This window comes from Elgaria multicarinata, chromosome 8, assembly GCF_023053635.1.
Source record: "Elgaria multicarinata webbii isolate HBS135686 ecotype San Diego chromosome 8, rElgMul1.1.pri, whole genome shotgun sequence".
NCBI classification, from domain to species: Eukaryota; Metazoa; Chordata; class Lepidosauria; order Squamata; family Anguidae; genus Elgaria; species Elgaria multicarinata.
The window spans coordinates 8,100,445-8,244,623 of record NC_086178.1 but is presented as its reverse complement, the minus strand read 5'-3'; the positions used below and the strand labels follow the sequence as shown (position 1 = coordinate 8,244,623).

Below are 144,179 nucleotides of genomic sequence, written 5' to 3'. Positions count from 1 at the left end.
GAGAGAGTGAGGGCACGTCCACATGGGATGCCTTAGGGGAGCTCATCCCCTTGCACCACATCTTTTCAGTTGTTCCCCAAAGTTAGGGTGGGGAGCAGTGCTGTGTTTCTATCTCTTATTATTGGCTTAGTATATGATTTCACAGGTTGTATTTGTGCATTTGGTGGGGCTACTGTTTTAAAAAACACTGGGAAAAGTCCGTTCAGAGTAGAAAGAGAAGTTTCCCAGAATCCCAAGTTACCCGTTTTGCCTATCCACTCCTCCAACTTTGGGATCATGTGATCATGACCTGGAGTTCACTCTGCCCCTCAGCCCTTCGGAAAAGGTATTTTCCCGCCGGTTTTTTAAAAAATTCTAGCACACGAACCGCACCACGCAGAGAGCTGAGAGTAGTCTCAAAATGACCCCCATCTACGACTCTCCAAGCACAAGAATTTTCAGAAAGATAACTTCAAAAACAACACAGTTATCCCCCTTTCTTTTCCGCAATGCAATCCTACAGGCGAAATGTTTCAAGATGGCGATTGGATCGGACCGCAGAAACCGGAGCGCTCCGAAAATGGGCGCTTCTCTTCACCTTGCTTCTAGGGGTCCGTGGTCCTCTTCTACTCCGCCTCTGGGGAAGGTGGAGCAGGCTAATTCGCTCCTGCTTCTGCGCTTCTAATCGGAGCGGAGCACATGCCTACTTTTTTCTTCCTTAATACTTGCTGCTTACCACTACCACTGCCCAATAAATGTCACTTCCCTAATAAGATACCTCATAAGAATGTTGTTGCTGCTGTTCTTGCTGCTGTTAATTGCTGCTGTTGCTACTACGCCTCAAAAATATGTAGGCAGATGGGTCATTTCCCTAAGGTCTTTACAATCTAAATTCAACACAGAGAAAGGGAATAGAAGTGAAGGTGTGTTGAGGGAAAGAGTAAGAGCTTCTTCACATGAAGCGAAAATCCTGCACTCCTACCAGGGCTTCGTCTTTCAGAATCTTCACAGGATAAGACTGACAAAATACATGCAGTTCCCCCCCTCCCCTTTTGGGGAGGCATTTCCTGTATGCACGAGCTCCATGTAGTTAATTTATACAGTCAGTAGAAGGGGCTGCAATATTGCACTATTCTGGGAAATACACCACCTCTTTGGTGGTGGTTATACACAGATCAGTGCATTTTCAGTGAGTTAAAAGAGGTGGAATAAAGCTGAAAAAATTATGGGAGAGGCACCAGAGGTTAACTGCATTGTGAAAAGTGACCCACCACACGTGCACAATAACAGGCTCATGTGAAGGAACCCTTAGTGTTACACCCACAATAAGTAACACTTAAGCATTACAATGCAGGATTGAGGGGGGGAAAGTATTATAGTATGGATACCAGATGATAGTAAATTCTCACATTCACTATAGAGGAAAGTGGGGGGAAATTAATTATCTTTTTGTCTTATTCTGCTTTTTTCATGGGCAAATAGGAGTTCAGTTCCTCTCCTCATTATCTGAGTCAAATGAATAATAACCCTGTTCTACATCTGGGATTTTTACCTTTAAATCAGTAATGAGTTTTAGTTAGGACCAGATTAATTTACTTATTAGCATAACTATAGATTACCAAGATAGATCTATACATATTAATAGAAAACCAAGGAAAATTACCTGGGAATTTTGTCTCTTCCTGGACACAAGGGATAGGACCTCTCTGGGCTACTGTAGCAACATTTCTGATTAGTTCTGCTTTGTAAGAGGAATTAGTAGCAACAGCACTTGTTAGGATAGGAGAAGTACAAGATTATCCGGGTAAATTTAAATGAAAAGGTACAAAGGTGGAGGAGTGGCTGGGTGTGTGTTAGTTTTGATTAGTTATTTGGAGCTCCATGTGGATACTGCAGAGGCTGGAATCTTCCCAGGTCTGTGGCTTCACTAGCCCAAGGTAACACCTCCACCTACACTGTGTATAGACCTATGATTATGGGAGCTATACAATGTAAATTTTCAAAATGTATGGAACACATTTTGTGTTCCACCCAAACAAGGACAGAACACATGGCTACACCCACTAACAGGATGTGTGTGTCCTTTCCCCACTACTGCCACCACCTATGGGGAAACTGCTCAATTCACTGCAAAGCCCCACCTATGGGATTTCTTATTTCGAAAAATGCTTATATTTCTGGCCCTTAGGGCCTCTCTCTCCTGATATAACTCAGTTCCATAAACTGACCCTTTCCCACTGCCACCAATTCTGTTAGAATACTTTAAAATACTGTCAAGAAATACTTTTGTAAGCCGCCGTGAGAGCCTTTTTTGGCTGAATGGCGGCATAAAAATCCTTAAATAAAAAAAAATAAAAAAAATAGGGGTGTGCTCTGCTCCATTATGGATCCCCAGATCCGAAGCTGAGCAGGCCGATCCAGACCACCGAAGCCCGGTTCTGGAGCGGATTGGGGGAGATCCAGATCGGCCTGAAGTGGTTCAGAATGGTCCCAAGCAATTCGGACCGGTCCGAAGCTTCGGACCCAGGTGGGTGGAGAGGGGAGCTTATCTGGCTCCCTTGTCCACTGAGGTCTGTGCGGTGATGGTGGCAGAGCCAAGTAAGTGGGGAGGGGGGAGGGAGGCTTACCTGGGTCCGTCGTCCCCTGTGGTCTGTGCAGAGGCTTCAATTGCGGCCCAGGCCTAAGGCCGGAAACAGGCCATGGTTTATTTCTGGCCTTAGGCCTGGGCCACAATTGAAGCCACCGCAAGGACCATGGCGGCAATGTAGCCAGGTAAGTGGGAGAGGGGGGCTTACCTGGCTCTGCTGTCACTGCAGTTTGTGCGGCAATGGCAGCGGAGCCAGGTAAGTGGGAGGGGGAGGGGGACTTACCTGGGTCTGTCATCCACCACGGTCCGTGGGGCGGCTTTAACAACATTTAAAGGTGCAGGAGCTATACTAGAGTGACCAGATTTAAAAGAGAGCAGGGCACCTGCAGTTTTAACTGTTGTGATGAAGAGGGAATTTCACCAAGTTCCCCATATATACAAATGACACCTGCTGAAATTTCGTTTTCAATACAACTGTTAAAGATACAGGAGCCCTGTCCTCCTTTTCATAGGGTCACCCTAGGAAACATCTGCATTAGCCTTGTGATTCCAAAGAATAAGGATAGCCATTGTGTCTTCTGTAAGAAAGCAGCTTTCTGTATTCAATGTCCGCAAACTTGTAGTACTCCTTCAGACGCTTGGTTCTCACAGTGTAAATATTGAAGTACTGGTATATATTAAAAATAATATTCCCCACATCCACATCAAGTGTGGCCTTAGCTAGACCTAAGGTTTATCCTGGGATCGTCCCGGGGTCATCCCTGCCTGGTCACGGGATGTCCTGTGTGTCATTTACATGAACAGGGATGACTCCAGGACAATCCCGGGATAAACCTTAGGTCTAGCTAAGGTCCAAGTCTGCCCCGTGATGCACACAATTGTTCAAAAAGTGTGCTGGGCAACCCACACCAAGTAACTTAAGGACATTATGGTTAGAAAGGGATACACCAGTGCTAGACTAAGAACATAAGAACATAAGAAGAGCCCTGATGCTTAGGGTGACCATATGACCCGGATTTGTCCGGATATGGCCGGATTTTTGCTGCAAACCGGCAGATCCGGGAGGGGGAGGGGAAATCAGGATTTTTTACAAAGAGCAGCTCTAATGGGAATTAACAAAAATGCTTATAACTCCGTCATTTTTTAAGATAAAGACATGAAACTTGGTACAATGGTAGCTCTTAGGAAGGGCTTTAGTCATACCAAATTTGAAACAGATCTGTTCATCCACTGATTTTTTAGGAATTTTTTAAAAATTAAGGTTTTAAAATTATTATTTTTTAAATCGTCATTTCTAAAGATAAAGAGATGAAACTTTGCACCATGAAAGGACTTAGGTAGAGCTTTAGCCACACCAAATTTGAAACAGATCTGTTCATCCACTGATTTTTTAGGAATTTTTTAAAAATTAAGGTTTTAAAATTATTATTTTTAAATCGTCATTTTTAAAGATAAAGAGATGAAACTTTGCACCATGAAAGGACTTAGGTAGAGCTTTAGCCACACCAAATTTGAAAGATCTGTTCATCCATTGATTTTTTAGGATTTTTTTTAAAATGAGGTTTTAAAATTATTATTTTTTAAACTGTCGTTTTTAAAGATAAAGAGCTGAAACTTTGCACCATGATAGCTTTTAGGTAGAGCTTTAGCCATACCAAATTTGAAACAGATCTGGGGCCAGTAGCAAACCCTGTTAACAACAACAGCAGCTTGCAATGAGTGAAGATACAGTCAGAAAAAATATTTGAGGGAAGGGGAGAATGTAACACTTTTTATACTGTTGTTTTTATACTGTTTTTATGTTTTTTTTAATTTTTGTATACTTTTAATGTTTACTATTTTTAATTGTTGTAAACTGCCCAGAGAGCTTCGGCTGTGGGGCGGTATATAAATGTAATAAAATAAATAAATAAATAAATAAATAAATAAATAAATAAATAAATAAAATAACACAAAGAGAATATCAAAAGCTTCAAAGTACAGCAAAACCTACAAAAGTAGGAGTGAGTGAAGTTAATTTCAGATACATTGAATCTCTCACTTGTTCTTTATTTCAGTGATTTTAACATTAAGATGTTATGAAGAAGAGATTTGTCTTAAATGTGTGCTGTAAAATCAGACATGTAAAATCAGACTATGTTCGGGTGGGCACGCCCCCTTGGTGCTGGACACGCCCCCTTGGGGGCGACCATGTTGTCCTCCTTTTTGTTTTCCAAAATATGGTCACCCTACTGATGCTGGATCAGACCAAGGGTCCCTCTAGTCCAGCACTCTGTTCACACGGTGGCCAACCAGCCACTGGCAAGGGACCAAGAAGCAGGGCATGATGCAACAGCACCCTCCCATCCATGTTCCCCAGCAACTGGTGCACACTAATCAGAAAATGGGAAATATGCTGTTAGAAAGATTAGTTAAAGAAAGATTTGAAAGAGAGGCTAAAGGTGCAATCCTATGCATGTTTAGACTAAAAAATGTCCTACAACCCCCAGCATTCCATAACCAGCCCTAAACCAATTTCTATCCAAATCATAAGCACAAGGACTAGAAAAACATCTAAATATTATCAGTGAAATCTGCTTACAATTTCAACTTTTAGCATTCAGATTCATTTTTTCCTTATCCAATGCAGCCTCATGAAGTGAAATTCCATGCACGGCTAACCAGAAGCAAGCCTCACTGAGTTTAATAGGATTTATCTCCAGGTAAGGGTGGAGAAAGAATGATTAGGTCATCGTAGCAATCTTTTCTCAAGCCTATGCAGTGTGATTTAATATTAAGCAAGAAAGAGTGTCTGGACTGAAGTGTTATGGAACAAATACCAGGCAAGTAACATGCTAAAGACTTAGAACAAAGCAGCTATTCCTCGTTAATAAACTAAGACACTCCTTGTTAATAAACTAAAACAAGGTCTCCCCTCCCAGGTCACTGACAACCAAGCCTTCATGAACCACCCAGAGAGCTTCAGCTATGGGGTGGTATATAAATGCAATAAATAAATAAATAAATAAATAAATAAATAAATAAATAAATAAATAAATAATGAAGAGGTTCCACAATTTCCTGTAATGTAACGGACATTAATTCATTGTCGTGGGCTTCTTTGGACCTCATTTTTCTCTCATGACAACCCAAAAGGATGATACTACAAGGGTTAAAACAAAGTGAAAAAGCAGGAGAGCTTTCCCAGTTACCTCAACATCTGAAACAGTTCCCTGCTCCTTTCCTAATACAAATATCAACCCCTACCCTTACTTCTTACAGGCAGACATCCACCCACCCTACTCTACAAGGGCAATTACATGACCAAAGAACTCAGGTGAGAGAAGCTAGATTGAGGGGAAAGACCCCCTTTCTCCCTCTCTGAGAGCAACAACAGCCCCCCAACCCAGTAATGACATGAAGCAAAGTCAGCCAAGAAGAAAATTAAGGTTATATCAGGCTCAGCTCCAGGATTTACAACTCTCCCCAAATTGGACGGCAATGACAGTGATGATGACAGCCAATCCAGGAAAAATTCGTGAGGGGAAAACTCACCCCTTCACTGGTCAAAGAAGAAGGGGTGAGCTCTCCTTCAGCACTCTTGCCCACTCTTCACAGGTGATGAGGGGAGGAAAGAATTAATGGATGTGCAGGCAAAACATCCCCTCACTCCTGTGGGCTCATCCCCTCAGCCTTCCCTCCCCCCATGGCAGTTGGTCCATGCCCATTTGGCAGTAGATGGGGAGGGAGAACCCCCAGAAGATTCTGTCGCAGGTCTCTCTTCAGTTGTCTCTCTCCTTCCCTCTTCCCCACCCCCAGATGTTACTCTAAAGGCTGCTCTGGGCAGGAGACATGCCAGCAGGAAAGCATGGCCCTGCAATGGTCTCAAGTTCCTTGCCAAGTCTCTCTGTCTCCTAATCACTCTCATCTTCTGCCATGCTGCTTTGGCTGCCCTCCACATACTGATCTTTTCTCTCTCTCCACCACCCTGATCAGCTGGACTACCTGCCCCAATGGGCTGTGCTCCTGACTCTTACACCTGGACCTTTTACTAAATCTGCCCAGACTCTTATCCAAAAACCTGGATGAAACCAGGCAAATCTGGACATTTGGTCACCCTAACTCCTAACTCATTCCTTAACTGACATTTCCCAACCACACTTTTCCACCTAGCTAGAATCTCCAGCCAATCAGAATAACAATATTCAAAGCAATTCTCTCTCTCCCCCCCCCCATTCACTTGGCATCACTTGGCATCTATAGGGTGACCATATTTTGGAAACCAAAAAGGAGGACAACATGGCTGCCCCCAAGGGGGCGTGCCCACCCAAACATGGCCTTGGTCACATGTCTGATTTCACAGCATACAATTAAGACAAACTTGTTCTACATGACATCTTAATGTTAACATCACTGGAATAAACAACAAGTGAGATATTCAATGTATCTGAAATTAACTTCACTCATCCTTACTTTTATAGCTTTTGCTGTACTTTGAAGCTTTTGCTATACTCTGTGAGATACAGTCTCCCCTTCCCTCAAATATCTTTTCTGATTGCAAATCCTTCACTGGGGTCATTCTGGCCTGTTCTATTCCAGCTTTTACACCATCTCAGGAACAATTATCTTCATTTGCACGACTCTCAGTTGAGAATGAGCTTTGACATTTGCAGATATCATTGTGAAATTGCTGACAAATACAGCCACAAAGTTATTATTTAATTACATTTACTTAAGAGATATTATACATGTATATTATTTGTTGAGTAAAGATTGAGTAAACTGTTAAAACAAATAAGAATTTGCTTAACTGAATTTGTTTTTTTGTAGACCCCAAATTTTTTCATAGGCCCTAAGCACTGTGCCCATTGAGCTTAATGGGTAATCCAGCCCTGGTTGCATTCCCTTTTTAATTGTTATGGGTGTGTGTGTGTGTGTGTGTGTTGGGTGTATGTGTGTAGGAAAACTTCCTGACTGTTAGAGCAGTGCGACGGTGGAATCAGCTACCTAGGGAGGTTGTGGGCTCTCCCACACTAGAGGCATTCAAGAGGCAGCTGGACAACCATCTGTCAGGGATGCTTTCGGGTGGATTCCTGCATTGAGCAGGGGGTTGGACTCGATGGCCTTGTAGGCCCCTTCCAACTCTGCTATTCTATGATTCTATGATTCTATGCTGTTTAACATTTACATAAAACCACTGGGAGACGTTTTCCGGAGTTGTGGGTTAAGGTGTCATCAATATGCGGATTACACCCAGCTCTACCTCTCCTTTTCATCTAACCCAGGTGAGTCAGTGGCAGTACTGAATCAGTGCCTCAGCATGGTAATGGACTGGTTGAGGGCCAATAAACTGAGACTCAATCCAGACTAGGGATGTGCTCCGCTCCACTTAGAATCGGAGAATCAGAAGCAAATTGGCCTGCTCCGCCTTGCCCAGAGGCGGAGTAGAAGCGGACCGCGGACCCTTAGAAGCATGGCAAAGAGAAGCGGCCATAGGAGAAGTGCTTCTCTTTTCGCGGAGCGCTCCACCCGCCATTTTGGATCATTTCGCCCATAGGATTGCATTGCGGAAAAGATTAAGGCATAACTGTGTTGTTTTTAAAGCTATCTTTCTGAAATTTCTTGTGCTTAGAGAGTTGTGGCTGGGGGACATTTTGAGCCTACTCTCAGCACTCTGCGTGGTGCAGTTCGCTTGCTATAATTTTTTTAAAAATCAGGTAAAAACAGCAGGAGAGGTACCTTTTTGAAGTGCTGAGAGGCAGATTCATGATCACATGATCCCAAAGTTGGAGGAGGGGATAGGCAAAACGGGATACTGTTTAAGTGATTGCATGTAAACTGGTCTGGAGAGGAATGAACAAATATGAATGCTCAAAGCGAGAACCCAACATAGGGAGCAAGGTGTACATCCTGAAAGATCGTGTGCTATTTTCCTCTGCCGTCCCTGTCCTTTTTTCCTTGTATGTCGTGTCTTTTTAAGATTTTTAAGCCTGCAAGTAGGGACCGTTTTATTTAAGTGATTGCATGTAAACTGGTCTGGAGAGGAATGAACAAATATAAATGCTCAAAGCGAGAACCCAACATAGGGAGCAAGGTGTACATCCTGAAAGACCGTGTGCTATTTTCCTCTGCCGTCCCCATCCTTTTTTCCTTGTGTGTCGTGTCTTTTTAAGATTTTTAAGCTTGCGGGTAGGGACCGTCTTATTTAAGTGATTGCATGTAAAGTGGTCTGGAGAGGAATGAACAAATATGAATGCTCAAAGCGAGAACCCAACATAGGGAGCAAGGTGTACATCCTGAAAGACCGTGTGCTATTTTCCTCTGCCGTCCTGGTCATTTTTTCCTTGTGTGTCGTGTCTTTTTAAGATTTTAAGCCTGCGGGTAGGGACCGTCTTAGTAACTTGGGATACTGGGAAACTTCTCTTTCTTAGTCTGAACGGACTTTTCCCAGTGTTTTTTAAAACTGTATCCCCACCAAATGCACAAACACAACCTGAAATCATATACTAAGCAAATAAATAACAGATAGAAAACACAGCACTGCTACCCACCCTAACCTTGGTGAACAACTGAATAGATGTGGTGCAAGGGGATGAGGTCCCCTAGGGCATGTGGACGTGCCCAGTGCGCTCCTTGGAGGGTCATCAGTGGAGAGACTGGAGAAGCTAATGCCTGTTATGAGTTGAAGTAACAGATAGGTTCTTAATAACCCCCTCCCCCTGGTCATGTCCACTTCCCTGTTACTGGTAAAAGACAGACATAGCCTTTTTTAAAAAAAATTCTTGTTGTTTATTCAGCAACACTGCTGCTTTTAATTCCACCCCTCCTTTGTTTATTTATTTATTTATTCCATTTTACACCCCATAGCCCAAGCTCTCCTGGCTTTTCCTCTTCAGTGAAGTCAGGCAGGCTTTCATTGTGGTTCAACTCCTTCTTGTTGTTGTTATTATTATTGCTATTAATATTAATTAGTACTGCTATTATTAACATTATTATTTTGTTGTTGTTTAATAATGGCTGTGATCACAGTGCAGTCAATCAACTCTGAAGCAAGGATCACAAAGCTTTACTCTTATCCTCCTAGCCTCCTTGTTATGGGATGCAAAAGAAAAGGCATCTCTCTGTGCTGCTCCCACCTCACAGGGATGGTTTGCATTACTGGCTTTGAAACTATCCTTGCCGCACTTCCTTGTGCCCCCAGAAATGTCTGCTGCCTGCCTACCTGCCTTCCCTCCCTCTTCCCCTACCCGCCTCGCAGGAATGGTTTGTGTGTGTGTTGCTTTGACTCAGGGGATAAGTCCTTCCTGTGCTCACTTAGACTTTTTGAAGTTCCAAATCAATTTTACAAGTGTGAAAGAAGATTCATATAGGTTTATCTACTCCCCAATTCATGGCATGTTGGGATTTCCTTTGAAATGGCCTCATTGAGCTCTCTGCAGCTTAAATCCCTGAGATACTGAGGTGTCCGATTTTCAAAAATTCCCCAAAAATCATGGGAGGCTCTAATTGGCTCGAGTCTTGGCATGCGTGTGTATACGTCCAAGAGGTGTCATGGTGCCAAACTTGAGGTTTCTAACATGAAAATTGACATAGTTCTAGCATGGGACTTGATTTGGGGTGAGTTAAAAGGTTAAAGCCCCGCCAAAAATCAGGGGATGATGGGATTTGCTTGAAACTTGCCATGAATGTGGATCTAGATGGCATCTGTGAGGGTGCTCACTTCAAAAAAATTTATCTGTCAAAATATCAGAGCAAATCCCATGTTTGAAAATGGGGTGTCCGATTTTCAAAAATTTCCCCAAAATCAGGGAAGGCTTGGATTGGCTTCAGTCTTGGCATGCATGTGTATACCTGGATAAGCTATCATGGTGCTGAGCTTGTGGTTTCTAACATGAAAATTGACGAAGATATTGAAAGGGGTGTGAATTGGGGTTATGGGTCATGCGTTAGAGGTTAAAGCCCTGCCAAAAATCAGGGGATGATGGGATGTTCTTGAAACTTACCATAAATGTGAATCTAGATGGCATCTGTGAGGGTGCCTGCTTCCAAGTTTTTATCTGTCAAAATGTCGGAGAACAGTCCATGTCTGAAAATGGGGTGTCCGATTTTCAAAAATTCCCCAAAAATCAGGGGAGGCTTGTATTTGCTTGAGTCTTGGCATGCGTTAGTATACATGCATGAGGTGTCATGGTGCCGAATTTTAGGTTTCTAACAGAAAAAAAGTTGTAGACTTTTTTGGATTTCAATGCAAGCCTATGGGGGTAAAAAGCGGAGCTCCGATCCGGATCCGGAGCTCCGCAGCGGAGCGGACTATAGGCAGAGCAGGACGGAGCAAAGCGGCCTGATTCGCATTTTGCGGATCTGGAAGAGAAGCAGATCGGGGGGTCCGTGCACACCCCTAATCCAGACAATACAGAGGTACTGTTAGCGGGTGGTTCATCTATCCAGCTAGGTGATGTTGGCCCTGTCCTGGACAGGGTTGCACTCTCCCTAAAGGATTGGGTCTGTAGTTTGGGGGTGCTCTTGGATCCAGAACTGTCACTTGAGGAACATGTGAACTCAGTGGCAAAGAGCACGTTTTATCAGCTTAGGCTGATATACCAACTGCTCCCTTATCTGGATAGGGCCTAGCTGCAGTTATCCATGCTCTCATAACCTCTTGTTTGGATTACTGCAATGCGTTATACATAGGGCTGCCTTTGAAAATGTCCAGAAACTTCAACTGGTGCAAAACAGGGCAGCACGTTTACTAACAGAGACTAGCCAACAAGACCACATCACATCATAGAATCATAGAATCATAGAATAGCAGAGTTGGAAGGAGCCTACAAGACCATCGAGTCCAACCCCCTGCTCAATGCAGGAATCCACCCTAAAGCATCCCTGACAGATGGTTGTCCAGCTTCCTCTTGAAGGCCTCTAGTGTGGGAGAGGCCACCACCAGCCTAGGTAACTGATTCCATTGTCGTACTGCTCTAACAGTCAGGAAGTTTTTCCTGACGTTCAGCTGGAATCTGGCTTCCTTTAACTTGAGCCCGTTATTCCATGTCCTGCACTCTGGGAGGATCGAGAAGAGATCCTGGCCCTCCTCTGTGTGACAACCTTTTAAGTATTTGAAAAGTGCTATTACGTCTCCCCTCAATCTTCTCTTCTCCAGGCTAAACATGTCCAGTTCTTTCAGTCTCTCTTCATAGACATCAGTCCTCTTCCAGCTTCATTGGCTGCCAGTCCAGGTCCAGACCCAAAAGCCCTAAACGGCTTGAGGTCAGGCAATCTGAAGGAACGCCTCCTCCCATATGTACCTGCCCAGACCCTAAGGTCATCCTCAGGGGTCCTCCTCCGTGAGCCCCTGCCAAAGGAAGTGATGCAAGTGGCTACCAGGAGAAGGGCCTTCTCTGCTGTGGCACCCCAACTGTGGAATGAGCTCCCTGAGGAGGTTCGCCTTGCATAGGGTGACCCTATGAAAAGGAGGACAGGGCTCTTGTATCTTTGACAGTTATATTGAAAAGGGAATTTCAGCAGGTGTCATTTGTATATATGGGGAACCTGGTGAAATTTCCTCTTCATCACAGAAGTTAAAGCTGCAGGTGCCCTGCCCTCTTTTAAATCTGGTCACTCTAGTATAGCTCCTGCACTTTAACTGTTGTGATGAAGAGGTAATTTCACCAGCTTCTCCATATATACAAATTACACCTGCTGAATTTCCCTTTTCTATGCAACTGTTATAGATACAGGCGCCCTGTCCTCCTTTTCATATGGTCACCCTAGCCTGGCACCTACACTGCATTTTTTCAGACAACAGGTGAAGACCTTTTTATTCTCTCAGTATTTTAACAGTCTATGAATTTAATTTTAACTTGGTTGTTTTAAATTTGTATTTCTGCACTGCACTGCTGCTGATTTTATCCTGGTTGTGCTTTTATATTGTATTTTATATCATGATTTCATACTGTTTGTTTTATACTTTGAATGGTTTTAATTTCTGCAAACTGCCCAGAGAACTTCAGCTATTGGACAGTATAAAAATGCAATAAATAAATAAATAATAACCAATACAACAATAGGGTAAATCATAATGCATAGGATTTCAGATCCAGAGTTACTCTTGTATATGATTATATCCCATAATAATAATAATTAAAAAAAATATTTCTTACCCGCCTCTTCGTTTGGATCGAGTTGAGTATCAACAACAAGTGTAAAACTGAATTTAAGACATAGTATACATTATTAAAACATCCTAAAACATCCTAAAATACCACTGGGTAGGCCTGCAGGAATAGATCCGTCTATATAGCTTTCTTAAATGCTAAAAGACTGTTGAGGAGTCTCATCCTGCAGGCATTCTACAGTTTGGGAGCAGCAGAAGAGAAGGTCCTCTGGGTAATACTTGTCAGCCTAATTTTGGCAGACTGAAGTAGATTCTTCCCAGAGGACCTGAGTGGGCAGGGCAGATTGTACGGGAGAAGGCAATCCCTCAGGTAGCCCGGACCCAAACCATGTAGGGCTTTAAAGGTAATAACCAAAACTTTATACTTCGCCCAGAAACTTTCAGTAAACATTTTCACTTGTTTCTTTTGAAGTAACCTTTGCTAATGGATATAGAGGGTTAGCCTGAGCTAAAATACATATCCATACACCATTAGTCAATACATAATGACATAGGCCGTCACAGCTCACACCTACTCCTCATTGCAGGTCACATTGCAAAACATTTGATCTTTGCACAAGAGAACTGCTGTAGCTTCAGAATGATACATAAGTCAATGCACCCAGCTGACAGGTGTGTGATGACTGGGAGGAATAGCCTCCCCTTCAATCCCAGCAATGTCTGACTCTTGCCTTTACCAAAAAACGCTAAGTCTCAGGGTGGTGTGTTATATAGGGTGACCAGATGGAAAGGAGGACAGGGCTCCTGTATCTTTAACAGTTGCATAGAAAAGGGAATTTCAGCAGGTGTCATTTGTATATATGGAGAACCTGATGAAATTCCATCTTCATCACAACCGTTAAAGGTGCAGGAGCTATGCTAGAGTGAACAGATTTAAAAGAGGGCCGGGCACCTGCAGCTTTAACGGTTGTGATGAAGAGGAAATTTCACGAGGTTCCCCATATATACAAATGACACCTGCTGAAATTTCCTTTTTAATACAAATGTTAAAGATACAGGAACCCTGTCCTCCTTTTCATATGGTCACCCTAGTGTTATATCCAAGTATTATAAAATATGATCAAGAATTGAAATTAAGGAAGAGAATAAGGAGGTATCTCTAAATAATGTTATGTGGCGGGACAAAGTAGTTGTAAATTGCCATTTTGTAAATTGTCAGGTATATAGAGGGAAATGTCATAGAATTATGGACGTTTAACTATCACGGCAGTTATGCATGGAAGAGACAAGTTGAAAATACTTCTAAGTCCAATGAGTTCTCTTTTAATTTCTTTTATTTATATTGATAGCTTTTCTATCGCTGGTGAAAGTTCTTTGTTGGGAAGGTATGATATTATAACATATTGGGACATGCTAAAACGTGTCTAAATGAATAATCTGGGCTGATCTAAAAAGAATAGTAGAAACTGCAGGTGCTGGAATGAACCACAGTGCAGGTAAAAGAGCCAGTGTGGTGTAGTGGCTAGAGTGTCAGACTGGGAGTTGGGAGATCCGGGTTCTAGTCCCCACTCTGCCCTGGAACCCCCCTGGGTGATTTTGGGCCAGTCACAGACTCTCAGCCCAGCCTACCTCACAGGGTTGTTGTTGTGAGTATAAAGTGGAGAGGAGGAGGATTATGTATGCTGGCTTGTGTTCCTTTGAGGAAAAAAGGTGGGATATCAATGCAATAATAAATAAAGAAATCTACTGGATTAAGTAGTGTCTCTTTGAAAACTCAGTTGGTGGATGTTAAGAAAAAAATCTCTTGGAAGTGAAGTATCTTAAGGTAGGGTGTCCATATGAAAAGGAGGACAAGGCTCCTGTATCTTTAACAGGTGTATGGAAAAGGGAATTTCAGCAGGTGTCATTTGTATGCATGCAGTACCTGGTGAAATTCCCTCTTCATCACAACAGTTCAAGCTGCAGGAGCTATGCTAGAGTGACCAGATACAAAAGAGGTCAGGGCTCCTGCAGCTTTAACAGTTTCGATGAAGAGAGAATTTCACCAGGTGCTGCACGCCTACAAATGACACCTACTAAAATTCCCTTTCCTATGCAGCTGTTAAAGATACAGGAGCCCTGTCCTCCTTTTCATAGGGTCACCCTACTTAAGGGTCAACGATCAAGCCTTAAAAGGTATATCATTGGATTTAGATCTAACAAAAAGAGATTACTTTAAAATATGTTGGAAGACAATTATAGGATCAGAAATTAGTGAAGGTGATCATTGCCCTGCCTCTCACCCTCCTCTGCTTCCTCCCCAGCCCCCTTGCAGCCACTACAAATTGAACAGCGGAAACAGATCCTAAGGGTCCAATAGTGAGTTTGGGGAGGTGAAACTTTGGGCAGGGAAGGGAGATTGAAGGCTGGGATACCTTATAATGTGTGGCTTCCCTTGCCCTGCTTCTGGCCTCAGCAGCAATGATTCTTCTAGCAGGAAAAAAAAACAATGAAGGGAACAAAATTCAACTCCATTGCTCTTTCTGCTAGTATTTGACACCAATAAAATTGAACACAATATATAGACGAATTCAGTTTGTGTGCTGGAAATGCAGATTGCATTCAGATTTTTTGTGTGTTTTGGAGGTTATGCCATACTTATTTTATCTTTAATCCAAATGTAATCTTATTAGAATTTTTCCATTCTGGTGCACTTAAACAACATTTTTTTAAAAAAAAAACCACACAAAAACCAACAACCTAAGGCAAGATCCAATGAAAACCGAGTCTCCACACATTAAAAAAAGATATTGTAGAGCTGGAAAAAGTACAGAAAAGGGCAAGTAAAATGATTAAGGGGCTGGAGCATCTCCCCTATGAGGGAAGGTTACATCAAATGGGAGTGTTTAGGTTGGAAAAAGGGAGACTAAGGGGAGACACAATAGAGGTCTACAGAAATATGCATGCAGATTATAAAACTCCTTTTTTATTTATATGCCCCAAATACATAAATTTCCAATAGGACCTGGAAAGCAGAAACAAAAACAGAACTACTAATTGCCAAATACCTGTTGGTACTTTCCCCACCTTGAGCCCAAGAATTTGATCTAATAGTACTTATTTTACAAGAAATTGGCTCCTATAAATCTTCAAAGATATACAAAAAAAGATGGGGGACAGTGTTTTAAAATCTGTATAATAATTAGTAGGGCTGTGCACGGACCCCCCGATCCGCTCTCGATCCTGATCCGCAACTTCCGGATTGGGTCCGCTCCCCCCCATGTCGATCTGCCTATGGTCTGCTCCGCTCCGCTGTGGGGCTCAGGATCCGGATCGGAGCTCCATGTTTTCCTCCCATAGACTTGCATTGAAAATGTCAAACACCTATAACTTTTTTAGTTTTAAAGTTAGAAACATCACAATGGGCACCATGAGAGCTTATAAATGTATCCAGATTCATGCCCATTTTGAAGGAAATCCGAGCATACCCTGATTTTTGGGAATGTTTTTAAAATCCCACCCATTTTCAGAAATGCAGTTATCTCTGTCATTTTTCCAGATACACACCTGCAACTGCCCACCATGAGAGCTTCCACCTAGATCCTTATTCATGCCCATTTTGGAGGAAATCCGAGCATGCCCTGATTTGGAGAGAATTTTTAGTTTTAACCCTCAACCCTAACCCCAATTAACAAAAGTGCTGTGCACAGCCCTAAGGCTGTGCTCCACTTCGTTTCAGGTCGTAGAAGCAGCATCAGAGCGGCCTGATTCTCCTCTGTTAAAGGAGGATGCAAAGTGAGTTGGTGGCTTAGCAAAGCATCTTGAAGCGGACTGCCCATTTTCGGAGCGATCTGCTTACCCATGAGGCTCCACCCACCATTTTGGAACTTTTTCTCCATAGGATTCCATAGGGCGAAAAAAACATATATAACTTTTTTGTTTTTAAAGCTACATCCCTGAAACTTACTGTGCTTAGGGAATGATGGTTGGTGGTCATTTGTGTTGATTTTCAAACTTTTCCATCATGCGGTTTGCTTGCTATTAATTTTTATAGAATGGGTAAAATGGGAAGGGGGAAGCACTTTTTTTTAGGGCTGTGCACGAACCCCCCGTTTCATTTCGGAGCCCATTTCGGACCTTCCGAGACAGGCCTGTTTCATTTTGGGTCGTTTCTGGACCCCACCCCACCCCCATTTTGTTTCAGAACCGAATCCGAAGAAAAATCCGGACCTCTGAAATGCTATTCGGATGCCATTTTTTCCCATTAACATGCATTGTCTGAAAGAGACGGCTGTAGCTACTTCATTTTTAACGATAGAACAATGACATGTGGTGAGCTTACAGATAGCTTGGAAATGCTTATGTGTGTCCAATTTTAGACAGATCTTTCCATTGGTTTTCTTTCAATTATTTTTTTAAAAATGTGAGTTCCAGTCATTTCAAAGTGCTATAACATTTTTCCAGAAACACACATGTAACTTTGCATCATTATAGAACGTAAGCAGGGCTTGATGCATGGCAATTTTGAAGCACATCTGCACATCCACTGATTTTTAGGATTATTTTAAAGATTTTACCCTCAAACCATCCCCCCATTTACAAAAATGCATTTATCTCTGTCACTTTTAAAGGTAAAGACACATAACTTGACAATCTGATGGATCCTAAATATATCCTTAGGCCTGGCAATTTTAAAGCACATGGCTTCATCCCTGATTTTTAGTGAATTTCTACAATCCAAACCTCATTGAGGACTAGTATCTTGAGAGGTAGTTCCCCCACAAAAGAAATGAAATTTCAGATAGAGACCTGAATATTAGCACCATAGTAGGTCTTCAGAAGGGCTTGATGCATGGCAATTATGAAGCTTTTTTCAGTGTTTTGAAGCAGTAGCCCCAGTAAACTCACACACACAACCTTAAATCGTTTACTAAGTAAAATAACAGATAGGCAACACATCACTGCAAGGTACCCACCATAACCTTGGTGGACAACTGGATAGAAGTGATGCAAGGGGATGATGTCCATACGGCATGTGGACGTGCTCAGTGCACACTGCCCTGCCTTGAGGATCATCAGAACCGTCCAAAGAAAAGCCAGTGGAGAAGCCAATGAGTTGCACTGATAAAGACCTTGAGGTCAAAACACGTTTGGGATATTGTTTGATGTTATGATTAAATATTAGGGATGTGCTCCACTTCTCCTCGAACCGGAGAAGCAGGAGCGGAGCGGGAGGCTTCGCCTGCCCTTAAGGCGGAGGCGAAGAGGATTGGGGGGCCAGCGGAGCGTGGCGAAGAGGATCGAGGTGAAGGCGGATCCTTCGCCTCGATCCGGAGCTCCGCCAGAAAGGTAAGTGGGGTTTACTTGCGGCCCAGACTTCCCGGTTGAGCCACGGGCTCAATTGAAGAAGCCAAGGGACCGTGGACGGACACAGGTAAGACCCCCCTCCCCCTTGGTCTCTGCAGGTAAGGGAGAGGAGGGAGGGGGGCCTTAACTGGCGCCACTCCCCTCCACTGCAGAGCTCTGATTCGGAGCCAGAGCTCCGCAGCGAAGAGGAGTGGAGTATGGGCGGAGCGGTTTGCATTACTGGCTTTGCATTACTGGCTTTGAATGGCCTGGAAACACTCTTTTATCATATTGATGCAACTTCAGAAGCTACAGACTCCTCAAGTTCCAAGGTCCAGTTTCTCAGAGCAGTGGGAAGTGTGTTGGATTTTGATTTATTATTTATTTATTTATTACATTTCTATATCGCCCAATAGCCGGAGCTCTCTGGGCAGTTCACAAAAAGCTCTCTGGGAGGTTCATTTTGATAGCAATCAAATGTTTTGTACAGGTACTAAACTAGATCTTACATGTCCCACATGTTTGCAAAGACAACCACAGGGCTTGTGCCTGCCAGGAAATGACATGAAAGACTTAATTATAACATCTTGGGTGCCTGAGATGAGCTAATGAAGTGTTGAGGACAAGATCATTATTCTCTCAAGATGCTGGAGTGGTGAGCTTTATCACTCCAGTGTTGTACTGTGCAATCATGCAAATTGTGTGCAAAGGACTCTGAAGTTTTCCATCTTATAATCTGTTTTTATTGTGAAGTACTCCCATGCATCCTGCTTTAATTGTGCTTCAAAGGCAAAAGAACCACCCTTTTTTGGTACTACTTTTGGAGTGAATCATTTGTTGTTTTCCAAACAGCCACTTGGGGGCGAAGGAGAAGGATTTCATAGAATCATAGAATAGCAGAGTTGGAAGCGGCCTACAACGCCATCGAGTCCAACCCCCTGCTCAATGCAGGAATCCACCCTAAAGCATCCCCGACAGATGGTTGCCCAGCTGCCTCTTGAAGGCCTCTAGTGTGGGAGAGCCCACAACCTCCCTAGGTAACTGATTCCATTGTCGTACTGCTCTAACAGTCAGGAAGTTTTTCCTGATGTCCAGCTGGAATCTGGCTTCCTTTAACTTGAGCCCATTATTCCATGTCCTGCACTCTGAGAGGATCGAGAAGAGATCCTGGCCCTCCTCTATGTGACAAGCTTTTAAGTATTTGAAGAGTGCTCTCATGTCTCCCCTCAATCTTCTCTTCTCCAGGCTAAACACGCTCAGTTCTTTCAGTCTCTCTTCATAGGGCTTTGTTTCCAGACCCCTGATCATCCTGGTTGCCCTCCTCTGAACACGCTCCAGCTTGTCTGCGTCCTTCTTGAATTGTGGAGCCCAGAACTGGATGCAATACTCTAGATGAGGCCTAACCAGGGCCGAATAGAGAGGAACCAGTACCTCACGTGATTTGGAAGCTATACTTCTATTAATGCAGCCCAAAATAGCATTTGCCTTTCTTGCAGCCATATCGCACTGTTGGCTCATATTCAGCTTGCAATCTACAACAATTCCAAGATCCTTCTCGTTTGTAGTATTGCTGAGCCAAGTATCCCCCATCTTGTAACTGTGCCTTTGGTTTCTATTTCCTAAATGTAGAACTTGGCATTTATCCCTATTAAATTTCATCCTGTTGTTTTTCTTTAAACATCTGCGTAAGTTTTAAAGATAGAGACATCAAAATTGGCACAGTAATAGATATTAAGGAGAGCTTTAAGCATACCAAATTTGAATCAGATTGGGTCATCCGTTGATTTTTTATGATTTTTTACATTTCCCCCTTAAACCCATTTCCTGGTATGCACAGGATCTTAGGAGCGCTGCCGCCTGGGGTGTGATTTAGCTAGCAAAGACATCAACAATGACAGCTAAATGCTGTAAGGGATCATTTGAGGGAAACAAGTACGTGGGATGAAGCTTGAAGTGTTTATGTCACTCTTGGGCTACCACCTCACCTTGGCTATAGGCAGAATCAATATTAATAGGGCATGAAGGGGCGGGCCCTTTCAGCTTCCAGACCGGCTGTACCAGGTTGGCAGGTAGCAGAGTTTTATTGGGAAGCATAGCTGAGCTCACTAGCAAGAGAAGAAGCTGCTGTGTCCAGGGCTTCCTTCAAAGCAAATCCAGGGCCTACAGAATGTGCAAACTAAAGCAGTAGGATTATGCTACGCTGTCTAGTCATTGATACAAAGTTAACCAGAATTAACCTGAACTTCACATAGACTGTTTAATATTGCTAGTATATTAAATGTCTGAATTGTGGATTGTGGTGTAGTGGCTGGAGTGATGAACTGAGAGTTGAGAGATCTGGGTTCTAGTCCCCACTTGGCCATGGAAGCTCACTGGGTGACTTTGGGCCTAGGGTGACCATATTTTGGAAAACAAAAAGGAGGACAACATGGTCGCCCCCAAGGGGGCGTGTCCAGCACCAAGGGGGCGTGCCCACCCGAACATAGTCTGATTTTACATGTCTGATTTTACAGCACACATTTAAGACAAATCTCTTCTTCATAACATCTTAATGTTAAAATCACTGAAATAAAGAACAAGTGAGAGATTCAATGTATCTGAAATTAACTTCACTCACTCCTACTTTTGTAGGTTTTGCTGTACTTTGAAGCTTTTGATATTCTCTTTGTGTTATTTTATTTATTTATTTATTTATTTATTTTATTACATTTATATTAGGGGTGTGATCCGCTCCGATTAGGAGCGTAGAAGCAGTAGCGGATTGGCCTGCTCCGCCTTACCCAGAGGCGGAGTAGGAGCGGACCGTGGACCCCCTAGAAGCAAGGCGAAGAGAAGCGACCATTTTTCGGAGCTCCGAGTTCAGGCGGAGCGCTCCGGTCGCCATCTTGAAAACATTTCGCCATAGGATTGCATTGCGGCAAATAATCGCGCATAACTACGATGTTTTTGAAGCTATCGCTCTGGAAATTCTTGTGCTCAGAGAGTCGTGGATGGGGGTCATTTTGAGACCACTCTCACCTCTCTGCGTTGTCCGTGTCGCGTGCTATATTTTTTTGAAAATTGGGTCAACCGCGCGGCTCAAACTGCGTTTCGGCTTTTCGCCCATAGGATTGCATTGAGGGAAAGAATCGGGGATAACTGGGGGGGGTTTAAGCTATCGTTCTGAAAATTCTTGTGCACAGAGAGTCGTGGATGGGGGTCATTTTGAGACCACTCTCAACTTTCTGCGTGCTGTGGTTCACGTGCAATATTTTGTTAAAAATCGGGGTTTGGGGTTTTTTTTATTTATTTTTTTATTTTTTTGGAAGCGATGACAGGCACATTCAACTCCCAATCCTGATGAGAATTGATCTCCTCAGAAAGCATCCTCCTCCAATCCCAGCGTTGGAGGGGGGACTAAGGCAGACCCACCCTCAGAACTTTCTGTTTTGTGTCTCTTTGTGGGTTGGCGTTCGTGGAGGGAACACTTACTTAGCTAGTGCTCCTGCTTTGGAGATAGATTAATATAGGTTTAGTTTGGCGCGTGTGTGTGTTTGTTTGCTTCTTTCTGACTTGTAGCTTAGTTTGCCCTGTGTTTTCCCCTTACTTTGATTTAATATAAACTTTATTTTTGAATTTTGGAGTATGTGGTTGGGTTGGTTGCCCCCCCCTTCCCTGTATTAAAGCCTGACTGTTCTGCTTTTGTGAAAGCTTTCTTTTGAAAGCATACACACATTTTTTGTCCCATTTCCCTACATTTATATTCTTAAACATATTTTATTATATTCTTTCACATAGTCTATTAGTATATATTCTCATAGATATTATATTAGTAGTATTCATATTTTGTTCTTCTTATAGTAGTGGTTGGTTCTTTTCCCCCCTCCCCTCTCTTAAATCCTGATTGTGTTTCCTTCTATCTTCTATATACCAAATATACCAAAAAAAATTGATTCTCTTTTTCTTCTCTGTGTAACTTGGACGGAGTGGGCTGCTTTTGTCAAGTTCAACAGGCAGCCACAGATTGAGCATTTTGGGGAAAGCATACGCACACCATTTCCCTATTCTTAAACATATTATTATTATATTCTTTTACATAGTCTTAGTAGTCTATTAGTATACATTCTCATACATATTAGTAGTAGTATTCATATTTTGTTCTTGTTATAGTAGTGGTTGTCCCATTTCTTGTCCCATTTCCCTACATTTATTAGTAATATTCTAAAACATATTATTATATTCATGTAGATATTCTTAGTAGTATATATATATATATATATATATATTAGTATATTCTCATACATATTAGTAGTAGTATATTTTATTGTTCTTGTCCCATTTCCCTACATTTAAACATATTATATTCTTCTTATACATATTCTTAGTAGTACCTTATACATAGTATTAGTAGTATTAATATTTTGTTAGTCATCATGAAAAGAGGAAGCAGGCGTGCTGAAAGCAGCAAGGCTCAGGCTGCCAGCAGTAAGCAGGCTTCCTCTCCTCCTGTGAAACTCAAACGGGCAACTCCTTGGCTGACTGCTCCAAAACAGAAGCAGGACAAGCAGCAGGCAGAGCCACTCTCTTCTGCAACTTGTGCCCGGCGTTCTCTTTTTGAGGGTGGGAATGGAAAAGTGCCCGTTTGCAAGAGGCACGTGGCAGCAGTGCCATTAGAGGAGGAGGAGTATCCCCAACTCCTTCATTCTCCTTTCAGCCCACGAGCCCGATGATGGACCTAGACGAGGTCCTCAGCACAGTGGAGGGGGGGAGGAGGAGGAGGCGGTGGGCCTCCAGGATGTGGGGGCTGAGGAGGAGCAGCAGCAGGCCGAGGCTCTCTCCCCAGTCTCATCCCACACCCCTGTTTCTGTGGCAACACCAGAGAGCTCAGGCGGGCAATTGGTGGTGTCACCACGGAAACGAAAGACAAGCATCGTGTGGGACCACTTTGAGTTGGGAGCGGATCCCCGCTTTGCTGTCTGTCGCCACTGCAAACTCAGCCTAAGCAGGGGTTCATCGACAGGGCATTATGGAACCAGCAGCATGAAGATGCATCTTAAGAGGCAGCACCAGTCGGTCTTGCTGGGGAAAAAGGCGGGCAAGGCGACTGGTTCCAGGGGAAAGCCGAAGGCGGCTGCTGCTGCTGCTGCTGCTGCTGCTGCTGCTGGCACTTCCAGTCTCAGCTCTCCATCTCCCATCCCCACAAGGGTTAGGCAGGCAACCCTGCCGGAAATGGGGTGGGGAAAGTATGGAACCACAGGATGGCGTTTTCCAACGCCCTCCCAGATCACCATGTCAATCGGTGAGATGGTGGCGTTGGACGACCAGCCATTCAGCCTCGTCGACAACGCAGGCTTCAAGAGGCTGATGGCGCTTGTGGTGCCATACTATAAGCTGCCGTGTCGCACCACCCTGAGCAGGCGGGTGGTGCCTTCCCTGTACCGTTCCTGCAGAGAGTTAGTGCTGGGTCGTCTGTGCCAGGCAGAGGCACGGATGGTGCACTTCACCTCGGACATTTGGTCCAGCGAGGGCGGAGTGCACGCTTACCTGTCCCTGACGGCACACTGGTGGGCAGCCGTGGGGCAGGAAGGATCCAGCACTACAGGGACTGGCAAGGAGGGCTACTGCTGGGCCCTCCTCCACACGCAAGTGATGGACCAGTCCCACACGGCAGCGGAGATTACGGAGGCCATGAACCGCATGGTGGATGGGTGGCTAGCTGGGCAGAAGGTCACCCGCGGTTACATGGTCACGGACGGGGGAGCCAACATGGTGAAGGCGGTGCGCGACGGCGGATTCGAGGGCGTCCGCTGCATCGCGCACGTCTTGAACCTGGTGGTGAGGGATGGCCTTGGGATGGGCAGCAGCAAGCCCAACCTCGGTCCCCTGTCCGGGATCCGTAACCTCCTGGAGAGCTGCAGAAAGGTGGCAGGCCATTTCCACCACAGCGTCAAGGGCAGTCGCTTGCTGCGGGAGAAGCAGGAGGAGTTGAATCTCCCGCAGCACAGGCTAGTGCAGGATATGGTGACACGCTGGAACTCCACCTACCTGATGCTGGAGCGGATGGTGGAGCAACAGCGTGCCATCCACGACTTGTTCAGGGTCAGGGACATGGGCGTCCACCACATGGGCAAGCAGCAGTGGGACGCCATGTCCCAGCTGGTGGCGGTCCTCAAGCCGTTCCTGAACGCCACCGAGACCCTGAGCAAAAGCTCTGCCCTCCTCAGCCAGGTGATCCCTGTATGCAGGCATCTCCAGAAACAGATGGGCGACTTTCTGGAGTACAGGGATCCCGTCACCGGCAGGCGCTTCGAGCCCGAGGTCCGCGAAGCGGTGACTAGGCTGAGGGACGGCGTGACGCGGAGGCTGGAGCCCATCCAAACCGACAGGGTCCACATGTTGGCAGCCATGTGCGACCCTCATGTGAAGGATGGGCTTTGTGGGCCAAATAGCAGGCAGCACTGGGTGGAAACGCTGGTGGGCGAAGTGCGGGCGGCATGGGCCAAGAGGGTGGGGCAGAGTGAGGCAGAGGAGCAGGCCACCCCTCCCCGCAGCAGCACCAGCAGCACCAGCAGCAGCCTCACGTGCATCCCTCCCAGCAGCAGCACAGGCGAGGGGTATTGGGAAGAGGCTCTGCACACCGTGTTTGGGCAGAGACCCTCCCCAGCCACCAGCCAGGATGACGCTGCAACCACCGTGCAGCGTTACCTGTCAGAGCCCATCGAGGACTCCTCCATGGACCCCCTGGCCTACTGGTCATCCCGTTTTCAGATTTGGCCGGACCTGTCGCGGGTGGCCATGGATCGACTCAGCTGCCCACCCACCAGTGTTCCAAGCGAGAGGGTGTTCTCTATGGCGGGCGACATAGTGACCCCTCACCGCTCTCGCTTGGAGCCGGACTTGGTGGAGCAGCTGGTCTTTCTGAAGGGCAATCTCCCCCTGCTGGGATACCCCACCCTCAAGCCCTCGTGGGAGTGACAGGCAGGCTCCCTTTAATTCCACCCCTCCTTGGGTTGGCAGGCACACTACAGTTCAGGCAGGCTGGTTTTTTCTTTTTATTATTATTTTTATTATATTTTTCTTATTCTTATTCTTATTCTTATTCTTATTATTTAGTGGCTGTGTTACAGTTCACAACATCAACTCTGAATCATTACATTCGTCTCTGTAGGCACTAGGCAGAGTTTGTCACCGTGCGTGTGTGTGACTGACTGTGAGGGCAAAGCACCGCACTTGAGTTCATTTCATTTCTGTGGCGTCCGGTACAGCTTAGTCAACTCATCCGGATAGTTTTCCACCCAGTTCCAAAAGACTCCATGATTGACTGCACGTGTTTAGGTGAGGTGCAAGCAGGGGGCAAGGCAATGCCTGGCACCACCACCACTAGCCAGGCTGCCTCTCTCCAGCAGTCCACGGGTCGCCCTTTGGAGTGCCCTTGGCTGGGAGTGGAAGACGTACTCCCTGATCCAGAAGTATGGTTTTGAGAAGTAAGCTGTCACTTGAACTCATGAGCCTCTGTGCAAAAGCTGTCCTTGTGTGTGTGGTTGTGAGTGTTACTGCAGCTGCCTGTCTCGCTGCGAAAATGAAACAGGCAAGTCCTCGCCTTTGAGAAGCAACCTTTCAATTGAACTCATGGAAGTCATTGACTTCAGCACAGCCACTACGTAGAGGCTGTGGTCCTCTGGGTGACTCGATCAGTGTGCTGATTTTGAGAAGCAACCTTTCACTGAAACTCATTCACTTCCCCAATTGCGGCTGGTACTCCAACAGTCCACCGAACTCCCATAGCACAGCCACTTAGTGCATAGGGACAGTTTAAGTTTCCTCCTGAGAAGCAAGCTGTCACTTCAACTCATGGACTTCCCCTATGTGCGGGTGGTACTCCAGCAGTCGACCGATCGCCCATACCACAGCCACTTAGTGTGTACGGACAGTTTAATTTTCCTGAGAAGTGAGCACTCACTTCAACTCATGACAGCCATTGACTTCACCACAGCCACTTTGTGTGGGATGCTGTGGTCCTCCAGGATGTGGGGATTAGTAGCAGTCACTGGTCGAGCTTCTCTCCCCGGTCTCGTCCCACCCCTCTTCCGCTGTAACCCTGTCTTTGAGAAGCAAGCTGTCACTTCAACTCATGGACTTCCCCTCAGAGAAAAAGCTAAGCTCCAGCAGTCCACCGATCTCCCGTAGCACAGCCACTACGTTTCCTGAGAAGTGAGCTCTCACTTCAACTCGTCTTGTAGTGCGCCCGCCGAGTTGAGCACAGCCACTACAGTGGAGGCGCCTGCCCGCCTGCCTGGGAGCCGTCCTTGTGAGGTAGCTGGATCTGCTGGGACTGACTCCCCCACAGATCTATGGCTTACTTGTGCAAGGTACCAGCTTTTCTGGGCCCGCCAACCCATGCCTGCCTGCCTGTCTGCCCGCCTCCCCCGGGGTGCTGCTGTGGTGGGGCATCTGCCAGGACTGACTCCTCGCCTGCTCTGCCCGCCTGGTGCCTGGGAGATGGGCTTTGCGGTTCGTGCCCAGCACCCTCCGGCACGCTTGCTCCCAGTCGTCCTCCTCTGTGCCCCTCAAGGCGTAACTGCTGGCTTAGAAAGAAACAACCAGCCATCTTTGCCTCACTTTGCGCCCACTTATGGGTTGGTTTGCTATGCGTTAGTGCTCAAGCCATCCTTGCGGCACTACAATGCATGCTGCCTGCCTGCTTTCCCTCCCTTCTCCCCTTCCCGCCTTGCAGCGATGGTGTATGTGTCTTGCTTTGACTCAGGGGAGAAGTCCTTCCTGCGCTCACTTAGACTTTATCAAGTTCAATAATCCCTTTTAAAAATGTGCCAGAAGATTTAGGGTTATCTCGTGGCATGTTGGGATTGCCTTGGAACTGGCCCCATTGAGCTGTCTGCAATTGCAACTTTAAATCCCTGACATACTGGAGTGTTCAAATTTCAAAAGTTCCCCTAACATCAGGGGATGATGGGATTGCCTTGAAACTTGGTGTCCATGGGGACACATGGGTAAGCTGTCATGGGACCAAAGGATAGGTTTCTAACGTGCAAATTGACGTAGTTGTAGAATGGGACTTGATTTGGGGTGAGTTAAAAAGTTTAAGCCGCGCCAAAAATCAGGGGGTGATGGGATTTGCTTGCAACTTGGCGTGCATGTGGACACATGGATAACCTGCCCTGGTGCCGAGTTTGAGGTTTCTAACATGCAAATTGACGGAGCTATCCCAAGGGGTGTGAATGGGGTGCCCGATTTTCATAAATTCCCCAAAAATCAGGGGATGATGGGATTGCCTTGAAACTTGGCATCCATGTGGACACGTGGATAAGCTATCATGGTGCCGAGTTTGGGGTTTCAAACATGCAAATTGACGTAGTTGTAGAATGGGACAATTTGGGGTGAGTTAAGCCATGCCAAAAATCAGGGGATGATGGGATTTGCTTGCAACTTGGCGTGCATGTGAACACATTGATAAGCTCTCATGGTGCCGAGTTTGAGGTTTCTAACATGCAAATTGACGGAGCTATCCCAAGGGGTGTGAATGGGGTGCCCGATTTTCAAAAATTCGCCAAAAATCAGGGGATGATGGGATTGCCTTGAAACTTGTCGTGCATGTGGACACGTGGATAAGCTATCAAGGTGCTGAGTTTGAGGTTTCTAACGTGCAAATTGACGGAGCTATCTAAAGGGGTGTGAATTAGGGTTATGGGTGGTGCGTTAGAGGGTAGAGCCGCGCCAAAAATCAGGGAATGATGGGATTTGCTTGCAACTTGGCGTGCATGTGGACACATGGATAAGCTGCCCTGGTGCCGAGTTTGAGGTTTCTAACATGCAAATTGACGGAGCTATCCCAAGGGGTGTTAATGGGGTGCCCGATTTTCAAAAATTCGCCAAAAATCAGGGGATGATGGGATTGCCTTGAAACTTGGCGTGTGTGTGTATACGCCCATGAGGTGTCATGGTGCCAAACGTGAGGTTTCTAACTTCAACGGAAAAAAAGTTGTTTACTTTTTTAGCTTTCAATGCAACCCTATGGGGGGCAAAAACGGACCTCCGATCCGGATCCGGAGCTCCGAGCGGAGCGGAGCGGAAGTGGGCGGAGCGGGGGCGGAGCGGAGCAACCCGCTCTGGAAAATGGCGGATCTGCAAGTGAAGCGGAGCGGGGGGTCCGTGCACACCCCTAATTTATATACCGCCCCACAGCCGAAGCTCTCTGGGCGGTTTACAACAATTAAAAATAGTAAACATTAAAAGTATACAAAAATTTAAAAAACATAAAAACAGTATAAAAACAACAGTATAAAAAGTGTTACATTCTCCCCTTCCCTCAAATATTTTTTCTGACTGTATCTTCACTCATTGCAAGCTGCTGTTGTTGTTAACAGGGTTTGCTACTGGCCCCAGATCTGTTTCAAATTTGGTATGGCTAAAGCTCTACCTAAAAGCTATCATGGTGCAAAGTTTCAGCTCTTTATCTTTAAAAATGACAGTTTAAAAAATAATAATTTTAAAACCTCATTTTAAAAAAAATCCTAAAAAATCAATGGATGAACGGATCTCTTTCAAATTTGGTGTGGCTAAAGCTCTACCTAAATCCTATCATGGTACAAAGTTTCATTGCTTTATCTTTTAAAATGACGATTTTAAAAATAATAATTTTAAAATCTCAATTTTAAAAAAATTCCTAAAAAATCAATGAATGAACGGATCTGTTTCAAATTTGGTGTGGCTAAAGCTCTACCTGAGTCCTTTCATGGTGCAAAGTTTCATCTCTTTATCTTTAAAAATGACAATTTAAAAAATAATAATTTTAAAACCTCAATTTTTAAAAAATTCCTAAAAAATCAATGGATGAACGGATCTGTTTCAAATTTGGTGTGGCTAAAGCTCTACCTAAGTCCTTTCACGGTGCAAAGTTTCATCTCTTTATCTTTAAAAATGACGATTTAAAAAATAATAATTTTAAAACCTTAATTTTTAAAAAATTCCTAAAAAATCAGTGGATGAACAGATCTGTTTCAAATTTGGTGTGGCTAAAGCTCTACCTAAGTCCTTTCATGGTGCAAAGTTTCATCTCTTTATCTTTAAAAATGACGATTTAAAAAATAATAATTTTAAAACCTTAATTTTTAAAAAATTCCTAAAAAATCAGTGGATGAACAGATCTGTTTCAAATTTGGTATGACTAAAGCCCTTCCTAAGAGCTACCATTGTGCCAAGTTTCATGTCTTTATCTTAAAAAATGACGGAGTTATAAGCATTTTTGTTAATTCCCATTAGAGCTGCTCTTTGTAAAAAATCCTGATTTCCCCTCCCCCTCCCGGATCTGCCGGTTTGCAGCAAAAATCCGGCCATATCCGGACAAATCCGGGTCATATGGTCACCCTATTTGGGCCAGTCACAGACTCTCAGCCCAGCCTACCTCACAGGGTTGCTGTTGTGAGGATAAAATGGAGGGGAGGAGGATTATGTACACTGCCTTGGGTTTCTTGGAGGAAAAATAGCAGGATATAAATGGAATAAATAAATATAATATTAACTCTGTAATCTTGTAACTTGTAGTCATATGCATCAGCTAACAGGGTTTGGTAGAAACTCACTACTGAGGTCATATGGTGGGTGGTTATCACCAGTTCCCCCAATAGTGTACATATAAAAATCTGCAAAAGACTATGCTTGGAGCAAGACCTTTAATAGAAATTCACTTGTGAAAATCTAGTTTAGATTACATCTCAAGTATCGTAATGTTTGAAGGAGAGCTGCTCTTTCTCGCTTAGTAGTAAACCACACTGAATAGGCATGAGAAAATTGCTACAATTACCCAATCATTCTTTCTCCACCCTTACCTGGAGATAAGTCCTATTAAACTCAGTGAGGCTTGCTTCTGCTTGCTTCTGCTTAGGGCACAATCCTTTGCATGCTGGGTGTTGTAGGACTTTTTTTTTTGGCTAGAGGATTGCACATTTTGCCTCCCTTTCTTAACTTTCCTTATCGCATATTTCCAATTTTCTGTTTAGTCTAGCTGGTGTACCCACTTCTAACCACAGTGTTCTATAGCTTCTTCTTTTTTCTAATACAGGACTTGTTTTCTTTAGAAAAATGGAAAATAATAATAAAAAACATATTGATCTTGTATGTGGACAGCAAAAAGAACTCACACAAAGAAATTTGTACAGCAACTAAAAATACATATTAATTTCAGATACATTAATGTCTCACTTGTTCTTTATTTCAGTGATTCTAACATTAACATATTATGTAGAACAGATTTAACTGCCTTACTTCTGCAATCTTGGAAGGGCATTATCAGGGCATCCCATATGAGGACCGCTTGTGTCCCTGTGGTGACAAAGCAGTCGAAACGCTAGACCATGTTTTTTTCCAATCTAGCTTCCACAGGGAGGAGAGAAATAGATTTCTTGGCCCTCTTATGAGAAAATGCCCTGGAAGGACACCCAAACAGTATTTGGAATATTTTCTGGCAGGTACAAACAAGTTAACAACAGAGTTAGTGGCTAAGTTCCTCTTCTCCATACAAAGGTCTCGCAAATCGACATCATCTTAATTGTAACTTCTATCCCATGCTGCTGTTGCTTATCTTTTGTACCAGGTGTTCTAACTAGGGGTGTGCATGGACCCCCTGCTCCGCTTCACTTGCAGATCCACCATTTTTCGGAGTGGGCCGCTCCGCCCCGCCCCCGCTCCGCCCACTTCCGCTCCGCTCCGCTCGGAGCTCCGGATCCGGATCGGAGCTCCGTTCTTCCCCGCATAGGGTTGCATTGAAAGCTAAAAAAGTATACAACTTTTTTTCGGTTCAAGTTAAAAACCTCACGTTTGGCACCATGACACCTCATGGGTGTATACACAAGCATGCCAAGTTTCAAGGCAATCCCATCATCCCCTGATTTTTGGCAAATTTTTGAAAATTGGGCACCCCATTCAGACCCCTTTGGATAGCTCCGTCAATTTGCATGTTAGAAACCTCAAACTTGGCACCAGGGCAGCTTATCCATGTGTCCACATGGACGCCGAGACTCAAGGCAGTCCCATCATCCCCTGATTTTTGGCACGGCTCTAACCTCTAACGCATCACCCATCACACCCCTTTCGATAGCTCTGTCAATTTGCACGTTAGAAACCTCAAACTCGGCACCATGATAGCTTATCCATGTGTCCGCATGGACGCCAAGTTTCAAGGCAATCCCATCATCCCCTGATTTTTGGGGAATTTATGAAAATTGGGCACCCCATTCACACCCCTTGGGATAGCTCCGTCAATTTGCATGTTAGAAACCTCAAACTCGGCACCAGGGCAGCTTATCCATGTGTCCACATGGACGCCCAGACTCAAGGCAGTCCCATCATCCCCTGATTTTTGGCGCGGCTTAACTCACCCCAAATTGTCCCATTCTACAACTACGTCAATTTGCATGTTAGAAACCTCAAAGTTGGCACCATGATAGCTTATCCACGTGTCCACATGGATGCCAAGTTTCAAGGCAATCCCATCATCCCCTGATTTTGGGGGAATTTTTGAAAATCGGGCACCCCATTCAGACCCCTTGGGATAGCTCCGTCAATTTGCATGTTAGAAATCTCAAACTCGGCACCAGGACAGCTTATCCATGTGTCCACAGGGACGCCCAGACTCAAGGCAATCCCATCACCCCCTGATTTTTGGCGCGGCTTAAACTTTTTAACTCACCCCAAATCAAGTCTTATTCTACAACTACGTCAATTTGCACGTTAGAAACCTATCCTTTGGTCCCATGACAGCTTACCCATGTGTCCCCATGGACACCAAGTTTCAAGGCAACCCCATCATCCCCTGATTTTTGGGGAATTTTTGAAAATCGGGCACTCCAGTATGTCAGGGATTTAAAGTTGCAATTGCAGACAGCTCAATGGGGCCAGTTCCAAGGAAATCCCAACATGCCACGAGATAACCCTAAATCTTCTTGCACATTTGAAAAAGGGATTATTGAACTTGATAAAGTCTAAGTGAGCGCAGGAAGGACTTCTCCCCTGAGTCAAAGCAAGACACATACACCATCGCTGCAAGGCGGGAAGGGGAGAAGGAAGGGAAAGCAGGCAGGCAGCATGCATTGTAGTGCCGCAAGGATGGCTTGAGCACTAACGCATAGCAAACCAACCCATAAGTGGGCGCAAAGTGAGGCAAAGATGGCTGGTTGTTTCTTTCTAAGCCAGCAGTTACGCCTTGAGGGGCACAGAGGAGGACGACTGGGAGCAAGCGTGCCGGAGGGTGCTGGGCACGAACCACAAAGCTCATCTCCCAGGCACCAGGCGGGCAGAGAGGCAGGCAGAGCAGGCGAGGAGTCAGTCCTGTCAGATGCCCCACCACAGCAGCACCCCGGGGGAGGCGGGCAGACAGGCAGGCAGGCATGGGTTGGCGGGCCCAGAAAAGCTGGTACCTTGCACAAGTAAGCCATAGATCTGCGGGGGAGTCAGTCCCAGCAGATCCAGCTACCTCACAAGGACGGCTCCCAGGCAGGCGGGCAGGCGCCTCCACTGTAGTGGCTGTGCTCAACTCGGCGGGCGCACTACAAGACGAGTTGAAGTGAGAGCTCACTTCTCAGGAAACGTAGTGGCTGTGCTACGGGAGATCGGTCGACTGCTGGAGCTTAGCTTTTTCTCTGAGGGGAAGTCCATGAGTTTCAGTGACAGCTTGCTTCTCAAAGACAGGGTTACAGCGGAAGAGGGGTGGAACGAGACCAGGGAGAGAAGCTGGACCAGCTTCTGCTACTAATCCTCACCCACATCCTGGAGGACCACAGCATCCAACACAAAGTGGCTGTGGTGAAGTCAATGGCTGTCATGAGTCGAAGTGAGAGCTCCCTTCTCAGATACCTTTAATTGCAAGACTGGGGAGAGACGCTCGACCAGCTGCTGCTACGAACTCCACTTCAGGGAAAGGACAACATGAGGAACAGCTAAGTGGTGAAGTCAACGGCTGTCATGAGTCGAAGTGAAAGCTCACTTCTCAGGAGGAAACTTAAACTGTCCCTATGCAGACAGTGGTTGGGGAGAGAGGCACGGCCAGCTGCACCTCCACCGTAGGGGCTGTGCTCATGTGTCTGAACTTGAAGTCGAAGTGAGAGCTCACTTCTCAGATACCTTTAATTGCTCCATATGAGACTGGGGAGAGAAGCTCGACCAGCTGCTGCGACTAATCCTCCTCACCCACATCCTGGGGGACCAGAGCATCCACCGGAGTGGATGTGCTCAACTCGGCGCACTACAAAACAAGAAGTGGCTGTGGTGAAGTCAATGGCTGTCATGAGTCGAAGTGAAAGCTCACTTCTCAGGAGGAAACTTAAACTGTCCCTATGCAGTCAGTGGTTGGGGAGAGAGGCACAGCCAGCTGCGCCTCGACCGTAGGGGCTGTGCTCAAGTGTCTGAACTTGAAGTTGAAGTGAGAGCTCACTTCTCAGATACCTTTAATTGCTCCATATGAGACTGGGGAGAGAAGCTCGACCAGCTGCTGCGACTAATCCTCCTCACCCACATCCTGGAGGAACACAGCATCCAACACGAAGTGGCTGTGGTGAAGTCAATGGCTGTCATGAGTCGAAGTGAGAGCTCACTTCTCAGGAAACTTAAACTGTCCCTATGCACTAAGCGGCTGTGCTATGGGAGTTCGGTGGACTGCTGGAGTACCAGCCGCAATTGGGGAAGTCCATGAGTTGAAGTGACAGCTTGCTTCTCAAAAAATCACCAGACTGGATCACGAATAGTGCATCTGATCCCTGAGCTCTCCAAAGGGCGACCCATGGACTGCTGGAGTTAACCTCCCTCAATTGGGGAGTGACGGGCAGGCGGGCATGGGCAGGCAGGCAGGCAGGCAGGGAGGCAGGCTAGGGCCGGTGGGCCCAAAGGAGCTGGTACCTTGCACAGGTATGCCATAGATCTCTGGGGGAGTGAGTCCCAGCAGATCCAGCTACCTCACAAGGACGTCCCGGGCAGGCGGGCATGGGCAGGCAGGCAGGCAGGCAGGCAGGCCCAAAGGAGCTGGTACCTTGCACAGGTATGCCATAGATCTCTGGGGGACTGAGTCCCAGCAGATCCAGCTATCTCACAAGGACGGCTCCCAGGCAGGCGGGCATGGGCAGGCAGGCAGGCAGGCAGGCCCAAAGGAGCTGGTACCTTGCACAGGTATGCCATAGATCTCTGGGGGACTGAGTCCCAGCAGATCCAGCTACCTCACAAGGACGGCTCCCAGGCAGGCGGGCATGGGCAGGCAGGCAGGCAGGCCCAAAGGAGCTGGTAACTTGCACAGGTATGCCATAGATCTCTGGGGGACTGAGTCCCAGCAGATCCAGCTACCTCACAAGGACGGCTCCTGGGCAGGCGGGCATGGGCAGGCAGGCAGGCAGGCATGCAGGCAGGCCCAAAGGAGCTGGTAACTTGCACAGGTATGCCATAGATCTCTGGGGGAGTGAGTCCCAGCAGATCCAGCTACCTCACAAGGACGGCTCCCGGGCAGGCGGGCATGGGCAGGCAGGCAGGCAGGCAGGCAGGCCGGCCGGCCCAAAGGAGCTGGTACCTTGCACAGGTATGCCATAGATCTCTGGGGGAGTGAGTCCCAGCAGATCCAGCTACCTCACAAGGACGGCTCCCGGGCAGGCGGGCAGTCAGGCGGGCAGGCGGGCAAAAAGGAGCTACTAGTTATTGAAGCAGTTACTTTGAGTATGGAAGATTTGTGTGCATGCTTGGAGGATTAACGTTGCTGCTGAGCCCTCCAAAGGGCGACCCTTGGACTGCTGGCCTTTACCTCCCTCAATTGGGGAAGTGAATGATGAGTTTAAGTGAAAGCTTGCTTCTCAAAGAGGGGTTACAGCAGAAGGGGAAGAGGAAGAGGGGTTAGATGAGACTGAGGAGAGAGAGAGAAGAGAGCATCCACTGTAGTGGCTTTGCTAGTGGCTGTGCTACGGGCGATCGGTGAACTGCTGGAGTACCTCCCGCACATAGGGGAAGTCCATGAGTTGAAGTGAAAGGTAGCTTCTCAAAATCAGCACACAGATCAAGTACTCCATTTGATCCCCGAGCTATCTAAAGGGCGACCCGTGGACTGCTGGAGTTTTCCTCCGTTTCCCGGTGGCTGGGATGGGTCTCGGCTTCTCAAAGCCATGGCACTGCTGCATATGCAGTGCAGCTTCTCGAAAGAGAGCTGTCCCACGGACAAACGGTGCATTACTGGAGCTTAGGTTTTTCTCAAAGGGGAAGTCAATGAGTTGAAGTGAAAGGTTGCTTCGGAAGTCTATGGCTTTCATGAGTTTCAGTGACAGCTTGCTTCTCAAAGAGGGCGTTACAGCGGAAGAGGGGTGGGACGAGACCGGGGAGAGAAGCTGGACCAGCTTCTGCGACTAATCCTCACCCACATCCTGGAGGACCACAGCATCCACAGTAGTGGCTGTGGTGAAGTCAATGGCTGTCATGAGTCGAAGTGAGAGCTCACTTCTCAGGAAACTTCAACTGTCCGTACGCACTAAGTGGCTGTGCTACGGGAGATCGGTGGACTGCTGGAGTACCTCCCTCAATTGGGGAAGTCCATGAGTTGAAATGAAAAGTTGCCTCTCAAAATCAGCAGACTGGTCGAGTAGTCCACTTGATCCCTGAGCTTTCCAAAGGGCGACCCGTGGACTGCTGGAGTTTAACCTCCCTCACCCTCAATTGGGGAAGTGAATGAGTTTCAGTGAAAGGTTGCTTCTCAAAATCAGCACACTGATCGAGTCACCCACATCCTGGAGGACCACAGCCTCTACGTAGTGGCTGTGCTGAAGTCAATGACTTCCATGAGTTCAAGTGAAAGGTTGCTTCGCAAAGGCGAGGACTCGCCTGTTTCATTTTCGCAGCGAGACAGGCAGCTGCAGTAACACTCACAACCACACACACAAGGACAGCTTTTGCACAGAGGCTCATGAGTTCAAGTGACAGCTTGCTTCTCAAAGCCATACTTCTGGATCAGGGAGTACGTCTTCCACTCCCAGCCAAGGGCACTCCAAAGGGCGACCCGTGGACTGCTGGAGAGAGGCAGCCTGGCTAGTGGTGGTGGTGCCAGGCATTGCCTTGCCCCCTGCTTGCACCTCACCTAAACACGTGCAGTCAATCATGGAGTCTTTTGGAACTGGGTGGAAAACTATCCGGATGAGTTGACTAAGCTGTACCGGACGCCACAGAAATGAAATGAACTCAAGTGCGGTGCTTTGCCCTCACAGTCAGTCACACACACGCACGGTGACAAACTCTGCCTAGTGCCTACAGAGACGAATGTAATGATTCAGAGTTGATGTTGTGAACTGTAACACAGCCACTAAATAATAATAATAAGAAGAAGAAGAAGAAGAAGAAGAAGAAGAAGAAGAAGAAGAAGAAAAATATAATAAAAATAATAATAAAAAGAAAAAACCAGCCTGCCTGAACTGTAGTGTGCCTGCCAACCAAAGGAGGGGTGGAATTAAAGGGAGGGGAGCCTGCCTGTCACTCCCACGAGGGCTTGAGGGTGGGGTATCCCAGCAGGGGGAGATTGCCCTTCAGAAAGACCAGCTGCTCCACCAAGTCCGGCTCCAAGCGAGAGCGGTGAGGGGTCACTATGTCGCCCGCCATAGAGAACACCCTCTCGCTTGGAACACTGGTGGGTGGGCAGCTGAGTCGATCCATGGCCACCCGCGCCAGGTCCGGCCAAATCTGAAAACGGGATGACCAGTAGGCCAGGGGGTCCATGGAGCAGTCCTCCATGGGCTCTGACAAGGTAACGCTGCACGGTGGTTGCAGCGTCATCCTGGCCGGTGGCTGGGGAGGGTCTCTGCCCAACCACGGCGTGCAGAGCCTCTTCCCAATACCCCTCGCCTGTGCTGCTGCTGGGAGGGATGCAGGTGAGGCTGCTGCTGCTGCTGCTGCTGCTGCTGCGGAGAGGGGTGGCCTGCTCCTCTGCCTCACTCTGCCCCACCCTCTTGGCCCATGCCGCCCGCACTTCGCCCACCAGCGTTTCCACCCAGTGCTGCCTGCTATTTGGCCCACAAAGCCCATCCTTCACACGAGGGTCGCACATGGCTGCCAACATGTGGACCCTGTCGGTTTGAATGGGCTCCAGCCTCCGCGTCAGGCCGTCCCTCAGCCTAGTCACCGCTTCGCGGACCTCGGGCTCGAAGCGCCTGCCGGTGACGGGATCCCTGTACTCCAGAAAGTCGCCCATCTGTTTCTGGAGATGCCTGCATACAGGGATCACCTGGCTGAGGAGGGCAGAGCTTTTGCTCAGGGTCTCGGTGGCGTTCAGGAACGGCTTGAGGACCGCCACCAGCTGGGACATGGCGTCCCACTGCTGCTTGCCCATGTGGTGGACGCCCATGTCCCTGACCCTGAACAAGTCGTGGATGGCACGCTGTTGCTCCACCATCCGCTCCAGCATCAGGTAGGTGGAGTTCCAGCGTGTCACCACATCCTGCACTAGCCTGTGCTGCGGGAGATTCAACTCCTCCTGCTTCTCCCGCAGCAAGCGACTGCCCTTGACGCTGTGGTGGAAATGGCCTGCCACCTTTCTGCAGCTCTCCAGGAGGTTACGGATCCCGGACAGGGGACCGAGGTTGGGCTTGCTGCTGCCCATCCCAAGGCCATCCCTCACCACCAGGTTCAAGACGTGCGCGATGCAGCGGACGCCCTCGAATCCGCCGTCGCGCACCGCCTTCACCATGTTGGCTCCCCCGTCCGTGACCATGTAACCGCGGGTGACCTTCTGCCCAGCTAGCCACCCATCCACCATGCGGTTCATGGCCTCCGTAATCTCCGCTGCCGTGTGGGACTGGTCCATCACTTGCGTGTGGAGGAGGGCCCAGCAGTAGCCCTCCTTGCCAGTCCCTGTAGTGCTGGATCCTTCCTGCCCCACGGCTGCCCACCAGTGTGCCGTCAGGGACAGGTAAGCGTGCACTCCGCCCTCGCTGGACCAAATGTCCGAGGTGAAGTGCACCATCCGTGCCTCTGCCTGGCACAGACGACCCAGCACTAACTCCCTGCAGGAACGGTACAGGGAAGGCACCACCCGCCTGCTCAGGGTGGTGCGACACGGCAGCTTATAGTATGGCACCACAAGCGCCATCAGCCTCTTGAAGCCTGCGTTGTCGACGAGGCTGAATGGCTGGTCGTCCAACGCCACCATCTCACCGATTGACGTGGTGATCTGGGAGGGCGTTGGAAAACGCCATCCTGTGGTTCCATACTTCCCCCACCCCATTTCCGGCAGGGTTGCCTGCCTAACCCTTGTGGGGATGGGAGATGGAGAGCTGAGACTGGAAGTGCCAGCAGCAGCAGCAGCAGCAGCAGCCGCCTTCGGCTTTCCCCTGGAACCAGTCGCCTTGCCCGCCTCTTTCCCCATCAAGACCGACTGGTGCTGCCTGTGAAGATGCATCTTCATGCTGCTGGTTCCATAATGCCCTGTCAATGAACCCCTGCTTAGGCTGAGTTTGCAGTGGCGACAGACAGCAAAGCGGGGATCCGCTCCCAACTCAAAGTGGTCCCACACGATGCTTGTCTTTCGTTTCCGTGGTGACACCACCAATTGCCCGCCTGAGCTCTCTGGTGTTGCCACAGAAACAGGGGTGTGGGATGAGACTGGGGAGAGAGCCTCGGCCTGCTGTTGCTCCTCCTCAGCCCCCACATCCTGGAGGCCCACCGCCTCCTCCTCCTCCCCCCCTCCACTGTGCTGAGGACCTCGTCTAGGTCCATCATCGGGCTCGTGGGCTCAAAGGAGAATGAAGGAGTTGGGGATACTCCTCCTCCTCTAATGGCACTGCTGCCACGTGCCTCTTGCAAACGGGCACTTTTCCCATTCCCACCCTCAAAAAGAGAACGCCGGGCACAAGTTGCAGAAGAGAGTGGCTCTGCCTGCTGCTTGTCCTGCTTCTGTTTTGGAGCAGTCAGCCAAGGAGTTGCCCGTTTGATTTTAACAGGAGGAGAGGCAGCCTGCTTACTGGTACCAGCCTGAGCCTTGCTGCTTTCAGCACGCCTGCTCCCTCTTTTCATGATGACTAATAAAATATTAATACTACTAATAATATGTATAAGGTACTACTAAGAATATGTATAAGAAGAATATAATATGTTTAAATGTAGGGAAATGGGACAAGAAGTGTGTATGCTGTATAAGAAGAATAAAATATTATACTACTAATAATTAGGGGTGTGCACGGACCCCCCGCTCCGCTTCTCTTCCAGATCCACGATTTGCGGATCGGGCCACTTCGCTCCGCCCCCGCTCCACCCATGCCCGCTCCGCTCCGCTGTGTAGCTCCGGATCCGGATTGGAGCTCCGTTTCCCCCCCCCATAGGCTTGCATTAAACTAAAAAAGTATACAACTTTTTTTCTGTGAAAGTTAGAAACCTCATGTTTGGCACCATGACACCTCATGGAGGTATACACACACACGCCAAGACTCAAGGCAATCCCATCATCCCCTGAATTTTGGGGAATTTATGAAAATCGTGCACCCCATGCACACCCCTTTTGATAGCTCCGTCAATTTGCACGTTAGAAATCTCAAACTCGCCACCATGATAGCTTATCCAGGGATGCACACGCACGCCAAGACTCAAGGCAGTCCCATCATCCCCTGATTTTTGGGGAATTTATGAAAATCCAACACCCCATTCACACCCCTTTCGATAGCTCCGTCAATTTGAACGTTAGAAACCTCAAACTCACCACCATGATAGCTTATCCAGGGATACACACGCACGCCCAGACTCAAGGCAGTTCCATCATCCCCTGATTTTTGGCGGGGCTTAAACCTGCAGACATCTCAATGGGGCCATTTCAAAGGAAATCCCAACATGCCATGAATTGGGGAGTAGAGATAAACCTATGAATCTTCTTCCACACTTGAAAAATGGATTTGGAACTTCCAAAACTCCAAGTGAGCGCAGGAAGGACTTCTCCCCTGAGTCAAAGCCAGACACACACAACATCCCTGCAAGGCAGGCAGGGGAGGAGAGAGGGAAGGCAGGCAGGCAGCAGACATTTCTGGGGGCATAAGGAAGTGAGCCAAGGATAAGCCAGTAATGCATATAAAATGGAATAAATAAATAAATAAACAAAGGAGGGGTGGAATTAAAAGCAGCAGTGTTGCTGAATAAACAACAAGAAGAACTTTTTTAAAAAGGCTATATCTATCTTTTACCAGCAATAGGGGGACGTGCCCAGGGGAGGGGGAAGCAGCTGCCAATTTGACTGGTCCTAATGACCAGTCTTTTAAGAAGCAACGCTGTCAGTTCAACTCATGAAAGCCATTGCTCCACCATGAGAGCTCTGAGGAGTAGAACTCTCACTTCAACTCATGATAGGCATTGCTCCACCGGGTTACTCTCTTTGGAGGGCTCTGATGGCCCTCCAAGTACAGGTGAGAGTGGGGGCACATCCACATGGGATGCCCTAGGGGAGCTCATCCCCTTGCACCACATCTTTTCAGTTGTTCCCCAAAGTTAGGGTGGGTAGCACTGCTGTGTGTTTCCTATCTGTTAGTATGATTTCAGGTTGTGTTAGTGCATTTGGTAGAGCTACTGTTTTAAAAAAACACTGGGAAAACTCCGTTCAGAGTAGAAAGAGAAGTTTCCCAGAATCCCAAGTTACCCGTTTTGCCTATCCCCTCCTCCAACTTTAGGATCATGTGATCATGACCAGGAGTTGACTCTGCCCCTCAGCCCTTCGGAAAAGGTATTTTTCCCGCCGTTTTTTTAAAAATTCTAGCGCGCGAACCGCAGCATGCTGAGAGTAGGCTCAAAATGACCCCCATCCACGACTCTCCAAGCACAAGAATTTTCAGAGAGATAGCTTCAAAAACAACACAGTTATCCCCCTTTCTTTTCCGCAATGCAATCCTATGGGCGAAATGTTTCAAGATGGCGATCGGATCAGACCGCGGAAACCGGAGCGCTCCGAAAATGGCCGCTTCTCTTCGCCTTGCTTCTAGGGGTCCGCAGTCCGCTTCTACTCCACCTCTGGGCAAGGTGGAGCAGGCCAATTCGCTCCTGCTTCTACGCTTCTAATCAGAGCGGAGCACATGCCTACTAATAATATGTATGAGAATATACTAATATATATACTACTAAGTATATCTAAAAGAATATAATAATATGTTTAAGAATATTACTAATAAATGTAGGGAAATGGGACAAGAAGTGTGTGTATGCTTTCCCCAAAATGCTCAATCTGTGGCTGCCTGTTGCACTTCACAAAAGCAGCACACTCAGTCCAAGTTACACAGACAAGAAAAAGAGAATAATTTTTTTTTTGGTATTTTTTGGTATTTTTTGGTATATAGAAGATAGAAGGACACACAATCAGGATTTAAGAGAGGGGAGGGGGGGAAAGAACCAACCAAACACTACTACTAATATGTATAAGAAGAATAAAATATTAATACTAATAATAATATGTATGAGAATACTACTAAGACTATGTAAAAGAATATAATAAAATATGTTTAAGAATATTACTAATAAATGTAGGGAAATGGGACAAGAAGTGTGTGTATGCTTTCAAAAGAAAGCTTTCACAAAAGCAGAACAGTCGGGGCGGGGGCAACCAATCCAACCCACCAAACACACACTCCAAAATTTAAAAATAAAGTTTATATTAAATCAAAGTAAGGGAAAAACACAGGGCAAACTAAGCTATAAGTCAGAAAGAAGCAAACAAACACACACACACACGCCAAACTAAATCTATCCTAATCTATCTCCAAAGTCCAAAGCAGGAGCACTAACTAACTAAGTGTTCCCTCCACGAACGCCAACCCACAAAGAGACACAAAACAGAAAGTTCTCAGGGTGGGTCTGCCTTAGTCCCCCCTCCAACACTGGGATTGGAGGATGATGCTTTCTGAGGAGATCAATTCTCATCAGGATTGGGAGTTGAATGTGCCTGTCATCGCTTCCAAAAAAAACACAAAAAACCCAAACCCCGATTTTTTAAAAAATATTGCACGTGAACCACAGGATGCAGAAAGTTGAGAGTAGTCTCAAAATGACCCCCATCCACGACTCTCTGTGCACAAGAATTTTCAGAACGATAGCTTAACCCCCCCCCCAGTTATCCCCGATTCTTTTCCGCAATGCAATCCTATGGGCGAAAAGCCGAAAACGCCGTTTGAGCCGCGCGGTTGACCCGATTTTCAAAAAAATATAGCACGCGACCCACACGACGCAGAGAGGTGAGAGTGGTCTCAAAATGACCCCCATCCACGACTCTCTGAGCACAAGAATTTCCAGAACGATAGCTTCAAAAAGAACGTAGTTATGCGCGATTATTTGCCGCAATGCAATCCTATGGCGAAATGTTTTCAAGATGGCGACCGGAGCGCTCCGCCTGAATTCGGAGCTCCGAAAAATGGCCGCTTCTCTTCGCCTTGCTTCTAGGGGTCCGCGGTCCGCTCCTACTCTGCCTCTGGGTAAGGTGGAGCAGGCCAATCCGCTACTGCTTCTACGCTTCTAATCGGAGCGGATCACACCCCTACTTTGGAGGATGCAGTAAGGCCACAGGCTGAGTTCCCTTCTTTAAAGGGGAGCAGTGAATTGTGAGGTGCAGCAAAGGGAGAAAGGCTGGTAAAGAGCAATTGCACAGCTGCAGTTGATCTGGACTATCAGTAAAAAAAACAATTGTGGATGCTTCATTTGGTAACATTTGTCACAATTTTCATAGGCATGATAGGCATTGGGCTGGATCCATTGGTGAGGGACAATGGGAATGGGCTTCCTGATCCCCCATGGTGAGGATTCCTGTAAGGGATCTTGGGGACATGGCAACAAGACCAGGCCAGTATGGGGGCTGAGAGCTGTCCACATCCAAGGTGATGTAAAGGGGTTCCCATTAGCCATTCATGCCATCCACCACCAGTGTCCTTGACACGCGGGCTAGGAATGGAATCAGTCAGTAGGTGGGCGGGTTCATTTTAGGATCCATGCCCTATTTCACTGCCAACCCTATTCAAGTGAGTCCATAAAGTTGTGGCCAATTTATTATCCCAGCTGTGGCTGTGTGTCTAATTTGTTCTTGTCTCTTTGCCAACCAGACCCACCGAAGGACTGCCCACACAATGAGCACTCAGTCCCTGGTGGTTGTATCTCTCTCAGCATCAGATCTGTATCTCTAGCTCTGAACTGTGCACATGAAAGGAGAGAAGTTTTGCCTGCACGTTTGCCCTGGTTAACATTCTAATTATCCGCCCTCATTTCCGTAGCATATGAAAGCTCGCAGACTTACACTTGTATGTTCCAAGCGTCTTTACACTTTTCCTGTACTGCACGCTGAGGTTTACTCTCAAAATGTTTTTGCCATCGCCTCCACTCATTGATCTCCTTTGCACCTCCTCCTTACAGTTTATTCGTTGTTGGAAGGTGGAAGTTGGACAACTCCACCTCCATTCATCCTTACCGACAGCCGGGTCTTGCAGTACTTTTTCATTGGGAGTAGCTTCTCTTGTTACTGAACAGTTTGGGAAAAGAACTCTTTGTCCCCTAAGTATTGGCAATGTATATTCGCAAGGCTTGACTAACTGTTTCTGCCTGGGGGGTTAGGCACATTGCATACATAGCTTTTAATAAAACTATTTCTGAAATCCCAAGCAGCGGTATATCTCCCAGGACAGGGTGGGTGTCTCTTACAGCTGGTACGAAATATTTCCAAATGAAGCAATACTTTTTGCTCCAGAGTGACTGCTTATAACCCACATGAAACATTTCCCCATATATTAACTCATTAATCAACTACAACCACAATCAACTGCCAGTGGAGGATGGAGTGTTCCCAGAGCACTTCTTTCCAGTTTGCTGTTTTATAGGGTGACCATATGAAAAGGAGGACAGGGCTCCTGTATCCTTAACAGTTATATTGGTAAGGAAATTTCAGCAGGTGTCATTTGTATATATGGGTAACCTGGTGAAATTTCCTCTTCATCACAACAGGTGCCTTGCCCTCTTTTAAATCTGGTCACTCTAGTATAGCTCCTGCACCTTTAACTGTTGTGATGAAGAGGAAATTTCACCAGGTTCTCCATATATACAAATGACACCTGCTGAAATTCCCTTTTCTATGCAACTGTCAAAGATTCAGGAGCCCTGTCTTCCTTTTCATATGGTCACCCTACTGTTTTAAGACTTAAAAAAGAAAGCTTCTGAGTGACCACACTTTTAAAAATCAGTTCTATACATGTTTTCTCAGAAGTAAGACTCTCTGTTCAATGGGGTTTACTCAAAGGTAAGCCAGCATGTGATGTTAGCAGTTGAAATCAATGGGATTTACTTTGGAGTAGGGAACCAGCAGATCTGCAGTTTATAAACTTGAAGATGCACAACTTCACATGATCAGAGCAATGGAAGATCGATCCTACGATCCTTCGCACTGGTAGATTATGAGGAAAAGAATTTAAAGGGGGAATTTTAAAATCATAAAAAAATCAAGGGATGACCCAATCTAATTCAAATTTAAGAGCTATCACTGTACCAATTTGGATGTCTTTCTCTTTAAAACTTACGCAGATGTAAGCATTTATTTAATTTCCATTTTAAAAAAATCCCTTAAAATCAAGGGATAATCCAATTGGATTCAAATTTGGCATGCTGAAAGCCCTTCTAAAGAGCCATCACTGTGTCAATTTTGAACTCAAAACTGAGCTGAGGGAAGGCAGGCAGGAAGGGATGGCTTGTTTATGCTTGTTCCCTGTGGCATTCACATGTGCTGCCAAGCTGACAGGAGACACTCACATCAGTGAGACTTCTTTTGTTGAGGAAATCACACGGTAGACAAGCTTAATGGTTACAGAGTTTCCAAAACACACTTAAAGCTGAACAATGGTTAGAAAGCTTTAGGCTCTTTTTTCTGAAACATTCCTTAAGGCAAAGACTTGGAGAGGGGGTGGTGAATAGGGTGTGCCAATATGAGCTTCACTAGATGCTGCATACGCTTGCACCTCAAAAGGACATGGCCAATCTCCTAAAACAAAGTCCCAGGAAAGGTTGCTCTGAGCCAACAGAGCCAGGCAGAGAGATCCATCATACACTTATCAGTCTCAGCCTACCACTACTGAGCTGACCCTGTTACCATACTTTAGGAAAGATTAAGCCTCAGGCCCAGGAGTCCCACCCTTAGAACATCAGAAGTGCCATGCTGGATCAGACCAAGGGTCCATCTTGTCCAGCACTCTGTTCACACAGTGGCCAACCAGCCACTGGCCAGGGATGAACAAGCAGGACATGGTGCAACAGCACCCTCCCACCCATGTTCCCCAGCAACTGGTTCACACAGGCTTACTGCCTTGAATACTGGACTTACAACTGCCTTTTATTGAAAAGGAGAGATGGAAACGGGAGGGGAGAGAAGCTACGCAGCCAGCCCAGTCCAGCTTAACATCTTGATGGGGAAACCAGCCCAGAGAGCATGCCAGATAGCCTCTCCCAACCTCCTAAGGAATGAAGGTGAGGAACACCCTCCCTCCCTCTACGATGTTACCAATGCATCCCCCTCTTGCTTCCCCCTGCAAAGCAAGTCATGAAGCAAAGGTGAAGGAATGAAAATACAATAGACTCTTCTTTCATTCAACCCAGCAGTCAGGAAGCAGGAGGAGGAAAGGATTTGAACTGGAATTTTAAAACACCTTCTCTTTCATCAGCAATACCGCCCACAGAACATCGGATTGAAAATGATGAATGAAAATACACATTGAAGTTCGAGCAGTGTGCTTCCACATTACGGGAAGAACCGGACTTTCTGTGTGCCAAAAAACATTGCTAAGGGGGGGGGGGAGAAATGCAATAACAGCAGGACATGGTCGACATCATCTGAGTCCTTTGCATGCAATGCACTACTGCAGCAGACTGTAATGCTGGTATCATGGAGCTCTTAGTCTATTTTAGGGATTTTGTATACAAATCTGTTAATCTGTTACTTTTGGTTTCATTGCAAAATTGAAATCTGAGCACAATACGAGGAGCATTTCATTTCCTGCTTTTTGGCTTCATAACTTCTAGGTGGCACTGTTGTACAGCACAAACACACAAAACGAAATTATACTTCCTTTCACAGTTAAATTTTCCCTGTTCTAAAAAAAATTCCCCTGCTCTAAAAGAAACAGAAGCAAAATTAGAGGGCACAATGTTATCTAAAGAATCTGTTTACAACTGTGAGTAGGGAGTGACATGCACACAGTAAATTCCTTGTGTAGAAAAGCCTCTGTGGAGTTTTTGCTTTGCTTTTAGGCTATGTTTAAAAATCAGTTGTAAGTTGCTTGACAATGTTTGTTTGTAAAAACTGTTGTGGTTGCTCAGGTTGGCATTGCTTTTTTCTTTTTAAAACATGTTCGTGGTTGCTTTAGCTAATTTACTTCTAATTTACAGCTATAGTTTCTCAGAGCGATGGTTAATTTTAATAGAAAACTTTTTTTTCTGTTTTACAGAACTAGGGATGCATGTGCAAGTGCAGTGTAGTAATTGGAATATTGGACTGGGACTTGTGCAGTCTGGGTTCCAGTCCCCACTCAGTCATGAATCTCACTAGGCAACTTTAGGCAAGTGCTGACTCTCGGCCTAACCTACCACACAGGATTATTGTAACAGCACTCACCCTCTGGACAACCGTCCCTCATGCAGTTCAGGAGGTGGAAATGTAACATCCTCTAAACACATCTGGGCTGTGACTGCTGCTGGTTTAGCACTGAGTCACTGATAGACAGAACTAACAACATGGTTTTTATATTTGAGTATGGCCCACATCCTTTCTAACTCTGACAGATCTGATGACACCAAGATCTGCCAGATATTCTCAGGATGAAATCTTGCAGGTATTTTGCTAGGCGTTGATGTAGGAAAACTTCAAGGTCAAGTGTTGGCTCTGCCAGCAATTGTTGATGGCCTTCAGGAGGCCAACACCTATCTTGCCACCAATGTAAAATGCTAGCTACACCCACCTAAGCTGGGCACTCCTCTCACTGGTGGAGCCTGGCAGCCACCATTTTAATCCCCATCTCCACTATGTCTCTGCTGGAGACCCAAATTAGTGTTGCTCACTTCAAGCCATTAGGGGAACTATCTATACCTGAGATGCCCTCTCCCTTGGAGAAAGCCATGTCTTTAGCCAGTGCAGCTTCTGCAGTGTATATTATGGAGGCAAAAACAGAGCAATATTTTAGGGGTTATGTTATCATCATGTAACCAAAGCAGCACCATCTGCACACAAGAGATGTACAAGCCACAGGGCTTGCAGAACTAGAAAAATCTTGGGGGCAGGGAGGACGTTGAAGGTGGGGGACAAACCAATGAAGAATGCATGTTCATAGAATGCTGACTGACTGTTGAGATGAATAACACTAAAATCGGGTGGGAGACAGAATGGAAAGATTGGAATTCTGAATAGGTGTATCTGATCAAGTCAGCAGGGCTCCTGCAGCTTTCACTGTTGTGATGAAGAGGGAATTTCACCAGCTGCTGCATGCATACAAAGGACGCCTGCTAAAATTCTCTTTTCTACACAACTGTTAAAGATACAGGAGCACTGTCTTCCTTCCCATATGGTCACCCTAGTTAAAGCTGCAGGTGCCCTGCCCTCTTTTAAATCTGGTCACTCTAGTATAGCTCCTGCAGCTTTAACTGTTGTGATGAAGAGGGAATTTCACCAGGTTCTCCATATATACAAATGACACCTGCTGAAATTCCCTTTTCTATGCAACTGTTAAAGATACAGGAGCGCTGTCCTCCTTTCCATATGGTCACCCTGTTTAACATCAATCCAATGTTCTATTAAGGCACTGCACAAGATTTTACTTGTCCCACATTTTACCAGTGCCACTAGGCACAAGGCTCATGCCTGCCAGGAAACAATATGAAAGCCCTAATCACTACACATGTTAAGTGATTAGGTGAGCTAACTGAAGTGTTATGAAGAAGTTTAGTATTGTTCAAAAGTAACTCTTTCAAGATGCCAGAGGGTTGATGTTTTCTCCATCCTTTTTCAGGAATCTGGGGCTTAATCTGCACCTACATCCCTATTGCAACAGAGAAGGGGTAATTGCAAGGGTTCCTGCTTCAACAGTCATCACTCATGGGGCACAAGCAAGGAAGTTTCCCTCAAGTAAAGGAGAGCCATTGCAGGAGGACAGGTGCCCTGTGACGGCATTGCTGAATGTGTATTGGGAGAAGTGGGTGGGACTGGACAAATGACTACGGAGCACAGAATTATTATTTTTAAATATCTCCTTTGAGATTCGCACCAGCGCAGACACACAGCAATGCAGTGTATGGCCTGGAAGCTGGCAAACCATGCCTGCAAAGGCTTCTGGGTGAATGGCTGCTTCTGCTTATAAGCTAGCAAACTGTTATTTCCTTCCGTACCAGTCAGCAACGTTCCTTTGTGTTATGGGAAAGATGGGTCAAAACCACAATTACAGTGATCTCATGAGAACCTCAGGTGTCTTATCTATGTAGCCTGGTACTGTATCTGGAGGCTCTTAACGAGCTGATATTCCAGTATTGCCCTATTGAGGGGCCATGTCATAACAGCCCATCCATCCAATTAGTAAGTGAACCTGGGTGAAAGAGATGTGCTTATGTGTGCCAAAGAAATGCCAAGTAATACCTTGTTTACATTTGTTTATTAATAACAAAGCAGTTCTCCTCATCACAAGAATCCATAGCACAAGTCTACAGTAATGCCTTGTTTACCTGTGAGTCTGACTACTTTGTCTCCTTGGCAACCCTGAAAGAACCTGAAAGCTCACCTCTGAAGCTAGAAGGATTGGAACGACTGGCGCAGCGAGGAGCAGGATAAGCCAGGTGATTCAAGTATGTTCAGATTCAGAGGGAAGGAGGGAGCAGGGGCAGCCAGGAGGAGTAACCGGCTCCCAGGGCAGCCACACAGTGAGATGTGGAGTCTGGCCACTCAACACCTGGCTATTCTCTGTGGGCCTGTAGCCTGGCCAGAGGTAGAACAGGAGTGCATGCCTGCTAGCCTATTGACTGCAATAGAGTCACTGCAGCTGAGTAAGCTGTCAGCTAAGAAGAAGCAGGGTGCTGGCCCTTTAGCCTGGCTGTTGCTGACAGCACTGAAGACTGTAGGGCGGAATGAACTAGAGTAGAAAGTGAAAGTAGAGCAGCTACAAGACAAATTAAGCAAAGAGCAAGTTTTTCAGAGTCCTAACCAGAGAAACTCTGCAGGGCAGCCTTGCTACTAACGAGGTATGAGAGCACAAAGCAGAAGAATTGGCAGTCAGGCTGATTTGCAGGACAAAGAAAAAGTGTCCTAGGTGCTAAAAAATGTGCAGCCTGATTACAACTCCCGGCTGGGGTCCAGCCAGATGGTATCCGTGGGATGATCTGTCAGAAGAGGAAGATCTTGCCATATGTGAGAGTGAAGAAGAAGCTGAAGCTGCGGCACAGGCTAGACCCCTTTTAGAGAAAAGAGCTCACCAGAAGACAGTCCCAGGGCAAAATGCACCTGTGATAGACACGTTGCAGACTATGAAAGACAACACCAGCCAGGAGTTCATTGCTTTGCAGCAGCAGTACCAACAGAAACGAAGCGATTCTGGCTTGGTTAGTCAGGATTTGGGACACAGGTGGTGATTCTGTGCAGCTAACTGGGGATGAAATGGTAAAGCTCAGTGGAGTCACCACACAGCCAGCACTGAGGCAGATACTTTGCATGGCTCCCACAGTTCCAGGAATATGTAGCTGTGAATTTGGTCTTTTTTAACCTCCGAACCTGCACCAAATGGGTCTGAAACACCCCAGTGGGGAACCAGTGCTAATCCAAATAGACAAACATTTACTCCCAACTGACCAGCATCACCACAGACATGACTGTAAATAAGAATCTATTTATTGTAAAAATTGCAAAATTAAACAAGTGGCATGCGAGATGATGCTGTCACGGTGATGCATGCCATATACCAGCAAATTTGGAAAACACAAGAATGGCCATCAGACTGTAAAAAATCAACTTATATCCCCATACCAAAAAAGGGAAACACTAAAGAATGTTCAAACTATTGGACAGTGGCACTTATTTCACATGCCAGCAAGGTAATGCTCAAGATCCTGCAAGGTAGACTCCAGCAATTCATGGAGCGAGAATTGCCGGATGTACAAGCTGGGTTTAGAAAAGGCAGAGGAACTAGAGACCAAATTGCCAATATCTGCTGGATAATGGAGAAAGCCAGGGAGTTCCAGAAAAACATCTATTTCTGTTTTATTGACTATTCTAAAGCCTTTGACTGTGTGGATCATAACAAACTGTGGCAAGTTCTTGGTGGTATGGGGATACCAAGTCATCTTGTCTGCCTCCTGAGGAATCTGTATAACAAACAAGTAGCAACGGTAAGAACAGACCATGGAACAACGGACTGGTTTAAGATTGGGAAAGGAGTACGGCAGGGTTGTATACTCTCACCTTACCTATTCAACTTGTATGCAGAACACATCATGCAACGTGCTGGGCTTGACGAATCCAAGGCTGGAGTTAAAATCGCAGGAAAAAACATTAACAATCTCAGATATGCAGATGACACCACATTGATGGCGGAAAGTGAGGAGGAGCTGAGGAGCCTTATGACGAAGGTGAAAGAAGAAAATGCAAAAGCTGGGTTGCAGTTAAACCTCAAAAAACCAAGATTATGGCAACCAGCTTGATTGATAACTGGCAAATAGAGGGAGAAAACATGGAGGCAGTGACAGACTTTGTATTTCTAGGCGCAAAGATTACTGCAGATGCTGACTGCAGCCAGGAAATCAGAAGACATTTACTTCTTGGGAGGAGAGCAATGACAAATCTTGATAAAATAGTTAAGAGCAGAGACACCACACTGATAACAAAGGTCCGCATAGTTAAAGCAATGGTATTCCCCGTAGTAACCTATGGCTGCGAGAGCTGGACCATAAGGAAAGCTGAGCGAAGGAAGATAGATGCTTTTGAACTGTGGTGTTGGAGGAAAATCCTGAGAGTGCCTTGGACTGCAAGAAGATCAAACCAGTCCATACTCCAGGACATAAAGCCAGACTGCTCACTTGAGGGAATGGTATTAAAGGCAAAACTGAAGTACTTTGGCCACATAATGAGAAGACAGGATACCCTGGAGAAGAGGCTAATGCTAGGGAAAGTGGAAGGCAAAAGGAAGAGGGGCCGACCAAGGGCAAGATGGATGGTTGATATTCTGGAGGTGACAGACGTGACCTTGGGGGAGCTAGGGGTGGCGACAGCCAACAGAAAGCTCTGGCGTGGGCTGGTCCATGAAGTCACGAAGAGTCGGAAGCGACTGAACGAATAAACAACAAATGGTGGTTATATAAGTATACAATCTCTCTCTCTGTGGTTACAAGAAAAGAGAACGAAATGCAAATACAAGCTTAAGTAAAAGAATTGTAGTTGCAAAAGCAGGTATTACAAACTTTGCTAACAAGATAACGGCTTGAGCTTCTATCATTGTTATGACTCCTCTATCTGCTTCTGTTTACTACTTGTGGTTTAAAGCTAAACTAAAACACTTTCAACTATACTAAAATGTAGTTAACCCTCCCTATTCTTCCTCCTGCACACTATTTGAATCTAAAAGCTATGCTAAAGCATTACTAAGTTTCTTTGGACATGTGAAGAGTAAAAGCAGAAGTTAGAGTGAAAGAGAACATCCAAGACTTGGAAATAATTTCAAGTTCCAGCTTCAGAAAATAAGTCCAAGTCCTAAAGTCTTGAAATGTTCTAAGTCCCAACTTTCAGGCAAATACTCTAAGTCCCAAAGTCTAAAAGCATAAAGTAGTTTCATAGTTACCCAACTCCTTGGGTCCATCAATCCACAAGTCTGAGGTGAAGTTGAAGAGAAGAAGAAGAAGAAGAAGAAGAAGAAGAAGAAGAAGAAGAGGAAGAAGAAATAAATAAATAAATCTGCCTTACAGCCCTACTACCTGTGCTTTTATACACTTGTTCTGGCCCAAAGGTGGGGGTCAATGAGTGATGAGACCACCATCTCCCAATCACACTTGGCATGAATAAGTGATTAGACCACCCATTCACCAATTAGAAGTTTGATGTCTCCCCCTTCCCAATATCTCTCATGTTATACTCATGGGGTCCAGAAAACATGGCTGCCATATGGGCGTATTATCTTGAGTGGTGTGTTTATGTCTAGGACATCTTCTTTGAGCTCCCATTCCTCTTCAGACATATCCACCCAAACACCTCCTCCCAGGTGTCATGTTTGCTCAGTATTATGACTTTCCATACACAACTTCGAGTGAGGACGTTCTTTTATCGGCAGGTGCACACCACGAGATGTCAAAACAGTTTTTTTTCCTCCTAGTGGATCATACAATCATAGCTGTCTGAGCATGCTCAGCTCTCTCATCCAGCTTGCTCACACACTCTCCCAGCACACTGTGGCCTTGAATGTACTCTAAGAAGCCGCTTGTAAAAGTCCACACTGGGTTTTTTTTTTTCCTTTTCCTCAAAGACAGCCCTGCAAGTCTTACCTAGAGTCTTAGTTAATGGTATAACATCAACTAGCATAGAATCAAACTTCAAGGTCTTCATGTCCATGGCTCATGGGTCTGGAATATACATTTGGGGGTATTTTAGATATGAGTCTCAGGTCTTTTAGGGGGTCTTGTAAATCTCCCCAAAACCCTCACTCAAGCCACACCATTCCAGATCAAATCATCCATATTTAACTTGAAGTAGCCTTCGACATGTAGCATAATTTAACCCTTTAAGCACCAGATTAACAGTAGCCTCACAGTCTGGATCATCCTAGCCATGCGCCAGGCATGGCCAGATTCAACTGAGGTAGATGCTGTGACCCAAACCTGATGCACCCTGGGTGAAGCCCAAGCCCAGCTGAGAGAGTTAGAAATGGCCAGGCCTGAACCTGTTTTGTCATGACCACATCCCTTGCCTCTGGCCCTGCTGGAACCCTGCTGTTCTTGGTCTTGGACCCAGACCCGGACCCCTGCTTGAACTCAGGTTTGCCTTTGGGCTCTGAAACCTGCTTATTTCTGGACTTTGCCTCTGCCTCTGGCTCTGCTTGGACTTTGTGTCAGGCAGGGTCCGTAGTCACAGGAACAGGCTACAGCAGATCCAACAGGTTGCATTGCTGCAGCAAAGGCTAGAGCAGAAATGCTGGTCTTATATAGCCCTTACCCTAGCTGCTCTCAGCTGATCCACATTAGCCCCCATGGAGTACTGCTGGCAAAGGGCCTGAGTCCAGCAAGCACTCTACAGCAGAACAGCTCATGACAGTGGACCTGGGTCCTGCAAATACTCTGCACTAGCACAAATCCTGACACTTGCTCATGGTCGCCCTGCAGATTTTAGCACGAATGCTCCATCTGTGAGGGGCTACATCCATGCATCAACTGCCCTATGGTCAAAGGTTGGAAAAGACCCGGTCACAATAATCAAGATGGACACAAGCCTGGTGGGGGGCAGCAGCTCCCGCCCCAAAAGCCCAGTTAGATTGGAGCCACTTAAGCAGCTCTTGTGGCGGTATCCACAGCATGAGGATGCTTTAAGGAAGACATTCAAATTCCTTTTCAAGCACAGCATACAGCCCACTTTGCACACAACCAGAAGTCCATCCTGGGCATGGAAAATGATCAAGATAAAAAATGACAAAGAGGTTTCAGCAGGTCAGGTCACTGGCCCCTTTACAAAACCACTACTTATGAACCTAAGGGTGTCACCTTTAGGGATAGTGCTTAAGAAATCACATGGGAAGTTGAGACTCATTCGCAACCTCTCTTTTCCTAGGGAAGGAACTGTGAATGTCGAAATTCCTGAGCACCTTTACTTGGGATATTACACTTCTTTTGATGCTGCAGTGAAAATGATGCAAGTTTATGGCCATGGTGCATTATTGGGGGAGTATGACATAAAGTCAGCCTTCCATATAATGCTCATCTACATAGATTTTTGCCTTTTGGAATTCTGCTTTAACAGCAGATATTATTTTGATAGTACCCTCCCCATGGGTTGCTCCATCTTCTATGCCATGTTTGAGAAGTTTAGCACCTTCTTGGAATGGGTGAAAAGATATAAGGCTGGAATTCAAAGCATTATCCATTTTTAGACAAGTTTTTGTTCACTGGCCCATGTAGTTCTACTCAATGTGCCCAGTTCATGAGAGACTTTGAGCTATTGGCTGCAGAGGTGTCCCCACAAATAAATTTCCCCTCCCTTAGATTGCTGATCATAATTCTATAGCAGGGGTGTGAAATGTGCTGCCAGTTGGCCACTTGCACCTCATCAGGTCATTTGTGGTGACCCACCAACCCCTCCACATATCTGCTGCTATGGCTTTCCCGCACTAGTACTGATGAGAGATCAGAGATAAGGAAGGGATTCTTTTGCTAACACAAGCCATAGAAAACAAACCCCCACAAATTCTCTTGCTAGCAATAGTGCTGGTAAGGGAACCTCTTCTCTTATTTTTGATCTCTCACCTTGCTAGAACTAGCAAGAGAAGTCCCAGGCTTGTGTGTTGGTGCACATGTTTGTTTGTACACATGTGCATGTGTGCATGCATGTGCAGTCTTCTGGCACTACCCATGTGGCCCTTGGAGCCAAAAGGTTTATGCACCCCTGATCTGGAAGGACAGAAGGCAGAATAATTAAATGAGAAATGTTACCAAGGAGTTTATTCAATGAAAAGGGTCCCCCTTTTGTCTTTGAAAGGCACAGAATAAGAAATGTCTAGTTTTATCATTGTCTTTTTTCTGGTAAGGGAACATCAAACCGACCTGCTGGAGACTTAAAAGTAATAGATGAACAAATGAGTTGAAAGTAATATATTTTATTGGTTCACTAGTTCCATCACAGGCTTGCCTGCACATCATTTCAGTTTCTTGCTATTGCACTTACAGGTCTCTTTGAGCATGGAGAAATAGGAAAATATAGTAAACACACACTGGCTGGAATGCTTGCAAGTGCCCTCTTCTTCATTGCCCTGTCTCCCAGCATGATACATTTATATACAGGAAAAAGTACATGTGCACGAATGGCAAACTAGAAGGGGAAATCTCTTTTTCTGGTGATGAAGATTTACATAGCAACCAGTAATGTCACAGATTTATTTCAAGTTTGGACACAGTGAAGAGGTTCTAGTATAGAGTGAGCTAATCAAAGCAAGGGAGAAGATCAAAGTAAGTGAAAAAATAATGAAGGAGAAATTTACAGAAATACTACATCATAATTATTTCTGTTAGCTTTGTGAAGGGCTACAGCGGGGAATAGCACAGATTTTATAGGGATGAGGATGTCTTGTCACCCCTATTATAGATTCTTCATTGAGTTCTTTCACTCCTTCTGGCAGCTGAAACTTGAAGTTCCTCAGCAGGCAGGTTAAAAAGATGAAGAGGTCAACCTTTGCCAGCAGCTCCCCCAAACACACTCGAGCCCCTGTGGAGGAAGGAAAGGACAGACAGCAAGTGAGCAATAACCTGTTCTCCAGGGCACATATCCCAGTTAGGAATTAGGTGTGACTGTTATGAGGCCCTCGGCCATGGCCTCCTTCCACCTCATACTCTTGCTGCTACAACTCCTTTTCCATACCTCCCTTTAACTCTTTTGGTTTGCATCCCTGAAGAGGAGTGACTTTGGCCTAGGTGCACCAGTAGTGGATCCTGATTATACACAGCTTCAATGCATGTCCAACTACTGGAAGTACCTAAGACAGGGAAATGAAAATTGATGCTTTCCACCCAACTTTCCCAGCCTGTATAAATAAACATGTGGATAGGGGTAATGTGGCAGACATTGATTACTTGGACTTTCAAAAGGCTTTTGAGAAAGTCCCTCACCAAAGACTCCTGAGCAAACTTTACAGTTATTTAATAAGATAAGAGGTCTTGTTATGGATTAGTAACTGGTTAAAGAACAGAAAGCAGAGAGTAATAATATTTCTCACAATACAGTGATGTAAACAGTAGGCTCTCACAGGGGTCTGTATTGGGGCCAATGCTTTTTAACTTGTTCATAAATGGTCTGGAACTAGGATGGCTATTTTTGCTGATGACATCAAATTATTTAGGATAGTTGCTTAAGGATTGGAAAAATCTCCAAAATTATCTCTCCAAGCTGGGAGAATGGACATCAAGATAGAAAACATGGTTCAGTGTAAGAAAGTGTAAAATGAGGCATGTTGGGTGGACAGAGGGAAGCCTAGCTTCACCTATATGTGATGGGATCTGAGCTAGTGGTGACTGATCAAAAAAGAGAACTTGGGCTGTCCTGGTCAGCTTGATAAAAATGTTGATTCTCAGTGTACAGCTGCTGTATAAAGAAAAGAGAGATAGTAAATTTCATGTTAGGCATAACTAGGAAAGGGATAGAAAATCAAACGGCCTATTGTATGACCACACTTGGAATGCTGCATACAGTTCTGGTCAGTGCAGCTAAAAATGGAAGTTGTAGAGTTGGAATCTTGCAGAAAATGACAACCAAAATGACCAAGGAGCTGCAGCAACTGTTGAATGAAGAAAGGTTACAACCTCAGGACTGTTTAGCTTAGAAAAAAGTTAGTAAGGGGGGGCATGATAGAGGTGTACAAAATTATTCATGGTCTGCAGAAAGTAGGTAGAGAGATATTTTTGTCCCTCTCTCATAACAGTAGAACCATAAAGGGTCATCTCATGAAGCTGATTGGTGGGTGATTCAGGACTGATAAAGGGACGTATGCAGCATGTAGTTAAACTATGGAATTTGTGACCACATTATGGGCTGATAGATTGAAAAGAGGCTACCAGTAGCTACTAATACTGACAGATTGAAAAGAGGCTACCAGTGGCTACTAACAATGAAAGCCAGTTATTGGAAACACAAGTCGGAGGGTGCTATTGCACCCATGCTCTTCCTGTGGGTTTCCCACAGGCATCAGGTTGGCCACTGTGTGAACAGAATACAGACCAGATGGACAATTGGTCTGATCCCTCATGGCAGTTCTTAGGTTCTTATCTTCTGGGGAAAACCCAGAAAATATATTGATAGCTTATCTACAAATCACAAGCAGGTTTGGATTTCTGCATTTACCTGCACCAAATGCCAGAAATTCTTCTCTAGCCATAAAATTTCCATCCTTGTCCAAAAAATGATTTGGGTTGAACTTTTCAGGAGTCTCCCAGTGCTCAGGATCGACAAGAACAGAGCGCAGATCTGGAAAAATCATGACCCCCTGCAAGAAAGATACAATTGATTGCTTTGTCCTCTGTATGTGGAACCAAGAGCAAAATTAATTTCATACAGCATGTCTCAGTAACTCAATTAGTCACCCCAGGATATCATAGTGGAACATTTGTGTGACGGTCAACCCTATGTTAGTTGCATTGTAGCCCTGTTTACTTTAGAGGCAAAGAAATTACACAGGGTCTTTGTGAAGAATAAGCCTGTGCCGTTGCTGCTATTTTGTTTTGTTTCTTTGTTTTATTGTGGTTTTATTGAAAGGACATATGGCTAAATATAAATAAACTACTGCAGACTCTGAATGCACCCAGGACAGCACTTTTCAGGATTGTTCTTCACTTTCACAGTACTAATTACAGCCTCTCTCTCTCTCTCTCTCTCTCTCTCTCTCTCTCTCTCTCTCTCTCTCTCTCTCTCTCTCTCTGGCCTTTGCTAGACCAGGCTTTACCCTGGGGTGAACCCTGGGATCACCCCTGTGCATCCAGAAGATGCACAGGGGATCCTGGGGTCAGGGAGGGGTCAGCCCTCCCTTGCCCTAGGATAACAGGCTCCACTTTGGGCCTAGTATTTCCTGCAGTCTTGGGCTGAGTCCAAGACCGCAAGCACGTGGGCTGTTCCAAGACTTTTCCTAGCTTTAGTGATTACTCGTGAGGAGCCGGGAGAAGCCACACATGGGGCGCAGCACTCCGCAGGAGCACTGCGCCCATCGAGGCAGGGTGGGGGGAGATCGGGACAGCAGGATGTGGGGAGATCAGGACAGAGCGGGGTGGGGGGAGATCGCGGACAGGGGATTGCGGACGGGGGAGATCGCAGATGGGTGATTGCGGACAGGGAGATCACGGACAAGGGGAGTGGGGAAACCCAATTTTTTTTAAAAAAACCCCACTTACCTTTGTGCATGAGTGTTCATGCACGTCGTCCCCTTTAAATGAAAAAATGGTGGGTGTGATGTCTCTATACTTCAGTCGCCTCGCCTGATGTCAAGACGAGGGCGGGATCTCACATTGTTTACGTGAGATCACCCCTCATCCATCCCAGAACAACAAGTAGGTCTAGCAAAGGCCTCTCTCACACACACATACACACACACACACACACACACACACACACACACCCCTCTTAGAACTTAGGCCTCACTGGGAATGAGCTGTCTTAGCCCTACTCCATATTTTTTTCCAAATACAGTGCTCGTCCACAAGATTGCTGAACCGGGAGCATAGAAACTAGAAGCGTCATCTGATGGGGGAAATCGTGTTTCCCTACCATCGCTATGGCCTCCTGCTGCTGTCCCACAATAGTGATGATCTCTTTACATGGGGAGAGAAAGAGCAAGCAGTAATAACCACATGGCCCATTCCGAGGGCAGTTTTATTGTGCTGCTTTTTCTGCACACAGCTGGAAATGGCAGCAAGTTTCACTTTAAAAAACAAGTCAGATTTTCTGAGTCTCTGTGTGTGTGTGATGGAAAAATGAGTGGAAGGAGCAGGAAGAGTGCAAGAGGTGGATGTCACCATCTAAAGGACACGTGAAAAACCGTGAGTAGGCAGTAACGAGCGTGCAATAAAACATTCATCTGATGACGCTCTACTTCAGGGAAAGTAGGAGGCATGTTTGCTTCCTTTCTGTTTTTAAAAGCTTCCTATGTAGGCAATGGCAGAAAGGTAGATGAGATTCTGTTCCTTCCCACTGCCCCGCCACCCATTGCAACACTCAAGATTCCCCTGGGATGATCTAGCAGATGGGGAAATATGGCCAGAACTCTTGCTTTGGAGTTTTACTTTTAATGTTAGTTTTACTTTCCTACTGCCCTTATACAAATCTATGGTGCGACCACACTTCAAATACTGTGTACAGTTCTGGTCACGAAACCTAAAAAAGGATATTATGGAGCTGGGAAAAGTACAGAAAAGGCCAATGAAAATGATTAAGGGGCTGGAGCATCTCCCCAATGAGGGAAGGTTACATCAGCTGGGATTATTTAGCTTGGAAGAAAGGAGGCTAAGGGGAGACATGATAGAGGTATACAAAATGATGCCTGGTGTGGAGAATGTAGACAGGGGCAGGATCTACACTATTCATTACACCGTTGTTTAAGTGCATTGTTGTGTCCTCCCTTGCTACGTTACAAAATGCAACTTGAGCCCAGTCAATCGAAATACCTTTTCTTCTATCGTTTTACCCCGGCACACTCTTCTTTAGAACGTTCTTCATTATGCTCATACCGGCTCTGAAGTAAACCTCCTTCTTCTGGTGACTCTGAGCTAGACCTGCCGGGATAAGCCGGCAGGGAGGCGGGGCGACGCATAGGGACGAGGGAAGCCCTGCAGCGTCTTAAAGGGGCCACGTGCGCCCCGAAAGATAAGCAGTTTTTTAAAAAATTAAGCCTCTGTCCCCTCTTTCACCGCCCTCCCTCCCCCTCCCCCTCCCCCTCATTGCGTTGTGCCAGCTCTCCCTCCCCTCGTCTAGAAAAGCCCTCACTTGTCCTAATCAGGAAGCAAAGACCATGGTCACGAGACATGACTTTGAAAGACGGCATTGAAAACAACGAAAGGTTGGGGCACATTGTTAGTTTTTAAACGATTTTAACAGAAAGAGGAACGGTTTTAAAAGTCAGAAGAAACGTAACAACAACAGCATCACGTGACTGCTGACGTCATCTCTGCCAACTTGTTACGTTTCATCTAGACAAGTGTAGACGGGCCCAGGGAGACATTTTTCTCCCTCTCTCAAAATACTAGAAACCCAAGAGGTCATCCCATGAAGGTGATTGGCAGGAGATTCAGGACAGATAAAAGGAAGGACTTCTTCACACAGCACATAGTTAAATTATGGAATTTACTACCACAAGATTTGGATGGCAACTAATTTTGATGGCTTTAAAAGGCCATTGGATAAATTCCTGGAAGTAATGGTTACTAGCCCTGATGGTTGTGTGCTATCTACAGTAGTCGAGGCAGTAAGCCTATGTGCACCAGTTGCTGGGGAACATGGGTGGGAGGCTGGTATTGCACAACGTCCTGCTTGTGGCTCCCTGGATGATGGTTGGTTTGTGAACAGAGTGCTGGACTAGATGGATCCTTGGTCTGATCCAGCAGGGCACTTCTTATGTTCTTATGTTGGGAGTAGAGGAAGGAAAGAAGCCAGCACACATGCCTGTAATGACCTGCAGAAGCTGCTTTTAAACTGAAAAAAGAAGGTGGGGATTAAGCCACCAGTAAAAACCTGCTTCGCATGAAGAAGGTCCTTGGCATCTCCAGATAGGGAAAGAAAAGCTCCTGCCTGAAACCTTGAAGAACTGCTTATCAAATTTGCAGATGACACAAGATTGGGTGGGATAGCTAATACCCTGGAAGACAGAAACAAACTTCAAAGTGATCTTGATAGGCTGGATTGCTGGGCTGAAAACAACAGAATGAAATTTAATAGGGATTAATGCCAAGGTCTACACCTTAGAAAAAGAAACCAAATGAACAATTATAAGATGGGGAATAATGTACTACAAATGAGAAGGATCTTGGAATTGTTGTAGATCACAAGCTGAATATGAGCCAACACTGTGATGTAGCTGCAAAAAAACCCAAATGCTATCTTGGCCTGCATTAATAGGAGTATAGCTTCCAAATCACATGAGGTACTGGTTCCTCTCTATTCAGCCCTGGTTAGGCCTCATCTAGAGTATTGCGTCCAGTTCTGGGCTCCACAATTCAAGAAGGATGCAGACAAGCTAGAGCATGTTCAGAGGAAGGCAACGAAGATGATCAAGGGTCTGGAAACAAAGCCCTATGAAGAGAGAATGAAAGAACTGGGCATGAAGAGAAGTCTGAGGGTAGACATGATAGTACTCTTCAAATACTTGAAAGGTTGTCACACAGAGGAGGGCCAGGATCTCTTCTCGATCCTCCCAGAGTACAGGTCACAGAACAACAGGCTCAAGTTACAGGAAGCCAGATTCCAGCTGAACAACAGGAAAAACCTCCTGACTGTTAGAGCAGTAAGACAATGGAATCAGTTGCCTGGTGAGGTTGTGGCCTCTCCCACACTAGAGGCCTTCAAGAGGCAGCTGGACAGCCATCTGTCAGGGATGCCTTGAGGTGGATTCCTGCATTGAGCAGGGGGTTGGACTCGATGGCCTTGTAGGCCCCTTCCAACTCTTCTATTCTGTGATTCTATCAGTTAGTGTCAACAATACTGGGCTAGATGGACCCATGGTCTGACTCAATATTAGGCAGCTTCCTATGTTTCTAATGTCCCTATACTTCAAAACCTTTCCCACCTGCTCTTGAAAATAATCAGAATGCCCATTTCCAATTTGGACATAGGGGAGGTGTTTCAGTTCAGCCCTAGACTCCACATTTTCTTTCCATAATAAAAGCTGGATGCTTACAGTTGCACCTTTGAAATATGTCAGGTTTGCACTTTTGAACCCAATCATAAATATGTGAAGCTCCTTCCTCCTGGGATACAGGATTACAGTCACAACTGTATTCTGTACCTTGGGAATGGTCAAACCATTTATTTTCACATCCTTTGTCGGTTGTCTTGGGAGCCCAAAATATAAGACATATTTTGAACGCTGGATCTCGTGAATTACGGCATTAACGTAGGGAAGCTTCTTCTTATCTTGATAGCAGATTGAACTAGAAGAACTTAAAACATCTTCAATCTCCTTGTAGGCTTTATCTGGGGGAAATGATGAAAATGCAGGGGGTAATTTGAATATTATTATTTTCTTTTTTATAGAAAGCTTGAGTAGCCTCTGACAGAAATAATAATAATAATAATAATAATAATAATAATAATAATAATAATAACTTATTTCTTACCCGCCTCTCCCTTTGAATAGAGGTGGGGAAAAGCATTAATACAACAATATATTATAAATCAAATGCATAAAACTAATTAAAAGAGCATATAAAACCAATACAATATTAAAATAGCAGTCATATTTATTCTACATGATATTATTCTCTATGTCTCTTAATGAATCACAAATAACAATACATTTATTATATTTATTATTATTATTATTATTATTTATTTATTTATATAGCGCCATCAATGTACATGGTGCTGTACAGAGTAAAACAGTAAATAGCAAGACCCTGCCGCATAGGCTTACATTCTAATAAAATCATAATAAAATAATAAGGAGGGGAAGAGAATGCAAACAGGCACAGGGTAGCTTCAAAGCTTTTCACGGTCTAGCTCCTGTCTATCTCTCCTCTCTCATCTCACACTATTGCCCCGCTCGTGCTCTCCGCTCCTCTGGTGCCATGCTTCTCGCCTGCCCAAGGACCTCCACTTCCCTTACTCGGCTTCGTCCTTTTTCTTCTGCTGCCCCTTACGCCTGGAACGCTCTTCCAGAACACTTGAGAATTACCAACTCAATCACAGCTTTTAAAACTCAGCTAAAAACTTTTCTCTTCCCTATAGCTTTTAAATGTTGAGTTTGTTCTGACTCTATACTGTTAGCCTCACCCTACCCGGTGCCTGTTTGCGCTTCCCTGTGCCTGTTTGCATTCTCTTTCCCTCCTTATTGTTTACTACAACTTTGTTAGATTGTAAGCCTATGCGGCAGGGTCTTGCTATTTACTGTGTAATCTGTACATTACCATGTACATTGATGGTGCTATATAAATAAATAATAATAATAATAATAATAATAATAATAATAATAGGGTAAACAGGCACTGGGTAGGGTAAAACTAACAGTATAAAGTCAGAACAAAATCAAGTTTTAAAAGCTTTAGGAAAAAGAAAAGTTTTTAGCTGAGCTTTAAAAGCTGCGGTTGAACTTGTAGTTCTCAAATGTTCTGAAAGAGCGTTCCAGGCATAAGGAGCAGCAGAAGAAAATGGACGAAGCCGAGCAAGGGAAGTAGAGACCCTTGGGCAGGTGAGAAACATGGCATCAGAGGAGCGAAGAGCACGAGCGGGGCAATAGTGTGAGATGAGAGAGGAGAGATAGGAAGGAGCTAGACAGTGAAAAGCTTTGTAGGTTAACAGGAGAAGTTTATATATTGGATTCTGAAGTGAATTGGAAGCCAATGAAGAGATTTCAGAAGTGGAGTAACATGGTCAGAGCGGCGAGCCAAGAAGATGATCTTAGCAGCAGAGTGGTGAACAGAAACCAACGGACTGATGTGAGAAGAAGGAAGGCCAGTGAGAAGAAGGTTGCAGTAGTCCAACCGAGAAATAACCAATGCATCAACAAGAGTCTTGGCAGAAGAGACAGACAAAAATGATCGAATCTTGGCAATATTATACAGGAAAAAACAACAGGATTTATATAATGCCTCAATATGAGGAATAAAGGAGAGCGAGGAATCAAATATAAAGCCAAGACTACGAGCTTCCTTGACTGGAGTAAGTGTAACATCATTGACAGTAAGAGAGAATGAGAGATGAGGAGAAGGTTTAGGAGGAAAAACAAGCAATTCAGTCTTTGCCATATTAAGTTTCAAACGACGATGAAGCAACCAAGCTGAGATATCTGAGAGACATGCCGAGATACGATCGTGAACATCAGGAGAAAGATCCGGAGAAGAAAGATATAATTGTGTATCATCGGCATACAGATGATACTGGAGGCCATGAGATTGAATATGATTACCCAAGGGCAACATGTATAAAGAAAACAACAGCGGACCAAGCACCGAGCCTTGCGGAACCCCTACAGAAAGGGGAAAAGAAGAAGACAAGCTGCCATTAGCCAACAAGCTGAAAGAGCGACCCGCTAGATAGGAGGCAAACCAGTTATAGACAGAGCCACAAAATCCAAGGTCATGAAGGGAATCTAAAAGAAGATCATGATCAACCGTGTCAAAGGCTGCAGTTAGATCAAGGAGAATAAGAACGGAATAATGGCCTTTAGACTTGGCAGTAAAGAAGATCATTGGTAATCTTAGTAAGGGCTGTTTCAGTGGAATGCAAAGGACGGAATCCAGATTGAAAAGGATCCAGATCAGAGTTACTAGAAAGAAAATCAAGACAACGGGAATAGACCACACGCTCCAGGATCTTTGAAACAAACAGCAACAAAGAGACAGGTCGGTAGTTAGACAGAGATAGCCTATCAAGAGTAGGTTTCTTGAGAATAGGAGAGACTGTAGCATGTTTAAAAGCAGAAGGAAATGAACCAGAGGACAGAGAAAAATTAATAATATGAAGCAAGGAAGGGAGGATAGCAGGGATAAGGTTAATAAAGACGCGAGAGGGAATCGGATCACGAGAACAAGTGGAGGGCTTCGAAGAGCGCAGTATTGTAGACAGTTCATCAGCTGAGACCGAAGGAAACGCAGAGAAGTTTGCAGGAGGAACTGACAGATGAGGAACAGGAACTGGAAGAGGAGCAGAGCTGGCCAGATCGGAGCGAATAGTTTGGATTTTAGCATTGAAAAAAGAGGCAAAGTTATTAGCAGACAGAGAGGCGGGGAGAGATGGTGGATTAGGCTTCAGGAGAGAATTGAAGGACGCAAAGAGCCGCTGAGGATGCCTAGCATTTGACTGGGATATTTATATCCCAGCTTTGTCCAAGAAGCTCAAGACAACATACATAGTTTTCCCTCACCATTAATTCATGCAAGTACCCTTTTAAGCTGAGAAATACAGACTATCCCAAGGCTAAGAAGGGATATAAGCTTATTGGGCTGTTGAGGGGGATGGGGGATAGACTCCAAGAGTTTAATGGTACAAGGCAGGTGGGTTCATAATCCAGGAACAGCAACAATTTTGTTTAGGAGCAACGTTTTGTTTAGGACCAACATTATTGGTCCAACAGTGGAATGGTTGAATCTGCCTGTTTAGCTCCCTCCCACATCCACATTTTTTAAAATATCAAGTTGCGAGTGGAGAAGGAAGTTCCAGAAATAAACACACGGACAACAGAGTATGGGATTAAACAGGGTCTCTTTATTTATATATGGAGATTCTCCTCTCCATGGATCTGTGTGTGAACGTGCGGGAATCAATCTTAAACCCAGCCCCCTTTCCAACCACACTTGTCTGTTTGGAGAGAACAACCTGCGTCATCTCCACTCAGGCTGCACAATCGAGTAGATGAGACAAGAAGGTCCCCAAAGGCAAACCATATCCTGGCACGAGAGCTGTGTAGCCCATGAGGAGCAGGACCTCTGCCTTGCCAATCGCCATAAAGGTGCCAGAGTGCTCACCATCCCTATCCCGACTGCCCAAAATTACCCCACAACCCTGCCATTTATATTCAACCTAGTTATCCTCCAACTCTAAAGATTGGATCCAGTAGAGAGCATGCGAAAACCTGCACATTGGTAAATGGCAGGGAAAATTCCTACTCAGCCCCTTCTCCAAAGAAGATGGACGGTTATTTCTATACTGGTTTATAGGGAGGGAGGGTGGGGCCGAGTGCTTTGTGGGGGTGAGCCTTTATAGCCTTGGCTCCACCTCCACCTCATGGGGCAGCACACGTGCAGTTCGTACTGCATTTCCTTTCTGCCTCCTCCCCCCTTGCAACCATCTGCCACCGCCCAAGCCATGCCTGCTGGGCTGTGAACGGCCTTCTTTCTGTCCCTTTTATGAAGAAATATATGCTTTTTGGCTAATTCTAATCAAAAGCAAATGAAACAAAATTCTTACCCACTGACACTAGCCAAATTCAGTGGATACAGCGGTTTTCTCCTGAAACTGGTGGGAGTAGTTCTCTCCAAAACAGGAAAGTAGAATCATGGAGTAGAAAGTAGAGTTGGAAGGGGCCTACAAGGCCATCGGGTCCAACACCCTGCTCAATGCAGGAAGCCACCCTAAAGCATCCCTGACAGATGGCTGTCCAGCTGCCTCTTGAAGGCCTCTAGTGTGGGAGAGCCCACAACCTCACCAGGCAACTGATTCCATTGTTGTACTGCTCTAACAGTCAGGAGGTTTTTCCTGTTGTCCAGCTGGAATCTGGCTTCCTTTAACTTGAGCCCACTATTCCGTGTCCTGCACTCTGGGAGGATCGAGAAGAGGTCCTGGCCCTCCTCTGTGTGACAACCTTTTAAATATTTGAAGAGTGCTATCATATCTCACCTCAATCTTTTGAGGGGAGCATACAGGTCTGATACAGAGCATACAGAACATACAGGGGGGGGATCTACACTATTGCTTTTAAAGCACTTTAAAGCACTTTGAAAATGTTTTGAAAACTGTATATGCAGTGTGTCCTGGGCTCCAACAGTTGTCAAAACGGTTACAAAGCGCTTTAAAGCAGTAGTGTAGATCCCCCCCTGGACTGATTTGCATAAGCCCTATCCACTGGAATGAGTGTGAAGAGCAGCACCCTTGAGGGTATACTCCATCCATTGCTGAAAATGAAATAATCATGTGAAGTAGGGTGACCATATGTAAAGGAGGACAGGGCTCCTGCATCTTTAACAGTTGTATTGAAAGGGGAATTTCAGCAGGTGTCATTTGTATATATGGAGAACCTGGTGAAATTCCCTCTTCATCACCACAGTTAAAGCTGCAGGTGCCCTGCCCTCTTTTAAATCTGGTCACTCTAGTATAGCTCCTGCACCTTTAACTGCTGTGATGAAGAGGAAATTTCACCAGGTTGTCCATATATACAAAGGACACCTTCTGAAATTCCCTTTTCAATACAACTGTTAAAGATACAGGAGCCCTGTCTTCCTTTTCATATGGTCACTCTAACTGTTAAGTCCAATGTTATATTTTCTTATTTGTTAAGCCTTTTTTCTCTGCTCATGTAAGTTTCTCTTCAAAGTCCAATCCTTCAGCAAAACTTTCCTTGAACCACCTAAGTCTCACAATGAAAGAACATCCACTTTACCTGACTCTCCCATATCCCATTCCCAATTTCATTACACATTTTTCATTTTGTTATTGCACATGCCCCAATCATTCACGAGCTACTCCATCTCTTTTTGTCCAAACTCTGTGGAGACAGGGTGTTCAGACAACATTACATTCTCTTGTTTCATATAATTCTACAAATTATAGGTCTCAGGAACTACATAGAAAGTGAAGAATAATCAAAGTCCTGTGAGTTAGTTCACCCCCATGTTTTCTAAAACTCCAGTCATGAACTCATTTGTTCATAAGTTCCATTTCTTCAAAGAACCTTTTTGGAAGAACACATTTTAGAGATGAAACTGGATGTGTGTGTTTTTAACTTCCTTATCTTAGCATTTCATTTGATAGTTATGAAATCTTAAATGAATTACAGTCAATGAGAAGGATCAAGAGTGTCCCTTGCTTCTATTGGACTGATCTATCTCACCTTGAACATCTGGATGATTTGTCAGGAGGAGCAATGCCCATTGCATAGTAGTGGCAGCTGTGTCTGTTCCAGCGATGAATAAGTCGTGAATACTCTGAGCCAGGTTCTCGTCATTGTAGGTAGAGTTGGGCTCATTCTTCCTCTGATGCTGAAAATAGAAAAAGTAAAAAATTTGGTCATTGCTCAATTTTGGAAGGACCTAAAAGGTGTTTCATTGGATACCTGGTGGACCTGGGTTTGGAAGATTGCCTTATCTGGAAAATTAACAAACAAGTTACAACTGGCAAAAGGAAGTAGGGAACATGATACATTCGCTATAGATTGGTATCAATTTATTATGTATGTGGTAACACTCCATTTCATAACGCTCTGCCTGTAGCACATCGGTCTCTCTGGTTCATGTGAATGATGGATTTTATATTTTTCTGCCTTGGTTTATTATAATTACTGAATGCTTGGACTATCACATGTAGGGGTTGGGGGGAGGAAATAGAGTGTTAATTTTCAAAAAAATTCAAATTAAAATCAAATTTGTATCAGAAAAAAAAGGAAAAAATAATTTACAATTCATTACAGGCTGCCCTTCAACACTTCCTTCACTTTCTCTGTCCCCTCCCTTTATTATCCCAGCAGCAAATCTTGTTTCACAGCAGAGTGTGATGAGGCTGTTTCACACATTCATGCGCACACAGCGGCTGTTGTTGCATGTGAGGGATCTGAGTGTTGAATAACTAATTAGAACTGTCTGTTGACCTCAGACAAGTTCAAGGCGAGGATCGGTGCCTCAGAGAGTTACTCAAGCTGCTTCCAAATCTGAGGTGAAGCACGCTTCTTTAAGGAGTTGGCTCCCGGGGAGGACTTCTAACACCTTTTTAACTTTTGATACATTTTGGTAACCTAACCTCCCCCATCTCTTCATAAATAGAAAAGGCCAAGCGGAAAAGAAGGGGAAGGCAGAGGAGGGGTGTAGTTCCTGACTGACAGTTCTAGCTTCCAATCAGTGCTTCTAAGAGGAGCATAAAAAGAGGCTGTTCCTACTTGGAACTAAATGCCACTGTATCCAAAGTGTGGTTAGGACTGAAGCTTCAATGATTTCTCTCCTCTTTGCTAGTTGACTGAGCTCCATCAGGTGACCATTTTATTGCATGGTCGTTGCTGGGAACTCATGGATTTTCGCAGGTCCCTCTCACAACATTGTCTGCCTCCCACATGCCTCACGCCCCCTGCTAGCCTTCTTCACGCCACAAAAAAACACCCCAGTAAGTCTGACTTATTTTAAAGATGGAAGTTGCCACTATCTCCTGCTCTGTGCAGGAGAAGCAGCGTTATCAAAACGGCTCACTGAATGGGCCACATGCACGTTGTTTACTTCCTCTTTCAAAAGAGGAAGCAATGAGAGACAAACGTGTGTGCGGAGAAGCGACGGAAAGCAAACGCGATTTTCCTCGTCTGATGGAGTTGGTGGCTGGTTGTGTCCTTTGGTTTCAGAGGTTTGAATGGCTTTTCCTTCTGTTCCTTCCTTGCTTGCTTATTGCAGGGTAGACTTTTCCAGAAATCCACTCCCTTGCACTTCTATTCCTGAGGTTTGCATTTCCCTTTAGGCCATTTTTCTGGCCAAGCCTGAAGTTGTAGCCACCAAGTGCCACCACATGGCCTTTCCCAAGAGAAGGGAGTGTGGGAGAGGGGCCAATCTGTGACACTGCCTGAAGAGGCATCCAGTGACCACCACCTGGCATTTCCCAGGGGAAGCACTGGCCGGAAGCATGCCAGCTTGAATGCTGCCATTTCTGCACACAGTGCTTTCAGGAAGCATCCAATGCCACAGTCTTTTCCAAAAGAAACACTACTCTGGAGTGTAAGGCTTGTCCTTGTACTGCTTGTCACACATTTCAGCAGAATGACGTAGAATCATAGAATAGCAGAGTTGGAAGGGGCCTACAAGGCCATCGAGTCCAACCCCCCTGCTCAATGCAGGAATCCACCCTAAAGCATCCCTGACAGATGGTTGTCCAGCTGCCTCTTGAAGGCCTCTAGTGTGGGAGAGCCCACAACCTCACCAGGTAACTGATTCCATTGTCATACTGCTCTAACAGGAAGTTTTTCCTGATATCCAGCCGGAATCTGGCTTCCTGTAACTTGAGCCCGTTATTCCGTGTCCTGCATTCTGGAAGGATCGAGAAGAGATCCTGGCCCTCCTCTGTGTGACAACCTTTTAAGAGTTATCATGGTTCCCCTCAATCTTCTCTTCTCCAGGCTAAACAGGCCCAGTTCTTTCAGTCTCTCCTCACAGGACTTTGTTTCCAGACCCCTGATCATCCTGGTTGCCCTCCTCTGAACACTTGTGAAAGGCTGTGGATGAAATCAGGTACATCAGCAAACCAAAGTATATTCCCGTGCATACTGTGTTTGTACGGATGCCCACCAAGCTCCCCCACTCCCCAATTCACAGCACTGCATGAGCTTCTTTGCAGCCCAGCGAGTGCCAATGAAGCCGTAAAGGCCTTATTTACAAAACTTGGGAAATAATACGCAATTTCCAGAGCCAACATTGTTCTGTTCAATGGAGACTCCAGAAGAGAGCAAAAGACTGCTGGCGGCTGCCAAGCAAGGCGATGCTCAAAGAGTGGGCCCACAAACACGCTGAAGACCAGCGAGCTGGGTACAGGGCAGTCCCCAGACTCCCAGACCCAGTCCCTATGACAAGCTTTCCCATTCAGTGGAACATCTGACTGATATCATTCTATTTCATGCAGTCTCTGGCTGTGATACTGTATCCCACATTGTTGAACATAGCAAGAAAACCATATGAAAAGTATTTTGCTCAGAACATGGTCTTCTTTAAAAAAAAAAATCTAGGAAAACGCGATCTTCACCAACAAACCAACAAGTCAGCTGAGAAATTTGTCTGCAATGTGTACAATTTTCCAAATGAAGGCAGCTATGATAAGGCAAGACTAGTTTTATTTGTCAAATGCCGATCACCTGAAATATTACCTCCAACAAATGATGCACTTAAGTTCCACATACTGGTGGCACAGATTCACCGCTGAACCATGATGCTCACTTAGGCCAGGTAGGGCACAATCCTATTTGCAGCCTATTCCAAGACAGCTGGAGCATGGAAGGGATCTTCTCTTCTGTGCTCCAGCTGTCTTTCATTTTGCCTACGTAGGTGATTTCAAGAAGGGGAGGAGCCGGGAGAGCAGCGTAAAGCAGCTCTCGTGGTCTTTTCCCCTCCCTGCTCATCTCTGCACTCTGTTTCCAAGCATGGAGAAACAGCTAGAACCATAACAGCCAGGAGGGAGAGGCGGGGAGCATGGTTTCTAGGCTCTGAGGATGGTGCCCTGTAGGGCTGTGCATCAGCCCCCTGAACCGCTTCATGGCCTGATCCGGAACTTTCGGATGGGGCCTGAACCAGTCTGCGCTGATCCGACCCTCCCTCAACGCGTTCCAGATCGGATCCTGGAGCGAGATCCAAAGGCTCGGATCGAGATTCACCTGCCATTTTGCCCCCCTTCCCCACTTACTTGCCTCCATGGCAGAGGCAGGCAAGTGGGGAACGGGGGATAAAATGGGGGGCAAATAAGTCCCCCTTCCCCTTACCTGGTTGCACCATCCACCGCCACACAGACCATGGTGGTGGTGGGCGGCAAAGCCAGATAAGGCCCCCTCCCCACCACCACTTACCTGCCTCCATCACGGTCCAGCGCCAGCTTCAACTGAGACCCAGGCCTCTTCTGGTTTGAGGCCTGGCCCTCAGATGAAGCTGGTGCCGGACCGTGATGGAGGCAGGTAAGCCCCCCCTCCCCCCTGCCCCCTTATCTGGCTCCACCGCCATCACTGCATGGACTGTGGCGGAGGCAGCACCAGGTAAGCCCCCTCCCCCACACTTACCTGTCTTCGGAGCTCTGGATTGAGGTGAAGTGATCCACTTTGTCTCGATCCACAGCTCCCCTGACCCAATCTGGTTCCACCTTTGGCGGAGGCGAATCAGGCTGCTCCGCTCCCGCTTCTACGAACCAAAGTGGAGCGGGGCACAGCCCTAGTGCCCTGTTTTTGACATGGGTTCCCAGAAACCAAACAATTGTATGCCCCCTCGGCAGCATCTAGAATAACATGAGGTCAAAACCAATACACAACTACATAAAGACCTTGGAGGAAGAGTGGTATTAAAATGTAAGAAATAAATGGAGTCGCATAACCTAGTTGATTAAAAAGGTCAATCTTTTTTATTGTATCAGGACATGTTTTCATGTGGAATGAGCAGTATTTATTTATTACATTTATATCCCACCCTTTTTTCCTCCAAGGAACCCAAGGCAGTGTACATCATCATCATCCTCTCCATTTTAACCTCACAACAACAACCCCAGGAGGTGGGTTGCGCTGAGAGTCTATGACTGGCCCAAAGTCACCCAGTGGGTTTCCATGGCCAAGTGGGGACTAGAACCCGGATCTCCCAAATACCAGTCCAACACTCTAGCCACTCCACCACACTGGCTCTCCATAGCCATCCATAGTAATTTTAAGTATAGAAGCAAGAGTCGATAGGCAAGATCCCTTGACACATTCGTTTCCATTCAACAGCCACCTACAGTCGGGGTTATGGAAATATCTGCCTTTATGAGCCATGTCACTGAACACACTTATGTATGGACTACCCTACTTTAGTAATTGAATTTAATAAGGGTGAAATATGGGAGAGGGACTGAGTGCAAATATTATTTGAGGCCTAGAGAAAATTAGGAAGAGGGCTTTCTCTGCTGTGGCACCCTGGCTGTGGAACGAGCTCCCCAGAGAGGTTCGCCTGGTGCCTACACTGTACTCTTTCCATTGCCAGCTGAAGACCTTTTTTATTTTCTCAGTATTTTAACACCTAATTTAACTTAAATTCAAACCTTGTTTTAATTCTGTATTTTAACCTATATCAATTTTTGCAGTGTGGTTTTATCCTGGTTGTGCTTTTTATATTGTACTTTGTATTTGTGCTTTTAGATTGTTAGTTGTTTTTTATGCTCTTCATGGTTTTAATTTTTGTGAACTGCCCAGAGAGCTTCGGCTATTGGGCAGTATTGCGATATGTGGATGTATATACCTTTGAGAGGCCTGTAGCTGCTAGTCTCCAGGTCCTCATTGCCACATAATATCATTTCGTAGAAGAGTCCTGAGGGGAGCTGTTAGGCTGGACTCATTAGGTATGTATTGGGCCAAGTATTGAATGGTGCCCAGAATTCTTTGGAGACCTTTCTTATCTTCAGGGGGAGGTAATCGGATGATTGCTTCCACCTTGCTGTTGACCCATGCTGTTGGATTAGTCACCTTTGTAATGACTCCCTTTGTCTCTAGGTCTTCCAATGTTGTTTTCAAAGGGGCTATGACTGCATATGGAACCTTTCTGCATCCATGCACCACAGGTGATACTGTGGGATCCACATGAATATGATGCACACCTGGGAAACGACCCAGGCCTTCAAAAACTTCAGAATAGTGTTTGAGGAGACCCTCCATCTTGGTTGGAGAATGCACTGCTAATACGTGCACATGTCTGATCAAGTCAAGGGCTACACAGGCTGACCGACCCAGAAGTGGTGGATCTCCAGTTTCTGTGACATAGAAGGTTAGATTTTGATTCTTAAGACCATTTTTGCAAGGAGCTACAATGGTACCTCTTGGTTTGACCTTTGCTCCACCAAAGGCAACTAGTGTCACATTTGTCATTGCTGTATGCACTTTATCCTGCAAGCACTCTGCAATGTCTTTTGGAATTGTGTTAGCATCAGATCCAGAATCTAACTTGAAAACAACTGGAAGTCCTGCCACAACTACTGTGCTATACCAGGAGGGGATCTACACTATTCATTACACCGTTGTTTAAGTGCATTGTTGCGTCCTTCCTTGCTACGTTAGGAAATGCAACTTGAGCCCAGTCAACCGAAATACCTTTTCTTCTATCGTTTTACCCCGGCACACTCTTCTTTAGAACGTTCTTCATTATGTCGTCTCTGAAGTAAACCTCCTTCTTCCTGTAACTCTGAGCTTTGCTAGACCTGCCGGGATGGCAGGGAGGCGGGGCGACGCGTAGGGACGAGGGAAGCCCTGCAGCGTTTTAAAGGGGCCACGTGCGCCCGGAATGATAAGCGTTTTTTAAAAAATTAAGCCTCTGTCCCCCTCCCCCTCGTAGCGTTGTGCCAGCTCTCCCTCCCCTCAACTAGCAAAGCCCTCACTTTTGCGCCTCTGCCTTTGGCCGTTTGCATAACCATTCACACATATCCCCCCCCCTCTCTCTCTCTCTCACACACACACAGGATCACTGGGGAGAGGCTTTAACCTCCCCACTCCAGTGATCTCAACACAGCCAAATCACTATTCCCAGACTGCTTGGGATCGCTGGGGGAGCAAGATGAAAGCCTCCCCAACACACAACACTCCCACTTCAGCCAAAATTTCTATTCACAGGAAGCAAAGACCATGGTCACGAAACATGGCTTTGAAACACGGCTTTGAAAACAACGAAAGGTTGGGGCACATTGTTAGTATTAAAACGATTTCAATGGAAAGTGGAACGGTTTTAAAAGTTAGAAGAAACGTAACAACAACAGCATCACGTGACTGCTGACGTCATCTCTGCCAACTTGTTACGTTTCATCTAGACAAGTGTAGATTGTCTCCAGGCTTCTGGGCTTCCCATGAGCCTAGCTTGATGGCATGTAGTCATTACTCCCATGAATAAGGCATTTACATCTTTGGTGAGACTGGAAGGCTCAGATTGTGTCCTACACATTTTAGCAAAGTGATTCCTTCCTGCACACTTATTGCAGGTCTCTCCAAAAGCTGGACACTGCCTGGGCCTGTGAACATAACCGCATCTACTGCAGGAATTGCCCCTTGCCGCTGTAGGTCTAACTGTTGCAAAGGTCTGCCTTGGGGCCTTTTTACTTTCTTGGTAGCTTATGGTCCTTCCGCTTTTATGTTGGATGGCTAAGATGCTTGTTTCTGAGGTCATTGCTGTTGCCTGAGCCCTGATAAGAGCCTTTGCTCTACAGATGGTAATAGCTTGCTCTAGAGTCAACTTAGGGTCTTCTAGAAGCTTTTCTTTAAGCTTGCTGTCTGAGATGCTGAAAACAATTTTGTCTCTAAGCATCAGGTCTGTGGAGGCCCCAAATTCACAATGCTGAGATTTTTCTCTAAGGGCTGTAACAAAACAGTCTATGCCTGCTTCCTCATTATAAGGAAGCTGCCAGAACTGGTACCGTTCAAAAACAGGGTTTCTCCTGGGCTCACAATAATTTTTGAATGCAGCAAGGGCTTCTTCTAGTGTCTGACTTTCAGGATCTGCATAGATATTAGGAATGGTGTTGTAAATTTCTAAAGCCTTTTCTCCTATGCAGTGCAGCATTACAGCAATTTTGTAGTCTTCTGACTCTTTCTCCGCTTTTGTAACTGTAAGGTATACTTGTAGTCTCTGTTCCCATTTCCTCCAATTTTTTCCTAAGTTCCCAATAAAGCTTAGCTCAGAAGGACGTTTAAAATGCTCCATGTTTTATTCCAATATGGCGGCGGGCACTAAAACCTCATATTGAGGCAGTAGCTAAATCCTGTCATTTTTTCCTGTATAATATTGCCAGGATTCGATCATTTTTGTCTGTCTCTTCTGCCAAGACTCTTGTTGATGCATTGGTTATTTCTCGGTTGGACTACTGCAACCTTCTTCTCACTGGCCTTCCTTCTTCTCACATCAGTCCGTTGGTTTCTGTTCACCACTCTGCTGCTAAGATCATCTTCTTGGCTCGCCACTCTGACCATGTTACTCCACTGCTGAAATCTCTTCATTGGCTTCCAATTCACTTCAGAATCCAATATAAACTTCTCCTGTTGACCTACAAAGCTTTTCACTGTCTAGCTCCTTCCTATCTCTTCTCTCTCATCTCACACTATTGCCCTGCTCGTGCTCTTCGCTCCTCTGATGCCATGTTTCTCACCTGCCCAAGGGTCTCTACTTCCCTTGCTCGGCTTCATCCATTTTCTTCTGCTGCCCCTTATGCCTGGAACGCTCTTCCAGAACATTTGAGAACTACAAGTTCAACCGCAGCTTTTAAAGCTCAGCTAAAAACTTTTCTTTTTCCTAAAGCTTTTAAAACTTGATTTTGTTCTGATTTTATACTGTTAGTTTTACCCTACCCAGTGCCTGTTTACCCTACCCTGTGCCTGTTCACATTCTCTTCCCCTCCTTATTGTTTTATTATGATTTTATTAGAATGTAAGCCTATGCGGCAGGGTCTTGCTATTTACTGTTTTACTCTGTACAGCACCATCTACATTGATGGTGCTATATAAATAAATAAAATAATAATAATAATAATAATAATAATAATAATAATAATAATAATAATAATAATAATTCAAGTGGATTTCTGAAGGGGATAGTCCACTTCTGACACCATGTAGTATCCCTCAGGCATAGGGAACATACTGCCTGAGGGATATTACAGGTATAAAAATGTAATAAATAAATAAACCAATAAATACTGGTGAACCATCAGATATTACTGTTCAGTCATAGTATGGAATGGAATGAGTTGTATTCAAACAGAAAGTGAATACTTACTTTCTCCATCTTAAGAAGATAGAAATCAATGTAGTCCTGTGGGTCATGAAAGGACTTTTGCACCTTATGTTCCTCTATTTCCTTCTTTGCAAGTGAAAGCACTGTATCTCTGGCAGAAAATGCCTTTTGGTGAGGACCTGGAAGATGTTTCATGATAGATGGGAAGATTTCATACAGCTATAGAGAAGAAATAAAGCAAAATTCCAACATTATCAGGGAGAAGGCTGGGTAAAACTATCAGTCATCTAACCCCTTTGGACTAGCACTTCAATATCGTCCCCTGGATTTTTCTTGAGGGCTAGCATTTTAATATGGTTCTCATTGAATGAAAAGCTGGATTTAGCAACTTTTTAAAAATTGAATCCATGGATTCTGGTAATCTATTCTAGTGGAAGATATACATGAACATTAGGGCAGCAACGATTTCCCCAACTTATTTATGTATTTATTTAATTTGTACCCTACCTTTTTACAAAACAAACAAACCAAAACAGCACTCAAGGTTGCTTGGAGGTTCTCTCACATAACTGGGCACAATTCACAGCCTGTATAACTAAATCAACCAGGCTGGTCACCCGTACACCTACGGCCCTATTGTTGTTCCTTGATCAAAATGGAGAGGCGGGTAGGAAATTATTATTATTATTATTATTATTATTATTATTATTATTATTATTATTATTATTATTCCAGTTTAAAAATCTCTTCACTGGCTGCCAATTAGTTTCTGGGCGAAGTATAAAGTGTTGGTTATCACTTTTAAAGCCCTACATGGTTTGGGTACAGGCTACCTGCGGGATCACCTTCTCCCGTACAATCCGCCCCACACACTCAGGTCCTCTGGGAAGAATCTACTTCAGTCTGTCAAAATTAGGCTGACAGGTATTACCCAGAGGACCTTCTCTTCTGCTGCTCCCAGACTGTGGAATGGCCTGCTGGAGGAGATTTATCAACTTAACTGTCTTTTAGCATTTAAGAAAGCTATAAAGACTGATCTCTTTTGGCAGGCCTATCCAGTGGAATTTTAGGGTGCTTTTAGGATGCTTTTAGGATGTTTTTTAGAAAGTTTTAACAATGTATACCATGTTTTTAATCAATATTTTATGTATTTTATATTTATTGTTGTTCCTCGCCTCAATCGGGATGGAGAGGCAGGTAACAAATATTATTATTATTATTATTATTATTATTATTATTATAATTATTATTATTATTATATAGAATTTTTTGCATACGTCAAAATCCATTTGCAATTTTGTTGCCCATTCACCAGTTTGGAGAGATCCTTTTGGAAATTTTTAGCAGTCCCATGCAGGTTTCCACATGTGAACACCTCATTGTTCACCCTTGACTCCAGAACATTTATCAAATGATTAGCATCACTTCCAATATAGAACTTAGGGAGACATTACTGCTTACTTCTTTCGTGTAAAAACTATTTCCTCCTACTGTCTGCTTCTTATTATTTGGCCACTTGCAGAACCATAAGGGGATCTTTCCTCTTATCCCATAATTGCTGCATTTACTCAAGGGTCCTCGCTGAGGCAATTTGTCAAAAGTTTTGGGGGAGTTGAAGTATAAGATTACTACCAGGCCACTAATATCCACAAGCTTGCTGAGGCAGGAGTTCCCTTGAGAGAAGCCATGCTGATTCTTCCTTGGCAAGACTTGATTTTCTCTATTTTTAATAATTCTATCATCAATAAGGATGCCCAATTATTTACATGGAAGAGAACTGCAAATATGTGAATATTGAAGTATAACTGCATTTCAGTTTAGGAAATAAGGTTGCATTAAAATGTGAACCAAATAAATGTCTCTTCCATCCCTACTCTTAAAATTACCTGTTTCCGGAGGTTTGGGGCTGTTAGATGTTGCCCTGCTCTGAATTTACTTAATTGGTTTATCCTGACGACACTAGGAACTATTTTATTTGGGTGTTTTCTTAGGTGTTTTGGAAGCAACCCAATGCATCTTTAGACAGGAAAAAGTCTGGCCTGCTGGGCAATGCTAGGCGTTGTAGGACTTTGTCAGAACTTGACCCAGCCTGCTGGAATGATAGCTTGTGACATCATTTCTGAGTCAGAGGTTGATACTGTGGAGGCAGGCTCAGCCATGAGAAGCCAGGCTTCTGAGAATTCAGTTCTACTAGAACGCCCATCTGGTTATGAACCAGGAGGTGGTGACGTTCAGGATGCTAATATGACCTATCTTTCACAGCTGGAAGACTTGACCTTGATGAAGGCCCCTGCTTCTCAACCAGGGGTGTCTTCAATGGGAATGGGGCAGCAGGAAGAGCACTTTGCAGGGGAGGGGACTTATAGAGTGTGTCCCAGGTTGCAGCGACAACTCAAGAGGGTGGAACAGAGGTAGTGGGAAGGCATGACATTTGTTTGCAAGCTAGATTTCCCTGCCAGGATCAAACAAGAACCACAGGCAATAGAGGTTGTTGAATGGAATGTCTTAATAACCTAAAAATCTTTCTTGTCTTGTTTCTTTGTTAGAACTATAAAGTCATTTAGTCTTATTCTGTACTCTGAATCCAAGGCCTTCCTAGATGGGGCTTTAGCCTGGTGCGAGCCCTGGGCTCACCCCTATGCATCCAGATGAACCCTCCCTGGGCCTGGGGTAACCGGCACCACTTCAGGCCCGGTTTTTCCTGCAGTCCACAGGCATGTAGCCAGGTCCGCCACTTTTCCCAGCTACCGGATTTACTCCTGAGGCTACGGTGCTACCGAGGGCTACAGTGGGGACATGGGGGTGGGTGGGAAATGGAGACCGGGGAGATCGGGGGGGGGGAATCGCGGCCCAGGGGACATCGGGTGGAATTGCAGGCGGGGGACGTCGGGTGGGAGATCGGACATCGTGGGCGGGGGGGCGGGGGGAATCGGACATCGCAGGTGGGGGGGCAGGCAGGGGATCAGACATCATGGGTGGGGGGATGGGCAGGGGAAGGAGAGCAGGGCTGGGGGGAGATTGCAGATGGGGGGAAGGAGAACGGGGCCAGAGGGGGAGATCACGGATGGGGGGAGGAGAGTTATTTTTTTAAAAAAACCTACTTACCTTTCCTGGCTCCTGTGCTGCTGCTGCCACTTTAAAAATTAAAAAATTGCAGCTGCAACGGCTCTCCTCCAGAGCTAGTCGCAGCTTGCGTGTGAATAAGGGCGAGATCTCATGTTATTTATAATGTGAGGTCTCCCCTCCTCTCCCCCGGATTTTCCACCAGGTCTAGCAAGGCCCTTGTCTGTTAGGAAACCCAGAGACTGGTCCTAGTTAAGGAACAAGGTTGTAATCTGTTCACTGCTGCTTTATATTGGGACTGTAAAAGCTCAGAGCCAGTTATTAGAATTACTAGAATAAAAGCCTTACTGAAACCTGAGCCTCACTTGACAGACTTTTTCTGCATAGGATTGTACCTTTAATTGTGATTATATTTATGTTTATGCATCATTGATTTGGCCCTGGTGTTTATGAGCATCTTTGAATATTTTAGAAAAAAGCAAGGTAGACATTTGTTAGATAAATGTCAACTGTTAAACTTAGAGGATTCATTATTCAGGTGAATAATTATTTCTTCATATTGTATTTTCCGAAAAGTTCAGTGTAGTGTACATGGTCTCCCCACCTGCTTTTATCTTCACAATAATCATGGGAAATAGTTAGGCTATAAGACAGTATGGCCATAGCTAGACCTAAGGTTTATCCCTGGATCATCCAGGGGTCAAACCTGTTCACCTAGATGACACACAGGGGATCCAGTGCTCAGGCAGGGGCGAACCCTGGATGATCCCAGTATAAACCTTAGGTCTAGCTGTGGCCTAAGTCTATGAAGTGACAATAAGTCCAGCACTCCCATAATGATTTTCAAAATACTGAAAGGGAACATAGGTCTTTAGAAGATCTGCCTGCCTCAGTAAGAAGAAGAAGGAAGACTACTCACAAGATAAGAGGAGGTGGTTGAAACTGCTAAGGAATCATGGATGGCTTCAATCAGTTTCTGGAATTCTTTATCTTCAAGAGAAAAACGGTGTCCAAAAGACAGACCACATATCACATTGGAAATTGCATTGTTGAGGGCGAAAGAAGGGTCAAGTGGTTGCCCTGAAAATGAAAATATATTCATATTAATCCAACCTCTCTTGTTAATACCCAAGTGGGATTTCATGGTGGTGCATGGTAGACTATTGGTACATCAGGCAATTTATTTTTGTGTTAGAAATCAAATTCCACTCCAAAATGTGGAAAGTACACAAAGATTTCTGTAGACTGGGACATGTGCCTGCATCAACTCTTAATCTTACATACCCTTTGAACGTGCAAATGTCTCCACAAGCTGCTGGGCCTCCTCTTCTACTCTGTGCTCCAAACCGGTCTTCCCCAGTCCTAGTTTCCTCAGAGTAACTAGACCAAACCGTCTCTGCTGCTTCCAGGTGTGACCGTTTGAAAGTACAATACCTGTGACCATCAAGAATCAATGACATATTATTACTCACAAAATTCAAGTTCAAAAATCATTAGGTTGCTACTACGCATGTGCTCCGCTCCGATTAGAAGCGTAGAAGCAGGAGCGAATTGGCCTGCTCCACCTTGCCCAGAGGCGGAGTAGAAGCGGACCGCGGACCCCTAGAAGCAAGGTGAAGAGAAGCGCCCATTTTCGGAGCGCTCCGGTTTCCGCGGTCTGATCCGATCGCCATCTTGAAACATTTCGCCCATAGGATTGCATTGCGGAAAAGAAAGGGGGATAACTGTGTTGTTTTTGAAGCTATCTTTCTGAAAATTCTTGTGCTTGGAGAGTCGTGGATGGGGGTTATTTTGAGCCTACTCTCAGCTCTCTGCATGCTGCGGTTCGTGCGCTAGAATTTTTTAAAAAAACGGCGGGAAAAATACCTTTTCCGAAGGGCTGAGGGGCAGAGTCAACTCCTGGTCATGATCACATGATCCCAAAGTTGGAGGAGGGGATAGGCAAAACGGGTAACTTGGGATTCTGGGAAACTTCTCTTTCTACTCTGAACGGAGTTTTCCCAGTGTTTTTTTAAAACAGTAGCTCTACCAAATGCACTAACACAACCTGAAATCATACTAACAGATAGGAAACATACAGCAGTGCTACCCACCCTAACTTTGGGGAACAACTGAAAAGATGTGGTGCAAGGGGATGAGCTCCCCTAGGGCATCCCATGTGGATGTGCCCCCACTCTCGCCTGTACTTGGAGGGCCATCAGAGCCCTCCAAAGAGAGTAACCCGGTGGAGCAATGCCTATCATGAGTTGAAGTGAGAGTTCTACTCCTCAGAGCTCTCATGGTGGAGCAATGGCTTTCATGAGTTGAACTGACAGCGTTGCTTCTTAAAAGACTGGTCATTAGGACCAGTCAAATTGGCAGCTGCTTCCCCCTCCTCTGGGCACGTCCCCCTATTGCTGGTAAAAGACAGATATAGCCTTTTTAAAAAAGTTCTTCTTGTTGTTTATTCAGCAACACTGCTGCTTTTAATTCCTCCCCTCCTTTGTTTATTTATTTATTTATTCCATTTTATATGCATTACTGGCTTATCCTTGGCTCACTTCCTTATGCCCCCAGAAATGTCTGCTGCCTGCCTGCCTTCCCTCTCTCCTCCCCTGCCCGCCTTGCAGGGATGTTGTGTGTGTCTGGCTTTGACTCAGGGGAGAAGTCCTTCCTGCGCTCACTTGGAGTTTTGGAAGTTCCAAATCCATTTTTCAAGTGTGGAAGAAGATTCATAGGTTTATCTCTACTCCCCAATTCATGGCATGTTGGGATTTCCTTTGAAATGGCCCCATTGAGATGTCTGCAGGTTTAAGCCCCGCCAAAAATCAGGGGATGATGGAACTGCCTTGAGTCTGGGCGTGCGTGTGTATCCCTGGATAAGCTATCATGGTGGTGAGTTTGAGGTTTCTAACGTGCAAATTGACGGAGCTATCGAAAGGGGTGTGAATGGGGTGTTGGATTTTCATAAATTCCCCAAAAATCAGGGGATGATGGGACTGCCTTGAGTCTTGGCGTGCGTGTGCATCCCTGGATGAGCTATCATGGTGGCGAGTTTGAGATTTCTAACGTGCAAATTGACGGAGCTATCGAAAGGGGTGTGTATGGGGTGCCCGATTTTCATAAATTCCCCAAAATTCAGGGGATGATGGGATTGCCTTGATTCTTGGCGTGCATGTGTATACCTCCATGAGGTGTCATGGTGCCAAACGTGAGGTTTCTAACTTTCACAGAAAAAAAGTTGTATACTTTTTTAGTTTAATGCAAGCCTATGGGGGGGGAGAAACGGAGCTCCAATCCGGATCCGGAGCTCCGCAGCAGAGCGGAGCGGGCATGGGCGGAGCGGGGGCGGAGCGAAGCGGCCCAATCCACAAATCACGGATCTGGAAGAGAAGCGGAGCGGGGGGTCCGTGCACACCCCTAGTTGCTACCAGCATTTACTGCAGTTCATGCCCATGCACCCAAAACCTTCCTCTTCTTTCAGAACCTAATAAATGCATTCCTGATGCAGAATAAGTGTCTGTGTTAATTCACTGATATTGGCCACTGCTTCATGCTTCAGAAAATGCCAAGAGGGCTTCAGTGGTGGTGGTGGTGGGTAAAACTGCCTACTTAAGGTTAGACAGCTGATGTCTATCCCCTGTTCTGGTTCTTCCCCCAACCAGAGAGTATGGCCATAGCTAGACCTAAGGTTTATCCCGGAATCGTCCAGGGGTCAAACCTGTTCATCTAGGTGACACACAGGGGATCCAGTGCTCAGGCAGGGGCGAACCCTGGATGATCCCAGGAGACACCTTAAGTCTAGCTGTGGCCTATGTGATTGTTTTCCCAGTCTTTGCTCAGACCTTCTGGTGCTGTTGTTGAATGTCAGGTCACTTTGTAATAAAATCTCTCTCATGTATGACCTGGTTATGGATGAGGAGGCCATCATGGTATGGATATCCGAGACCTGGATAGGGGATTTCAGGGAAGTTAGCCTTTCCTAGCTATGTTTTCCTAGGTATTTTGTTCAGCATGAGAATAGGTTTGAAGGTCAGGGAGGGGAAGTTGCTGTGATCTATAGGAATTCTTTCTCTCTCTTTCTTTAGGCTTCCTGTCTACCTGAGTACCACCCTGGAGTGTTTATATCTTGTGTTTGGTAAATGGGACAAACTGGAGCTTTCGCTAGCAATTTTGCATTGCTGCTGTTTTTATCTGGTTGAGCTTTTATATTGTATTTTATATTATGGTTTTATACTGTTGTTTTATACTTTGAATGTTTTTAGTTTTTGTGAACTGCCCAGAAAGCTCCAGCTATTGGGCAGTATAGAAATGTAATAAATAAATAAATAAATAAATAAATAAATAAATAAATAAAATACCTCCCTCCTCTGCTGCCCAGGAGTCTCCCTACCTAAGCTGACAGGGGTAGTCTCTGGCTTAGTGCTGCAGGCTCCCAGGATGATGGTCCTGGGGAATCTCCACATCCATGCTGGGGTCACTGGCTCTGGGGTTAAGGTTAGATGGCTGCCATGACAACCGTGGGGTTGTCCCAAAATGTCATCAGCCCAGCACAGGTAACAGATACATCATAGATTTGGGTTCTCTACTAGGCAGAAGGATAGTGGTTTGAGAGTGAAGGATATTGTAACATGTCCCTTGTCATGGTTAGTCCACTTCTTATTGAGATATAGGCCTTAGCTAGACCTAAGGATTATCCCAGGCAAATGGAGGGGTCATTCCTGCCTGCTCCCAGGATCCCCTGTGTGTCATTTGGATGCACAGAGATGATCCCAGGACAATCCCAGGATATAGGCCTGGTCTAGCCACGGCCATAGACTAACAGTGGCTGTCTCCCTCGGCAAGGGTGGAGGACCTACTAGGATGGTTCACCCCTGATGGATCCAAAAGATTCCAGAGGGCTCTGTGGGATTTTCCAATTGGTATGATTGGTGCTCCTGTCAAAGCTCTGATTAATCTGTGGAATACGGAGATGACTAGGGCAGTTCACATGAGTTACCTTTCCTGCTTCACAGAGCCCTTTTCACTCCTTGATACACACCTGAGCTGAGGGCAATGAAGCAAGATGGGAGACATCTAGAACCCAAGTGGAGGAAAAGCTTGAGTGAATAAAATGAACACAAGAAAGAGCTCATAACATATTTAAACAATGGAGACAAGTTTAGGGTGATTCATTGTATTTATAAATTGAGAGAGAAGTTAGCATTAGATGGGAATAATTCCAAGATAGTGGCAAAACCAGCAGATAAAGGAGGAACCATAGTGATTTTACCCTAAAAATCCCAAAATCTAGATGTTACTCTAAAACTCCTCAAATGAAGGTCTTGAGCTCTTCCAAAGCCTTCCAGTTGCTATTATGCCTATGCTTGCTTGTCTGCCTGCCTATCTCTCCTTTGCCCTCCCTTGTTTCTTTCTCAGAACCGCCCAAATACTGCCTGCCTCCCTGCTCTTAGTCATGGTATTTCCATAGGTACTTTTCAGCCAGCAGGATTTATCCATGAACACTTTTATCACTATGGCCTTAGCTAGACCTACCAGATAGTCCACGATGGAGGACAGAAGATCTTGCATTGTGATTAACGCGAGATCCCTCCTTTGTTTACACGTGAGGCATGATGACTTCAAGAAGAGAGGCATTGCTCCCACCATTTTAATAATTATTTTTAAAGAAAGAGGAGTGCACGAATGGTCATGCGCAAAGGTAGGCCCTTTTTTAAAAAAATAATTTGATTTCCCCGCTCCCCCCACCCTACCCCTGATGGGCGCAGCACTCCTGAGGAGCACTGTGCCCCATGCACAGCTCCTGGCTCCGTGTGAGGAATCATGCGTATCTGGGTCAAACCGCGGCAATGGGCCACACGCCCGAGACTGCGGAAAAAGCAGGCCCGAAGGGGAAGGCAAGATCCCGGGGCAAGGGAGGGATCATCCCTCCCTGATCCCGGGATCCCCTGTGCATCAGGTGGACACACAGGGATGATCCCGCAGATATCATCTGATCTAGTTAAGGCCTATATGTTCACGTTACCTTTGTTGTCTTCTGAGATTACGGAATGCTCTGTGTAAAGGATTTTATACATTCATTGTAACTAATGTTATAGAAGTTGCACTATATTTACCAGATATTTCCAGAGTTCACCTGTGATATCTCCAACTTTCATAGAGGCAACATTTCTTCTGTTTTGCTGACATTCCTCTTATGTTTTATTTGGAGAAAAGACCAATGCAGCTTCTTATATTTCATAACTTACCTTTATTTTTTCCTATAAATTTAATGTAAGAAGTTACTGGTCGGTCAGCAAATTCATCTGAATGGTCGATCAGTGCTTCTTTCACAGCTTGGTATCCAGACATAACTATCAAAGGTTGATATCCTAGCCATAGAGTGAAAATGCTTCCATATTGCTTTGCCAGCTGCCATTTCGATAAAAAAAAGGGAAGAGAAATATTGCAATCAAATAAAGCAGACAATTTCAACTGAATATGTGATCAGTAACTGGTTAAAGGACAGAAAGCTGAAAGAAGGAACAAATAGTAAATTATCCCAATTGAGGAAAGTAAATAGTGATGGCCCATAGGGATCTGTTATGGGACCAATTCTTTTCAACTTGTTCATAAATGATCTGGAATTAGGAGTAAGCAGTGACATGGCCAAGTTTGCCAATGACACCAAAATATTTAACGTGGTTAAAACAAAAAGAGACTATGAGTAGCTCTAAAAGCATCTCTCCAAGCTGGGAGGGTAGGCATCCAAATGGTGGATGCAGTTCAATATTAGCAAGTGTAAAGTGATGCATGTTTAGACCAAAAAAAAAAATCCCAATTTCAAGTTTAACTTGATGGGATATGAGCTGGTAGTTACCGACCAAGGGTTGTGGTGGACAGTTCAATGAAAATGTCAATCCATTGTGCATCCGGAGTAAAGAAGGAAAACTCCATGTTAGGCATTATTAGAAGGACTGAGAATAAAACTGCAAGTTTCATACTGCCCTTATACAAATTTATGGTGTGACCATACTTAAAATTAGGGGTGTGCACGGACCCCCCGATCCACCCCGTGGGCCGAACCGAAAATTTCGGATCGGCCCGCTCCGCTCCGCGCCGCTCTGCACCACTCCGCCCATACTCCGCTCCTCTTCGCTGCGGAGCTCCGGCTCCGAATCGGAGCTCCGCAGTGGAGGGGAGTGGCGCCAAGTAAGCCCCCCCTCCCTCCTCTCCCTTACCTGCAGGTAAGGGAGAGGAGGGCGGGGGGGTTACCGGGCACTGCCATCGTCGCCACCATCCAGCTCATTTAAACAGCACAGGGCCCAGCTTGGAGAGCTCCTTCGAAGGGGGTGCCGAACCATTAATTAATACACACTGAGCACAGTTGCTCAACCAGCTATGGATCCACCTAACTGTAGTATTGTCTAATCTATATTTTACTATCTTATCAATAAGAATTTCATGGGGAACCTTGTGAAATGCTTTGCAAATATCAAGATATACCGTGTCCACAGTACGCCCATGACCTACAAAACTGGAAATTCTTATTATTTATTTATTTATTTATTTATTTATTTATTACATTTTTATACCGCCCAATAGCCGAAGCTCTCTATCAAAATTCTATCAAAAGAGAAAAGATTGGCCTGACATGACTGATTCCAGACAAACCCAGATTGACTCCTAGTAGTCAATGCATTTTTTTCTAGATGCTCACAGACTCTGGCCAGGCTCATAGGATTGTGGGGGGTAAAAACCGAGTAGGTCTATGAGCAGGTTCATTGGACTCCACCAGTAGCACCATGGACCCTCATGACATCCCTACTTTAGAGTTGAACTTTAGACTTATTTAAGGTTGCCAAGTGCTCTCTAACCATGTACTTACTTATTCTGGGCTGCAAATCCCTCCATATATCATTTTTTATACTTTCCCCATGTTGAACACAACTCCTCTTGTGAGAGAATACTGAGGCAAAGGAGTTTTTCATCCTGATTCAGAAGTGAGATGGGGCAATAGGAACCCACAGGCTGAGGATCTTTGCCTAACATGGAGGAATATCACCCTGAGCCTTTTCCTTTTGCGGCTGTCAGCAGATGTGAAAAATACAACCAGACCTCTGTGAGGTAATAGAAAAGATTTATGAGCCTAGCACAAAAGATTTATGACTCTTCTGTAAAGCCTTACATTAAAGCAATTAAACATCCAGGTGGGAAAATCCCCTCTCTGAAGCTGGTATTTTCAAATAAACTCTATAGAAAAGTTTTTTCAAGAAAAAACAACCACGGGAGAAATAAAAACTGCTAAATTCCTAAAGATTTAAACCTGCATTTGCTACCGAGGAGCTCAAGGGGAGTAATTTTAAAAATTGCTTGTGAAACTGACAAACCATGACCACCAGCATGGTCCTTAGAAGGTTGTAAGACACTGGCGATCCCCCACCCCACCCCACCCTGCCCTGCCTCGTATCCCAAAGGAAAAGGCAAATGTGATTTCATCATTTTCCCCCTTTAAAAAGAGGTTTAAAAAGAAGCAGTTAACTTTCATACCGATACTTTAGATTGGTTTGTGGATTATTCATGGAATAGGCATGGGAAAGGCCCAAAACAGCAATTAAAAAGAGGAGCAGGGGATAAACATGGCAACTGAAATTGCTCAAGCTGAAAGTCTTGAAGGTTTAAGCCTGGGGGGTTGGAAAGGACCATACTTATTAACTAAAGAAAGAGCACTTGAACTGAAATTGAAAGTTATTTTGCCGAAGTTTTACAAGCAATAGCCCCTTAGGGCCTTGCTAGACCTACCAGCTAATGCGGAGAGGAGAAGGAACGAGGCCGCGCTACAGCTAGCGCGGACCGTCGTCCTTTTCTACACGTAAGACGCGACGGGGGGGGAGGAAAGCCCCGTCGCGTCCTGCATTTCAAAAAAACCTTAAAGGGCCATGTGCGCAGGAGCGCACCAACGGAAAGGTAAATCCTTGTTTTTTTAAAAAAAGGGTTCCCCACTCCCCCTGCCCCCGATTTCCCACATACACAATGTATGATGCCCCCCGCTCGCCCCCCTCGCTCGCCCATTCGTCCACGCACCCTCCCTCTCGCCCCCTCGCTCGCTCGGCCCGCTTGCTCACTCACCCGTCCACCCCCTGCTCGCCATGTCCACCCCCTGCATGCCATGTCCACCCCCCGCTCGCCATGTCCACCCCCTGCATGCCATGTCCACCCCCCGCTCGCTCACCCACTCGCCATGTCCGATGCCCCCTCCGCCCCGTCCGTGATCTCCCCACTCCCCAGCCCAATAGGCACAGCGCAGACCGCTGTGCCCAGTGCGCGGCTTCTCCCAGCTACTCGCGAGTAAGCGAGCAGCCGGGAAAAGCCACGGAACTAACTAGATCTTCTGCAGCCCCGGCCTCAGCCCGGGGTTGCAGAAAAACCAGGCCATAAGCGGATCCGGTTATCCCAGGCCAAGGGAGGGTTTAGCCCGGCCTGACCCCAGGATCCCCTGTGCGTCGTCTGCAGGCACAGCAGGGAGCCCGGGCCTCGCACCGGGCTAAACCCTCGCCTAGCAACGGCCTTAGAAGACCCAATGGATCAGGAAGGAGATGACTGTCCCAAGGATATAACAATTGCCCTATTATGGATAGAGGGGACAAGACCTCTTGCCGTGGACATTTAGAGCCAAAAGAAATAGTTCTTAAGAATCATATTCCAGGGCAGATCACGACGACTGCTAGTGTTCCAGAAGAGCAGGAAGTCCCAGCAGAGGGCAGGTAGCAGACCCAGGGCACGTCTACACCAGCCCTACATCCCGGATAGTCCCGGGATCATTCCTGTGCATCCAAATGCCACACAGGGGATCCCGGGAGCAGGCAAGGATGATCTCTCCATTTTCCTGGGATAACCCTTAGGTGTAGAAAGGGCCCCAATGAGCCAAATGGCTGCTGGAGAGCCCACACTCCTTTCTGCCCTGAAGAATAACTGCTCCCACCCTGCAACTGCGATGCTGCAGGGTTTTAAGGAAATGCAGGGCTGAAGCAACTCTGTGAAGACACACACACCCCTGTCAGTGCATCATGGATTTTTTTTTACCCCTTTTGACTGCCAAAAGACTGATATTAGAACACTGGAGGGACAAAAGTTCACCTCCTACAATACATGGATTGAGGACCTAACAACATTTTCAACATTATTTGAATGGGTGGTATAGGCACCACAGGTGAATTAATAGAACCATAGAATAGCAGAGTTGGAAGGGGCCTACAAGGCCATTGAGTCCAACCCCCTGCTCAATGCAGGAATCCACCCTAAAGCATCCCTGACAGATGGTTGTCCAGCTGCCTCTTGAACGCCTCTAGTGTGGGAGAGCCTACAGTCAGAAAGTTTTTCCTGATGTCCAGACGGAATCTGGCTTCCTGTAACTTGAACCCGTTATTCCGTGTCCTGCACTCTGGGAGGATCGAGAAGAGATCCTGGCCCTCCTCTGTGTGACAACCTTTTAAGTATTTGAAGAGTGCTATCATGTCTCCCCTCAATCTTCTCTTCTCCAGGCTAAACACGCCCTGTTCTCCTGATCATCCTGGTTGCCCTTCTCTGAACATGCTCCAGCTTGTCTGCATCCTTCTTGAATTGCGGAGCCCAGAACTGATAAATACATGGATATTTAGTTTGCTTTTCTTGATGGTTACGCATATTTTTCAGTCTTTTTTTGAAAAACAAAATGTATTTAATGGAATACTGATATTTCTTACGTATGATTTTTGTTGTTGTTGTTTTCCTTTCTTTCGATTTCTTATTTTACATGATTTGTTATGTTTTGTTTTGTTAAAATCACAATAAAAAATTAATAAAAAAACCTAGAGAAAAATCACAATAAAAATAATAATTAAAAATTCACTCCTACATTATTAAACCTTGATTTTAATGATTTGATTGGGAAGTGCTTAGCGTCTGACTTTCATATACCAAAATCGGCAGATACTAAAGTCCCATTATTGTTGTATGCAGATAATGCTGTTCTTATGACATTGTCCAAAATAGGACTTAAACATTTATTATTATTATTATTATTATTATTATTATTATTATTATTATTTTACTTTTAGTAAGGACAGTTAATTTTAGTAAAACAGACATTGTATTTCCCCCCTTAGGCATAGATCAACAAATAAGAAGATAATAGATGGACAGCATTTAGAGCAAGTCAAGAAGTTTAGATATATGGGTATTATGTGGGGGGTTTTAGGGGTGTGTGCACCACTTCGGTCCTGAATTTCGAATCTGAGTCAAAGTGGATTTGGCACACCCTGACCCGAATCCAAGTTGGGACTGGATTGGGCTGTCTTGAACCGAAGTGCTTCAGGCCACTCTGGCCCAATAGTGAGCTGCTGAACTCTGCCCACCCATGAGGCATACCTGACTCATCTGCTCATGCAAGCAAGCCACCTATCCTCCAGGAGAGCCACCATCTTTAAGGAAGATAGTGTCTCTCGCCTGCTGTAGTTCTACTGTTACAAACAAGTAACAGTACATAAGCCCATTTTCCCTCCACCCGGATGCTCAATTTTGTCAGGGTCAAATTCAATACTTGAACCACTTTCAAAATATGTTGACTCTTTTTTACGGCCTTTGGTGACAGCTACGCCTGCATTCTTAAGAGACACCACGGACTTTATCAAGAAGCTTGAGGGATTGCATGTTCCATCACAATCCTTATTGGTCACTATGGATGTGCAGGCTTTATATACCAACATCCCACATGATGAAGCCCGCGTTGCTGCAGAAATTTATTTAAATAAGCGCAGTAATAATGTTCCACCGACTCATTTTTTGCTACAATTAATTGACATCATTTTGGAAAAAAACTATTTCAGGTTTGCTGATGAATTCTTTTTCCAAGTAAAGGGAGTAGCGATGGGGAGCCCATTTGCACCTAGCATTGCAAATCTATTCATGGCTAATTTGGAGGAATTGTATATTTGTCATCCTATAACGTAACATTTCGTCAATCACTACTAGATAGGGGTTACCCTCATAGGGTGATTCATGAGGCTGAGCGACGCGTGAATTCCGTTTCTAGGAACTCTCTATTGACCAGATCTTCACGTCCAACTACTGACCGACTCTCATGTGCATTTGAGTACTCACCATCTGCACATGTTATTATGAGAATCATTAGACGTCATTGGCATATTATCAACCATCTTCCAGGATGTGCGGCACCACCACAAATAGGCTGGAAAAGGACTAAGAATCTTAAAGATTATCTAATACGTTCAGACATAGATCCACCAAAGAACCCCCCACAAATAGCATAAAAGGACATTATAGGTGTTGGGGTTGTTCAGTATGTGACTTGGCATTACAAATTAAGAAATTTCAACATCCTACAGAAAATCGCACCTTTGATTTAAAATATTTCTCTAACTGTTCTACGGAGAAGGTGGTCTATATCATTATCTGTCCTTGTCGTTTAATTTATGTGGGCAAAACTATGAGGAGTGTACGGGCACGAATAATTGAACATCGTTCAAAACTTAGAAATGGGATAACGGAGGCACCATTAGTTCAACATTTTATTGAGTGCCATCATCGTTATAATGAATTCCAGTTTTTTGTTATTGACAGAATCTTTCCCCTTCAGTATAATTATCGTGATTTGAACAAGGAACTTCTCCAAAGGGAAGCTGAATGGATACATCGTCTTAATTGTATTCAACCTTTCGGACTAAATGCTACTTTAGAGATCACAGCTTTCCTCCCCTAGGATGATTTATTAGCCAATGAAATCACTTAAACTACTATAAGAATCTGGGAGCTTTTTTGAAAACTCTTTTAAGGGACTGAGAGCATGTCTTGTCGGCTTGAGGAAACGAGAATGATATGGTGGTAAGCCTAGATAGTTTTTACAGCATGGTTGTGCATCATTTACTAAGGTTGTGAATTGTTTGTAATGATAAATCTCATTATCTTTTCTTTAGATAAACCCTGGTGGGTTTCTTTCTAATTGTGTAGCCGTGGCTCCTTCTGTAAACTTAGTGGGTGAGGCCAATATTTTCTGTTTTGTTTTCCATTGCATAACAACATATGTTATTGCTTATAAATGCTGAGTATGGTGTTTTTGAATTACTTTTCAGCGTCATACTGAGGAAGAATCTTCGAAACAGCAATTAGTACCGGACTACTGTTTATATCAAAGACGCTTCATGTGAATAGTTCACCATATGTATATTAGATTGTTGATATTGCAGGCTTTGTTGTGAATGTTAGTATGAACATCTTATAAATATTGTTGATGTGCCTGTTCTTTATACATTTGTAAAATTTCTGAATTATTCATCTATGTAAGTTGTTTTGATGTCTTTGTGGTTTGAGTGTTACCACTCTTATTATACTACTGTTACAAACTACAGAGGCCAGAAAAGTCCTGCAGGTGGGCAGCAGCAGCTCACTAGGTACAGGGGCGAGTGAGATGGGAGTTGGCAAGCAGGAGGAGAGTCCTATACTCACGGTCAGTCGCGCACCCAGGAAATTGCAACAGCCAATGCGCTTTGGATTGGGATCCAAATCTGAAGTTGGCTGGGACAGTTTTGAGGCACCCTGAGCTAAATTGGGGCCAATTCAGAAGCTTCGAATTGACCTCCTAGCCAAATTAGGGAGGGGCTGTGCATAGCCCTATTTTTTCCTACAATCTCTTGGGCCATCCATAGATGGTTTGCAGTCTAAGCAGCTCAGAATGCTATTAAGGTCATACTCTATTTTTTTCTGTATTAGGGGGGCACAATTCATTCCTGCTGCCTTATAAGTATTCAAGGTGAATTTTTGTCCCAATTATTGTATAGTGCACCAATAATGATTCATGGATTTAATCCAACTGTTGAGAGTGTTCTTTCAAACTTCTTGTACTCATTTTGTTTTTTTGAATGCCAAGATGTGTGTCACCTGCTAGTCTATGTCTGGGGGTTGGCTTTGCATCTATAGAATGCAGGCCTTGGTTCCTTGCCTTTTGATATTGGCTAAGGGTTGCATATGTTGACTCACCCTTAAGTTACCTTTACCAGTTCATGGTTTAAGGATTTTACTGTTAAATTGCGTTTATTAGGCCTTTCTATGGATTTCCTCTGCACATAAGATTATTCTGTTGCAAAACCTATTTTAGAACAGCAGATCAAAGACATTGATTTTCAATATTCTATGTCAAATGCTCATACATCTTGCTCTCCAATACACTTTGGTTTAATTTCTGAATTCCCTAGATATGCCAGGTATCTGGATGATCTGTCTACCCCCAAATATCACCTTGTCTTCTCTAGGGCTAGATTTAACTGCCTCCCCTGTGTAATATTGGAAGGGTACTACCAGGGTATCCCATATGAGGCTCATTTGTATCAGTATAGGGCAAACCCACCTTTGCCTGCCCCATCTGTTGCTAACCAGGCCCCTGCTGGCCACCTGACCCTGCTTGCTGCATACTGCCCGAAATGGATGCCCCTGTTCTCCCTACTAGTGTTCTTGTGGAGATGAAGAGCGTTGCTAGATGAGGAGTTAGCGCGGTGCGAGGACCGGTCTCCTTGCTGTGCATCCAGATGATGCACAGGGTATCCGGGCTAAGTCCTCCCTTGACCCGGGATAAGCGGATCTGCTTATGGCCCAGCTTTTCCACAGCCCCGGGCTGAAGCCGGGGCTGCAGAAAGTCTAGCGACTTCCGTGGTTTTCCTGGCTGCTCGCTTACTTGCGAGTAGCCAGGAGAAGCCACGCACTAGGCACAACATTCCATAGGAGCGCTGTGCCCATCGGGCTGGGGGGAATCACGGGGGGGAGATGGGGGCCGGGGGAAAGAGTGACCCAGCAGGAGAGATGGGGGGAAGAAGAACAGGGACAAGGCATGGCAGACGGGGACAGGGCATGGTGGACGGGGGGGAAGAAGAATGGGGACGGGCATGGCGGACAGGGACAGGGCATGGCAGACGGGGACAGGGCATGGCGGACAGGGGAAGAAGAATGGGGATGGGCATGGCGGACGGGTCAGGGCATGGCAGACAGGGGAAGAAGAATGGGGATGGGCATGGCAGACGGGGACAGGGCATGGCAGACAGGGGAAGAAGAATGGGGATGGGCATGGCAGACGGGGACGGGCATGGCGGACAGGGACAGGGCATGGCAGACGGGGACAGGGCATGGCAGACAGGGGAAGAAGAATGGGGATGGGCATGGCGGACGGGCTCAGGGCATGGCGGATGGGGACAGGGCATGGCGGATGGGGGGAAGAAGAACGGGGACGGGCATGGTAGATGGGGACAGGGCATGGTGGATGGGGACAGGGCATGGTGGATGGGGACAGGGCATGGTGAGCGGGGGAGGACAGGCGAGCGAGCGGGCAGGGGGGCATCAGACATTGGGGGGAAATCAGGGGAAGGGGGAGCGGGCAACCCTTTATTTTTTAAAAAAACTATTTACTTTTCCATTGGTGCGCTCCTGCGCACATGGCCCTTTAAGATGGAAAACACTGGAGCACGCAACGTGGCTTTCCCTTACCCCGTCGCATGTTTACGTCTAGCTAGGGGCGACAGCGCAAGCTAGCTTCAGCACAGCCTCACCCCAACTCCCCACCGGATTATCTGGTAGGTCTAACAAGGCCCGAAGTTGTTGAAACTTTAGATCACTTTTTTTTAAAAATGTAGCTTTCATAGGGTGGCATGTAAGAGACTACTTTGCCCTATAATGAGGAAATGCCCTGGAAGGACATCAGAACAGTATTTGGGACATTTCTTGGCTGGTATAAGCAAGTCAACAACAGAGTTAATGGCTAAGTTCCTCTTCTCCGCTCAAAGGTGATTTCTTCATCCTAATTGTAATTTGTATTTCATGTTTTTACCTTTTGTATCACACTGTGTTTTAATTATGGCCATATATTTCAAAGATGTGTCTGTTTTAATGACTGTTCCTCAGCTTATTGTGTAATAAAACAATGATTATGCTTTTGTGTTTTTAATGATTACGATTCACAGTTCGTTTGTTCTAATGGGTCTGTGACCGCATAATAATAATAAAAAATTTAAAACCCCACATAAAGTGCATTACTGTAATTTAAAGACGAGGTTACAAACACATAGACTGTGGTGGACAGCAAAGGGCATAGCTGACATACCAACATGAGTGGATAAAAGATGCTCCTAACCACAGAAATCACATGGGCCTCTAATGACAATGATGAATCCAGGAGCACCCAAGACTATGTACCTGCTCTTTCTGAAGGAATGCATCCCCAACAAGAACAGACAAACTCCCCAATTCTCATACCTGAGAACCATCCACCCATAATCTTCACCTTGTCAGGATTCAATCTCAGTTAGATGTGCTTCATTCTAAAAGGTAGGTAATATTTTCTCTCAATAATGCCTGATTTAATATTTTAACCAGACTTGGAGTTAGCAAATTCTATTTATTTATTTGTAATATTTATATACTGTGAAACGTAATAAAACTCCTAAGTGCTTCACATATAAATATGACAGCCCTCTGTCAGAGATGCTTTAAGGTGGATGGACTCGATGGCCTTATTGGCCCCTTCCAACTCTACTATTCTATGATTGTATGATTCTATGATTAACATCACTGTTAAAATACAATGTAAAAATACTGATGACCCATAGGATCTCTCTCTTATTGGAATTCAGCTTCAGTTTATTAGCCCTCATCCAAGCCATAAATGCAACCAGGCACCAGTTCAGAATGTGCTTCTCCCAATTCAAATGTCACAGAGAAATAAAGCTGGATGTCATCAGCATATTGGTGATATCTTGTTCCAGATCTCCTGATGACTGCTCCCAGGGCTTCATATAGAGATTTAATAACTATGTGGACAGGATGGCGCCCACAGTTCTAGGTATGAGGCTGAGGTGCAGTCACCTAACGTTATTCTCTGGAACAAAGCCCACAGATACAAGTTGAACCTCTGTAGGACAGTGCCTTTTGGATCTACCACAATGGTGTTACCAACTGAAGCCTCCATATCTATTTTTCTAGGGCCACAGCTAGACCTAAAGTTTATCCTGGGATCATCCAGGGTTCACCCCTGCCTGAGCACTGGATCCCCTGTGTGTCACCTAGATGAACAGGTTTGACCCATGGACGATCCAGGGATAAACCTTAGATCTAGCTATGGCCTAAGTCAGTTGGTGTCATTCAGTAGGGATGGATGAAATCACCTCCATCCACACTTAGGCCCTGTTCAGAAGACACCTTAAACCACAGCTTTAACCATGGTGGTTAAGCCAGAAAGCCGAGCTGTTTTCAGAAGACACCTTAAACCACGGCTTTCACTACATTGAATAAGGCTTTTTGCCTTAGTCACTGTGGTTAAAGCCGTGGTTTAAGGTGTCTTCTGAACATGAGATGGCTTTCTGGCTCAACCACTGTGGTTAAAGCCATGGCTTAAGGTGTCTCCTGAATGGGGCCATTCACTTCTATCTTCCAACTATTCTTGGAATATTCACACTTTTAACCTTGCATAAATGACAGCTTTAGGGCCCTATTTGCATAAGAGACATAAGAATGTAAGAAGAGCCATGCTGGATCAGACCGAGGGTCCATCCAGTCCAGCACTCTGTTCACACAGTGGCCAACCAGCTATTGACCAGGAACCCACAAAGCAGGACATGGTGCAACAGCACCCTCCCACCTATGTTCCCCAGCAACTGCTGCACACAGGCTTACTGTAAGGCTTGCAGACTTACTCAGATACTGGAGGTAGCACATAGCCATTAGGACTAGTAGCCATTGACAGCCTTCTCCCCCAGGAATTTATCCAACTCCCTTTGTAGTGATGGCCATCCAAACTGGTGGCCATTATTGCATCTTGTGGTAGTGAATGCCATAGTTCATCTATTTATTTATTTATTTAAAACATTTATATCCTGCCCTAGATCTCAGGGCGGCGTACAGATGAAAACATAGAGTATAAAACAATAAATATACAACAGTTAAAAACAAATTAAACCATAATCCAAGTTAAAACAATATATAGTTTAAAATGAATAGATGCAGTTAAAACAGTTAAAACAATGTGCCAGTGAGTTTAACCATCAAAGGCTTTGTTAAAAAGCCATGTTTTTACTTGGCGTCGAAATGCAATCAATGTTGATGCCAATCAGGCCTCCAAAGGGAGGGCATTCCATTATCTAAGTGCTTTTATCTGTCCTAAATCTCCCACCAATCAGCTTCATAGGATGAACATGGGTTCTAGTAGTATGAGAGCATGAGAAAAATGTCTCCCAATCCACATTCTCCACCCCATGTATGATTTTGTTCACCTCTGTCATGTTTCTCCATATCCTCATTTTTTTCCAAGCTAAACAATCTCAGCTGTTGTAACCTTCCCTCACAAGTGGAGATGTTCCAGCTCCTTCATAATTTTAGTTGGCATCTTCTGAACTTTTTCCAGCTCTACAGTATCTTTTTAAAGTGTGATGACCAGAACTGAACACAGTATTCTCAGTGTGGACCTGTTGATGGCATTATGAAAAGGATCCACAAACTTCTGTGAGTGACCAATCACGAGCCTGCAATAAATCGCTCATGTACAGAAACACATAATATAATACTGTAAAGGTATCAGTGGTTTAGATAACGAAGGCTTTTAAAAGATTCTGCTAAATATAAATCCTGACGTTTCCTGTATTGCACATATATTCTTATTTTTATTAGGGTGACCATATGAAAAGGAGAACAGGGCTCCTGTATCTTTAACAGTTGAAGAGAGCAGGTGTCATTTGTATGCATACAGCATCTGGTGAAATTCCCTCTTCATCGCAATAGTTAAAGCTGCAGGTGCCCTCCTCTCTTTTGTATCTGGTCAAGAAGACAGGACTTCTGCAGCTTTAATTGTTATGATGAAGAGAAAATTTCACCAGGTGGTACATGCATTCAAATGACACTTGCTGAAATTCCCTTTTCTATACAACTTTAAAGATACAGGAGCCCTGTCCTCCTTTTCATATGGTCACCCTATTTTTATTGTACTGTAATGTGCTTTTTAGTACTTGAAGAACCTTTTGGGCAAAAAGCAGTATGCAAATATACCCTAATTATTATGAACAATAATATTTCGCCGTATCAATTTTTTGCCAGGATGTTTTACTAGTACAACATTTCTGTCCACAGTCACCATAGAAAGAAAATCGTTCAAAATTCTCTCCATTAATTCTGTTACTCAGCTTAACGAGTTATTGGTTAATTATGTAGAAAGACATACCTTCAAGAGAGTATCGTCAGTAAATCTAAATCCCATCCGCCATATGTTTCCAATGAGAGGAAGTGAAAGAGGTCCAGGAGGGTAGTGTCTGCGTGACCAACGTTGTTTCAGGAAATGCAGAAGCAGAAGAGCCCCTAGCACAGCAATCAAAAATGCCCGTATCCCCATCATTCTCCTGCTTTTTCTTTTGTTCTGATTCTTTCTAGTATGTCTACTAGGTAGGCTGGACCCTCTTCTCCTAATAGCTTTTTGCTTTCCTCAGAGACGTGGCCACTTCTCTCTCTCTCTCTCTCTCTCTTTCTGTTTGTACTAACATGTGTTTATATACTATGATTGTAAAAAGCATATAGGCCACAAATCTTCTGACATCATATCAAAGTAGCCTTGGAATTTGACCCTCCAGATATGCATCATAGTGCCACACTGGTCTTTACATAGTGGCTAATTCTGATGAGTCACTCAAATAATTGGGAGGAAGACATAATTTTAATTTCAAAGGCTAGTATAATCCACAAATGGTGTGCCACAGATAGGCAGAACAATTGATGTACCCTATGTTCTTGACACGTTCATGAACATTAAGAAGAGCCCTGCTGGAGCAGGGGAAAAGCCTATCGTGTCATACATCCTATCTCCAAACTTGGCCAATGAGATACCTACAGGAAACCTATGAGCAGGATATGTGGGCGATAGCTCTCTCCTGTTGTTGCCTGCCAGCAATTAGCATTCAGAGGCAAACCGCTGCCAACCCGGGAAGTAGTTTCTAATCACCATGATTAGTAGCTATTGATAGCCTTATCCTTTATTTTTCTTAATCTTCTCTTAAAGCCATCTAGGTTGCTAACGTAATGGAAGAGCACATCCTGTCTCTTTTATTTCCAGTTTCCTATTTTGCCTCTCTGGACTCTCAGCTATCCAAGGAAAGTAGGGGTATACACGGACCCCCCGCTCCGCTTCTCTTCCAGATCTGCAATTTGCGGATCGGGCCACTTCGCTCCGCCCTCGCTCCGCCTATGTCCGCTCCGCTCCGCTGCGGAGCTCCGGATCCGGATCGGAGCTCCGTTTCCCCCCCATAGGCTTGCATTAAGCTAAAAAAGTATACAACTTTTTTCTGTTAAAGTTAGAAACCTCAAGTTTGGCACCATGACACCTCATGGAGGTATACAAACGCACGCCAAGAATCAAGGCAATCCCGTCATCCCCTGATTTTGGGGGAATTTATGAAAATCGGGCACCCCATTCACACCCCTTTCGATAGCTCTGTCAATTTGCATGTTAGAAACCTCAAACTCACCACCATGACAGCTTATCCAGGGATACACATGCACGCCAAGACTCAAGGCAGTCCCATCATCCCCTGATTTTTGGGGAATTTATGAAAATCGGGCACCCCATTCACACCCTTTCAATAGCTCCGTCAATGTGAACGTTAAAAACCTCAAACTCGCCACCATGATAGCTTATCCAGGGATACACATGCACGCCCAGACTCAAGGCAGTCCCATCATCGCCTGATTTTGGGGGAATTTATGAAAATCGGGCACCCCATTCACACTAGGCATGTGCTCCGCTCCGATTAGAAGCGCAGAAGCAGGAGCGGATTGGCCTGCTTCGCCTTGCCCAGAGGCGGAGTAGAAGCGGACCGTGGACCCTTAGAAGCAAGGCGAAGAGAAGCGCCCATTTTTCGGAGCTCCTCTTTCAGACGGACCGCTCCGATTGCCATCTTGAAAACATTTCGCCCATAGGATTGGATTGCGGAAAAGAATCGCAGATAACTGGGTTGTTTTTGAAGCTATCGTTCTGAAAATTCTTGTGCTCAGAGAGTCATGGATGGGGGTCATTTTGAGACTACTCTCAACTTTCTGTGCCCTTTGGTTCGCGTGCTATGTTTTTTAAAAAAATCAGGTACATTTACAATACAAACGGTAGGGTAAACCTGGCTTCGGCGCAGCGGGGTTTATTTTAAGCAATGACAGGCACATTCAACTCCCAATCCTGATGAGAAATGATCACCTCATGAAGCATCATCCTCCAATCCCAGCGTTTGAGGCGGGGACTAAGCCAGAGTCACCCTCAAAGTCAGAGAGCTCTCAGCGTCTTGTGGGTTTTGCGTTCGCTGTGTTTTGGACTTTGGAGATAGCATTTAGCTTGGCGTTTGTGTGTGTTTGTTTGATTCTTTCTGACTGTTTGCTTAGTTTGCTCTGTGTTTTTCCCTTACGTTGATTTAATATAAACTTTATTTTTAAATTTTGGAGTGTGTGTTTGTTTGTTTGTTTGTTTGTTTCTCCCCCCCCCCCCCCCGGAGGTGATAAAATCATAATAAAACAATAAGGAGGGGAAGAGAATGCAAACAGGCACAGGGTAGGGTAAAACTAACAGTATACAGCATACCCCTCTTCCAACGCACACCACGCGCGTGCGCACACACACACACAGCTTCTCTCTCCCTCGCTGGGTCGCTCTCCTCCTTCCTTCCCTCCCTCGCTCTCTCTCCCTCACTCACTCACTAGCGTTCTCTCTCTCTCTCTCTCTCTCTCTCACACACACACACACACACACACACACACACACACAGAACTCAGGAGAAGCAGAGAAAAGGACTGTGCGTGGCTACTCACAGGGAGCTGATTCGGTCGATAACACTCTTCATCTGGGGAGCAGAGTGCATTAGCCTCACAACAGCCCTGTGATGTAGCTCAGGCCGAGGCAGGAGGGCTTGCCCAAGGCCATGCAGTGCAGGGCACCAATCCTAGATTTCAAAGACCCAAACCCTCCTCGCATCTAAAACAACCAGATGCACCCTGAGCACCTCCCTTCTCCCCTTCTCGCCTTGCAGGGATGGTGTATGTGTCTTGCTTTGACTCAGGGGAGAAGTCCTTCATTATTATTATTATTATTATTATTATTTATTTATTTATTTATATAGCACCATCAATGTACATGGTGCTGTACAGAGTAAACAGTAAATAGCAAGACCCTGCCGCATAGGCTTACAATCTAATAAAATCATAGTAAACAATAAGGAAGGGAAGAGAATGCAAACAGGCAAAGGGTAGGGTACACAGGCACAGGGTAGGGTGAAACTAACAGTATAAAGGCAGAACAAAATCAATTTTTAAAAGCTATAGGGAAAAGAAAAGTTTTTAGCTGTGATTGAATTTGTATTTGTAAAGATGAGGGGAGCATAGAGTTTGCCTTGTTCAAAAGCCCGGGAGGTGTGTGTGCAACAGATCTCCTTGGTGAGAGGTGCAACGCGTCTTTGCAGGAAGGGATCCCAGGAGTTAGAGAGGCAGGTTTGTCTTCAACGTACGCTACAGAAGGGTTACATCTCTGCATGTCAGAAAGGAACGGGGAAAAGCAGGTGACCGCTTTACCTAATGAAGGGGTAAACGTAGCCCAAATTAAACCTTGGGGAGACAAAGAGCCTTGCTACTGCGTAGCTCCGGACCCAAGTCCTCCTTTGCAGGAGCGCAGAGTAGACGATGTCAGAGGGGTCAAAGCAAGCACAGGTCTCTTGCCTGTTGGGACCCCAGTTAGAGCAGAGGAAGGCAGAACCCAAGAGCACAGCAACAGTAAAAACCCCAACAGCGCTTGTAACTCACCACCGAAAGAAAGACCCTTGTTCAGCCAGGATAAGATAGCTGAGGAAGCATCCCCAAAGCTTTTCATAGGAGGTTCTACAGCTCACTTAGACTTTATCAAGTTCAATAATCCATTTTTCAAGTGTGGAAGAAGATTTAGGGTTATCTCATGGCATGTTGGGATTTCCTTTCAACTGGCCTCATTGAGCTGTCTGCATTGCAACTTTAAATCCCTGACATACTGGAGTGTCCGATTTTCAAAAATTCCCCAAAAATCAGGGGACGATGGGATTCCCTTGAAACTTGGCGTCCATGTGGACACATGGATAAGCTATCATGGTGCCAAGTTTGAGGTTTCTAACATGCAGATTGACGTAGTTATAGAATGGGACAATTTGGGGTGAGTTAAGCCGCGCCAAAAATCAGGGGATGATGGGATTCCCTTGAGTCCACGCATCCATATAGACACATGGATAAGCTTTCATGGTGCCGAGTTTGAGGTTTCTAACATGCAAATTGACGGAGCTATCAAAAGGGGTGTGAATGGGGTGCCCGATTTTCAAAAATTCCCCAAAAATCAGGGGATGATGGGATTCCCTTGAAACTTGGCATCCATGTGGACACATGAATAAGCTATCATGGTGCCAGGTTTGAGGTTTCTAACGTGCAAATTGACGGAGCTATCGAAAGGGGTGTGAATATGGGTGGTGCGTTAGAGGTTAGAGCCACGCCAAAAATCAGGGGATGATGGGATTCCCTTGAAATTTGGCGTGCTTGTGTATACTTCCATGAGGTGTCATGGTGCCAAACTTGAAGTTTCTAACTTGAACAGAAAAAAAGTTGTATAATTTTTTAGCTTTCAATGCAAGCCTATGGGGGGGGGAAACGGAGCTCCGATCCGGATCCGGAGCTCCAAGTGGAGCGGAGTGGACATAGGCGGAGCGGGGGTGGGGCGGAGCGGGCTGATCTGAAAATTGCGGATCTGTAAGTGAAGCGGAGCGGGGGGGTCCGTGCAGACCCCTAATTCACACCCCTTTTGATAGCTCCATCAATGTGCACGTTAGAAACCTCAAACTCACCACCATGACAGCTTATCCAGGGATACACATGCACGCCAAGACTCAAGGCAGTCCCATCATCCCCTGATTTTTGGGAATTTATGAAAATTGGGCACCCCATTCACACCCCTTTCGATAGCTCTGTCAATGTGCACGTTGAAAACCTCAAACTCGCCACCATGATAGCTTATCCAGGGATACACAGGCACGCCCAGACTCAAGGCAGTCCCATCATCCCCTGATTTTTGGGGAATTTATGAAAATTGGGCACCCCATTTGCAGACTTGGACTGTTCTCTGACATTTGGACAGATAAAAAAAGGGAAATGGGCACACTCACAGATGCCATTGAGACCCACAATCATGCCAAGGTACAAGGCAATCCCATCATCCCCTGATTTTTGGCGGTGCTTAAACCTGCAGACAGCTCAATGGGGACATTTCAAAGGAAATCCCAACATGCCATGAATTGGGGAGTAGAGATCAACCTAAACGAATCTTCTTCCACACTTGAAAAATGGATTTGGAACTTCCAAAACTCTAAGTGAGCACAGGAAGGACTTCTCCCCTGAGTCAAAGCGAGACACAAACCATCCCTGCGAGGCGGGCAGGGGAGGAGGGAAGGAAGGCAGGCAGGCAGCAGACATTTCTGGGGGCATAAGGAAGTGAGCCAAGGATAAGCCAGTAATGCATATAAAATGGAATAAATAAATAAATAAATAAATAAATAAACAAAGGAGGGGTGGAATTAAAAGCAGCAGTGTTGCTGAATAAAAAACAAGAAGAACTTTTTTAAAAAGGCTATATCTGTCTTTTACCAGTAATAAGGGGGGTGGATGTGCCCAGATGGGGAATCATCGGCCAATTTAACTGGTCCTGTCTAAGAACCAGTCTTTTAAGAAGCAAAACTCTCACTTCAACTCATGAAAGGCATTGCTCCACTGGGTTACTCTCTTTGGAGGGCTCTGATGGCCAAGTACAGGAGAGAGTGAGGGCACGTCCACATGCCCTAGGGGAGCTCATCCCCTTGCACCACATCTTTTCAGTTGTTCCCCAAAGTTAGGGTGGGTAGCAGTGCTGTGTTTTTTCTATCTCTTATTATTGGTTTAGTATATGATTTCAGGTTGTGTTTGTGCATTTGGTGGGGCTACTGTTTTAAAAAACACTGGGAAAAGTCTGTTCAGACTAAGAAAGAGAAGTTCCCAGAATCCCAAGTTACCCGTTTTGCCTATCCCCTCCTCCAACTTTGGGATCATGTGATCATGACCGGGAGTTGACTCTGCCCCTCAGCAATCGAAAAGGTAATCTTTTTCCCGCCTTTACCCTACTTTTTAAAAAATTCTAGCAAGCGAACCGCACCACGCAGAGAGTTGAGAGTAGGCTCAAAATGACCCCCAGCCATGACTCTCTAAGCACAAGAAGTTTCAGAAAGATAGCTTCAAAAACAACCCAGTTATCCCCTTTTCTTTTCCGCAATGTAATCCTATGGGCGAAATGTTTAAAAATGGCGATCGGATCGGTCCGCGGAAAGAAGATCGCTCCGAAAATGGGCGCTTCTCTTCGCCTTGCTTCTAGGGGTCCCCGGTCCGCTTCTACTCCACCTCTGGGCAAGGCGGAGCAGGCCAATTCACTTCTGCTTCTACGCTTCTAATCGGAGTGGAGCACATCCCTAAAGGAAAGCCTGTGGTATCTCCTGAACCCTCACTTTTCCAAACAACTTCCGTGAATGCAAAAATTTGGGGGTTATTCAAACCTCAAGAAGCAATTGCTGGCTGTTTATGATGGGAGTAGAAGTCCAACATAGCTCGACAGCACCAGGTTGGGAAATGATGGCATAGACCAACCTGGCAAGTGCTAACTACTGTTTCTTCATTGAAAGGATGTTTCTTCCACCCTCCACATGACATTTTGCCAATAAATGCTCCAAGCCAGCTCTGTCTGCACAACTTGTGGATGGGAATTGATCAAAGTTGTGGTGGTGACGAGTATGAATGTATGTGTGAACCAGTGAGAAGAGTCTGGATTTCCCCAAAAAACTGGGGGCACATGGCTCTCAAAGAAATGCAACACAAATGTTCAGAAAGACTTATTTGTTGAGGAATTGAAGCATATGATTATTTTATCTCGGTATTTAATATAATAAAATATTTGTGCCCTGACTTTCTGCATATATGGAAATGTAATGTTTTAAGCCATCAGTTTCAGGGAAGGTTGGATGCAACCATCTGAAGTCACATTGAATAGGATTTAAAGATGCCAAACCTTCACTGGGCTGTTAAATGCAAATGACCTTTTTAGTGGATTAAAAGCCTTTTTATAGTATCTCATCCACCTTTGCTACATATGTGATTGTTGGTAGTGATGAGATCCCCCCCCTTTCTCACATCTCACGTTTTTTATTTCAAGGGATCTGGATAGTTTTTTTCTTACCTATTTGCCATGTTCCTATCCATACATTGTTAGGATTGAGGTGAAATAGAGGGGTTCTCTGGCTCCTTGAGGATAGGTAACAATCTGCTGCCCATGCAGGAAGAAGATTTTGGTGTCTCAAACTGGTTGGATGAAAATGAACAGTAAAGGATTAAAGATTTGCTCATTTTTTGGGCATTGTGAACAGTCAGGTCCAATTTCTTCTACTAGAAATCCCATTTTCCAGTTGGACTATGCTATGAAACTACTCCACCATTATTATTATTTTAAAAGTGTCACTAACTTATCCCAGATGCATAATTATTTGCTGCTGCTTGTTATTTTCAGAGTTTAATTTTTGAAAGGGCTGGAATTGAAGAGATGATAGTGGTGGTTGATGGATAAATCTACAAGGAAAACCAAGGAAAACACCTATAGTTGCTTCAAGGAGAGAGAGAGAGAGAAAGAGAGAGATTCTCCACACAGGGCTTATATTGCGCAATCAAGATTGGTTGCTCATGGAAGTTTAGATGGTGTTGTCAACCTCCAGGACGGACGGACACCTTTATTCTGCTTTCAAAAAGATTGGAAATAATGCAATGAGGGATGTTATTCCAATCTATCAGCTATATGAAAAGACAGAGTAAGTGCTATAACCACAGCACCATCTAGAAGCTGTACAATGAAACATATAGAACTTGCCAAAATTGGAAGTCTTCAACTGCAAATCATTTATCTGCCCGTAAAGGAGACAATCTTAATCTGGAAGCAGAAAGCCCTGGTAAGGATGCAGGATTTCAGCTTCATATGATGAACCTCAAAGAGAGAGAGAGAGAATAAACTATGGCCACAGCTAGACCTAAGGTTTATCCTGGGATCATCCAGGGTTCACCCCTGCCTGAGCACTGGATCCCCTGTGTGTCACCTAGATGAACAGGTTTGACCCCTGGATGATCCAGAGATAAACCTTAGGTCTAGCGATGGCCTATAACAAAGTATGATCTACACTGAATCCCCTTTCATTTGTGACACACTGCTATGTCGGTATTATTTTTTTCAAATGCAGTTGCTGTTCTGTTAATGAGAACAATGCTGTAAGCACAAGGTTTAACCTTTGTCTGTCTCACTAATTAATACCTACAAGGAACCAGAGAGTACAGTCATCCAGAGGCTTGGGGGTGAGGCATTCAAAGAATGCTGGTGACACCCAGTTCTATTTTTCATTTTCTTCTGATCCACGTGTAGCAGAAGATGAGAGATTGGATGAAGGAAAATAAAGTGACACCCAATACAAACAAGACAAGAGATGTTTCTAGTGGATGTGTCTTGGACAGTGTGTACTGTCATAATGTAGCAGGTTTGTATAAATGTTATGAAGGACATTGTCCCCAACAAGACCTAGTGGTCTAGCGGGATGGAGGGGTGAAGATCTCACGATATTTTTATCATGAGATCTCCCCCTCTTTTTACACGCAATGCGCAACGACGTTGGAAGGCGAGGATGTCGCAGCTGACATTTTAAAATTATTTCTTAAAGAAGAAGTGTGCATGAATGCTCGTACGCAGAAAGGTAGGGGTTTTTAAATTTAAACTTAATTTTTCCCCTCCCCCCACCCCACCCCCAATGGGCGCAGAGCTGTGCACCGCATGCGTGGGTCCCGGGTCCTTGTGAGGAACCAGAACAACCCGCGATGCCTGCCCACAAGTTCCAAAGTGTCAGGGTCATCCTGAGACTGTGGAAGAAGTGAGCCTAAAGTATAGGGCAAGACCCAGGGCAATGGAGGGATCATCCCTCCCTGATCCTGGGATCCCCTGTGAGTCATAGCACAGGGATGATCCCAGGGATCGCCCTGAAATTTCACCCCGTCTAGCTAAGGCCATTGACAAGTTGGAGTGTGTCTAGAGAAGGACAACTAGGGTGTTGAGGGGGTCTGTAAATCAAGACCTATGAGGAATGTTGGAAGACCTAGCTAGTTATGTTTAGCCTGGAGATGAGGAGATTAAAGGGAGTCATGATAGTGGTCTCAAATATCTGAAAGACCATCCTGCAGAAGGTGGAGCAGACTGTTCTCTGTTGCTCTAAGGGCAGGACTAGAACCAACAGGTGGAAACTGCAGGGAAGCAGATTTTGGCTAAGTATTAGGAGAAATTTCTTAATAGTCAGAGCTATTCAGCAGTGGAACACATTGCCACAGAAAGTGGTGGGTTCCCCTTCACTGGATATATTTAAGCAGAACCTGAATGGCCATCTGTCAGGGATGCTGTAGCTGCACCTGGCAATGAACAGCCTGCATTGAGCAGGGGATTGAACAAGATGATCTCCAAAGTCCCTTACAACTCTATGATTCTATGACATTTGGCTAATCAGACCTTGGCTACATGGAAATAGAGACTTGCAATATACTTTCTTACAATTACTTAGGGATATATACTGCTGGTCTAACGAAGTGTTACTGAATGTGTTCCTCTAGACACTACAAACCTATGCAAATTGTCAAGTCACCTAAAAGCACCTTTTATTATTGACTATAGGATGTCTAGGAAAAGGACAGCCAGTGACTCACACACTTACTCAGCTTCTTCAAATCAAGTAATAGGCCATGGCCTATTTCTGGGATGATTGAGAAGATCATTTCAGTGCCATCTTGGAAGGACTGTCTTTCCAGCAAAATTAATGACATTGTTGACCTGTTCAACCCCCAAAAAAGCATAGTTTAAAGCAAAAATCACATTTGTATGTTGATTGGTTGAGAAAATGAGACATTTCAGTGCCATCTTGAAATATGGCAAAAGGAGTACTCTGACAAAATTACATATTCTTTGAACTCCTTGACCCTGAAAACCTATAATTTGATACCAAACATAAGATAGTTACTTCTGTGGTTGTCAAAAACCAGTGACCTAAAGAAAATTGTCTGCCATTTTGAAAATAGACCCTAAAAAAGTTTTGTGCAAGTATCCTAATGTCTACCCAAGACATTATGTTATTCCAAAACCTCAAGATCACATATCAGCAGAGAAAATCTCTGGTCCTCAAAAATTTTATGGATGTTTATTGCGGGGACTGGATTGTTAAGGCATATGCCAACGGTGATCTTTAGGTGCATGCTAAAAATGTTTCTTTTCACACAGACCTTTCCAGATTAATTTTTTGTTGATTACCCCTGGTGCTGGTTACTCTTTTACATATGTATATCTATTTTTAAATTGTATTTTATTGTGCTTGGATTTAATCTTTTTATTGTACATCACTTTGTTAAATTCCTTTGTTCAGCAGAATATTAAACAAACAATCTGTGGCAAGAAGTGGATTATGGAGAAATTGGCTTATCGTGACAGCTGAACAGAGATGTGAAGGCCCAGGGGGGAAATGGAAAAATTCGGGGGGGGGGGGGGCGAACATTTTTTCATTTTTTTAAAATGTTTTATTTTAGCATGATGAATAAAATGTTTAAGTCATAAATAATTGCCTTTATTACTAATGTTGATGGTTTCTTCTGTGTGTTTTTTATTGTTTTTTACCTGCTCCTTATAAACTTATAAACTATATTGTTGTTGTTGTTTTTGTCTACTCCTTATAAAGTGGCAAAACCAAAGAGGATTTGTCTGCCAACTGAGAAACAGAAAACAATGTGAAGAAGAAAAATACGGTTTACTGATTTTGGTATGTATGTAAGGTCTTAATTTTGTGTTGACTTCCTGGAATGTTAAAGAACTATATTGTTGTGCAATGGCACAGTCCTTTGCCTGTTTAGGAAAAATAAAGCTAATTAGCTTTTTGTATACTGTGTAGATATAATACCGGAAGATGATCTCACCTTGAAAAACTTAATAAAGAGAGATTGTGTGAGCTTTCCACTGCCTCTTGGAGGTAAGTTGACTGACTAAAGCAATTCGTGGTGTTCTTATCTTGTGAACCAGCCAAAAAATAAGAAGTAAATGAGAGTTGTTACTGTGGAGTAACTCTAATCAAATGTGTTTACTTTGGAATTGTTATTATTTTTTACAGAGTACGAAGACCAACGTTTTTGAAGAAGATACTTCAAAACAAGGAATAACATGAACCTTGTTGACTAAATTTGGTCTTAATGTACTGTTTATATGATTAGATAATAGTGTTTGATGTCTATGGGTCGGATTTCCATGCAATGACTGTTTAAATCTGGTTTGAAATTATTGTTAACTACAATTGAATGCTATACTGATATGTAATGAAATGCTACACTGATGTGATAGTTGATTATTGTAGACTTGTATTAGTATTGGATTGTAAATAGTTATTCTAGTATAAATAAGTGTGTATAATTTTTGAATGATGATTTAATTCATTGGGTTTATTTTGTTTCTACGGTGGTTGCCTTTGGGGTTCCTTTTGTGTAGTTGTTTGAATATAGTGTACTTTTAATATACCAAATGTTATAATTTTATGCCAAACCAACTCATACATAATTGCATTTTATGTTCCTAAATAAGAAAGTGACTTTCAATCTGTAAAATGTGCTAGTATTGCATTTGTTTCAAAAAAAAATACATCATTTTTTTCTAGGGGAAATGGAAAAAAATGTTTTTTCCCCATGGTTTCAAAATTCCCTGGTACAAAGTGGCTAGGCTCCAAATAAAACATTGGTTCAAAATTAGATCAAAACTGCACATACACACCTATGGGTGTGTATGGGTGTGACTTACCTCTAAAATAAAAAGTCTGGTTTTAGCTGCATTGGCGTTGCTGAGAATGCTACTGAGAAATTGCTAATACATCTTTCTCAAAGAAATATAACATTTCTATAAGATGCCAAAATAAAGAACCATCAAAAATGTTTTATGATACATATGTAAAAATAGAGATTGTATTAGAGGTAGGGTGACCATATTTGGGAAACCAAAAAAGAGGACACCTAGTGTGTGTGTAGGGAAGCAGCTTTCTGAGTCCTGCAGAAAGTACGTTATTCCCCCGCCACCTTAAAGAACCTAATTGGAGTGGAGGAGGGGAAAGGATTTCATTCTGCACCACCACCATCCACTCCAATTGGGGCCTTTTCTATCATGTCCACGAATGACCCACTTTCCCCTTTAAGACCTCAATTGGAGCTCAGGGTGGGGGAATGATGTGCCTCAAGAAAGCATGTCATTCCCTCCTGCCATGCTAATGGCAGCCTTAAAGGGGAAGGTGTGTCATTCCAGGACATTATTGAAAATTATAGAAAATCCCCCCTGACACCATGGAAAGAACAAAAACCAGGACAAATCCGGGGAAATCCTGACAGTTGGTCACCCTAATTAGAGGAGACAGAGAGCACGAGCAGATTTGCAATGAATTCTGCGTAATTGATATCAAGAACTAACTGGCAAAGAGGTCTGGATAATGTCTAAAGAAGAATGCAGACTTAATGCCCATCACTAAACGTCAAAGGTTATTTGAGGAATGAAGAGTGCTGGGGATAAAACAAAATAACTAAAATAGATTTCTTGGCCCTCTTATGAGAAAATGCCCTGGAAGGACACCCAAACAGTATTTGGAATATTTTCTGGCAGGTACAAACAAGTTAACCACAGAGTTAGTGGCTAAGTTCCTCCTCTCCATACAAAGGAATCGCAAATTGATCTTATCTTAATTGTAACTTCTATCCCATGCTGCTGTTGCTTATCTTTTGTACAAGGTGTTCTAACCATGCCTATATATTTTAAATATGTGTATGTTTTAAATAACTCTTTTAGCCTGTTTGTATAATGAACTAATGACTGTGATTTTATGGTTTTAAATTAATGATTGTTGGTATAGTTGGTATAGTTTCTATTGGGTCTGTGACCACATAATAAAATGTATGTAACTCCGTGCTCAGGGTGAAAGAGATTTGACGCTCCTGCCCTCAGTGGTCAGAGGCCAGAATATTTCATGGGCTAGTGGTCTTCAACTGGTCCAGACCCAGGATCCACCTCGGATTCCCAACCTGCAGCATGGGGCCCACTCTCCCAATTTTACTAACTATGCCTATATATTTTAAATATGTGTATGTTTTAAATAACTCTTTTAGCCTGTTGAACAAAAGACTGTGATTTTATGGTTTTAAATTAATGATTGTTGGTATTTTTTATTGGGTCTGTGACCGCATAATAAAAATCTGAATCTGAAGAATCTGAATCTAACTATTACTTAAAGTCAAAAGTGTGCTTTGAATTCAAACGTGTGCTTTGGCAAGTGTGCTTTGGCTATATAGCTTATATTTTATAAGCTATACAGTATCAAATTTATAATTATGATGTTTGAAAAAGTTTATACAATTAGATTTTTAACTAGTAAAATTTGAGACGGGAGTTGTTTTCAAAAAGATAGGATTTAGCACCAATCTTGTGTGCTATAAGATATAAATTAACAAGCTGAAAGATATAAATTAACAAGCCTTTTTGTATTTTAATCTCATTGGCATTTTTGAAGAGTTAAGACTGAGCTCAAATACATGGGATAGTAAACAATGAACTAAGGCCATAGCTAGATTGGGCGATCCAGGATATTGCCCCAGGATCGTCCCTATGTGTTCACATGACACACAGGGGATTCCGGAAGCAGGGAGGGATGATCCCTCCCTTTCCCCGGGATATCACCCTACACTTCTAGCTGGCTTTTTCCGCTATGTCGGGATGATCCCGAGACCACGGAATGTGTGGGCAGGCGTTGTGGTTTGTCCCGGCTCCTCGCAAGGAGCCGGGCACAGAGCTCTGGAGCTCTGTGCTCATCAGGGGTGGGGTGGGGGAAGGGGGAGGGCTTTTTAATATATATATATATATATATATATATATATATATATATATATCACCATTTGTGTACGAGCACCCGTGTGCATCTTCTCCTTTAACAAACAAACAAAATGGCGGCCGTGATGTCGCACGCTGTGTGTAAACAAGGGCGACAATCTTGTGATCATAAAATCAAGAGATCAACTCCCTCTGACCCCCTTGTCTAGCTGAGGCCTAATAGTGTAGGAAGTGTATAAACATGCTCTGATATTTTTGACATATCAACAGCATCTCAACATCCAGAAGCTATCCAATGGCAGTGTACCTGCTTATCAGCTGGCCAACCTATTCAGAGCTGGGTAAGAGATTTGCACTTAGAAAAAAGCTCTCCTCTTAAACTCTTCAGCTAAGACTTTAGAAACATGTGCATTTTTATTGCTGTTGTTTTAACCTACGAAGTTGTATTTTGATGACGTTTTATTAAGAATATATGTTATTGAATAAAAATTGCAAAAGTATATACTAATACTAATTTGTATATATGCAAATATATATACGAATTCTTGCTAGTATAATACCAAGACAATTTGTGGGGAACTCTTGTTTAAAGTGTTTAAATTATTATAAATAGCTAACTGGCAGCCAAGTGTTTTCTAAATTCAGTGATATAGCTCAGTTATACTTCACGGAGGCAAAATCTGCATCAGGGGGTGCAGAGTTGGAGGGTATAATTTATTCAAGGACCTCCTTTTTTAAAAAAAAAAACCAGTTTCTTGGCAGTTAATATATGGTCACTGCAAATGTATTTTCTGACCTCTTATGACCACCAAAAGATTGATGTTACAACACTGGAAGGATAAATATTCGCCTCTTATAAAGCAGTGGATTGCTATGAACATTTGAGCGTGACCCATATATAGGTTCCACTCACAAATGGATAAATATATGGATATTTGGTCTTCTTTTCTAGAAGCCAGTCTGCAGTTATGCACGCTGAGAAAGCAGCCCCATAGACAATTAGATTCTAGCTGTCCTAGCAGTAAATCCACAGTAAATCCACAAAAGCTGCATTCATTCCAAAGACTTTAGGCACCTCTGGTCAATCATTTTCTTGATATGGGACATTATTATTATTATTATTATTATTATTATTATTATTATTATTATTTAAATTTATATACCACCCCATAGCCGAAGCTCTCTGAGGATAAAGACCTGAGATTCTGGACTATTGAAAGGATTCACGGACATGGGACGAAACTATACCATCAATTAAGAAGGTGGGAAATATTTTGTATTTTCACCTTAAGAACATTATAACCTCAGGGGCTCAATGAAGAGTGTAATTGGATGCCTTGGCTGTAACCTTGTTCTTCCATTTCAAATTACAGCTGTATTCTGTCATTTCTCATCATTGTTTTGATATATATTTCCATATTTGTTTTCATTCTTGAACCACAGTGGTTCAGGCAGTTGAACCACAATGAAAGCCTGACTGACTTCACTGAAGAGGAAAAGCCAGGAGAGCTTGGGCTATGGGGTGTAAATATAAAATGGAATAAATAAATAAATAAATAAATAAATAAATAAATAAAGGAGGGGTGGAATTAAAAGCAGCAGTGTTGCTGAATAAAGATCAAGAAGAATTTTTTTAAAAGGCTATGTCTGTCTTTTACCAGTAAGAGGAAAGTGGACATGCCCAGGGGGAGGGGGATATTCCAATTTTTGAATCGCCCTAAGTAAGTACTAGTCTTAAGAAGCAACCTGCCACTTCAACTCATGATAGGCATTAGTAGTCTCAAGGGCAGGACACAGTGTGTGTGCACTGGGCACGTCCACATGCCCTAGGGGACCTCATCCCCTTGCACCACATCTATTCAGTTGTTCACCAAGGTTAGGGTGGGTAGCAGTGCTGTGTTTCCTATCTGTTATTTATTTGCTTAGTATGTGATTTCACGTTGTGTTTGTGCATTTGGTGGGGCTACTGTTTTAAAAAATACTAGGAAAGGTCCTTTCACAGATTAAGAAAGTTTCCCAGTATCCCAAGTTACTAGTATCCCGTTTTGCCTATCCCCTCCCCCAACTTTTGGATCATGTGATCATGGCTGGTTGTTTACTCTGCTTCTCGGCACTTTAAAAAGGTACCTCTCCCGCTTTTTTGACCCGATTTTTCCAAAAATTATAGCAAGCGAACCGCACCACGCAGAGTGCTGAGAGTAGGCTCAAAATGACCCCCAGCCACGACTCTCTAAGCACAAGAAATTTCAGAAAGATAGTTCAAAAAACAATACAGTTATCCCCTTTTCTTTTCCGCAATGCAATCCTATGGGCGAAATGATCCAAAATGGCGGGCGGAGTGCTCCGCGAAAAGAGAAGCGCTTCTCCTATGGCCGCTTCTCTTCGCCATGCTTCTAAGGGTCCGCGGTCACTTCTACTCTGTCTCTGGGCAAGGCGGAGCAGGCCAATTCACTTCTGATTCTCCGATTCTAATCAGAGCGGAGCACACCCCTACTAAAAACAAATTAAACCATGAACCAAGTTAAAACAATATATATTTAAAAGCAGTAAAACAATTAAAACAATGTGCCATCTTAGTGAATTTAACCATTAAAGGCTTTGTTAAAAAGCCATTTTCACTGGGCGCCAGAATAAAATCAGTGTTGGTGCCAGTCGGGCCTCCAAGGGTAGGGTATTCCACAGTCAGGATGCCACAACAGAGAAAGTCTTCCTTAAGGAGCTGATAACACAGCTGGAGTAGGCTCAGGAGACGACCTGTAGCCAGCAAATAAAAACTCTTATCATTGAGAATATGGCTCCCAAGCTTATGGTGCATATACCTTTGAAGTCAGTGCATTTCACAAGCCTACAAGATGGATGGATGATATTCTGGAGATGACGGACTTGACCTTGGCGGAGCTAGGGGTGGTGACGGCCAACAGAAAGCTCTGGCGTGGGCTGGTCCATGAAGTCATGAAGAGTCAAAAGTGACTGAACGAATAAACAACAGCATGAACCAGAGATATCATTTATGCATCAGATATAACTTGGGAGTCAAGGTAAGATTTATATATATTTTTCTAAAGTGAGCATTTTGTGGGAGTGTTGTTTTAGATTATGCCGTTTTGTAAAAGCTAATTAGGGTGTGTGTGTTTTATCCACCAGCCTCATGAAGACAGGAGGGAACGCCTAGTCCCCCATCTTTTTTGCCATCTTTTTGAAGATTTATAGGAGCCAACTTTTGGTAAATACTTATTATTAGATTAAATTCTTGGGCTCCAAAAAAGGGGGAAGAGCACTAATAGGCATTTGGAAATATTTATTTATTTATTTCTTTTCTGTTTTCCAGGTCCTATTGGAAATCCCTGTATCTGGGGCATAAAAAAGTTGTTGTAAAATTTGCATATTAAGTTTTTTTTTAATCCACATATTATTCTTTCCCCAGTGATGAAGACCTTTAGGGTCGAAATGCGTTTGGAAATTATGTTTGATGTTTGTTGTATGTGGACCATTCTGTTTGACATATTTTTCTTACCGGTCTCCTTAAACCTATTTTGCTTTAAGGTTTGTTTTTGGTTTAAGATAACACTTTTTTATTAGACTTGTCATGAAGGCAGCCCCATAGACAACTAGATTCTAGCTGTCCTAGCAGTAAATCCCCAGTCTCTTCTTGTTCCTTTTTTGGCTTCTGTTTGTCTTGGTCAGGAAATAACACATTATAGATTTTAACAGCTCATGTGAACAGATGCCTGTATGAAGATGTTGTAAACAGGATGTAGCATGGTCAAATATAAATAAAACGAAGGGGCAAAGGATGCAATCCCAGAAGCCAGGGGCTTGCAAGTGCTGAGACGCAGGGCTGCCCTTGAGCTGAGCACAACCAGTTGTGTCCATGAGGGCCAGACTCAACAAGACACTCGTGACATCCCTACTCATTCACTATGGCTACAATCCTATGGACACTTGCTTGATAGTAAGCCGCACCACACTCAGAGGAGCTTATTTTAACAGGGGAGCATACAAGTCCCCTGTTAAAACAGCTTCCCTGGCTTCCGGCCTGTTTCTGGGCACAATTCAAAGTGCTGTTTATCACCTATAAAGCCCTCTACAGATCAGGTCCAGGTGATCTGAAAGACCATATTCTCCCATATGAGTCTGCCTGTGCTCTGAGATCTTCTGGGGAGGCCTTTCTCTCAGTCCCACCAACATCCCAGGCACGCCTGATGGGTACCCTCGAGAGGGCCTTCTCAGTGGCTGCTCCAAGGCTCTGGAACTCCCTTCCCAGAGAGGCTAGGCTAGCTAGCTCCCTCTGTGCTACTGTTTTGGAGGCAGGCAAAAACTTTTTTGTTTCAGCAGGCTTTTCGAAATATAATGGACCTGTGTTAATGTTACAGTTTTAACGTTACAGTTTTTTAAAAAATTAACATGTTTTTAATTTTACTTTAGGTTTAATTCTATTTTAATGCTTGTAATCTATATTTATATGTTTTAATTGTACATGTTTTGATCTTGTAAACTGCCTTGAGACCCAGTAGTGGGGAAAAGGTGGGATATCATAGAATAATAGAATCATAGAATAGCAGAGTTGGAAGGGGCCTACAAGGCCATCGAGTCCAACCCCCTGCTCAATGCAGGAATCCACCCTAAAGCATCCCTGACAGATGGTTGTCCAGCTGCCTCTTGACTGCCTCTAGTGTGGGAGAGCCCACAACCTCCCTAGGGAACTGATTCCATTGTCGTACTGCTCTAACAGTCAGGAAGTTTTTCCTGATGTCCAGCCAGAATCTGGCTTCCTTTAACAATATAATCATAATCATAATAATATTTCTGGTTAAATATGTATAGGCTTGATTTCCCGATTACTTTTTTCTAGGGGTGTGCACGGACCCCCCGCTCCGCTTCACTTCCAGATCTGCAATTTTTGAATCAGGCCGCTTCGCTCTGCCCCCGCTCCGCCCATGCCCGCTCCGGTCCGCTGCGGAGCTCCGGATCCGGATTAGAGCTCCATTCCCCCCCCCCATAGGCCTGCATTAAGCTTAAAAAGTATACAACTTTTTTTCTGTGAAAGTTAGAAACCTCATGTTTGGCACCATGACACCTCATGGAGGTATACACATACATGCCAAGACTCAAGGCAATCCCATCATCCCCTGATTTTTGGGGAATTTATGAAAATCCAACACCCCATTCACACCCCTTTCGATAGCTCAGTCAATTTGCACGTTAAAAACCTCAAACTCACCACCATGATAGCTTATCCAGGGACACACACGCATGCGCAGACTCAAGGCAGTCCCATCATCCCCTGATTTTTGGGGAATTTATGAAAATCGGGCACCCCATTCACACCCCTTTCGATAGCTCAGTCAATTTGCACGTTAAAAACCTCAAACTCACCACCATGATAGCTTATCCAGGGACACACATGCAAGCCCAGACTCAAGGCAGTCGCATCATCCCCTGATTTTTGGGGGCCCTCCAAGTACAGGAGAGAGTGAGGGCACGTCCACATGGGATGCCTTAGGGGAGCTCATCCCCTTGCACCACATCTTTTCAGTTGTTCCCCAAAGTTAGGGTGGGGAGCAGTGCTGTGTTTCTATCTCTTATTATTGGCTTAGTATATGATTTCACAGGTTGTATTTGTGCATTTGGTGGGGCTACTGTTTTAAAAAACACTGGGAAAAGTCCGTTCAGAGTAGAAAGAGAAGTTTCCCAGAATCCCAAGTTACCCGTTTTGCCTATCCCCTCCTCCAACTTTGGGATCATGTGATCATGACCTGGAGTTCACTCTGCCCCTCAGCCCTTCGGAAAAGGTATTTTCCCGCCGGTTTTTAAAAAAATTCTAGCACACGAACCGCACCACGCAGAGAGCTGAGAGTAGTCTCAAAATGACCCCCATCTACGACTCTCCAAGCACAAGAATTTTCAGAAAGATAACTTCAAAAACAACACAGTTATCCCCCTTTCTTTTCCGCAATGCAATCCTACGGGCGAAATGTTTCAAGATGGCGATTGGATCGGACCGCAGAAACCGGAGCGCTCCGAAAATGGGCGCTTCTCTTCACCTTGCTTCTAGGGGTCCGTGGTCCTCTTCTACTCCGCCTCTGGGGAAGGTGGAGCAGGCCAATTCGCTCCTGCTTCTGCGCTTCTAATCGGAGCGGAGCACATGCCTACTTTTTTCTTCCTTAATACTTGCTGCTTACCACTACCACTGCCCAATAAATGTCACTTCCCTAATAAGATACCTCATAAGAATGTTGTTGCTGCTGTTCTTGCTGCTGTTAATTGCTGCTGTTGCTACTACGCCTCAAAAATATGTAGGCAGATGGGTCATTTCCCTAAGGTCTTTACAATCTAAATTCAACACAGAGAAAGGGAATAGAAGTGAAGGTGTGTTGAGGGAAAGAGTAAGAGCTTCTTCACATGAAGCGAAAATCCTGCACTCCTACCAGGGCTTCGTCTTTCAGAATCTTCACAGGATAAGACTGACAAAATACATGCAGTTCCCCCCCTCCCCTTTTGGGGAGGCATTTCCTGTATGCACGAGCTCCATGTAGTTAATTTATACAGTCAGTAGAAGGGGCTGCAATATTGCACTATTCTGGGAAATACACCACCTCTTTGGTGGTGGTTATACACAGATCAGTGCATTTTCAGTGAGTTAAAAGAGGTGGAATAAAGCTGAAAAAATTATGGGAGAGGCACCAGAGGTTAACTGCATTGTGAAAAGTGACCCACCACACGTGCACAATAACAGGCTCATGTGAAGGAACCCTTAGTGTTACACCCACAATAAGTAACACTTAAGCATTACAATGCAGGATTGAGGGGGGGGAAAGTATTATAGTATGGATACCAGATGATAGTAAATTCTCACATTCACTATAGAGGAAAGTGGGGGGAAATTAATTATCTTTTTGTCTTATTCTGCTTTTTTCATGGGCAAATAGGAGTTCAGTTCCTCTCCTCATTATCTGAGTCAAATGAATAATAACCCTGTTCTACATCTGGGATTTTTACCTTTAAATCAGTAATGAGTTTTAGTTAGGACCAGATTAATTTACTTATTAGCATAACTATAGATTACCAAGATAGATCTATACATATTAATAGAAAACCAAGGAAAATTACCTGGGAATTTTGTCTCTTCCTGGACACAAGGGATAGGACCTCTCTGGGCTACTGTAGCAACATTTCTGATTAGTTCTGCTTTGTAAGAGGAATTAGTAGCAACAGCACTTGTTAGGATAGGAGAAGTACAAGATTATCCGGGTAAATTTAAATGAAAAGGTACAAAGGTGGAGGAGTGGCTGGGTGTGTGTTAGTTTTGATTAGTTATTTGGAGCTCCATGTGGATACTGCAGAGGCTGGAATCTTCCCAGGTCTGTGGCTTCACTAGCCCAAGGTAACACCTCCACCTACACTGTGTATAGACCTATGATTATGGGAGCTATACAATGTAAATTTTCAAAATGTATGGAACACATTTTGTGTTCCACCCAAACAAGGACAGAACACATGGCTACACCCACTAACAGGGTGTGTGTGTCCTTTCCCCACTACTGCCACCACCTATGGGGAAACTGCTCAATTCACTGCAAAGCCCCACCTATGGGATTTCTTATTTCGAAAAATGCTTATATTTCTGGCCCTTAGGGCCTCTCTCTCCTGATATAACTCAGTTCCATAAACTGACCCTTTCCCACTGCCACCAATTCTGTTAGAATACTTTAAAATACTGTCAAGAAATACTTTTGTAAGCCGCCGTGAGAGCCTTTTTTGGCTGAATGGCGGCATAAAAATCCTTAAATAAAAAAAAATAAAAAAAATAGGGGTGTGCTCTGCTCCATTATGGATCCCCAGATCCGAAGCTGAGCAGGCCGATCCAGACCACCGAAGCCCGGTTCTGGAGCGGATTGGGGGAGATCCAGATCGGCCTGAAGTGGTTCAGAATGGTCCCAAGCAATTCGGACCGGTCCGAAGCTTCGGACCCAGGTGGGTGGAGAGGGGAGCTTATCTGGCTCCCTTGTCCACTGAGGTCTGTGCGGTGATGGTGGCAGAGCCAAGTAAGTGGGGAGGGGGGAGGGAGGCTTACCTGGGTCCGTCGTCCCCTGTGGTCTGTGCAGAGGCTTCAATTGCGGCCCAGGCCTAAGGCCGGAAACAGGCCATGGTTTATTTCTGGCCTTAGGCCTGGGCCACAATTGAAGCCACCGCAAGGACCATGGCGGCAATGTAGCCAGGTAAGTGGGAGAGGGGGGCTTACCTGGCTCTGCTGTCACTGCAGTTTGTGCGGCAATGGCAGCGGAGCCAGGTAAGTGGGAGGGGGAGGGGGACTTACCTGGGTCTGTCATCCACCACGGTCCGTGGGGCGGCTTTAACAACATTTAAAGGTGCAGGAGCTATACTAGAGTGACCAGATTTAAAAGAGAGCAGGGCACCTGCAGTTTTAACTGTTGTGATGAAGAGGGAATTTCACCAAGTTCCCCATATATACAAATGACACCTGCTGAAATTTCGTTTTCAATACAACTGTTAAAGATACAGGAGCCCTGTCCTCCTTTTCATAGGGTCACCCTAGGAAACATCTGCATTAGCCTTGTGATTCCAAAGAATAAGGATAGCCATTGTGTCTTCTGTAAGAAAGCAGCTTTCTGTATTCAATGTCCACAAACTTGTAGTACTCCTTCAGACGCTTGGTTCTCACAGTGTAAATATTGAAGTACTGGTATATATTAAAAATAATATTCCCCACATCCACATCAAGTGTGGCCTTAGCTAGACCTAAGGTTTATCCTGGGATCGTCCCGGGGTCATCCCTGCCTGGTCACGGGATGTCCTGTGTGTCATTTACATGAACAGGGATGACTCCAGGACAATCCCGGGATAAACCTTAGGTCTAGCTAAGGTCCAAGTCTGCCCCGTGATGCACACTAGGGATGTGCTCCGCTCCGATTAGGAGCGTAGAAGCAGTAGCGGATTGGCCTGCTCCGCCTTACCCAGAGGCGGAGTAGGAGCGGACCGCGGACCCCCTAGAAGCAAGGCGAAGAGAAGCGACCATTTTTCGGAGCTCCGAGTTCAGTCGGAGCGCTCCGGTCGCCATCTTGAAAACATTTCGCCATAGGATTGCATTGCGGCAAATAATCGCGCATAACTACGTTGTTTTTGAAGCTATCGTTCTGGAAATTCTTGTGCACAGAGAGTCGTGGATGGGGGTCATTTTGAGACCACTCTCACCTCTCTGCGTGCTGTGGTTCACGTGCAATATTTTTTTAAAAATCGGGTCAACCGCGGGGCTCAAACTGCGTTTCGGCTTTTCGCCCATAGGATTGCATTGAGGGAAAGAATCGGGGATAACTGGGGGGGGGTTTAAGCTATCGTTCTGAAAATTCTTGTGCACAGAGAGTCGTGGATGGGGGTCATTTTGAGACCACTCTCAACTTTCTGCATCGTACGGGTCGCGGGCTAGAAGTTTTTTAAAAATAGGGTCAACCGCGGGGCTCCGTTTCGGCTTTTCGCCCATAGGATTGCATTGAGGGAAAGAATCGGGGATAACTGGGGGGGGGTTTAAGCTATCGTTCTGAAAATTCTTGTGCACAGAGAGTCGTGGATGGGGGTCATTTTGAGACCACTCTCAACTTTCTGCGTGCTGTGGTTCACGTGCAATATTTTTTTAAAAATCGGGGTTTGGGTTTTTTTTTTTTATTATTATTATTTTTTTGGAAGCGATGACAGGCACATTCAACTCCCAATCCTGATGAGAATTCATCTCCTCAGAAAGCATCCTCCTCCAATCCCAGCGTTGGAGGGGGGACTAAGGCAGACCCACCCTGAGAACTTTCTGTTTTGTGTCTCTTTGTGGGTTGGCGTTCGTGGAGGGAACACTTACTTAGCTAGTGCTCCTGCTTTGGAGATAGATTAATTTAATATAGGTTTAGTTTGGCGCGTGTGTGTGTTTGTTTGCTTCTTTCTGACTTGTAGCTTAGTTTGCCCTGTGTTTTCCCCTTACTTTGATTTAATATAAACTTTATTTTTGAATTTTGGAGTGTGTGGTTGGGTTGGTTGCCCCCCCCCTTCCCTGTATTAAAGCCTGACTGTTCTGCTTTTGTGAAAGCTTTCTTTTGAAAGCATACACACACTTTTTGTCCCATTTCCCTACATTTATATTCTTAAACATATTTTATTATATTCTTTCACATAGTCCATTAGTATATATTCTCATACATATTATATTAGTATTCATATTTTGTTCTTCTTATAGTAGTGGTTGGTTCTTTTTCCCCCTCCCCTCTCTTAAATCCTGATTGTGTTTCCTTCTATCTTCTATATACCAAATATACCAAAAAAATTGGATTCTCTTTTTCTTCTCTGTGTAACTTCGACGGAGTGGGCTGCTTTTGTCAAGTTCAACAGGCAGCCACAGATTGAGCATTTTGGGGAAAGCATACGCACACCATTTCCCTATTCTTAAACATATTATTATTATATTCTTTGACATAGTCTTAGTAGTCTATTAGTATACATTCTCATACATATTAGTAGTAGTATTCATATTTTGTTCTTCTTATAGTAGTGGTTGTCCCATTTCTTGTCCCATTTCCCTACATTTATTAGTAATATTCTAAAACATATTATTATATTCTTGTAGATATTCTTAGTAGTATATTCTCATACATATTAGTAGTAGTATATTTTATTGTTCTTGTCCCATTTCCCTACATTTAAACATATTATATTCTTCTTATACATATTCTTAGTAGTACCTTATACATAGTATTAGTAGTATTAATATTTTGTTAGTCATCATGAAAAGAGAAAGCAGGCGTGCTGAAAGCAGCAAGGCTCAGTCTGCCAGCAGGGCTTCCTCTCCTCCTGTGAAACTCAAACGGGCAACTCCTTGGCTGACTGCTCCAAAACAGAAGCAGGACAAGCAGCAGGCAGAGCCACTCTCTTCTGCAACTTGTGCCCGGCGTTCTCTTTTTGAGGGTGGGAATGGGAAAAGTGCCCGTTTGCAAGAGGCACGTGGCAGCAGTGCCATTAGAGGAGGAGGAGTATCCCCAACTCCTTCATTCTCCTTTCAGCCCACGAGCCCGCTGATGGACCTAGACGAGGTCCTCAGCACAGTGGAGGGGGGGGAGGAGGAGGAGGCGGTGGGCCTCCAGGATGTGGGGGCTGAGGAGGAGCAGCAGCAGGCCGAGGCTCTCTCCCCAGTCTCATCCCACACCCCTGTTTCTGTGGCAACACCAGAGAGCTCAGGCGGGCAATTGGTGGTGTCACCACAGAAACGAAAGACAAGCATCGTGTGGGACCACTTTGAGTTGGGAGCGGATCCCCGCTTTGCTGTCTGTCGCCACTGCAAACTCAGCCTAAGCAGGGGTTCATCGACAGGGCATTATGGAACCAGCAGCATGAAGATGCATCTTCATAGGCAGCACCAGGCGATCTTGCTGGGGAAAGAGGCGGGCAAGGCGACTGGTTCCAGGGGAAAGCCGAAGGCTGCTGCTGGCACTGCCACTCTAAGCTCTCCATCTCCCATCCCCACAAGGGTTAGGCAGGCAACCCTGCAGGACATGGGGTGGGGGAAGTATTGACCCACAAGATGGCGTTTTCCAATGCCCACCCAGGGTGCTACTGTGTTGGGGCATCTGCCGGGACTGACTCCTCCCCAATACTAGATCTATGACATGTCACTCTGCCTGCCCCTCTGCTAGCCTGTCCTCCTCGGTGACCGACTCGCTGGGATGGTTTGCGTTTGCAATGCGTGACTAACTGCAATGCTGGCTTAGAAACCAGCCATCACTTCCTTGTGCCCCCAGAAATGCCCGCAGCCTGCCTGCCTGCCTGCCCGCCTCCCCCGGGGTGCTGCTGTGGTGGGGCATCTGCCAGGACTGACTCCTCGCCTACTCTGCCTGCCTCTCTGCCCGCCTGGTGCCTGGTTTGCTCCCAATCGTCCTCCTCTGTGCCCCTCAAGGCGTAACTGCTGGCTTAGAAAGAAACAACCAGCCATCTTTGCCTCACTTTGCGCCCACTTATGGGTTGGTTTGCTATGCGTTAGTGCTCAAGCCATCCTTGCGGCACTACAATGCATGCTGCCTGCCTGCTTTCCATTGATGGTGCTATATAAATAAATAATAATAATAATAATAATTCTCCCCTTCCCGCCTTGCAGCGATGGTGTATGTGTCTTGCTTTGACTAAGGGGAGAAGTCCTTCCTGCGCTCACTTAGACTTTATCAAATTCAATAATCCCTTTTTCAAATGTGCCAGAAGATTTAGGGTTATCTCGTGGCATGTTGGGATTGCCTTGGAACTGGCCCCATTGAGCTGTCTGCAATTGCAACTTTAAATCCCTGACATACTGGAGTGTTCAAATTTCAAAAGTTCCCCTAACATCAGGGGATGATGGGATTGCCTTGAAACTTGGTGTCCATGGGGACACATGGGTAAGCTGTCATGGGACCAAAGGATAGGTTTCTAACGTGCAAATTGACGTAGTTGTAGAATGGGACTTGATTTGGGGTGAGTTAAAAAGTTTAAGCCGCGCCAAAAATCAGGGGATGATGGGATTTGCTTGCAACTTGGCGTGCATGTGGACACATGGATAAGCTCTCCTGGTGCCGAGTTTGAGGTTTCTAACATGCAAATTGACGGAGCTATCCCAAGGGGTGTGAATGGGGTGCCCGATTTTCATAAATTCCCCAAAAATCAGGGGATGATGGGATTGCCTTGAAACTTGGCGTGCATGTGGACACGTGGATAAGCTATCATGGTGCTGAGTTTGAGGTTTCTAACGTGCAAATTGACGTAGTTGTAGAATGGGACAATTTGGGGTGAGTTAAGCCATGCCAAAAATCAGGGGATGATGGGATTTGCTTGCAACTTGGCGTGCATGTGGACACATGGATAAGCTCTCCTGGTGCCGAGTTTGAGGTTTCTAACATGCAAATTGACGGAGCTATCCCAAGGGGTGTGAATGGGGTGCCCGATTTTCATAAATTCCCCAAAAATCAGGGGATGATGGGATTGCCTTGAAACTTGGCGTGCATGTGGACACGTGGATAAGCTATCATGGTGCTCAGTTTGAGGTTTCTAACGTGCAAATTGACGGAGCTATCTAAAGGGGTGTGAATTAGGGTTATGGGAGGTGCGTTAGAGGGTAGAGCCGCGCCAAAAATCAGGGGATGATGGGATTTGCTTGCAACTTGGCGTGCATGTGGACACATGGATAAGCTGCCCTGGTGCCGAGTTTGAGGTTTGTAACATGCAAATTGACGGAGCTATCCCAAGGGGTGTGAATGGGGTGCCCGATTTTCAAAAATTCGCCAAAAATCAGGGGATGATGGGATTGCCTTGAAACTTGGCGTGTGTGTGTATACGCCCATGAGGTGTCATGGTGCCAAACGTGAGGTTTCTAACTTCAACGGAAAAAAAGTTGTTTACTTTTTTAGCTTTCAATGCAAGCCTATGGGGGGGCAAAAACGGAGCTCCGGATCCGATCCGGAGCTCCGGGCGGAGCGGAGCGGAAGTGGGCGGAGCGGGGGCGGGGCGGAGCGACCCGCTCCGAAAAATGGCGGATCTGCAAGTGAAGCGGAGCGGGGGGTCCGTGCACACCCCTAATGCACACAATTGTTCAAAAAGTGTGCTGGGCAACCCACACCAAGTAACTTAAGGACATTATGGTTAGAAAGGGATACACCAGTGCTAGACTAAGAACATAAGAACATAAGAAGAGCCCTGATGCTTAGGGTGACCATATGACCCGGATTTGTCCGGATATGGCCGGATTTTTGCTGCAAACCGGCAGATCCGGGAGGGGGAGGGGAAATCAGGATTTTTTACAAAGAGCAGCTCTAATGGGAATTAACAAAAATGCTTATAACTCCGTCATTTTTTAAGATAAAGACATGAAACTTGGTACAATGGTAGCTCTTAGGAAGGGCTTTAGTCATACCAAATTTGAAACAGATCTGTTCATCCACTGATTTTTTAGGAATTTTTTAAAAATTAAGGTTTAAAAATTATTATTTTTTAAATTGTCATTTTTAAAGATAAAGAGATGAAACTTTGCACCATGAAAGGACTTAGGTAGAGCTTTAGCCACACCAAATTTGAAACAGATCTGTTCATCCACTGATTTTTTAGGAATTTTTTAAAAATTAAGGTTTTAAAATTATTATTTTTAAATCGTCATTTTTAAAGATAAAGAGATGAAACTTTGCACCATGAAAGGACTTAAGTAGAGCTTTAGCCACACCAAATTTGAAAGAGATCCGTTCATCCATTGATTTTTTAGGATTTTTTTTAAAATGAGGTTTTAAAATTATTATTTTTAAAACTGTCGTTTTTAAAGATAAAGAGCTGAAACTTTGCACCATGATAGCTTTTAGGTAGAGCTTTAGCCATACCAAATTTGAAACAGATCTGGGGCCAGTAGCAAACCCTGTTAACAACAACAGCAGCTTGCAATGAGTGAAGATACAGTCAGAAAAAATATTTGAGGGAAGGGGAGAATGTAACACTTTTTATACTGTTGTTTTTATACTGTTTTTATGTTTTTTTTGATTTTTGTATACTTTTAATGTTTACTATTTTTAATTGTTGTAAACTGCCCAGAGAGCTTCGGCTGTGGGGCGGTATATAAATGTAATAAAATAAATAAATAAATAAATAAATAAATAAATAAATAAATAAATAAATAAAATAACACAAAGAGAATATCAAAAGCTTCAAAGTACAGCAAAACCTACAAAAGTAGGAGTGAGTGAAGTTAATTTCAGATACATTGAATCTCTCACTTGTTCTTTATTTCAGTGATTTTAACATTAAGATGTTATGAAGAAGAGATTTGTCTTAAATGTGTGCTGTAAAATCAGACATGTAAAATCAGACTATGTTCGGGTGGGCACGCCCCCTTGGTGCTGGACACGCCCCCTTGGGGGCGACCATGTTGTCCTCCTTTTTGTTTTCCAAAATATGGTCACCCTACTGATGCTGGATCAGACCAAGGGTCCCTCTAGTCCAGCACTCTGTTCACACGGTGGCCAACCAGCCACTGGCAAGGGACCAAGAAGCAGGGCATGATGCAACAGCACCCTCCCATCCATGTTCCCCAGCAACTGGTGCACACTAATCAGAAAATGGGAAATATGCTGTTAGAAAGATTAGTTAAAGAAAGATTTGAAAGAGAGGCTAAAGGTGCAATCCTATGCATGTTTAGACTAAAAAATGTCCTACAACCCCCAACATTCCATAACCAGCCCTAAACCAATTTCTATCCAAATCATAAGCACAAGGACTAGAAAAACATCTAAATATTATCAGTGAAATCTGCTTACAATTTCAACTTTTAGCATTCAGATTCATTTTTTCCTTATCCAATGCAGCCTCATGAAGTGAAATTCCATGCACGGCTAACCAGAAGCAAGCCTCACTGAGTTTAATAGGATTTATCTCCAGGTAAGGGTGGAGAAAGAATGATTAGGTCATCGTAGCAATCTTTTCTCAAGCCTATGCAGTGTGATTTAATATTAAGCAAGAAAGAGCGTCTGGACTGAAGTGTTATGGAACAAATACCAGGCAAGTAACATGCTAAAGACTTAGAACAAAGCAGCTATTCCTCGTTAATAAACTAAGACACTCCTTGTTAATAAACTAAAACAAGGTCTCCCCTCCCAGGCCACTGACAACCAAGCCTTCATGAACCACCCAGAGAGCTTCAGCTATGGGGTGGTATATAAATGCAATAAATAAATAAATAAATAAATAAATAAATAAATAAATAAATAAATAAATAATGAAGAGGTTCCACAATTTCCTGTAATGTAACGGACATTAATTCATTGTCATGGGCTTCTTTGGACCTCATTTTTCTCTCATGACAACCCAAAAGGATGATACTACAAGGGTTAAAACAAAGTGAAAAAGCAGGAGAGCTTTCCCAGTTACCTCAACATCTGAAACAGTTCCCTGCTCCTTTCCTAATACAAATATCAACCCCTACCCTTACTTCTTACAGGCAGACATCCACCCACCCTACTCTACAAGGGCAATTACATGACCAAAGAACTCAGGTGAGAGAAGCTAGATTGAGGGGAAAGACCCCCTCTCTCCCTCTCTGAGAGCAACAACAGCCCCCCAACCCAGTAATGACATGAAGCAAAGTCAGCCAAGAAGAAAATTAAGGTTATATCAGGCTCAGCTCCAGGATTTACAACTCTCCCCAAATTGGACGGCAATGACAGTGATGATGACAGCCAATCCAGGAAAAATTCGTGAGGGGAAAACTCACCCCTTCACTGGTCAAAGAAGAAGGGGTGAGCTCTCCTTCAGCACTCTTGCCCACTCTTCACAGGTGATGAGGGGAGGAAAGAATTAATGGATGTGCAGGCAAAACATCCCCTCACTCCTGTGGGCTCATCCCCTCAGCCTTCCCTCCCCCCATGGCAGTTGGTCCATGCCCATTTGGCAGTAGATGGGGAGGGAGAACCCCCAGAAGATTCTGTCGCAGGTCTCTCTTCAGTTGTCTCTCTCCTTCCCTCTTCCCCACCCCCAGATGTTACTCTAAAGGCTGCTCTGGGCAGGAGACATGCCAGCAGGAAAGCATGGCCCTGCAATGGTCTCAAGTTCCTTGCCAAGTCTCTCTGTCTCCTAATCACTCTCATCTTCTGCCATGCTGCTTTGGCTGCCCTCCACATACTGATCTTTTCTCTCTCTCAACCACCCTGATCAGCTGGACTACCTGCCCCAATGGGCTGTGCTCCTGACTCTTACACCTGGACCTTTTACTAAATCTGCCCAGACTCTTATCCAAAAACCTGGATGAAACCAGGCAAATCTGGACATTTGGTCACCCTAACTCCTAACTCATTCCTTAACTGACATTTCCCAACCACACTTTTCCACCTAGCTAGAATCTCCAGCCAATCAGAATAACAATATTCAAAGCAATTCTCTCTCTCCCCCCCCCCCCATTCACTTGGCATCACTTGGCATCTATAGGGTGACCATATTTTGGAAACCAAAAAGGAGGACAACATGGCTGCCCCCAAGGGGGCGTGCCCACCCAAACATGGCCTTGGTCACATGTCTGATTTCACAGCATACAATTAAGACAAACTTGTTCTACATGACATCTTAATGTTAACATCACTGGAATAAATAACAAGTGAGATATTCAATGTATCTGAAATTAACTTCACTCATCCTTACTTTTATAGCTTTTGCTGTACTTTGAAGCTTTTGCTATACTCTGTGAGATACAGTCTCCCCTTCCCTCAAATATCTTTTCTGATTGCAAATCCTTCACTGGGGTCATTCTGGCCTGTTCTATTCCAGCTTTTACACCATCTCAGGAACAATTATCTTCATTTGCACGACTCTCAGTTGAGAATGAGCTTTGACATTTGCAGATATCATTGTGAAATTGCTGACAAATACAGCCACAAAGTTATTATTTAATTACATTTACTTAAGAGATATTATACATGTATATTATTTGTTGAGTAAAGATTGAGTAAACTGTTAAAACAAATAAGAATTTGCTTAACTGAATTTGTTTTTTTGTAGACCCCAAATTTTTTCATAGGCCCTAAGCACTGTGCCCATTGAGCTTAATGGGTAATCCAGCCCTGGTTGCATTCCCTTTTTAATTGTTATGGGTGTGTGTGTGTGTGTGTGTTGGGTGTATGTGTGTAGGAAAACTTCCTGACTGTTAGAGCAGTGCGACGGTGGAATCAGCTACCTAGGGAGGTTGTGGGCTCTCCCACACTAGAGGCATTCAAGAGGCAGCTGGACAACCATCTGTCAGGGATGCTTTCGGGTGGATTCCTGCATTGAGCAGGGGGTTGGACTCGATGGCCTTGTAGGCCCCTTCCAACTCTGCTATTCTATGATTCTATGATTCTATGCTGTTTAACATTTACATAAAACCACTGGGAGACGTTTTCCGGAGTTGTGGGTTAAGGTGTCATCAATATGCGGATTACACCCAGCTCTACCTCTCCTTTTCATCTAACCCAGGTGAGTCAGTGGCAGTACTGAATCAGTGCCTCAGCATGGTAATGGACTGGTTGAGGGCCAATAAACTGAGACTCAATCCAGACTAGGGATGTGCTCCGCTCCGCTTAGAATCGGAGAATCAGAAGCAAATTGGCCTGCTCCGCCTTGCCCAGAGGCGGAGTAGAAGCGGACCGCGGACCCTTAGAAGCATGGCAAAGAGAAGCGGCCATAGGAGAAGTGCTTCTCTTTTCGCGGAGCGCTCCACCCGCCATTTTGGATCATTTCGCCCATAGGATTGCATTGCGGAAAAGATTAAGGCATAACTGTGTTGTTTTTAAAGCTATCTTTCTGAAATTTCTTGTGCTTAGAGAGTTGTGGCTGGGGGACATTTTGAGCCTACTCTCAGCACTCTGCGTGGTGCAGTTCGCTTGCTATAATTTTTTTAAAAATCAGGTAAAAACAGCAGGAGAGGTACCTTTTTGAAGTGCTGAGAGGCAGATTCATGATCACATGATCCCAAAGTTGGAGGAGGGGATAGGCAAAACGGGATACTGTTTAAGTGATTGCATGTAAACTGGTCTGGAGAGGAATGAACAAATATGAATGCTCAAAGCGAGAACCCAACATAGGGAGCAAGGTGTACATCCTGAAAGATCGTGTGCTATTTTCCTCTGCCGTCCCTGTCCTTTTTTCCTTGTATGTCGTGTCTTTTTAAGATTTTTAAGCCTGCAAGTAGGGACCGTTTTATTTAAGTGATTGCATGTAAACTGGTCTGGAGAGGAATGAACAAATATAAATGCTCAAAGCGAGAACCCAACATAGGGAGCAAGGTGTACATCCTGAAAGACCGTGTGCTATTTTCCTCTGCCGTCCCCATCCTTTTTTCCTTGTGTGTCGTGTCTTTTTAAGATTTTTAAGCTTGCGGGTAGGGACCGTCTTATTTAAGTGATTGCATGTAAAGTGGTCTGGAGAGGAATGAACAAATATGAATGCTCAAAGCGAGAACCCAACATAGGGAGCAAGGTGTACATCCTGAAAGACCGTGTGCTATTTTCCTCTGCCGTCCTGGTCATTTTTTCCTTGTGTGTCGTGTCTTTTTAAGATTTTAAGCCTGCGGGTAGGGACCGTCTTAGTAACTTGGGATACTGGGAAACTTCTCTTTCTTAGTCTGAACGGACTTTTCCCAGTGTTTTTTAAAACTGTATCCCCACCAAATGCACAAACACAACCTGAAATCATATACTAAGCAAATAAATAACAGATAGAAAACACAGCACTGCTACCCACCCTAACCTTGGTGAACAACTGAATAGATGTGGTGAAAGGGGATGAGGTCCCCTAGGGCATGTGGACGTGCCCAGTGCGCTCCTTGGAGGGTCATCAGTGGAGAGACTGGAGAAGCTAATGCCTGTTATGAGTTGAAGTAACAGATAGGTTCTTAATAACCCCCTCCCCCTGGTCATGTCCACTTCCCTGTTACTGGTAAAAGACAGACATAGCCTTTTTTTAAAAAAATTCTTGTTGTTTATTCAGCAACACTGCTGCTTTTAATTCCACCCCTCCTTTGTTTATTTATTTATTTATTCCATTTTACACCCCATAGCCCAAGCTCTCCTGGCTTTTCCTCTTCAGTGAAGTCAGGCAGGCTTTCATTGTGGTTCAACTCCTTCTTGTTGTTGTTATTATTATTGCTATTAATATTAATTAGTACTGCTATTATTAACATTATTATTTTGTTGTTGTTTAATAATGGCTGTGATCACAGTGCAGTCAATCAACTCTGAAGCAAGGATCACAAAGCTTTACTCTTATCCTCCTAGCCTCCTTGTTATGGGATGCAAAAGAAAAGGCATCTCTCTGTGCTGCTCCCACCTCACAGGGATGGTTTGCATTACTGGCTTTGAAACTATCCTTGCCGCACTTCCTTGTGCCCCCAGAAATGTCTGCTGCCTGCCTACCTGCCTTCCCTCCCTCTTCCCCTACCCGCCTCGCAGGAATGGTTTGTGTGTGTGTTGCTTTGACTCAGGGGATAAGTCCTTCCTGTGCTCACTTAGACTTTTTGAAGTTCCAAATCCATTTTTCAAGTGTGGAAGAAGATTCATATAGGTTTATCTACTCCCCAATTCATGGCATGTTGGGATTTCCTTTGAAATGGCCTCATTGAGCTCTCTGCAGCTTAAATCCCTGAGATACTGAGGTGTCCGATTTTCAAAAATTCCCCAAAAATCAGGGGAGGCTCTAATTGGCTCGAGTCTTGGCATGCGTGTGTATACGTCCAAGAGGTGTCATGGTGCCAAACTTGAGGTTTCTAACATGAAAATTGACATAGTTCTAGCATGGGACTTGATTTGGGGTGAGTTAAAAGGTTAAAGCCCCGCCAAAAATCAGGGGATGATGGGATTTGCTTGAAACTTGCCATGAATGTGGATCTAGATGGCATCTGTGAGGGTGCTCACTTCAAAAAAATTTATCTGTCAAAATATCAGAGCAAATCCCATGTTTGAAAATGGGGTGTCCGATTTTCAAAAATTCCCAAAAAATCAGGGAAGGCTTGGATTGGCTTCAGTCTTGGCATGCATGTGTATACCTGGATAAGCTATCATGGTGCTGAGCTTGTGGTTTCTAACATGAAAATTGACGAAGATATTGAAAGGGGTGTGAATTGGGGTTATGGGTCATGCGTTAGAGGTTAAAGCCCTGCCAAAAATCAGGGGATGATGGGATGTTCTTGAAACTTACAATAAATGTGAATCTAGATGGCATCTGTGAGGGTGCCTGCTTCCAAGTTTTTATCTGTCAAAATGTCGGAGAATAGTCCATGTCTGAAAATGGGGTGTCCGATTTTCAAAAATTCCCCAAAAATCAGGGGAGGCTTGTATTTGCTTGAGTCTTGGCATGCGTTTGTATACGTGCATGAGGTGTCATGGTGCCGAATTTGACGTTTCTAACTTTAACAGAAAAAAAGTTGTAGACTTTTTTGGATTTCAATGCAAGCCTATGGGGGTAAAAAGCGGAGCTCCGATCCGGATCCGGAGCTCCGCAGCGGAGCGGACTATAGGCAGAGCAGGACGGAGCAAAGCGGCCCGATTCGCATTTTGCAGATCTGGAAGAGAAGCAGATCGGGGGGTCCGTGCACACCCCTAATCCAGACAATACAGAGGTACTGTTAGCGGGTGGTTCATCTATCCAGCTAGGTGATGTTGGCCCTGTCCTGGACAGGGTTGCACTCTCCCTAAAGGATTGGGTCTGTAGTTTGGGGGTGCTCTTGGATCCAGAACTGTCACTTGAGGAACATGTGAACTCAGTGGCAAAGAGCACGTTTTATCAGCTTAGGCTGATATACCAACTGCTCCCTTATCTGGATAGAGCCTAGCTGCAGTTATCCATGCTCTCATAACCTCTTGTTTGGATTACTGCAATGCGTTATACATAGGGCTGCCTTTGAAAATGTCCAGAAACTTCAACTGGTGCAAAACAGGGCAGCACATTTACTAAGAGAGACTAGCCAACAAGACCACATCACATCATAGAATCATAGAATCATAGAATAGCAGAGTTGGAAGGAGCCTACAAGACCATCGAGTCCAACCCCCTGCTCAATGCAGGAATCCACCCTAAAGCATCCCTGACAGATGGTTGTCCAGCTTCCTCTTGAAGGCCTCTAGTGTGGGAGAGGCCACCACCAGCCTAGGTAACTGATTCCATTGTCGTACTGCTCTAACAGTCAGGAAGTTTTTCCTGACGTTCAGCTGGAATCTGGCTTCCTTTAACTTGAGCCCGTTATTCCATGTCCTGCACTCTGGGAGGATCGAGAAGAGATCCTGGCCCTCCTCTGTGTGACAACCTTTTAAGTATTTGAAAAGTGCTATTACGTCTCCCCTCAATCTTCTCTTCTCCAGGCTAAACATGTCCAGTTCTTTCAGTCTCTCTTCATAGACATCAGTCCTCTTCCAGCTTCATTGGCTGCCAGTCCAGGTCCAGACCCAAAAGCCCTAAACGGCTTGAGGTCAGGCAATCTGAAGGAACGCCTCCTCCCATATGTACCTGCCCAGACCCTAAGGTCATCCTCAGGGGTCCTTCTCCGTGAGCCCCTGCCAAAGGAAGTGATGCAAGTGGCTACCAGGAGAAGGGCCTTCTCTGCTGTGGCACCCCAACTGTGGAATGAGCTCCCTGAGGAGGTTCGCCTTGCATAGGGTGACCCTATGAAAAGGAGGACAGGGCTCTTGTATCTTTGACAGTTATATTGAAAAGGGAATTTCAGCAGGTGTCATTTGTATATATGGGGAACCTGGTGAAATTTCCTCTTCATCACAGAAGTTAAAGCTGCAGGTGCCCTGCCCTCTTTTAAATCTGGTCACTCTAGTATAGCTCCTGCACTTTAACTGTTGTGATGAAGAGGTAATTTCACCAGCTTCTCCATATATACAAATTACACCTGCTGAATTTCCCTTTTCTATGCAACTGTTATAGATACAGGCGCCCTGTCCTCCTTTTCATATGGTCACCCTAGCCTGGCACCTACACTGCATTTTTTCAGACAACAGGTGAAGACCTTTTTATTCTCTCAGTATTTTAACAGTCTATGAATTTAATTTTAACTTGGTTGTTTTAAATTTGTATTTCTGCACTGCACTGCTGCTGATTTTATCCTGGTTGTGCTTTTATATTGTATTTTATATCATGATTTCATACTGTTTGTTTTATACTTTGAATGGTTTTAATTTCTGCAAACTGCCCAGAGAACTTCAGCTATTGGACAGTATAAAAATGCAATAAATAAATAAATAATAACCAATACAACAATAGGGTAAATCATAATGCATAGGATTTCTGATCCAGAGTTACACTTGTATATGATTATATCCCATAATAATAATAATTAAAAAAAATATTTCTTACCCGCCTCTTCGTTTGGATCGAGGTGAGTATCAACAACAAGTGTAAAACTGAATTTAAGACATAGTATACATTATTAAAACATCCTAAAACATCCTAAAATACCACTGGGTAGGCCTGCAGGAATAGATCCGTCTATATAGCTTTCTTAAATGCTAAAAGACTGTTGAGGAGTCTCATCCTGCAGGCATTCTACAGTTTGGGAGCAGCAGAAGAGAAGGTCCTCTGGGTAATACTTGTCAGCCTAATTTTGGCAGACTGAAGTAGATTCTTCCCAGAGGACCTGAGTGGGCAGGGCAGATTGTACGGGAGAAGGCAATCCCTCAGGTAGCCCGGACCCAAACCATGTAGGGCTTTAAAGGTAATAACCAAAACTTTATACTTCGCCCAGAAACTTTCAGTAAACATTTTCACTTGTTTCTTTTGAAGTAACCTTTGCTAATGGATATAGAGGGTTGGCCTGAGCTAAAATACATATCCATACACCATTAGTCAATACATAATGACATAGGCCGTCACAGCTCACACCTACTCCTCATTGCAGGTCACATTGCAAAACATTTGATCTTTGCACAAGAGAACTGCTGTAGCTTCAGAATGATACATAAGTCAATGCACCCAGCTGACAGGTGTGTGATGACTGGGAGGAATAGCCTCCCCTTCAATCCCAGCAATGTCTGACTCTTGCCTTTACCAAAAAACGCTAAGTCTCAGGGTGGTGTGTTATATAGGGTGACCAGATGGAAAGGAGGACAGGGCTCCTGTATCTTTAACAGTTGCATAGAAAAGGGAATTTCAGCAGGTGTCATTTGTATATATGGAGAACCTGATGAAATTCCATCTTCATCACAACCGTTAAAGGTGCAGGAGCTATGCTAGAGTGAACAGATTTAAAAGAGGGCCGGGCACCTGCAGCTTTAACGGTTGTGATGAAGAGGAAATTTCACGAGGTTCCCCATATATACAAATGACACCTGCTGAAATTTCCTTTTTAATACAAATGTTAAAGATACAGGAACCCTGTCCTCCTTTTCATATGGTCACCCTAGTGTTATATCCAAGTATTATAAAATATGATCAAGAATTGAAATTAAGGAAGAGAATAAGGAGGTATCTCTAAATAATGTTATGTGGCGGGACAAAGTAGTTGTAAATTGCCATTTTGTAAATTGTCAGGTATATAGAGGGAAATGTCATAGAATTATGGACGTTTAACTATCACGGCAGTTATGCATGGAAGAGACAAGTTGAAAATACTTCTAAGTCCAATGAGTTCTCTTTTAATTTCTTTTATTTATATTGATAGCTTTTCTATCGCTGGTGAAAGTTCTTTGTTGGGAAGGTATGATATTATAACATATTGGGACATGCTAAAACGTGTCTAAATGAATAATCTGGGCTGATCTAAAAAGAATAGTAGAAACTGCAGGTGCTGGAATGAACCACAGTGCAGGTAAAAGAGCCAGTGTGGTGTAGTGGCTAGAGTGTCAGACTGGGAGTTGGGAGATCCGGGTTCTAGTCCCCACTCTGCCCTGGAACCCCCCTGGGTGATTTTGGGCCAGTCACAGACTCTCAGCCCAGCCTACCTCACAGGGTTGTTGTTGTGAGTATAAAGTGGAGAGGAGGAGGATTATGTATGCTGGCTTGTGTTCCTTTGAGGAAAAAAGGTGGGATATCAATGCAATAATAAATAAAGAAATCTACTGGATTAAGTAGTGTCTCTTTGAAAACTCAGTTGGTGGATGTTAAGAAAAAAATCTCTTGGAAGTGAAGTATCTTAAGGTAGGGTGTCCATATGAAAAGGAGGACAAGGCTCCTGTATCTTTAACAGGTGTATGGAAAAGGGAATTTCAGCAGGTGTCATTTGTATGCATGCAGTACCTGGTGAAATTCCCTCTTCATCACAACAGTTCAAGCTGCAGGAGCTATGCTAGAGTGACCAGATACAAAAGAGGTCAGGGCTCCTGCAGCTTTAACAGTTTTGATGAAGAGAGAATTTCACCAGGTGCTGCACGCCTACAAATGACACCTACTAAAATTCCCTTTCCTATGCAGCTGTTAAAGATACAGGAGCCCTGTCCTCCTTTTCATAGGGTCACCCTACTTAAGGGTCAACGATCAAGCCTTAAAAGGTATATCATTGGATTTAGATCTAACAAAAAGAGATTACTTTAAAATATGTTGGAAGACAATTATAGGATCAGAAATTAGTGAAGGTGATCATTGCCCTGCCTCTCACCCTCCTCTGCTTCCTCCCCAGCCCCCTTGCAGCCACTACAAATTGAACAGCGGAAACAGATCCTAAGGGTCCAATAGTGAGTTTGGGGAGGTGAAACTTTGGGCAGGGAAGGGAGATTGAAGGCTGGGATACCTTATAATGTGTGGCTTCCCTTGCCCTGCTTCTGGCCTCAGCAGCAATGATTCTTCTAGCAGGAAAAAAAAACAATGAAGGGAACAAAATTCAACTCCATTGCTCTTTCTGCTAGTATTTGACACCAATAAAATTGAACACAATATATAGACGAATTCAGTTTGTGTGCTGGAAATGCAGATTGCATTCAGATTTTTTGTGTGTTTTGGAGGTTATGCCATACTTCTTTTATCTTTAATCCAAATGTAATCTTATTAGAATTTTTCCATTCTGGTGCACTTAAACAACATTTTTTTAAAAAAAAACACCACACAAAAACCAACAACCTAAGGCAAGATCCAATGAAAACCGAGTCTCCACACATTAAAAAAAGATATTGTAGAGCTGGAAAAAGTACAGAAAAGGGCAAGTAAAATGATTAAGGGGCTGGAGCATCTCCCCTATGAGGGAAGGTTACATCAAATGGGAGTGTTTAGGTTGGAAAAAGGGAGACTAAGGGGAGACACAATAGAGGTCTACAGAAATATGCATGCAGATTTTAAAACTCCTTTTTTATTTATATGCCCCAAATACATAAATTTCCAATAGGACCTGGAAAGCAGAAACAAAAACAGAACTACTAATTGCCAAATACCTGTTGGTACTTTCCCCACCTTGAGCCCAAGAATTTGATCTAATAGTACTTATTTTACAAGAAATTGGCTCCTATAAATCTTCAAAGATATACAAAAAAAGATGGGGGACAGTGTTTTAAAATCTGTATAATAATTAGTAGGGCTGTGCACGGACCCCCCGATCCGCTCTCGATCCTGATCCGCAACTTCCGGATTGGGTCCGCTCCCCCCCATGTCGATCTGCCTATGGTCTGCTCCGCTCCGCTGTGGGGCTCAGGATCCGGATCGGAGCTCCATGTTTTCCTCCCATAGACTTGCATTGAAAATGTCAAACACCTATAACTTTTTTAGTTTTAAAGTTAGAAACATCACAATGGGCACCATGAGAGCTTATAAATGTATCCAGATTCATGCCCATTTTGAAGGAAATCCGAGCATACCCTGATTTTTGGGAATGTTTTTAAAATCCCACCCATTTTCAGAAATGCAGTTCTCTCTGTCATTTTTCCAGATACACACCTGCAACTGCCCACCATGAGAGCTTCCACCTAGATCCTTATTCATGCCCATTTTGGAGGAAATCCGAGCATGCCCTGATTTGGAGAGAATTTTTAGTTTTAACCCTCAACCCTAACCCCAATTAACAAAAGTGCTGTGCACAGCCCTAAGGCTGTGCTCCACTTCGTTTCAGGTCGTAGAAGCAGCATCAGAGCGGCCTGATTCGCCTCTGTTAAAGGAGGATGCAAAGTGAGTTGGTGGCTTAGCAAAGCATCTTGAAGCGGACTGCCCATTTTCGGAGCGATCTGCTTACCCATGAGGCTCCACCCACCATTTTGGAACTTTTTCTCCATAGGATTCCATAGGGCGAAAAAAACATATATAACTTTTTTGTTTTTAAAGCTACATCCCTGAAACTTACTGTGCTTAGGGAATGATGGTTGGTGGTCATTTGTGTTGATTTTCAAACTTTTCCATCATGCGGTTTGCTTGCTATTAATTTTTATAGAATGGGTAAAATGGGAAGGGGGAAGCACTTTTTTTTAGAGCTGTGCACGAACCCCCCGTTTCATTTCGGAGCCCATTTCGGACCTTCCGAGACAGGCCTGTTTCATTTTGGGTCGTTTCTGGACCCCACCCCACCCCCATTTTGTTTCAGAACCGAATCCGAAGAAAAATCCGGACCTCTGAAATGCTATTCGGATGCCATTTTTTCCCATTAACATGCATTGTCTGAAAGAGACGGCTGTAGCTACTTCATTTTTAACGATAGAACAATGACATGTGGTGAGCTTACAGATAGCTTGGAAATGCTTATGTGTGTCCAATTTTAGACAGATCTTTCCATTGGTTTTCTTTCAATTATTTTTTTAAAAATGTGAGTTCCAGTCATTTCAAAGTGCTATAACATTTTTCCAGAAACACACATGTAACTTTGCATCATTATAGAACGTAAGCAGGGCTTGATGCATGGCAATTTTGAAGCACATCTGCACATCCACTGATTTTTAGGATTATTTTAAAGATTTTACCCTCAAACCATCCCCCCATTTACAAAAATGCATTTATCTCTGTCACTTTTAAAGGTAAAGACACATAACTTGACAACCTGATGGATTCTAAATATATCCTTAGGCCTGGCAATTTTAAAGCACATGGCTTCATCCCTGATTTTTAGTGAATTTCTACAATCCAAACCTCATTGAGGACTAGTATCTTGAGAGGTAGTTCCCCCCCAAAAGAAATGAAATTTCAGATAGAGACCTGAATATTAGCACCATAGTAGGTCTTCAGAAGGGCTTGATGCATGGCAATTATGAAGCTTTTTTCAGTGTTTTGAAGCAGTAGCCCCAGTAAACTCACACACACAACCTTAAATCGTTTACTAAGTAAAATAACAGATAGGCAACACATCACTGCAAGGTACCCACCATAACCTTGGTGGACAACTGGATAGAAGTGATGCAAGGGGATGATGTCCATACGGCATGTGGACGTGCTCAGTGCACACTGCCCTGCCTTGAGGATCATCAGAACCGTCCAAAGAAAAGCCAGTGGAGAAGCCAATGAGTTGCACTGATAAAGACCTTGAGGTCAAAACACGTTTGGGATATTGTTTGATGTTATGATTAAATATTAGGGATGTGCTCCACTTCTCCTCGAACCGGAGAAGCAGGAGCGGAGCGGGGGGCTTCGCCTGCCCTTAAGGCGGAGGCGAAGAGGATTGGGGGGCCAGCGGAGCGTGGCGAAGAGGATCGAGGTGAAGGCGGATCCTTCGCCTCGATCCGGAGCTCCGCCAGAAAGGTAAGTGGGGTTTACTTGCGGCCCAGACTTCCCGGTTGAGCCACGGGCTCAATTGAAGAAGCCAAGGGACCGTGGACGGACACAGGTAAGACCCCCCTCCCCCTTGGTCTCTGCAGGTAAGGGAGAGGAGGGAGGGGGGCCTTAACTGGCGCCACTCCCCTCCACTGCAGAGCTCTGATTCGGAGCCAGAGCTCCGCGGCGAAGAGGAGTGGAGTATGGGCGGAGCGGTTTGCATTACTGGCTTTGAATGGCCTGGAAACACTCTTTTATCATATTGATGCAACTTCAGAAGCTACAGACTCCTCAAGTTCCAAGGTCCAGTTTCTCAGAGCAGTGGGAAGTGTGTTGGATTTTGATTTATTATTTATTTATTTATTACATTTCTATATCGCCCAATAGCCGGAGCTCTCTGGGCAGTTCACAAAAAGCTCTCTGGGAGGTTCATTTTGATAGCAATCAAATGTTTTGTACAGGTACTAAACTAGATCTTACATGTCCCACATGTTCCCAAAGACAACCACAGGGCTTGTGCCTGCCAGGAAATGACATGAAAGACTTAATTATAACATCTTGGGTGCCTGAGATGAGCTAATGAAGTGTTGAGGACAAGATCATTATTCTCTCAAGATGCTGGAGTGGTGAGCTTTATCACTCCAGTGTTGTACTGTGCAATCATGCAAATTGTGTGCAAAGGACTCTGAAGTTTTCCATCTTATAATCTGTTTTTATTGTGAAGTACTCCCATGCATCCTGCTTTAATTGGGCTTCAAAGGCAAAAGAACCACCCTTTTTTGGTACTACTTTTGGAGTGAATCATTTGTTGTTTTCCAAACAGCCACTTGGGGGCGAAGGAGAAGGATTTCATAGAATCATAGAATAGCAGAGTTGGAAGCGGCCTACAAGGCCATCGAGTCCAACCCCCTGCTCAATGCAGGAATCCACCCTAAAGCATCCCTGACAGATGGTTGCCCAGCTGCCTCTTGAAGGCCTCTAGTGTGGGAGAGCCCACAACCTCCCTAGGTAACTGATTCCATTGTCGTACTGCTCTAACAGTCAGGAAGTTTTTCCTGATGTCCAGCTGGAATCTGGCTTCCTTTAACTTGAGCCCATTATTCCATGTCCTGCACTCTGAGAGGATCGAGAAGAGATCCTGGCCCTCCTCTATGTGACAAGCTTTTAAGTATTTGAAGAGTGCTCTCATGTCTCCCCTCAATCTTCTCTTCTCCAGGCTAAACACGCTCAGTTCTTTCAGTCTCTCTTCATAGGGCTTTGTTTCCAGACCCCTGATCATCCTGGTTGCCCTCCTCTGAACACGCTCCAGCTTGTCTGCGTCCTTCTTGAATTGTGGAGCCCAGAACTGGATGCAATACTCTAGATGAGGCCTAACCAGGGCCGAATAGAGAGGAACCAGTACCTCACGTGATTTGGAAGCTATACTTCTATTAATGCAGCCCAAAATAGCATTTGCCTTTCTTGCAGCCATATCGCACTGTTGGCTCATATTCAGCTTGCAATCTACAACAATTCCAAGATCCTTCTCGTTTGTAGTATTGCTGAGCCAAGTATCCCCCATCTTGTAACTGTGCCTTTGGTTTCTAATTCCTAAATGTAGAACTTGGCATTTATCCCTATTAAATTTCATCCTGTTGTTTTTCTTTAAACATCTGCGTAAGTTTTAAAGATAGAGACATCAAAATTGGCACAGTAATAGATATTAAGGAGAGCTTTAAGCATACCAAATTTGAATCAGATTGGGTCATCCGTTGATTTTTTATGATTTTTTACATTTCCCCCTTAAACCCATTTCCTGGTATGCACAGGATCTTAGGAGCGCTGCCGCCTGGGGTGTGATTTAGCTAGCAAAGACATCAACAATGACAGCTAAATGCTGTAAGGGATCATTTGAGGGAAACAAGTACGTGGGATGAAGCTTGAAGTGTTTATGTCACTCTTGGGCTACCACCTCACCTTGGCTATAGGCAGAATCAATATTAATAGGGCATGAAGGGGCGGGCCCTTTCAGCTTCCAGACCGGCTGTACCAGGTTGGCAGGTAGCAGAGTTTTATTGGGAAGCATAGCTGAGCTCACTAGCAAGAGAAGAAGCTGCTGTGTCCAGGGCTTCCTTCAAAGCAAATCCAGGGCCTACAGAATGTGCAAACTAAAGCAGTAGGATTATGCTACGCTGTCTAGTCATTGATACAAAGTTAACCAGAATTAACCTGAACTTCACATAGACTGTTTAATATTGCTAGTATATTAAATGTCTGAATTGTGGATTGTGGTGTAGTGGCTGGAGTGATGAACTGAGAGTTGAGAGATCTGGGTTCTAGTCCCCACTTGGCCATGGAAGCTCACTGGGTGACTTTGGGCCTAGGGTGACCATATTTTGGAAAACAAAAAGGAGGACAACATGGTCGCCCCAAGGGGGCGTGTCCAGCACCAAGGGGGCGTGCCCACCCGAACATAGTCTGATTTTACATGTCTGATTTTACAGCACACATTTAAGACAAATCTCTTCTTCATAACATCTTAATGTTAAAATCACTGAAATAAAGAACAAGTGAGAGATTCAATGTATCTGAAATTAACTTCACTCACTCCTACTTTTGTAGGTTTTGCTGTACTTTGAAGCTTTTGATATTCTCTTTGTGTTATTTTATTTATTTATTTATTTATTTATTTTATTACATTTATATTAGGGGTGTGATCCGCTCCGATTAGGAGCGTAGAAGCAGTAGCGGATTGGCCTGCTCCGCCTTACCCAGAGGCGGAGTAGGAGCAGACCGTGGACCCCCTAGAAGCAAGGCGAAGAGAAGCGACCATTTTTCGGAGCTCCGAGTTCAGGCGGAGCGCTCCGGTCGCCATCTTGAAAACATTTCGCCATAGGATTGCATTGCGGCAAATAATCGCGCATAACTACGATGTTTTTGAAGCTATCGCTCTGGAAATTCTTGTGCTCAGAGAGTCGTGGATGGGGGTCATTTTGAGACCACTCTCACCTCTCTGCGTTGTCCGTGTCGCGTGCTATATTTTTTTGAAAATCGGGTCAACCGCGCGGCTCAAACTGCGTTTCGGCTTTTCGCCCATAGGATTGCATTGAGGGAAAGAATCGGGGATAACTGGGGGGGGGGTTTAAGCTATCGTTCTGAAAATTCTTGTGCACAGAGAGTCGTGGATGGGGGTCATTTTGAGACCACTCTCAACTTTCTGCGTGCTGTGGTTCACGTGCAATATTTTGTTAAAAATCGGGGTTTGGGGTTTTTTTTATTTATTTATTTGTTTTTTTGGAAGCGATGACAGGCACATTCAACTCCCAATCCTGATGAGAATTGATCTCCTCAGAAAGCATCCTCCTCCAATCCCAGCGTTGGAGGGGGGACTAAGGCAGACCCACCCTGAGAACTTTCTGTTTTGTGTCTCTTTGTGGGTTGGCGTTCGTGGAGGGAACACTTACTTAGCTAGTGCTCCTGCTTTGGAGATAGATTAATATAGGTTTAGTTTGGCGCGTGTGTGTGTTTGTTTGCTTCTTTCTGACTTGTAGCTTAGTTTGCCCTGTGTTTTCCCCTTACTTTGATTTAATATAAACTTTATTTTTGAATTTTGGAGTGTGTGGTTGGGTTGGTTGCCCCCCCCTTCCCTGTATTAAAGCCTGACTGTTCTGCTTTTGTGAAAGCTTTCTTTTGAAAGCATACACACACTTTTTGTCCCATTTCCCTACATTTATATTCTTAAACATATTTTATTATATTCTTTCACATAGTCTATTAGTATATATTCTCATAGATATTATATTAGTAGTATTCATATTTTGTTCTTCTTATAGTAGTGGTTGGTTCTTTTCCCCCCTCCCCTCTCTTAAATCCTGATTGTGTTTCCTTCTATCTTCTATATACCAAATATACCAAAAAAAATTGATTCTCTTTTTCTTCTCTGTGTAACTTGGACGGAGTGGGCTGCTTTTGTCAAGTTCAACAGGCAGCCA

At 44.6% G+C, this 144,179-nt stretch overlaps 1 protein-coding gene across 1 annotated transcript; it reads right to left on the bottom strand.

Annotated features, from left to right (window-relative positions):
- Positions 1-55,192: 55,192 nt before the first annotated feature.
- On the bottom strand, positions 55,193-98,425 carry LOC134402382 (cytochrome P450 2C39-like). Its single transcript, XM_063131800.1, has 9 exons — positions 98,245-98,425; positions 85,271-85,433; positions 80,328-80,477; positions 79,963-80,123; positions 76,023-76,199; positions 67,418-67,565; positions 61,661-61,848; positions 57,019-57,160; positions 55,193-55,389 (listed from the first exon to the last, which is right to left on the bottom strand). Exons 1-9 carry the CDS (start codon positions 98,413-98,415, stop codon positions 55,193-55,195), a joined length of 1,497 nt encoding a protein of 498 aa, XP_062987870.1. The 5' UTR covers positions 98,416-98,425.
- Between the last annotated feature and the right edge of the window lie 45,754 nt (positions 98,426-144,179).

Bases quoted from the DNA above. Each gene is read 5' to 3' on its own strand.
- LOC134402382 (XM_063131800.1), bottom strand. From the start codon at position 98,415: ATGATGGGGATACGGGCATTTTTGATTGCTGTGCTAGGGGCTCTTCTG. The intron at 76,200-79,962 runs GTGAGTAGTCTT...TCTTCTCTATAG, and splicing joins CAACCACCTCCTCTTATCTT to CTGTATGAAATCTTCCCATC. The intron at 57,161-61,660 runs GTACAGAATACA...TCTTTCTTGCAG, and splicing joins ATGGTTTGACCATTCCCAAG to GGGGTCATGATTTTTCCAGA.